Genomic DNA, 143,532 nt, shown 5'->3' with positions numbered 1-143,532 from the left:
CTGTAGTTTTATGCAGTCTTTGAGTTACATTCTGTTTTCCTTGGGCTGCTGGTTACTGATGCTGCTTCCTTGTTGGCCAAAAAGGTAAAAGGAGGGTAGCTCTCGTCTTGAACCTTTCTGGGAGTAGGCTGTTTTTTAAACAACAAAATTTTAAAATATTGGGTTATGCATTTTTCCCAAAGCATTCGTTCTTCTTTTTCCCCACGCAGTCATACCCACAACTACCATTTCACACTTCTGAATCCTGCACAGCCTGAAGAAAGACTCTTTAATGGTACCCATACTATGGGCAGACCTTCAAAGTGCCATACGACCATCCGGTGCCCCAGGAAGCCCTATGTGATGGGCAGCCCAATATGATTGCACAGCATGGGGAGTAACAAACTAGAAAATCACTCCAACATCCCATCTTTAAGAAGCTCTTTTACATTAAAGGTTAAATCTGCTTCTCTACCTACCTGGTAATTATGCCAAGATTACCACCATGGCACTCAGGAAAACAGGCAGCTAGGAAGTCTTTGGTAATTTTTGTTTTTATATATATATATATAAAAATAACACTACCCTTTTATTAAACAAAATATTTACATAGTTGAGGTATTTTTGAGCTTCATGCTTCCATTCTCCATGAAGCCTTTACCTGGATATGCACATTTTCACATAAGATTTAAGGGCATATCTAAGTGTTTAGGCAGTGGAACTGGAAAGCTCTCCATGGACCATGAGTCATTAGCTGCAGCTAACAGCAGCCGAGCACTGAGCTTTTGGAGTACAAAACAGGGGATTGGGTTTATTTGGGGTGGCCTGCAAGCGCTGGAGGGGAGCAGTGCCGTGGGGCACGGGTCTGGCCCTGGTACATCAGTCCCAAGGGGTCTGTGGTCATGTGGTGTCCTGGGCACCTAGAGCTGCTGTATCATCACCGTGCTGGCATGTCACCCCATAACTTTATTTATTAAATAGCATCTTCGCATTTGTGCTTTTGGTACATCCTAACATTCTCAACTGACTTGAGAGGGCTGTTTGGTATTTGTGGCTTGGCAGAAAATAAAAGCTAGAAAAGAAGATAAAATGCTCTCTTTTTCCAAGGCAGCCCTGGGTCAACCTCTGCACTTGTTCATTTGGGGTTTTTTGTATACACCTTCCACTTGCAATCACCAGCCAGCGCTCTGGCACTGTCAGGCTGTTCACCCATGCACTTGGGAGAGCAATTTCAGTGCATAGATTTAAAGGCTGCTTTTGAAAACAGGTCCAGCAAGACTGACGTGTAATCTCCTCAGTAGGGCCAGGCAAACTCTTGAAAGCTACTGACAAGCACAAGCATTAGGCTAAATATCTTACAAACGCAATTTAAATACATCAGGGTTTCTGTGCAAGAAGATGGTGCTGGAGCACAAAGAGCACAAGAGCCGGAGGTGGACGCAGCCTGCAGGCTTTGTACCTACACGATGCCCCGCGCGTTGCCGAGGGGACCGGATTCCTTTCCCCTCTGCGCAGTTCTGAGAAGCCAGCTCTGACAGTATTAATGCCAGCCGCAGACAAGGCTGGGGCCCCTCGCTCCCCAGCGGCACGGGGTGGCAGCCAGCACGTGCCCAGGAAGCGGGAGGGTGTGGGTCCAGCCCCAGCCATGCTCTCGGTTCAACTGCTGGTGTTTCCTTCAGCGGGAGTGAGGTGAGACCTTTGAAAAGGAGCTTGAAGGAGGTGACGGGAGCCCCAGACACAGCCCCCATCCCTGTGGAGCAATGCTAGGGGAGAAGTCGGCAGCAGGGTACGGCCACCAGCAGCAGCAATGCCAGGCACCAGCACAACCGCCCACCCACCGTGAGCTGCAGAAAGTCCAGAAGAGAGCAGCAAAACACATGATCAGCTTAAAAACATAACCTGGGAGGACAGGTTTAATGGCATGACTGTATTGATTCTATTTGGTCTACAGGAGAAGAGGCCTGGGGAGGACACGCTTACAATCTCCCTGAAGGTAAAGGGTTTTGCAAAGAGGAACAAAGCAGGCCTGCTCCAGGCCCAGGACAAGGATGGTGCACCGTAATGGCAGCAGGGGAGAGTTGAGCCTGGCATTGAGGAAGAACTTTTCCATTAACTTCTGCAAAGACAAAAGTTGGTAAATGCCAGTGTCACCTTTTAATAATGAGGCTTAAGTTCCTTAAGCACTTGTGAGAAATTACTGATAATGTGCAAAAATGTTGTCTTTATTTAAAAGCTCTTAGTTTTTGACTGGAGCATCTCTCTTACGAGGAGAGGCTGAGGGAGCTGGGTCTGTTTAGCCTGGAGAAGAGAAGAGAAGACTGAGCGGGGATCTTATCAACACTACAAATACCTTAGGGGCGGGTGTCAACAGGATGGGGCCAGACTCTTCTCAGTGGTGCCCAGTGACAGGACAAGGGGCAGTGGGCACAAACTGAAACATGGGAAGTTCCATCTGAATATGAGGAAAAGCTTCTTTACTTTGAGGGTGACAGAGCACTGGAACAGGCTGCCCAGGGAGGTTGTGGAGTCTCCTTCTCTGGAGGTATTCAAAACGCACCTGGACACAACTCTGTGCAACATACTCTAGGAGAACCTGCTTTGGCAGGGGGTTGGACTAGATGATCTCCAGAGGTCCCTTCCAACCCTAACCATTCTGTGATTCTGTGATCATTAGAAGCACAGGAACAAGCCATCTCCAGAGACCCTCCAGCCCTTTTCCCTGTTTGCTTTTCCCGAGCAGGTGAGGCAAGGATCTAGCAATAGTCTAGATACGCCTCGTCCTGCTTCACAGCGGGGAGACAAACTGAGCTGTTCCTGAGATCCCCTCCAAACCTGTGCTCCTGTGGCTATGTGGTCCTAAAGCTTCCAAATCCTTTCATGTCAAAGTTTCTCAACACAACTGTTAAGAACACTGAGTTTTAAGTGGATAATCCGCTCAGCCCTGCCAAGCCATGTAGCGTATTTCAGAGAGTTACAGGTTCCTCGTTCGGGAGTTTTTAAGACTGGCGGGTTCGTGTGCTTTCTGGATAAGCAAGGTGGCAGAGACAGACAGCCCTGTGATGCGAGGGCATTGCCAGCAGTGAGCTCCAGAGCTCACCTCACACAATTTACATTTCCCTGCAAAATTGGGGTGCAGTCCCAGGTACCCCGAGCACCCCAATGCCACCACCTGCCAGGAGCCAAGGCTTCGTGGAAGGAAGGGATCCCGAGGTGGCTGGGAGGTTGCACATGCCCACAGGTGACAGCCAAATGTGACAAATCTGGAAAAGAGCTGATAAATCCTCCTCTGCATAGACAGCACGGTTTTCCGTTTTGCCTTTGCAAGCTCCACTAGATCGCCTCTCACATACAGTATAAAAGAGCCTGCATTTTGGGGAAGATCAGTGCAAATAAGCTGAGTGTCTGGATCTCTCACGAGAGTCAATGGCAATCGCAGGCACTTGGCTCCTCTGGAAACGGACGGTGTTTTACCTTTCCTCTCGTAAGGGCAATAAGTTAACTGGGAAACCAAGAGGACAGTCCTTACACGCTCCAAAGCGCATGTACAACCTGATGGACAGGGAGTGGACACAGAGGCCTCCCAGCCTCTGGGTGCCTCCAGCCCCCAGATGCCCGCAGAGAAGGAGCCGCAACCATCACCGCCAGCGGTCCTGCTGCAGGAGGGGACAGCACGCCGCCCACCCACCCCAGCATTTCTCATGGCACGTCATGTTGCTGCTGTTAGCGACCCAGCCCCTGGGCCAGCACAGCCATAGACCTATTGGGCACAGCCTGCAGCTTCTTTTTAGCTGTGATAGATCTGTTCTAAAAATACATTTCCTCTTTACAGAACTGTTTAGTGGTTCTGAGTAATTATTCCCTGTGATACTATTTTCCATAGTTTTAAGAGCCAGTGATTTATTTTACTGCTGTCCATCTATTAGATTTTCATCTCCTTAGGAACACAAGTGCCGAGAAAGGAGATGGTGCAGACTCCCTGTGATTGTACATGAAGCATCAGCAATAAAAACTTGCAGCAAGTTTTCATTTTCTGCTTTCTTGAGCTAAGTTTCTGAAGAACTGACATCCATTTGTCAAAAGGCATTATTATGAAGTGATACTTATAAGCACCAATATTGACTTACTGTCTCTGTGATATTTGTTCTCATCTCTTTCCAACAGAGCTGAACACAAAGCTGGCACCGTCTCCAGGGAGCAATTCAAATAAACTTTTAAGCTAGTAGCAATGCCCAACACACCTCCTTCGAGGACTAGCAAGACTTCAAGAAAATCGCTGGGAAAAGCTGTGCAAGTGCCGCTGCTGAGAGCTGTGAGATGTACTCCCCTCCAGTCTGGAGGGGATGCTGCTCCAGGGGCCATCATATGACATCTGGGCAGTGGACATCCAGGGGACGAGCTATCGCACTCACCCACATGCACATCTCCCAGGAAACAGCAAAACACCCTCTGCAGCACAAAAGCACCCTCTAAATTAAGACATTGAACTGAAAAGGGACATAGCATTTCCAGGACCTGCAGCCAAAGGAGGCGACCATGCAGCAGAGGGCAGGGCTGGCTCATGGCACACAAGTGTGTATTTTCCCCCCTTTTTCTATTCAGCAGAGCAACCCAATGCCTCAGCAGAAGACCAGAAAGTCAAGAATGGGGCAAACCTAAGCTTGCCATCTGCTCTGGGCAGGCCGGGCTAATTCAGGTGTGTAATGCTCTGCGCCTTCTGCCACATCCTTTGCATGGGCAGTGCGGGCAGCGGTGAGGAGCCAGCGCACCCGCGCACCGAGAGCTCATATTATGGAAATGGTCGTCTGTGATCATAGGCAGTGTCCTGCCACAGGGGCAGGAAAAGTTCTGGCCCTCTTTTTCCCTTGTCATCTCTGCCTGCCGTTATCCCTCCTTGTGCTAGAATAAGGAGGTCAGCCAGACCCACACAATTAAGAGGAAATTGTATAAGGTTGACCTTGTACCCTGCCAGGTCCTTTCAAGCGTGGACAGTCTTTATCAGTAGCAGCATAGAAAACACAGAAGAGATGTGCTTATAGGTGGAAGAATGAGATTGTTAAGACATTTTTTCCCTTACTCTCCACAAACTAAGATAGTACCTCTGCCACTTGGGTGAACTTAGGTTATTCCCACTCATATCTGGCAGCCTGTGGTTTCCTCCTTCATCTTGACTTCTGCTATTTTCATTCTGTGATGTCTGTACTTTTGCACTATTGGGAGTGGATTGTGTGTGGATCACTAACTTTTGGACAGGTCAGCTATCTCAGCCTGAGCACCACTAGATGGATACTAATAATAGGAAATGAATACATCAAAGAAAATTCTCTCTTTTTCTCCTCATATCCCTCTCCCAGGCACACTGCTTTCTTCTGCTCTTGTTGTTGCTGCCCTTTCTCGCTCTGCGTTTATGCTCCGATTTCTGCAGATGGTGCTGTACCAAGATGAGGTGAAGACTGACTTTTTAGGTCTGCTGGAACTACCTGAATGAGTCCGCATGGAACATCCCCCTCAAAAGGGATGACGTAAGAGAGATAATGTATGCTACAAACAGCGTGCAAAATTTAACAAAACAATTACAGCAGTGTGTGGAAGCGGCTGTTTGAAGGAGATCTAAACCCTGGAGCACACGGGGGCCTGCAGTCCAATTAAGTAATTTGATGGCTGGATGTGGCTGTAGCTAATATTTGGCCCAGATGGATCTAGATAAGCATACCATGTTTGTCACTTCCTTGGCAGAAGGTGAGGTGCAAGAGCCCTGTAAGAGCTGAGCAAACACCCCTTCATTTTGCACAGCTTTAGGAGACCCGAGAGTGGAAACCTGGGGGGCTGCTGTGGTTGCTATAATAGTTTTTCTGAGGACACTGTCCAAATGTAAGATCAATTCCTCTTGATTTGTGATGGAAGCTGGTACAGGACATAGGTGACCGTTTATCCATAAAAACTGTATACTTGCCCTACCTGCCAACAGACCAGATGTAGCTCGACCCAGTGACACTACTGAGTTGGTCATGCGGAAGTGTTGGGGACCAGAGTCTCTCTGGCTGCACTGACTGCAGCTGGAGATGTGCCCGTCTCAACTGCATTGATGTAGCTATCTCTGAGGGCCTAATCCGGCTGGCAAAATCTTTGCTACCAATGGCAATCCCTGAAAAGGAATTGCTCCAGCCTGACTGCCAGGCTGGCTCACAACGGCCACAGTTAGGAAAAAACATCCCTTTACCAGTAAAAGCAGTAAATCGGATTTGGCATCAGCAGGATACAATAAATCTGGATTCCCAGAACACTGTTTCTATAGCACTTTGAGGACTTCCAGGGCAACAAGCAAGTATCTCACGTGGCAGAAGGACTGTGCTGGGCAAAAGCTCCTGTTTCTGCTGCACTGGCAGGTTACAGAAGACCAGGCTCTAAAACTGAGAAATTTGGTGGTTTGGACTCGTGAATTCAAAGTAGTTGGGTCGTGGGAGCTTTGTGGAAGTCTGCCTGCATCGGGACTCAGGACGCTTTCCCAAGGCAGTTTGGGTTACCTTCTTTGGAAATAGATGAAGCCAAAAATCCCTCAGATGGCAAAGGTCTGCTAGGCCACAGAGCATTTGGTATGTCCCAGGGAGCAGGGTGGCAAACCTGCTGATTTCCAGCAGTGGAGTCAGTTTGTGGAGTAGTTAAGGACACAGAGAACATTTTCCTGACCCCTTCCTGATCTCCTGGCTTTCGCTATTTTTTTTTCTTCCCTAATTTAAGCATTAGCCATAGCAGCAGTGGTGTGACACAAGGAATAAGGATACACAAACTCCACCCAGTCCAACCCAAAATGTTCACCCTGCCTTGGCCTGGGCACAGCGAACAGTTGCTGGAGGTGCTGTTATCTGCAAAGGAGCCCTGAGACACGGCCCACACCAGAGAGATGTTCCCAAGCTTGTGATTAGACACAGTGGAGGGAAGGAAACCAGAAGTGCATGACAAATTAATGGCTTTGCAATTTGTCACTACAGCAATGGTGCGAGTTCGGGTATGCAGACCAGCCTGGTACCAGCCTCCAGGCACTTTGGGCAGATAATGTATGCAACACGTGCTTGAAAGATGGACTTTCAGAAATAGCTTTTGAATCTGTTTTCAAAAAGCGTAAGCCCTTATCAAATGAATTCTTTGAATTAGTTAAGCATCATTTGTACTATCTGAACAAACAAGTGAGTGCAGAAACACTGAGGTTTGGTGCCCAGTTGCTTCCTAGACTCCTTTATGCACAGGGTATTTGTTTAAAGCTGTTTTAATGACCATACGTGCCTGCGCTAAGTAAAACAGAATGATCCTTCCATTAGTGCAACTTGGAGATGGTATCTCACTTGTGGTTTCCGTTTTTCAGATGCATTAATAACTACAGCCCATATTAAATCCCAGCATCAAGGACTCACTCCAGGTTTGGTTATTAACAAGCCAGTGGGAAGCTCTGCTGACTCCTGCAAAGACAGCCTGACCCCGTGCGTGGAGGCAGCAGGAGATGCACCCAGGGCTGGTCCATGCAGCCCTGTGCCCCCGGGGCACTGCCGGGGACAGGAGCAGGCTGCTGGGGCAAGCTTGGGCATCTCCTCACGGAGCTGCACGTCACCTTACGGACATACCCTTCAGCAGGCAGTGTGTATATAATTCTATATACATGGTCAAACGCACGCGTGACCTGCGGCAGCACAGGCTGGCAGGGGCACGGCTGCGGGTCAGGGCACCGGCTGCACTCCCAAGGAGGGCATGGCCAGCACGTCCTGTGGCCGTACGCTGGTACATCTCGAAACCTCATGCCCCCGCTGAGGCTGGCCAACAGCGGGTCACCAGCCTGTCCTGCGGCCGCCGGCCATCACCCACTTCAGCATAATGGCCCAGCCTTTGTTCTGCGCTTTCGGCTCATATTTGGGTTTCCAAACATACGCTTCATGCAGTATTTCAAAGACTAAACACCAGTCACCTCTGACATTGCTTGTTTTTAAACCCTCATTTGATATTTGTATATGAGGCTGTATTTTCCCTCGTGGTTGTACCAAGAAATTATGGTAGATTTAAATTTTTCCAACACAATTATTTTCCTGAATGTTTTCTGCTAGCTGAAAAGTAGTGCATGGGGAGAAAAAAAGCAACAACAACAAAAAATCAAAATCCTAAAGACACTGGGTCAGGAAACATCCTCCCACATAGCAGGGTGCTCCCACCCTTGTGTCGGGGAGCTCACAACTGCCCACACGCAGCAGATGTCTCAGCCCAGCCACCTTCGAGTCACGATCTAACACAGCAAGTGTGAAATTAGGATACCACAGTTCTCTAAGAAGGTGATGCCCAACTTTGTCAACAGCACTGGTAGAAATGTTTACACCTCCAAAATTTTTCTGTGCACATCAACCCTTCCTGCCCAAAGCAGGGAGGTCGATGCCATTTTCCAAACATCTCCAGTGAGAGATGAGGCAGGTAGAGATGCGCAACCTGCAATGATTTTGGTGCAGGTGCCAGGGAGACCTTATGAGGACTGGACCTCAGATGAAGAACCACCTCTGATACCTGCAGGAAGCATGGCCAGCTTCGGCTGTCACTGTGCCGCCAGGTCAGGCTGACGGCCATCACAGTCTCTCACTGCCCAGGCAGAGACAAGCCAAAACTGATGAAAACTAACCCAGACCACTTTGCCCCAAAGCAGCATGGGAGCACTCATATGCTCCCATATGCGGTTGAGGCCCCCCCAGAGGGGCAAAGGGACATTAGGGAGCGGGAACATAGTCCCCACTGCAAGGAGGTGTCACCTGGGAATTGCCCCCATCCTACCGAGCCACAGGTCACCATTTCCAGCAGTCATTTTTGGAGGAACTGGCTGTCTTGGGGCTGCCCATAGCAAGCCCCCACATCCTGCCGAGGCCCCACAGCGGCACAGCCCTCCCGCTGGCCCGCGCCTGGCCACCCCCGCGTCTCCGAGCTCGCCCTGTTCGCTAGCATCCCCATTAGCTGGTAATGACTAACATTTAGAAAACATATTTCCTCCCACATGGTTCCAGAGGGGTTTGCAAACTGAACGACAAGAGCTCGGCGCAGGGACCGCTCTGCTCTCTGGGGTGAAGCGCCTCAGCAGCTCCAGGGTGCACCGCAGCCCAGGAGAAGCCCCACGCACCAGCACTGCTGTGGGACAGTGGTGGTGCCAGCAAGGGGCTTGGCACTGGGGATGGATTCCTGCATGCAGAGCCACCCCTGGAGGGGAGGTAGCCCCCAAACCCGGCCAGCATCTCCCAGGCACCAGCGGTTGCTGGTGTCCCCAGGCAGCACTGCATCCTGGCCTGGTCGGTGCCTGGTCGGGGAAGGCTGACAAGTGACCACCAGCACTGTAGGGGGCTTTGCACCACCAGCACCCACTGCCCCACACCTGCCGTGGGGGTCGGGAAAGCTGGCGAGAAAACAACTGTGACAAACTTCTGCTACTTTCCTAATTTTCTAAATGTCCGGCCATTAAGTGTTTATTTCGAATTCCTTGCCACGGAGTCATTACGCATTCAGGTGGAGAGGAAAGTGAGCTCCGCGGGAGGCTGACAGTAATTCTGCATTAGTTAAGCATTAGCTGACAGATGTACAAAGCAAAGCCATTACTCCCGTCAGCCGCTCTGCCCCGACTCCTGTCCCTATTGTGGGGCTCCTCCAACCAACAGCTCCAGAGCATTGCATAAACGTGGGGGACGAAAGCCTGGTAAGAGGGGGGGTCAGTTGTAATTAGAGGTGGATGAAAGAGGGGGGAAGGATTTTGTCTGGAACACAGTTTGGCAAAGTGTTACCATTGCATTTATTTATTTCAGTGCTTTTCTGTTGAAGCACTGTCAGGGATACAAACGTTTCTGAACGCACACAGACATTTAGAGTGAACATGCCAGAAGTAATGCTTGCATAGACTTCAGGTTGCTAAATATTAACCAAATTTGAATTTAATTGAAATTCAGCCCACTAGTAATGATACTGTGAAACCACAAGAACTCCCTAGAAAATTTGGCCTCTAAATAGCTTTTACTAAATCACTTACTACATACTAATCACTAAGTACTATTAATAGGAAAAGAAACACGCGAAGAGATCACTGGGTACCTTGCACGGAAACAGCAAGGATCCAGAATTGTGTAAGACATCAATGCTGCTTTTCTGCAGAGTAAACTTTAAAAAACATTAAATACATAGAAAATCAATGCAAATTAAAATTCCCTACGATTACTGTTGGTGGGTGCAAAATCAAAGACACGTGGAGCAAATAAATTAATTTCTGTACACATCCATCGTCAGCCTGAGCTCCACACAAGCCTGAGTGCTGTCCCGTCACCAGAGAGAGAGACCTCGCGGTTAAGAAACATGCTCAGGGCTATTAGGAAGAAATTTCCAGCGCAGTAGAAAAATCATAGCAGTGTCTCAGACAAGTCCTTCCTATCATGTACTACATCATGCAGATTATGTCCAGGAACCTAAATAGCATCTTATAAAGTGCTTAAAGATATAAGACAAAAAAACCCACAGCCCTCTATTCTTGCTGTTTACCAGGTGACGTCTATGTTAAAGGCTCTTGCACAAGCAAGTGCAAAGACACGGTGAGAACAGGACCTGTGCTCTCTGTAGGTCAGTCTGTGTGTGGTCCCCCGCAAGTACAGCAAATAAGGTTCAGGAAGAATTAAAATTTATCACTTTTTATGATTCTGGTGAGACTCAGTTGAATACTTATTTTCAAACATCTGAACAAGATCTGCTTAAGTTTCAGTGCCATGAATTCCTCCTGGCACCAGGTTCTTGCTATTTTTGCCACCAATACTGTGACTGCTCTGCAGCTTCAGTCCTTTTTCCTCTCTGAGGAAGATGTTTCCCTTTAATGTATCTCAGAACAGCTTGTGTCTGCTTTTAGCTTCTCCACAAACGGGCCATACGACAGGACGGAGGCGAGGATGGCCGGTGCAGCACCGCGATGGCTGCCTGCGCCCGAGCCCCTGACAGCGCCGGGCTGCCTGCAGGGCTGCTTTGGGGATGCTCTGCCCCAAGTCCAGCAGCTCAAGCCAAACCAAACCCTTTCTGTGAACTAAACTAATAGCAGAAGAAAAAAGAATGATGAATTTTGAGAACTAGAAACGTCTTTTTGTACCTCTTCAGTTTTAAGTTTAAATCTAACTTACAGATGAAAGACCCTATAAGCCCATTGTTCCCTTTAGGATCTGCATGGAAAGGCACAGAACAACAAAGCTCACACCACCCATTGGACTCTCTAATGGTCCTGCAGTGCTTCTTGTCCAACACACAAAGCCTGTCTCACCTTCTCTCTCTCCCATCTTTAACTACTCGGACATCACCCACCTTTTAGTCACTGGCTTCAATATTTTATTGCCCTGTACTGCCTTCTGTTAAACAATCCTTTATTATTTCCCTCCCACCTGTTAGACGCTCCCCCTTAATAAATTATTAAAGCATATATTTAGATCACAGAAGCAAAGAAATTAGATTACACTGATCCATGGCAATTTGCTCTTACACTGTTTCTTCATGAAAGAACACCCCTGCCATGCTTCATTCATGTTGGACCTCAACACCGAGCTCTCACCTCCAACATTTTCATCAGCTCAGCGTGTGTCTAACCTGGGAGCTGGGGCAGGCACAGGGCAGGGGACACCCTGCGTGTTAAGGATGCCCGGGGGCCGGCACGGCCACGTCCCTGCTGAGCGGGTGCTTTGCAGGGTGAAAGGAGGCCCCCACAGAGGAGATTATCAAACTTGAGACGGGTTATTTCCTCCTTCTTGCATTCTTTTTCTCTTTGGCAGCATTTTTTCTTAAAGAAGAGACCAGAGGGATTTTTAATTATTTTCAAGTCTTTCCTCAAAGACCAGTGTTCTCTGTACAGCCCTGCGGGCTGGCACGGGCGGCTGCGGTACCCTCCCAGGGGCAGTGCGTTGCCGCAGGCCCGTGACGGTGGCAGCATAACCACATCCCACGGCGCTGCAGTGGGGACATTGCAGCTGTGGAAGGGGCTCCCAAATGCAAATGCATCGGGAAGAGATTGTAAGAGAACTTCTATCCATTTTTATCCATGAACAAAAAATTTTTAAACTCCCCTGCCCCTAAACCTGGTCCTTCTCTAAAACACTCTAGTTATCTCATCCTGCTGTGCCACTTTTTTGACACAACAATTTAATTTCAAATGGAAACCGACAAAATGGCCAGAGACGTGTCACCTGCAGGCTACCACAGATAAACACTGCTGGTACCAAAACTAGCCTGCACCTCCAGAGAGCTCGTAGTTCTGCCATCAGGAGAGGTCAAAGTACCCCATCCCATGGGGACAGGCTGAGACTGGCAGGCAGGTTGGGGTGACTGCCAGGGACCCCCGGGCCTTTCTGCACGGGACAGGGGCCCACACAGGCACCAAGGAGCATGGCTGAGCCCAGCGCCAGCTCCCGAGTGGGGCCTTGCCTTGATGGCTAATTGTAGACGACGTACAACACCGGCAAAAACCACTTAGTTTAACAACTTACCTCTGTGAGGAAATTCATCTGGATCCAGCTTGCTGTATTCAAAGCAGAATAGCTATTTCTGACCAACTGAATCCATTATCATCCTTATTCCAAGCTCTAAATAAGCCCAGGCTGAAACTACAGATGAACACTAACACTAATCAGGAAACTCAGTTTGTGTCTAAGCACAGGAGGTCACTTTGCACACCAGGGGGACGGGGGATTGTTTTCCACAGTGAAAAACTATTCCACTCCTGAGGGGATGCAGTTTACCGGGGCAGACAGACCCAGTATGTTGGCATGAGGTGCCCTGCTCTGCCCAGGTCAGCACACAGTACCCCAGCAGCATAGGAAGGTCCTGCCTTCACAGGACTGGGGTGCCAGGCCTCAGTCCCTTTGCAAGGGGGATGCTGGAAGTGTCAACCTCCTCTGGAGCCCTGTTGCACCCCTTAGCCAGGTGACCTCCCACCCACAGCCATGCTCCACCCTGTGGAGAACAGGGCAGGTATTTTTCTCCTAAGACTTCTCAGTTCCCCAATAAAATACTAAAAGAGATCAGTTTCATTATCAAAATCAGCAAGAATAATTGCACAGCTGTACAAAACAGCAGCAGTCGGGGCACCTCGCTTGCACAGAGCCCAGCACCATGTGGCTGGCTGCCTCGCATGGCGTTCGCACTGCAGAGCCTGCTAACGCTAATTTTGTTAACTTCCCACATCAAAAAATGAAATTAAACTCTTCAGAACCTCACTTGAGGCTTGCGAGCAAAGTTTTCAAGCCTTCTTTGCCACTGAGAACGCAGAAGACAGCCCGATGTGCAAAGCAGGCTTTTCTAACTCAGGAAAATTTGGAAAAAAAACAGCTTTTTAGGGGCTGTTGCATCTATCAAATCTTTCAGTAGCACATTTGGGACATCCTTAATAGGCGAGCCAGCCTGTGTCTGCTGTGTGTTATCATTGCAAATCAAAGTAACGCACAATTTTCTACAGGTTCTGTAATGTCTAGGTGGGTACAGTGCTTTCTGCACAGGAGATGTTGTGCTCTTGGATACTCGCCTGTTGGTCCCACTGCCCCTAAGCACCGGGGTGACCCCTCTGGGGTGGGCTGCGGCAGTGGGCAGAGGCAGGGGTGTTTGTTTCTGATTTTGAAGCTTTTTTGTTTGCTTGTTTTTAAAACTGAGAGGCAGCTGGCAAAGAGCATTTCCCTTTCTGACCCAAATCCATTTCAGTGTTTAAATGGAAATTTCCACCTTTTTAACCAAATTTTCATTTCACTACATGTCCTCTTATAAATGTTCCAGGTAGGAAACAAAGAAATGGCCAGGAAACCCAGAAACAACTTTCTGCCCCTCTCCTCCCCAGCTCAGCTACACAAGCTTTCAGTGGCAGAGCAGAGATGGAGCACAGACACAGAGGTAGAAGACCTTTGATTTTCCCCAGGTAAAACAACTTTAAATCAAAACTCCAGTTTTAATCAACAAAGCAATGACTGGTGATTTTCCTAGCCTCATGCTATTACTGAGCCTTCCTATACCTCTTGCTGCAGAAGCACGGGTGCGGGCTGGCCCGGGGCCGCAGCTCCCCATAAATCTGCTCCTCTGTGCCCTGCCTGAAGGCTGCAGCCCACTGCCCGCCCTGTCCAGCCCTCGCCCCCACCACGCACAGCCCCGCTGTTCAGAGCGCTGCTTTCAAACATTCGGGAAGGGGATTGTGTGAGATACTCCTCAGTCTGCGGAAGAAAGTCCTCTGTCATGCAGCTCTGTTTTTCCTTTCTGTTCTTTCCTTAAGCATCTGCCAGAACAGGCTTCTTAGCGAATGGATAGAAATACTGCAGAATACGGTACTTACACAGATCAGTGTCAGTGAAATGATTAAGAACTTCTAGCGTATTTTTCTGACATAAACACCCAACCTACATGACAACCAGCCCGACTCAGCTGAGCAACACTCAGACGCATTATTTTCATTTCTCCCCTCCCCTCCTTTCTTTTTTTGAAGGCTTCCAGACGCAAGCTCCGACCTACGACGCCGGGCTCCTGGCACCCCGCAGCCCCCGCCCTCCCCTCGGCGCGGCTCTCGCCAAGCCTTCCCTCCCCGCCGGCCCCCGCCCGCCCTTCCCACGGTCCTGACGGCGAGAACAAGGCCTCACACCGCGCCATTAAACCCGTGCCGCCCGCGCCGCCGTGCAACCCCCGGCCGCGACCCGCCGCTGCCGCCCGCGCCCCGGGGCCGCGCAGGGGGAGGCTCCGCCCCCGCCCCGCGCTCCCCGGTGCGCCGCTGCCCCCTGGCGGCCAGAGGCGGCACCGCCGCTTCCCGCGGGGGCCGTGGGGCGGGGGGCCGTGGGGCGGGGGGCCGGCCCGCCCCTGGGAAAGAGCGGGGATTAACCCCGCAAACACCCGCACCGCCCTGCCCGCCCAGGGCCCGGCCCGGGAGAGCCTCCTGGGGCCCGGGAAGGAGGCGCAAGGAGCGGGGTGCTTCTCTTCGTCCGGCTGCGAGGGGGCTTCCCCCTTCCCACGGGTGCACCCTGGGGTGTACGGGCTCTCCCGACCCCACGGGTGCGTCTGGAGAGCCCGAACACCCCTGGGCGCACCCGTGGGCTCTGGAGAGCCCGTACACCCCAGGGCTGCCCCCGTGGGCTCTGGAGAGCCCGAACACCCCAGGGCTGCACCTGTGGGCTCTGGAGAGCCCGAACACCCCTGGGCTGCACCCGTGGGCTCTGGAGAGCCCAGACACACACATGTGGCTCTCTGACGACACAGGTGGTCTCTGGGTTTCATGCAGGTATCTGTCTCCACCAGCAACAGCTGAGGCAACTCAGCATCTCTGGGCTTTCTCAAACCCCTGAAGTAAAGACGAGCCTATGCGGGTGCTGCTCCAGCCTGGGAACTCTGGCAAAAACTTTACAAATAACCCTGAAGCTTCCCAGTTGTCCTAACAAGCCACTGACATCTCCCATTCACTCTAAAGTCACAGCTTTCCCAATTCTCACAGACCCTTCCCACCAAGCTGGAAAACTGGTACAGGGGCCCTGCGAGCAGATCAGCCTGACGGAGCTGAGCGCAGGGACATAGGCTTGTGGGTGAACAAGTGGAAAAGTCACAGAGCAGAGTTTGGTGTAGAAAGGGCTGTTTTCCCCTTCCCCCACCCCTTACGTCACTGCTTTAGGACTCAAGGCATTCGGAATCACTTTGAAGGAAAGGCTCAGCGAGGGTGAAAGCAAAGGCACTGAAGGAACCGTTCAGCAAGCTCAGGAGAGGCACAACCACCCCGACAGGAAAGGCAGGAGCTAGAGGCGAAGGGACTAGCTGTGATTGCTAACCAGCTGCAGGAGTAATTAATACCACCACCTCTGCTATTGCCAGGGATGTAAGCCCAGAACTGTTAGATTATCTACTCTGCCCATTCATCTGGATGACTTCTCTAAAGCAGTTAACCCCTTGGAGCTCTAAACTGTAGAAAAAGCATCAGAGACACCAACGTAGCAACAGAGGTTTTGGCAAGCCCCTACAAGGACAGAAGGAAAAAAAAAAGGTGGGTTGTTGATTCAATGGGTAACCCCCTGGAACCTGGAGCACATTACATTCTTGTCAGCAAGGGTAAAGAGCTTCCCAGTTACTAGATGTCTTTCCTCTGCTGAGGTACCTAGACATTCATATCACATCCAATCATCTTTTTTTTTGTGAGAAAAATCAATCTCTCACAACTTAACAGCATGAGGCTTGTTTTCACAGCCACGGCTCGTTTCTGCGGTCTCTAATAGGCTCCCAATGTATCTCCAAATACTCCCTAAAATATGGACTCAAAACGAGGCAATTCCAGTATTTTTTTCTCTGAAAACAGCACCAGTAAAAGTGTTCTCCCTTCTGCTAATGGAACCAAAAGAAAAATAAGCCATGCAAGGATTGTATTTATTTCTTTCACTGCAGAACAACTCTAAGTCTTCCAGCTGCAGTGCCAAAGCACCACCTCCCATCTGGAACACAACTTGCCTTCTTTGTACCCAGATGTGCAGCAAGAGCCAGCTCTTGCCTTTGGCTGTGTTTGCTGATTGAGTCCACTTAGCCAACCGAGTCAGACAGAAACAAAGTCTTTGTTATTTACTACCTTGCTGCGTCGCTGTTTGACACTTTCACCAGAAAAAGGGTTTCTATCGCTTAGAAGTGCTCAATCTAAGGCACACAGGCTGTGCTTGGCTTGACAAACAAACTTATCCTGCCCACAGCCTATCTCTGCATCTGACCTTTCCACACAGTTGTCAGCAGCAGAAATTTCAGTAAGATTTAACCCAAGAGCCTAAATGCTTACAGGGAAAGATGAAGAGGATTGAAGTCTCACTGCTTCCATGAGAAACAGGTTATCTGCTGTTGTAATTTCAGCATAGCTCACAAGAGGCAGCAGATACATTTCCAAGAAGAGTTTCTACTTCCATTCATCCTATTTGCATTATGTCTTGCTTCAACGCATCTAATTACTTTACACAAATTACACAATCTAGCACTCCTCTCTCCAAAAGTCAGAGAGAAGACACAAGCAGACGTTACTAAACTGTTCCGTAGCTGGTCTCCTCTGAACTGCATAGCAAATTGCTACTAAATAAAGTAAAGCAATACTGCTACTAAATAAAGCAATACAATGATGCTTCAGTTTGCTTCTCATACCCTAGGAAGCCTCACAAAGCTTTACGGATGCAGAACAAAGTGTTCAGGCGTTAGGACACGTTTGAGTTGAAGGTGTATGGTCCACCACAAGGTCTCTCCAACACCCATGTGTAGTACGGCACCCCCTCCAGTTACAAGATTGCATATTTCAACAAAGACACAGCACTTCTCTAAGTGAGTGACTATCTGTTTGATAAGGAGCAACACATCATTTCATTTACCATCAGAGGTTTTTTTGCCAGCATACCAAACTGGGTGTGCAAAATAAATTCTTACACAAACAGGACCCAGTTACAGACCCTTTTTACATGGTTTGCCTAAAGTTACACGCAGAAGCTGTGACAGGCAAGAAACTCCAGGAAAAGCATCCTGATTTTTGTGATCTCTCAACTCTCAGACTTAACACAGCCTTAGAGGATTGGCGTCTGTTGCTGACTTTTATCTATGAGGAGCCTTCCAACTTCTGCAACACCCTCTCCCTCTATCACAGAAGGCAGCTTTGATTTTAAACCACCCCAGATATGTTGAGACAAACATCCTGTGCAAATAAGTGAACAATAATCAAACATGACAGAAGACAACCATAACTAAGGAATACAGCATAATCATCACATACATCAGGGATGGGATTGAACTGGAGCCTCAGTTCAGCGTCTTCTAAATATTTGATATTGCAGCTTTAGCATTGTCAGTGTAGCCCCAATACATAAAACCGGCACTGAACAGAGCTTACATATATTAAATCAATCAGAACTCAACAGTTCTCAGTTACCGACACTTGAGTCTAAAATTTACCCTGGAAACCAGGAATTATAACTACAGAGGATGCCGGAATTTGGCAGTGAGCATTTCTGAACAATTAGTTCTCGCTGAAGGGATATTAAGAAGCTGCTAAGACACCAAAGTAGCTTAAGTACTGTAAAGCCAACACTGTACATAATTTCATTCATAACAGACCTGAGAATGGAAATTTTCTTCCCTCTACATGGTCCACTTAGGTCCTCAGCAGCGTTACACCCCATTAAACACTATAAAAGGATGATGAGGAAGAAGTACCAAATAGAAAATATCCAATAAGATATGTACTTTTATAGACACCACCAGAAAGTTTACAACACACAAATGAGCAGAAAAGAAAGGAAAGGGCTTTAGGCTCACACAATTTGTTCAGCCCACAGACCAAGGAAAACCAAGCACCACATAAATAACTTATTATCACAAGAGGAAATATCTTCTTGCCTGGTACCCATGCAGCACTCTCCTCTTTAGCAAAACTCATTAAAACAAAAAGGGCAAACTAAATGCCCAATCCTAAGTATCACAAGTAACTATGAAAAAACAGTTTGAGAAAGACTACAGAATTAGGAAATGCTTAATAGAACTGTATCTAAAAACATTAAAACAGTTAATCATCAACCTTTCATAATCATGCACTCAGACACTAAAACAACAGCACTCATCACTCAGCAATTAAGAAGCCAACCAATATTTGTATTTTTCAACACATCTGTTGCAGAGACCAAAGTTTACTGCCACCACACCACAGTCAGGTACATAACCCCCAGCCTCCCTACTCACGCTCTGCATTTGGAGAACACTAGAAATCACATTCATAAACCAGTAACTCTTCTTTCTCAATCCCACAGCTCATGTGAGTGCTTGAGGGGGACTGAGCAGGCAGGTTTCCCCACAGCCCACCAAGAAGTCATACCATGCCTGGGCACCCCAAGGCCTGGAAGCAGCTAAGCCCACTGCGCCCAGGTTTTACACACAGCCTTTTAACAATAAGCACAAGCAAAACTACATCAATCGAAGTGCTTTTGCACTTTATAGGTTACTTTAGATAAACATACCATGAAAGAGCTCTTACCTGCACCAGAGCCCTGCTCCCGATGCACTGCGGGCAGCAGGCAGCCCTGCCAGGTGGAGTGGGTGAACTGCCCGCCCCTGGCACGAGGCTCACCTGTCCATCACTAGCTGCCAGCTAGTGAAGCAACAGGATAAAAGAAAACACAGGCAAAGGGAGCAGTGCACTTTCCTCCCCGGTTTACAGTGGGTAGAGGGCATACCACACTCATTTTGCCCATGGAAATAAAAGGCAAAGCGAGGGTACTGTTTCCTCTCTCTTGGTTGGGCTACAGCAGCTACCTGGCTCTTGCTGCTCCTGCAGCACTTTGGTCTGCTCGGGCAGAAGAGCAGCTTCAGGTGCCTCTTTGCCCTCCACGATTTGAGTTTAATTCCCAGGCTCCTAGTGAAGGGCTGCCAGTGAGAGGTGTTTTCCCCCCCCTCCACCTGGGAGGCAGCCTCTCGCTCCCCTTCGCTGAGGCAGGAACCAGCACTCCTCTTCCCACCTCTGTCACCTTAGGTGCACAACACTATGGAAAGTATCAGACTGATACGCAGCAAAAGGTTGTTATACGCCCCAAAATACATGCTTTAAATGAGGAAGTCAATTTCTCTTGCCGTGGTTGCTCAAACTTTGCCAGACCTCTGGAGAAGGACTACAGCTCAACAGCAATGTTTTCATTTACTCCAGATACAACATTTATGTTCAAAAGCAGGACAGAGTAGCACTGGTGTTTGTCTGAAAAATACTTTAAATCCAAGGTTTCTGTCAGGAAAGTAAATCCAGCTAAAGATGTAAGAGTGCAAGATGAGAAATACAGTGCCTTTAAAATGTATCACCACGTGAGCCCTGAGGACATCTAAATCAGCAGCAGTACTGGCAGTATGAAAAGCATTCAATAATTCAAGCACTCTGGGCCATATGTCAGCCTTAACTACAGATTAAAGTTATCTTTCCTTTTTCTACTCGATCACTGGAGCAGGATTCTAGTTAAAATCTCATCTGATACGTTTTCTTCTTTGTAAAACACCACGTAGGCCTCGAGTGACTCCTGCACAACCCAGCAGTTCAGAAAATAAACAGCAGATTGATCAAGAGATGTGTTGAGAGTGATTTGGCATCCACAACATGCCTCCTGCGGGCCTCCGACAGCGGCCACACTTCGTATTTATTCCCATCCTGAGGTGAAATGTGAAGTTTTGAAGACCGGGAGACAGACAGCTGGTAAAGTTTGTCTTCCCCATCGCAGCCCTCAGGGAGCGGGCTGCTTCACACAGCCCCGCACGCCAGCTCTCTCTGAGGAGAGCTGAGAAAACTCTGGACGCTCACAGGTGAGTAGGGTGAGCAGCGAAAGCAGCTAAGTGGGAATTGGGTCTCTCGCCTTCACTTCTCACCACCAGCGGCCTAACCCCGCGCTCCCAGGCCCGGGGAGAAGCCTCCCCTCACGGCGGCGCGGCGGGGTGGGGCGGGCGGCACCGGCCCGCGCAGGGCCCGGCCCCTGGCCTGGGCGCCGGGACAGCGCCTCCGCTCGGGCCGCTTCTCCCACAGGGGAAACAGCATCAGGTGCTTTAAAATGCAGCAGGACTTAAATATTTACCCGGTCAAGGTTCAGTTTGCTGGTTTTATCTTTTCTTTACCCACCTTCAGGGCTTGGCGTGCTGCACACCATCGCTCTGCGCTCACACGCTCCCCCGTGCTGTGAACGTTACGGACCACTGGCCTTTTTAACCAATTTAAAATTGAGCATACCTCAATCAAACGCCTCATTCAAGGAGAAACAAGCATTTTAATTTGTAAAAGCTTAAGAGAGATAAAAGCTGAGAGTCGGCAAAGAGCAGGTCAATGAAAGAAGTATCTACACTACTCTAAGCTGCTCAGAAGTTTCCTCAGGAAAATAAATTAAAAGCTCACACTTCATTTAGTTGACAATGTCCTACAAGGATTGGGTGTGGGATTTTGTGTTTCAGGGGGGTTTTGTTTGTTTGTTGTTGTTTGTTTTGGGTTGATTGGTTTGTTGTTTTGGGGGGATTTTGGTTTTTTTGCTGTATTTAAATGAGTGAATTTTCAAATATGATTTACTTTGTGCACAGGCATGCTGAGTTTAGAACTTTTGGGGTTTATTTTTTCTCTGATTTCACATCAGTAATTATTTAACTTAAACCTTTAAACTTTAACATTATTTAACTTAAACTTAACTCTTTTGAGAAGTAAACATCCACAGAAATGCCCCACTTGTGTCCAAATGCAGGTGTGAACTATTTTTGCTTTGGTTAGCTCCTTTAAATTTCCTTTCCACATGTGAAGCCACAGGCTCAAAACAACTCCTAAAATGGCAACATAACACCCCTTTTCACTTTGTTTTACACACCTAATTTCTATTCTTCAGAGTACAGGTACATACCTCTTTTCACTCTTTATTCCCTCAGGATATTTAGTTTTAGCACCTTCCCCATAAGACAGTGATAAGAGATTAGGGTTTATGTGGACAAGGTGCCAGCTCTCCACCCATGGCTGGAGCTCACTGCGGGGCCACAGGACCTCATCAATCCCTGTGCGTGCCACAGCAGCACCCTGACTTCCCACTCTCTGCCTTTGAAAAGAGATTTTTACACCATGGCAGACAACTCTTTCGCAAAGTTCACCTCAAAACCTCAAGTGTTAAGAAAGAAAAACCCTTAAATGATACAAGTTATTACATTTAATCCCTTTGGGGGAAGTGGGGAATGATTTTGTGATTAAGGACCTACTGTGGGGCTCAAGAGAGTTAGTTCAATTCCAGGCTCTGAAACAAGCCTCCGGGTTCCCCTGGGAAAGCCTCTGCGATCTCCTGCCTCACATGGACACCAGCAGGGTAACTTGTAAGTGCGTGCAGCCCTCAGACAGTGTAGTATCAACAGCCAAATAAATGCATAGGTAGGAGTTAGGTGGGCTACAATAATTTTGAGGACTAGTTAGCTATCCAAAGAGGGCACTACTCTTAGACTAACACCACAGAAGACATACTTACATTTTTAAAAACAGATATTACAGGGAGTCTTGAAAAATAGTAAGTTATATTATTACTTACTCTTGGTCTGACAGATAGTTTCTAATGGTTTTAGCTAATGCAATAAGTGAATGAAAAAAGCTACAAGATAAAAATAAGTTGGCAGGCCTTGCAGAAAGACACCACTTAGTTCTCAAGCGCAGGACTATTTTCCACAGTTTGCACTGCAGGGAAATTTTGCTCACTTAAAATCTATAGTTGGTATTGTTTCCTGGCAAAATTAAATTTATGAATTGATTTAATTAACAGAATGAACAAATTCAACAATAAAAAGTCATCTGACAACATGAGCTATGACAGAGCAAATCAAGCAAGCAATATCAGAAAAACATAATACTGAAGTCGCTGTGTAACCTTCTAGATGGCAAAGTGCTCCGCTACACAATCCATGGCGAAAGCATTAGCCTGTCTTGCAAAAAGTACAGAAAGATTTAATTACTCTGATATACTGATAAACACACATTAGTCAGTTCTTCGCTATTCAGTACCAGCAGAAATTTTCCCCTACATTTATGAAAAGCAGCTGTCATACACCCATACCAGAAATATATAAAATAAAAACCACTTCCAGTTTTTAAAGACATTGCAATCATTTAAAAATTTGACTCCTTTCTGAAAAAGTACTCTGCCTATTATGGTTGTAAGTAATACCTATGATGTATTTAATGCATTACCAAAGTTACTTTCAGTAACTTAATGTGTACCTCATATACATCTGAAGTATTTTCTCTATGAAAGTAATTGACTCTTTCAGAAGGTGGAAAAATCCACATAAAGTTTCAAGATCAGTGTTTCCGGCGTTGTTTCTTTATGTTCAATCTATAAAGAATAATTTAACCCTGATATTAAGTATTTTTGCAGAGTGGCTACCATTTATTTTGCTCGTATTAAATCCAAGTATACTTGATATTCCAGTAGAATGGCTGTTAAAAATATTTTTTAAATCTGGTATTTGTTTGGCTTGTATGTAACTACAGATTAAGGTGGTTCCTCACATTAATTTACCTGACTGCTTTTCTAACTACAATTATTTCAATATTTTCCTTAATTTTTCCACTGTTAGAACTTCAGGTTATAATGGAAATGAAAACAGTTGAAAATACAAAAAACCCAATCCCAAGCAAATTCAATATTCAAGAGATCAATATAAAGCTGTTTCAAAGCTGTCAGTTATTAAGTAAGCAAGTAATACGAAATTCTGGTTGAGGCTAAATTCAGTCCTTTCACCGTCATCTCTCTATAAGGTAAAATGCAAAAACAACTGATGGACTTGCCATGAATTTCTCTAGAAATTCCATCCATCCTATCTAACATGCACTGAAACTCAGGTCTGACCAGACCTGCCCATTCTAACTTGAATAGTCAGATGAAGTTCAACCACAAAGTTAAATTAGTGACAACTGTGTAAAACAGGTAACTTTTATTTTGTGACTATTTAGCAGCTTCTAATTTAAAATTACAGAGGTACAACACTGACATTCATCAACATTTGTTTTAACAGAAAAGCCTTCTTGAATTTTTCATAAGTTCTCCCAGGCTGGAGTACAACAGAAGGTGTGACGCACGTGTGGTTACAGGACTTCCACTATGGCCAATGGTGTCAGCAGTGTCGTCTTAGTTAAGCTCCCCACTGGTGCTGTACTGGTTTAACATGAATGGCTGTGACAAAATAAAACAAATACTGTAAGACAGTTGTAGTTTCTATATCTGCTCACCCTCCTCACATCTACTTATATCTAAAAATCACTTCCCCTCTTCCATCAGTGAAAGGCTAATTGCCATCTCAATTTTTCACTTTACTGTATTATCAAACCTAATGATTTGCTATAAACTTTTGATTGTTTCATGTCCTCAAATAGGTAATCTAACACCTAACTAGCAAAATATAGTCCAATTTCCTATTCCGTTTAAGCATCCTGCATACATGAATCAGGTTTCAGATGAAAGCCGACTGCAAAGCTAACATACTCCCCTCCAGCTGATACTGTGCTGCAGAACATCATTAAAATGAAAAGGTATATCCTGTCTTAATGTCTGATGCAGGATTGTGTACACTCGTTACCACTGATGGGCGTGTACCTCACCAACTCTTGTTCCTGTCTGAGCAACGAGTTTCAATATGAATCGGCCACGCACTTCTCCCTCACATCTAACCTAAATCATCTTTATTACAAATTAAACCAAATACTGATTATTCTATCTACAATGAACACAGAGAAAAATTATCTCCTCTTGATGTATTTCTACTTTGAATAACATTTCGTTTGGCTTGGATGGCAACAACCACACAGGCACCTATGTGGTAAGTACCCTGGTTATTATGAAAAAGCCAAAGAAACCCATTGGACTTGTATGCTTTAGAAACCAGTATCTAATTATTTCAATATAGAAACAGTATCCTTCATGCTGAGACTGGCCTGAAGAAAGATAGCCATTGCTTTCATTATTTAAATGAAATAAAGTTCTCCTGCTACAATAGATGTATGGTTGTCAGTATTGGGAAGGTTTTAACCAGAAGTGATTTACAGTTATTAAATGGAAGAACTACAGAGCTTTGTCACTCTCACCTGGCACTGGCAAAAGCTCAGGTGTTCCTCCAAGCAGTGGCCATTTTGCAGGTTGATATCAAGAATATCCCAGAAGTCCAAATCCTTTAGCAAGTGCTAAAAGTAGTAGTGGAAGATTATCTTTTGCATCTGACAGTCCCGTTTTGAAATGGTTTTTGTTTTTTATTGTCAACTGTTTTAAAACAAACAAAATCTGCTTTTGTTTGCACAGGACACTCTTAACTGTGAGGGTCTAAAAAACACCAGGCTTCAGAAATGCCAGTTACCCATCTGAGAACAAGTATAGAAACATACAGAAACAAGCACTGCAGACCAAGCAGTGACACCACACACCAGCTGCTACAAATGCCTTAAGTCTTTGTCATTCATAGTGCCCTACTTTAGAAAATGTGCAATCACTGAGCTACAAGTGTAACCTTCCTGTACATATTTAACAACAGAGCCCACTGCCCTGCAGTGTTACTCGTCTTAGCATGAGCACGCTACAAAGTAAAACTCTCCCTGATATTAATGTTAACCTGCACATGCAAGTTAAAACACAAACTGACAAATGAAGTACAACTGGTATGGAAAGGTAAAGCCAGGTTTTATTTCTAAGTGATTTTGTCATGACAAACGTATTGAACGTCATTTGAGGCTGGTTCTAAGCAAGGATGTAATCCATGACTAGTTTTGATCCAACCTGTGCCTAGTATTCATTCCAAGGAATCAAACAGCACTAACATTGATAGCTGTCAAGAGCGTACATGTGGTTTCTTTTTTACACTACCATTTAATAAAACAAAATAATCCAATTAAGCAGGTATCACAATATTTTTTGCTGACTTCCTTATTTATTTCAATTATTAAAGCAGTATTTAATTTACAACAAAGCACCATACTCTAATCCTACGCATCCAAGAATATTCACATTTAAAACCTGAACCGCCCTTGCCGTTTCTGCTGCCCTTTTGGTTTTCAATGAGCTTCAGTAACTCAAAAGAATGGCAACCAACTTGGTAACTAAAAAAGAAAGCTTTGTAGAATGGGAAAAGTTCACAACAGAGGCAGAAAAAAAGCCTTTCTAAAATAGCCAGGTGTTCACCTCAACCCATACCAACTTCAAACAGATGCAAGGACAGTAGTTGAATCTGATTTCAGACTAAGGACATGAAAGATGAGCTTTATATTCTTGTGCTTTTACAATGTTAGAATGAATTCATTTTTGGATAAAGAATAGTATACTCCCCTACTCTCCTATTCTTTCACATAAAGTTTGCTCTGAAAATAGCATAGCTGAGTTCCAGTCTTTCAACTATTATTTGATCACCGCCAAATATTTGCAAGTTCAGATTTTTCCACATCCCACCCATCTACTTGATTGTAGTTCACATAGTATCTGGTATGTTTTGTTCTACTTTTATGAGTAAATGTACTGTGCCAAGTGATCAAGTCAGTGATGAAAACAGAATGAATTACTTTGAAATACAAAACTGAAATAGTTTTGGAAGAAGAGCCCCTGACAGTCTGTCATGCAAATGAAGGCTTAACCTGAGGAAGGGATGACTGGCCTAAGAGAGCAATCCTGCTTGGCAGTGGAACAGGGGGAGGGTTACTTAAGGCAGCAATGCTTGTACATGGCCTTGCACCCTCATGGCACATGGTGTCTTCAACTCCAGTTGAAGGATCAGTTCATTCAACAAGGCTTAGTTTAAGTGGACAAAAGCAGTAAGCAATTCTTCAAAATACATTAACAGCACAAGTAGAAGCTTGCAAGAATCTCACTACCCCCTTATCACAAGGGGATCCAAGAATTTTCTGTAGAGTAGCTCCTAGGATCAAAATGGCACAGATATTCCAAGTCTATAATTTACATATGTGGCTGGGTTTATTTTTTTTTTTTTAGAGATGTTGTACTGGATTTTAAACTTTGTAATTAAAGTTTATATGTCATTATATTACTGAATTCTATTAAACCAAGAGTTGCATTCTGCTTAATGGACTGATGGATATCACTAACTTAAATGCACTGATGTATACAGTGTTTTTAAAACTTAAATACACAACAGCATTAGCAGATGATCAAATACTCACTTTGCAATCATAACCTGCAAGAGAGCAATTGCCCATTAAGGGACTTGTGTATACATCCTTATAGCATGTCCAGTTCTGTGAAGAACATACATGCTCTACTTCAGGATACACTTTCCCATTAATACACACACTGGCATTTTATACACCCACTTTTGTTCTCTAGTGCCTATCATTTAACTACGGATTATTTATGTGGAATGTTCCCAAGCTTATTTATATCAGATTTAAGAGATGCTTGAAGTTGTATTTCAGTGGGAAAAAATATTCATACCTTCAATTATATATTTTCTGGTCTTTGCATAGTCACTTACCAAGTTCAACTCTCCCAAGTCAAGTATTTCCTCACATTTATCATAGAATGGTTTCTGTTGGAAGGGACCTTTAAAGATCATCTAGCTCCCACCCCCCTGCCACAGTCAGGGACACCTCCCACTAGACCAGGTTGCTCAAAGCCCCATCCAATCTGGCCTTAAACACTGCCAGGGAGGGGGCAGCCACAGCTTCTCTGGGCAACCTGTGCCAGTGTCTCACTACCCTCACACGAAAGAGTTTCTTCCTAATGTCTAATCTAAATCTATGCTCTTTCAGTTTAAAACCATTACCCCTCATCCTATCACTACACACCCTTTTAAAAAGCTCCTCTTCAGCTTTCCTGTGGGTCCCTTTCAGTTACTGGAAGGCTGCTGTAAGGTCTCTCCTTATTTAACAGAAAAATGTCTAATGCCCAGAGGCACACTGTACACCTCACACAGCTCCCCTGCTAGGCAGTCATCCAGCAGATCAGCTGCCTTCTGTGAAGTCCTGGTACACTCCTGCTGCTCATGCTCAGCAAACATATTCCCAAAAGCTTGAACTATGAAACCCAGTGCATCCTCCACACGCATGTTATGATACACCTCAGAGAAGAGATAGATCTGTCTTTATCAAGCTTGTGTTTTCATCTACTTCACACATTTACAAAAAGATAGAAAAATACAGCTGTTAAGTTCATGCAATATAATGAGTGAGATTTTTAAAGCTTTCAGTTCAGTACTGATATAGCCCTCTTGTAACTGCAGAGGTTAGTTTTGATTTAGCACCAGTATATGAACTTCATTTGAAATATAAATAAAAAGTTGTAATTCTCCACCCTACTGTCAAAACATTATTGGTCATTCATATTCTAAAGTTAAAATTGAGATAAAGATTCCCAATTCCATACAAAGACTTTCAAACACCTATACCTGAAATAATCTGTTTAGTATAGATTTTTCTTTTTTTTTTTTTTTTTCTTAATTTCAGAATACTTTCTAACCTAACTGGAGAACATGACAGTTACTTTCCCTCCAGGATAAAGCACCTTTTAACTATTGTGTTCTTGATACAAGACAAGATGTGAAATTTACAAATTGACAATAAAAAAGTTCTGAAAAATACAGATAACTTTAAAAAGGATTTTATTGGTTCATTTACATAGAATCAATGCAAGAAAGTGAAATTTTAATTAAGCAATTTCTATATAACTTCCTATCATTAATTATTATGTCTAACAGTTTGTTGCATTCATTTTATGCCATTTAAGAAGCACCAATCCAGGACAGATGTTTAATCATTCCATTTATTATGAATTGTTATAAATTCAGTGAACTATTTCAAAGCTGTCTCATTTTAACTAGGTCAAATTTTGTTACCAAGTACAATAAATCAGCATTTAAAATTTTAATGGATTGAAAAATTTAAACTGCATTTCTGAATGGGGACTATTTTAAGCAACATCTCTCAAACAAGCTAAACTTTCTTTTGATAGAATAAAGAAGCATGATTACAGTGCAAGAGGAAAGTGCTACATTGGGCTGTTCAAGAATACAAACCCGTCATTTTTAACTTCTTGGAGTACATATGGGAGACTTATGTAAGGTGTATTATTTCCATTACAGGACCAGGTTCTTGGAACTGATTGCCTATAACTCTAGCATATTCCCCTGAAGAAAAAAATAGAGAAGTTCATTATATACAAAAGTCCCTGTCTTTGTTTCCCATTGCTCTGCTGTTGTCACCATCTTGTATGTGCCAGAAGCCACAAGTATCATGTCCAGTGTTGAGATGTAAAAACCCCACAAGCCAGCATGTTCATTGATCAGATATACTTTTTACAGTATCAGGAAGTAACTGTGCTCTCTATTTTAAGCCACATGGAGAAAAATTTGAAATTATTTGTCAAAGTACAGTAGGAAGCTGTAATATACGTAAATTTTAGTTAGCGATTCCTGCTTGATCATGTTTTAGTGGTAGATTTGAAAGTGAAATACATTATTGAAGTTATTTATATTTAGCATTTGTTTCTATCATGCTACTATACTGGGAAATATTCAACTGAAAAGAATATAGTCTATTATGAACTATTATGCTGGCATTAGTGTAGTTTTGTTAGTAGCTTGTTTTTTTAAAAAAATACTGAAGATAGAGGGCACAAAAATAAAGAGTAGTGATCCATATGTTCCGAGGATAGACGCCAAGCATTATCCTTTAAGATTTTTGCCGATATCTTGATTTTAGTCTTTTAGACTTGTAAGATCATGTTTCTTACTGATAGCAATATGGAGAGACAAAGGTCACTAGCTCCATTTGCTTCACCAACAAAAAACCTTGCTAATACTGATCCTGAAATTACCAACAGGACAGTAGCCAGTCAAGGAAGAACTACGGCTTATTTTTCATACACTGTAGTACACCTACTTTTTTTAAACAGTTCTCAAAGGATTTCATTTACATATTAAAGCAACATATTTGGGCTTAAAACAACTGAAAACAAATTGATTTGTCAGCTTCAATTATTTAATTGTTTCAAAAATTAGAAGTCAATTTGCAACCAGCTCTGATTATTCCAGAAGATCTTTGCATTTCAGGCACATTAACCAACCCAGCTGCAGCAGCTGTAGTTTTTCATATCTGAATTTCAAGTCTCTCTACTACTGACTAAATATTTCAACAGGGCACTAAACCATGATAGTGGCAGAGAATTTGCAACTCACATTTGAAGAGATTATGTACCACTACACTTCTGCAGCACTCCATGAACAGAAACAGAAAAATCTCTGGTGTATTCCTAATCATACTTGAGTATGAGAAGGGAATATGTCAAATATGGAGATCAGTGAGGAGGAAGGGAATTAAATATTGCATTTACAGTACCAGAATTCAATACAAAAAGCAACTGTCTCAGCTTAAACTAATTTTGTTGATTCTGTTATTAGAAGACATGTGAAAGCAGAATATATGGCCTACATTTCCCATAAGTTTCAAATAGATTAAATCAATAGGAAAGTGATACCAATTGGTTATAAAACATTTTTCTGTGGGGAGGAAGAGAGAAATGAAAGTTAGAATATCAAAGCAGCAATAAGGAGCTGCTATCAAGATCTCTCGATAGTCCTGTTACAAAAATAATTAATTCTGTGTATTTGAGTAGTTAAGATATCTGTATTCAAGTTGACCCAGCTCACCTCCAGAAGATGAACAGCAATATAAGGAAACCTAACTCTTTTCCAGGATTAGACACAATTGTGATAGAAGTTTGTCTTCTGTTTAACAGAATGTTACTCTAAGAATTCATTTTTTCCAAAGTGCTCTTCTAGTTTTGCTTCAAGTACTGACTAAGAACTAGAGACTAGACAAAATAAAGTTCTGTGCACTTGAAAGTCCTTTTTATATAGCTAACTTCCATTTTTCCTTCTGTTGGCAACTGTGAAAGGAATCTTTCAAATTATAAAGGTATCTGACATGCATCAAAACCTGCAAAGATTACTCAGGCAAAAATAGCATCTGAAACTACTTTTAGTATGTCTAGATTAAGAGACCCCAAAATCCAACCAAATGCTGCAAGATGGCCTTTAAAACAAAAAAAAAAATTATGATTGGATTAAGGTCAGACTTAATTCTCAAGTCAATTTTTTTTTTTTTTTTTTTTAAGAACCTAGACAGGTCCCTCATGGCTGTCATACTCCAAAGCCAGGGAGATGCATAAGAAGCATCAAGACTAACTAGAAGTATTAAGGTGATCCAGAAACATCAAATAGGCATGATCTTCAAACATTATCTACATATTTGCAGGGTTACATTTCTGAACTGGGTTACACTTACCTATGTAATTACCACCTCTGTAACAGAATTAGCTGAAAAAAATCTTAGTAGAAACCTACTTTTGCTCCTTGCTGATGGCAACAATGACAGTCAGAAGGCATCTCATTCTTTCTGCATCTGTTAGTAAAACTGCAGGTACAGCTTATCTCTCCAGTCATTCCTGGTGCAAACATCTGCAACCAAGTGGAAAAATAAATTAAGCAACAGCACAGACTGAAAAACTATATTAGAACATCACCAAGTTTTCACTACTTTACCATTTAACAATACTGTCAAAAATCGATAAAAATAGTTCTTTGAAGCAAGGGGTTTTTTTTTCCCCTTTTCTTTTTCCCCTGAGGAAATTTGTTACAGACATGCAAGAAGACATAAGAAACACGGTTAAACTTGTCTGCAGACTTCTCACCATTAATCTACTGAGAACATTCATCTATTCCAACCCACAGAGGATTACTTTTGGCCCATTCTCTCCTGAACTTTCTTCTATTTTGATGCTGGGACTCAAATCTCAGTCCAGGGGAAGGCAGTGAAAGACTATGAAAACCCTGACTGCCTTTTTTTTTTTTCCTTTAGCCAGACACAGGGAGCTGAACTGCAACATTTTTCAGCTGTGTTATAAAACACCAACCCTAAATACTTTAAGAGCCATGTTGAAAAAATACCCACACTAGACACACACCAATGTAGGAGTCACCAGAAATGAGCTTGCTTGTTTATCTCCAACATAGCCACCTTCCATTTTTTTTTTTGGATGTGCAAAACAGACACACAGTTCTTCCTCACAGGATGTTTTGCACTCCCTAAGTAACTCAAGAGATTTTTGTGGGTAAGCATTCATTCTCCTCTATTGAGCTGAGTGTAGTATGTTCACACCACTAAGTCTCAAACACAAATAATTTCTAGCTCCTAGTTCCCAGTCACATATCACATCTCACAGCCCCACCCCAAATAAGTGGACACTCATGAGCTGGAGCCCTGAGAAGTAAGCCCTGCTGCCCCAGCCTGCTCTACAGCCTCAGTGCCAGATAAACCCACCAACTGCCAGAAGACATGATACTATAAACAAATTTTTCAGAATTTTTCTTTGGTGCAAGGTGGTAGTAATACAGGCTACCTACTGTAATCCACACCTTCCACTTCTGCACATTTCAATAACTGGCTGAATTTTTCAAATGCTGAACAAGGATATACAGCATTTTATTGGCATGACCTTGTCAAAACAAATGAAGAGGTGAAAACACCAGGAAGAACAAAATGGTCACATTCTGCTAAACATTTCTCTGGAATTATTAGTCTTCACAATCTTCCTAGCAGTCTTAAAGGTAGAATAAAGCAATGAATATAATTCCAGGTCTATTGCTTACTGACTTGCCTGTGCAAAAAAACAGGTAGTTAATCAAGCAATATTCCTCTTGTACCCTCTTGGAAGAGCTCACAGGCTTAGCAGAGGTAAAACCATAAGTGATCCAGCAATTCAATTAGCAATTATTCCTCACACAGATTTTCCTACATGCTACAACATTCACACCTTTCATTAACTTGTCCTAGATATCATGGGGTTAACAACTTCTTTAGATAGAGACAGAAAACTTTCATAAATATTCTTCTCTACCCTAAAGGAAAGTACCTATGTCTTTTTGCCATTGAGTTCTACCAGGGATTAAACTTATTTCTCACATTCCTACACTCAGCTTCTTGCTATTATCACAGTCCCCTTTTATTGGGCAGATCTCCCCATACAGCTCATGCAAATATGGGTCTCACTGTCAACAAAACCTTCTTCCCCTCCACCACAGGAATCTATGGTAAACAACAAGAATTCTTAAAGTATCTGTCTTCCCTGAAGTTCCAGCATAACAGCCTGCGAGAAACATCTACTGGCCTGCTGGGAGCCTAAGAAACCCCTAGCGATACACAACAATGCTGCAGTAGAAAACCAGACCAGAGATCTTTTTCACCTAATCCTAGGGCAGCCTGTAACGCAAGCTCCTCAGTAACAGGCTCCTGCCACACTCCCACATTTTATAAAGTTGCTGGATTGTATCCACATATTCAAGTGCAACTTATGTTCCCAGGTGTGCTGCTATACCTGGATATATCTGCCAGCTTTCCCTGGGCAGATATTTCTCTTTGTCCTACTGGCCATGACAGCCTTTTTGCTGCAGTAAGAATGAATCTATCAGCTTTCAGAGGCCACAAAGCAGAAAGATGCTTATTCAGTAGTCTACACCACAATTTTTGTGAGCATCATTCAGCAATTCAAGCCTCACAAGAGTGGTACCTCCTGAAGATAACCAAAGAGTTATGATTTTTCTATAATGATTTAAGGCTACCACCACAAGGCCTTGAAGGGACACTGAGGGATATTATGAACTTGTCTGTCAACTATAGATGAAGGTGCATGCTCTAAGAAGGAATAGGAGCTAGTTACAATTCTTACCTTTTTAGGAGTACTGGTATCTCATACTAATCTTTGCCTGACAAATGCTCATATTGCTGCCCAAATAGCTCTTCAAAGCTAAGGAAAACACATATTTTGAATGCACTCTTCAAGTTAAAAGGCCAGTTCATGCAAAATATTTTTATTCCATGCTTATAGGGGTATTTAAATAAATCAGACATCTCAATTTTCAAAATACTAAGTGTATTCCCTACCAAGGGAATGCTGCTAATTCAATGTATATGTTTCACCAAGGCTGAACTGATGCAGAAGACTGCTCCCCACAACTCATAAGCTCATTTTGCATTACCAGCTAATTGCTTTTCTTGCTATTCTGCATTTTCTGTTCCTCTCAGCATCTCCAGTTATCTTGCCACATAAGTGCTCCAAGTTTCATGGGTACATAAAGCATCCTTTCACTAAATGTAGACCAGACTAATAAAATGAGTTTTTTGAAATCTATTTTGTGCTTTCCTAGAAGGGTAAAAGGCACATAAGCCTGGCACAATGTTTTAACCCCAGATTTTAAATAATTTAGCCTTCTTTAGAAGACTACCTTCTTCAGCATTGAAACTTTTTCTTTTAGCTTACAAATTCAGAGACTTAATCAAAATGAAAATATTTAAAACTGGCAAAATCACTAGCTGCACTTCAAGAAAATATTTTGGCAAGAGAGATTACTCCAACACACCACCTACAGACATCTGTGGACTAGCCACTTAAATTGCTAAAGAGAGTATATATCTTTGTAAGGCCCTTTTGCTCTTGAAATTAAAGTATCCTATTTTGAAAACCACTCATGCTTTAGATTGTAAACACTTGTATAGCATTGCAAATATTTTTCTGTTAAACACATAGGATGTTCAAATTCCATTCATTTTCATTTATACTACTGAAAGTTTCTTACCTATTCAGATCTTCAAAATCCTTTGAATAATCATCTTGGGAAGAATGATTTCTGACATGATTTGTAAGGATTTATACTGAAAGAGGTAAGAATATGAGGTTAGTATATGTTGCCACAAGTCTTTTAAAAGCTAGAATAATCCAAAGTGTTAAACAAAAACAAAATAAGCACATTTAATAGATTTTCATGCTACATTTGTTTTTTCAAAGAGTGTCATTATATCAAATGAAAGTGATGTACTATTTCTCCTTCACCACTCTTTCATTAACAAACTCTAGGGAGATGTGAAAAGGTCACATTTCCTTGTTTGGGTTTGCCTAAGCTACTGAATGCCTTATGATGCACTACACAGCAGCTCAGTCAGTTTCTCCTGACATTGTTTAAAGAAAGCCTAAAAAAGTACACTGACATCACAGTCATTGTAAAAATCTGCAACCACAGTGGGACATTTTAAGCCAAGATTTTTGCTTATACAAGATCCTTCTGAAGATTCTGCTTCAACCACTTTTCCGTTGAATAAAGAGATACTGAACAGTTTACAGTAGCAAGCGCCTTTGTTAAGTATCAGCAACTTGCAGGTTCTAAAGTGACTTACATTTATATTTCATTTATTTGTTTCCCATAATGAGATGTGACGCTTGTACATCACTTACACATTCTAAATTACACATTTTCAATTACAGTAGCTAAGATAGACCTTACTGAAAAGCTACATCCTGAACTTGCCATATGACAAACTTGAAGACACTTGCTTACTTTGGCCTGTACCAAGAGATGTCTTTCATCAGCTTTGTTAGGAAAGAAGTCACAGTTGTTTTATTATTTTGTTTTCCCCCTCTTTTTATATTTCTGTTGCAGCGGTAATAAGGATTCTTGAAAACAGAGCTAGAATATGCTGTGCTCTGTTTGCACTAATTGCTGGACTTCCCAAAGCTCCTATGTTCTAAGGCAAGAGATATACAGAGGATGGCGCAGAGGAAGATTATCTAATGCATGTACTAACGCAAACAAACATACAATAGCCCTAGGGGTGTGTGTTTGTTTTTTAAAGGTACTGATAACCTAACTGAGCACAAATAATTGAAGACAAAGAATCCATTTATCTTCTATATTTTATCTAGAAACATTGTGTTTTTCCTCAAAACATGATTAACTAAAAGCCTCAATAGAAATTATATCCCACTTCTCTGGTGTAACTGCAATACTATAGAGAAATGAGCAAGGAAAATTCACTGAACAGAGGTAATGTCTGTTATTTCAGAATATGCTCCTGGGATTGAGCAATGCAAAAGCCAAAACCATAACCAGATTTGTGTACTTGTGGTTCTTTTTGTTTTTAATAAGGAACACTTATGCTTGGAAGGAATCCCTGTTTTGCAAAAGTAGTATCACACATTCAGAGTACAGGACAAGCAGACAGCTGAACACAAACAACCCTTCAGAGCAGCTGCTGTGAATAGGATCTCAGGCTAAACAAAAAAAAAATGCCCAAAACCATGGTTGGAAACAACAAGAAATACAGCATATCCTGGCAAGTCAACAGGATATATGGCTCATCATTTCAAAAGCCAACAGACTTCCTACTCCCATGTCTAGCACAAAGCAGACTGAGCAGAAGAGCTCAAGCAACTGATCAGATGCCAACTTTCAGGAAGCTGTCAGCCATATGACCATAGCTGTAACAGCACCACAACCTGTCCTCCTGTGCTCTGCACCCATAGCAGCTGGTATTAACACCTTTGGGCTACACTACTCAGCAGTGGCAGCTGCCAGCCAGGGAGGGAGACAAGGATATATCCATGGGGAATGACCAGCCAGACAGGAACATTGGCCTCACCACCTCTCAAGGTCTTCTCCTTGTCTCTCCTTACTGTCACTCCTCCCACAGTGAGGATATGACACTGCTTATCCAAAAGGAAACAAACAAGTTCAGCTTTCAGGCTTGGATTCTATGCATTAACAAACATTGTTTTTTCCTATGAGGCTTTATTATTATGGTGTAATATCTCTGCCATAAATCAAAGATTTTATAATTAAAATATCCTTGTTCTAAACACAACTTTGAACCTGAAAGTCAAAAAACCCCAATTTTGTCACTTGATATTATCATATGAGGAAAGATATTTGAAGAACTAAGGTACTCCTCAAAACAAGGAAAAAGCAGATGAATACATCTCTTCCCTGTCAGCTTTTTTACAAAACTAAATACAAAGTGTGGGGGAGCATGAGGAATAAGAGAAGAGGCTGAGAAAACACTACTTGGGAATTAAACGGGGAGGACTAGGAACTGGAAAAGCTGAATACACACGATTCAAGACTGAACAAGAATCCGATCACAACACAAAAACATGACAAAAAAGTGAACAAGAAGTTGCTGAGGGAGTTTTGTTTCATTTGGTATTATCCAAATAATAATATCCAAATATTCACTTTTTTCATACACTGTTACACATTATTCACTTCAGAAGACATGGAGTCTATTTGGATCTCTGCCTGGGCTGAAAGTCAAGAAAGTCTGGAGATTAAATAATATTGAAGACAAACAGCAAAGAACAGTCACCACAGATTAATAAAACACTATGCTAATTAGAGAACAGAACTTGCACAACATCCTTTTAGGCTACCTTAAAATGTGTTAAGAGGAATGATAAACTAAAAAAAGGAATTAAGTTATCTTGGATGTAAGCAGCCTGTCTTCTGAAGTGATACAAGGAATAAGAGGGTGAGTTTTACTACTCCTAAGTACCTAAAAGTACATAGAAACCTCACTCACCTCAGCTGCAGAGAAAGAGCAGAGGAAGACAAGTTAGATTTACAGACTACTGAAAATCAAACCATTTTTAGCATCTCAAGCCCTAACTTATCACATTCTATGTGGCAGAACAAGTTTCAAGCTAGAATTCTAAGAAGTGAAAATGAATCTTCTATTACATCAAGACATACACAAATCATGTATTTCTACACTATGCACACATTGTGTAGAGACGATCCTGTGGATTTTTCTCAGATGTCTAACAAAAGGCTTTCTCCTTTCTACTGAAGATGCTGCTGTTTGATAAAGCTCACCTTCTATGATAAAGTTTGAAATATTTTCTATAGGCCTGCTACAAAAACGTAATGGAAAGAAAAAGTTTTCTGATCAGAATTTTTTTGTCGTCTAAAGCAAGAAATCCTGAATATGGACATCCTTACAAAAAATAAAGTAGTTCTGTGAATAAATAACATTTCTCAGGGAAAATTAGACGGAAAGAAGAAAAAAAGGACAGTTTCTTGATAATATTTTAAGCTTCCAAGTTCTACTTAGAAAAGGAATATAAAGCATGTAAACACTATCCTCATGTCACTAAATGGATATTAGGATAATACTCTTCAAACTTGGAAGGTAGTGACTTCATTAAACAGATTTATAAAAATACAGGATTAGTAAAATCAAAAACACTGAATTTTTAACAGCCTTAAACATTAACAGAGTTATCTCAGAAGAAACATGTTGCCTCAAGAGGGAGGGATTGTTTAGAGGCAAAGGAGCAGTAGAAGGGATTATGTAGAGGAAAATGTGCACAAGGCAGCTGGAAATGCAATCAAACTAAGAAACAAGTGACCCATCCTAATTACCTCTGATAGCAGATGCTGCTAACAGATGCTCTCACCTTATGTTCAAACCACAGCTGTGAGAAACAGAAATAGATACCAAAGATGCTAAACTCAAAACAATGCATCCCTTGCACCTCAAAAAGAGCTTCTTCAGATATCATTCTAGGCTGACAGAGCACATTTCTTCCAATCACCTCTGCATTATGAAGCAATCCAAATGTACACTAGGGCCTTTTGCTTAAGCTGTCAATTTTAAGGCTTCACAGGTGTTAGCAGAAAAAGATATCAAGGATTATTAACAGATGCACTAACCTAAGAAACAGTTTATTCAAGTCATTGTTGTAGTAGGATGACAGTTATGTTGTCATCTCATTTATATTAGCTAGTCTCCAGTCAACAGAAAGACAGTAAAAGCTACTTGGAAAAAAAATCAGGGAAATAAAAGCATTTTGCATTGCCCAAGAAGTTTTAAATTACAAACAATAAAAGAATTACAATTTACTTAAATATCTCAAGGGTTATTGCGCTTGGAGTTTTTGTTGGTGTAGGTTCAGCAATTAAGTGTCACAAATCATGAAAGTTTGAATAAAAAACAGCTTTAAGATAGCTGTATCTGTTCAGAAGTAAACCTAACAGGTAGAGCAAGATAAAAGAGATCAGCAGGAGATACACATCAACAAACTCACAGAAGTATAAATAGCCTAGTGCAAATTACAACTTTCTGATACTTTCAGGATGTTAGAAATCTCCAAGGGCTTTGCACATCACTCCATTTTTCAGAGTAGCATCTAACTTCTTGGGGTCTAATTAATTTAAGGTTCTACCAACTGCAAGAGTACAGTTATAGTAAGGAAGAAAAACATCTACTTTCCAGACTCCAGTCTTTTGATTCAGTGAAATATTCTAGTGCTAATACCTGCTGTAGTCTTTATCAACAGCCAGAAAAAACACCACTGAGGTGCTCAGCCTTTCCACATGGCTGACACAATTCCAACCACGACCAGGGGATGTGTTCCTCTTAGTTTTTACACTGATAAAACCTAGTGTAAACTAGCTAGGCAAAACTATAATAAGCTGGACTCATAAACACTCTGAAGAAAATATTATGCTGTCATGTATGTTCAGCAGGCCATCACAAAAACAAGAGTAACTTAAGACTTTCTAGAAGACACAATTTTTTAGGATTACACTTAAAACCAGTGAGAGCAAAACAGCTACAAATCATACTTTCACAGCTTTTCAAGTTCCCTTTAAGAAAGTCTTTGTACACAAGTAATGCTCTGCCCATGCTCCACAAAAGGAAAGAAATGATACCACATCCCACCTCTGAGAGCACTGCAGCTCTCAGTGACTGCTTTTAGAGGACAACACAAAACTCTTACTGCACCACAAAATACCCATACAGCTTCCGACACCGTTTAGCTGAAAACAGATGGCAGTGCAGAGAGTCTTGGTCCCTGGAGAGCTCACTAATCAGGTTACTCTGTAACTCAAAAAGCTTTCACTTAGAAAAAAAACACTTCAGTTACCTCCGTATCCTAGTTGGGAAGGCAGGAGATAGCAGTAAGGGCCATGGGATCATGACGGCTGATCTCTGTACGTCCAAGGGGACACTTAAAACCTATTAAAAAAACCCCAACCTTTAAACACTGCTTTCGGACACTATTTCGGACGTTACCATCCCCTAGACGGCAGTTACCGCCGAAGCACAGCCGGGACGAGCACGACTCGGTCAGGCAGCACAGCAGAGGCCCCACCGTCCCGCCGCCGGGACTCCCTCATCTAAAGACCACCCCGCCGCCCGGCCGCGGGCAGAGGCGCAAGCGCCCGGCCGCGACCCGCCGCCGCTTCAGAAAAACCTGCTCCTAAATAAAACCGGCGGAGATCCGCGACGTGGGGAGTCACCTCACGTCCCTCCTCCTGCCCGAGAGCGGCCCCGCGCCCCGGGGAAGCCACCCCGGGAGTGCCCAGGCGCTGCCGGGCTTGTGAGTCTCGCATCCTGAGGAGACCAAAACCCGGCAAAACCCCCAGAGCTCCCCACCGCCGGGAGCTACCGCACCTGCCCGCCCGCCCGCCCGCCCCCCGCCCCCCCCGGGGCGCTCACGGCCGCCTCACCGACAGCAACAACCCCGCCGCCTCCGAGCGCCTCACGTTGCCGCCGCCGCCCTCAAATGGCTGGAGCCACGCCCGAGCCACGCCCCTTCCCTCTCAGTAACCAATGCGGCCCGCGCTTACTGAGGGGGGTGTGGCGGGTAGGAGGCTGGCCAGTAGGGCGCGGTGTTGCTGCGGGGGTGGGGCCAGCCGGTGTGTGGGGCGGGCTGGGCGGCGGGCGGCACGGCCGGCGATCGCTGCCTGCGCCCGCCCGCCATGAACTCCCTGGACCAGGCTGAGGGTGAGTGCGGTGGCCCGGAGGGAGCCCGGAGCTGCCTCTTCGGCGCGCCGGGAGCTTCCGGCTCCGCGCCTGGGCTGCCTGAGCGCGCTGCCTCGTCCCTCCGGAGCGGGCCCCACCGCGGCACCGCCCTGAGGGGGCGAAGCGGCCCCGGGAGGCCTCGGCTCCCTCTCCGCTGCGCTCCCGGGGCCGGCGCTCCTCCTCGGTCCAGACAGGCGAGCTGGGGCGGGGTCTCTGGGGCCATCTCCGCATCCCGAGGCTCGGGGACGGGCGGCTGCTGCTCTCCGGCCGCCCCGCCGAGGCAGAGAGCGGGGCCCGCAGGGAAGGCCTTTGCTGAGGGGCTCCGTGTGCGGCCCGACAGCCGCTTTCCCCCCCCGGGGAGGAGGGAGCTGCCCAGCGGGCTTTTCCTTTCGGTGCCCCTTCTCGACAAGGCTTCTCGACTTTAGCTTATTAAAATCCGCTTGTGCTGCGGTAACTACTTATCTGCTCATGGGTTTTTACGTGAAATACATTTCTTAGAGCTGTGAGTCCCATCTAGCACACTGGGCATTACAGTAGGCCAGGGCTTCTCTTGCACTTGAAGAACGTGACCTCAAATAGCCCTCTTTTGTCTGGGGACATTGATGGTTTGGGTTACAACTTCTTTGAAGTTACAGTTTACAGGATGTCAAAACCCTGAAATGAGTTTTTAGTGTCTAAAAATAAGACTGGTAGCAAGTTTTAAAATGCATCGGTGCCTCAGACTTAGCAGGTGTTCTGTAGCAGATACTAGAGGTAGACATGTCAACAAAAAATGATAGTCTGGCCTTGTCATGGCTTTGTTGCTATTCTTGTATAAGCTGTAGGGATCTAAGAAGTGTGCCTTGCTAATTACAGCTGCCGGGCAGCAAAGTGATAAACTCAGAGAAGGTTCTTAGAATGTGGGTATCCAAAAATAAGGAAGCTTTCAGTTCTGGTTTTCTGAAAGGTTTTTTTTTTCCCTGTGTTTCTTTGTTTTGTTTTAATGCTGTCTACATTATATGAGTTTTCTTGAGAACTTTGTTATCAGTAGCTTAATTTTATGCCTACAGGGTGCTATTTTTTAAATAGCAGGTTTTCATGTGATGCCTCATATTCCCCCTCTTACTTCAGTGACAAGTTGTAGGGGTTTGTGCTAGCCAGAGAACAGTTAATTAGCTGTAATTGCTGGCAGTGGCTTAGCTTCCCCAGAAGGGAGGTGGAGGACAGGCCATAACTACCCGGCTGTTGGCAGTAATTAAGACTAGTTAGCTATTCTGTGGCTGAAGTTAAGATGCTGTAATCTTCCCCCATGAATTCACATGCAAACCGCTTAGGAGTAGATTTACGTTTTGGAAAACTGCATTAGTAATGATCATAATAGGTATGCTGCTTCTAACCTTATTCTCTAATTGCCTTATGGTAAATAATTTAGCAATAGTTGCAAGTTGAAGGAAAAAAACTCCAGAGTGATGCTAACTGAAACACTTTAGCTGAAAGTTAGGTTTATGCTAATAAAAACTTAACTCCAGGTAGAATTCTAGCTTTGACTGGAATGTTGTCAAATATTGACCTTGTTGAACAGAAGCTTAAATCTAATGTAGACTTCAGCTGAAACAGCTCCTTGTAGACAAATGTGAGGTGAGTGGCTAAGATTTTTTTTTTAAACAAATCAGGAGGATGAGCTTGAAATGCTGCTCCCCATTTAACAGCAATTTCAATGGAAAGACCATGGGAGAATGATGGCAATAAGAAGAAAGATCTATTTAAAGAAAAAATAATTTAAATAAGATCATCGGGCTAGTGTTTGCTGTGCGTTTTAACGTGTATGTATATCTATTATGGCACTAAAAATTTCTACAAAACAAAGTCATCAAAGCCATGCTGCTACAAATAATCCCTTGAACAGCTGGCAAATTACCAACTTTTTTTTAATTACCATTATATAGTTAATAGAACTTAATGGTTTCCTGATGTACTTAATACTCCAAAATGTGAAACTTCTTTTCTGTGTGGAGGGGCTATTTAAGCTATTTGAAATCTGACTCTCAGTATTTTTAAAGATGTCTAAAATACTCTGATTTCTCACCGATATCAACTTTCTTTTCTGTAAGTGGGAGTATTTCTTGCATTCAGTGTAATAACTCCATCATTGTATTTTTTAGCTAAAGTTGTGTGAAGCTGCTTTGACTGTGCTTTTATTACAATCTAAATGATCATTGCATTGGTTTTCTCTGTTTAAGAAATGGGTTTGCACAGAGGAAAAGTGAATTCCTTTTATCTTACATTAAAATTTGACTAAATAGATTAAGATCTAATTATGCTTGATATACATCCTCCCCAGATCTCAAAGCTTTTGAAAGAAGACTTACTGAATATATTGCATGTTTGCAACCAGCTACAGGACGTTGGAGAAGTAAGTTTGATGTTCCAAGGCATAAATAGGATTCTCTCTTTCAAACTTCTTGTATTTACCAGTGTGTATCTTTGCTTTATGTTTGCCCAAACAAAAATCTGTGCTTGAACTCCCTTTAAAATATACATTCAGACACTCTGCAACAAGATAATACAAGATACCAAACTAATACTTTAGCTAGAATTAGAAAAATGAAGTCAAGATTGAATTGGCTCAAGGCTGAATTCTGCTGGAAATAGTTGGGACAGCAAGTTGTTGTATTTGTTTCTGTTTTGTTTTGGGTTTTTGTTGGTGTTTGTTTTTTTTCACAGAATCACAGAACATTAGGGATTGGAAGGGACCTCGAAAGATCATCTAGTCCAATCCCCCTGCTGGAGCAGGATTGCCTAGACCATATCACACAGGAACGCGTCCAGGCGGGTTTTGAATGTCTCCAGAGAAGGAGACTCCACAACCTCTCTGGGCAGCCTGTTCCAGTGTTCGGTCACCCTCACCGTAAAGAAGTTTTTCCTCATATTTATGTGGAACCTCCTGTGTTCCAGCTTGCACCCATTGCCCCTTGTCCTGTCAAGGGATGTCACTGAGAAGAGCCTGGCTCCATCCTCATGACACTTGTCCTTTACATATTTATAAACATTAATGAGGTCACCCCTCAGTCTCCTCTTCTCTAAGCTAAAGAGACCCAGCTCCCTCAGCCTCTCCTCATAAGGGAGATGTTCCACCCCCTTAATCATCTTCGTGGCTCTGCGCTGGACTCTCTCTAGCAGTTCCCTGTCCTTCTTGAACTGAGGGGCCCAGAACTGGACACAATATTCCAGATGCGGCTTCACCAGGGCAGAGTAGAGGGGGCCCTGGTGAAGGCTCAGACTTCCCAGACAGTCACTGTAGTTACTTGAGCTAAATATGATTGGGTTAGATAATCCCTATAAAATTGAAGGTGAAAAAGTTACAGCAGTGTGCCTTAAGGGCAGAATATCCTCATCTATGTTCGAGTGGGAAAGTTTGAAGGAGAGGGGAAGGCAAAAATACCGCAGATATGCTGCCAGCTTTGGGATCACTAGTCCATGGTGGAAATAGACTGCTTTTTTTGTTCTAAGATTCTGCTGAAGTTTACAAACTCAAAGAATACAGACATTTTTTAGAACATATAAAATAGCATCTTTTCTCCTGAGAGGTTAATTTCAAATGAAGAAACTGGAGGAATGATTACTTAAAAATCAAAAACAACAAAAAAAAACCCATCCCACCCCAAAACACAACCAACCAAAACCACCACCCCCCCTCAAACCCCCTTGTTTCAGAGCAATTGGGAGGCAAGCATATATTTGTAAGTAGATCTGCACAACTTGTGCCCGCCTACTGTAGGAATGCATTTGGCTTCCAGAAGTGCTATTTACTGTCAGATATAATTAAAAAAAAAAAAGTACTGGAAACTTATAAGCATATTTAAATGAAGTTTGCCTAAGTTCACTGGCTAACTTTTTTTTCTAACTGCTTGTTTCGCTAGTTTTGTAATTCATGTAAAAGAGGGGCTTTTTACTTTTATTATAATGGAGTAGTTAATAACCCAGTGTTAACTTTTCCTCCTGTTATCCTGGGAAAAAAATATTTATATAGAGACGAAGCTCTATGCTTTTGATAAATCTTTTCCAACTTTATTTTGAAAACATAACTTGTTAGGGTTACTTTTTTTATTTTGTTTTTAATTTTGTAATATCAGTAAGGAATATGCAACTCAATAGTAAATTATAGTAGTCTTACAACCCTGAAAGCAGTATTTCATGAATACTTGGTTTTGTTTTCAGGTCCTTTCCTATGATCCTAAAGGCTGGTAACTCTGGGTCCTCTTTTTTTGTGTTGGTTTTTGTCCCCACCCCCCTGGTAAAAGACTTTATTTGCATCCAGAACTTCAGGCTCCACAGAAAACACTCAGAACTGCTAAATGTCCAATGAAAGCTGCAAGGCTTTATGGGTGTGCAATAGAATATGAGCTTTCTCTGTCTTTATATTTGTTCTGTTTTATTTTTCCATCAACCCTTGTTCCCTGACCTGTTGTAGTCTCTCAAAATCAGTCTAGTATCTTGTGTTACTCTAATTTGTATCTAGCATTACCCATTTACAGTAAACTGGTTATTCTTCCTGAGCCTTTCTGGATGTGTAGAGGTTTTTGTTAATCTTCATGAGCTAATGCTAACATGCTTTCTGATTCCTAAAGATTTTGAGGTTTTTGTCTTTATGTCAGCTTTCCTTGCTTGTAATTGTGTTGATTAGGGTAGGGAGCATAACACAACTTAGATGTGCCATTGAAACTGCTGGTGCTAATGTTTCAGGCTTTTCTTACGTAGAAGAGCTAGTGGGATAGAAGCTTTCATTCTGCTCTGCAATTTAATGGTGCTGCATTTCTGTTGCCCAGACTGCATAAGCTCAAATAGCATACTGAACATTTGGTACAACTCTTACTCCAGTCTTCCAACTTATATTTTTGCTAACGGTGCTATTTTAGAAACTTTCATTTCTTCAAAGCATCAGGACGTTTTTACTGGACAGAATTTAGATTTTGGTACCTACTTGTCCTGTCTAGGAAACTTCTACAGAATCTTTATGGTTTCACATAATAGAACTTTCTTTGCCTATTTTCATTTCTACCTTCCAAGTAGAAGCTTTTCCTCCCTCAGAAGTGGGAGAAGAAATAAATGCTCAAGAGCTGCTGCTGAAAAATAAATGCTTTTTAACAGGAGTGAGGTATACTGTTCATGACTCTTGTTCTTTTCTTTATCAGTGATTCTGATAGTGGTATCAGTCTGCACAGCAACTGGTGCTTGGAACTGGCTAATAGACCCAGAGACACAAAAGGTAAAGATCATGCTAATCCCAAATGTAGTCTGTTTCATAGCCTGGTGTGGCAGTCAAGTGGCATAGTATCTTGAAAACCAAAAGGCTGTAAAGGTGGTTCTCCAGTGAAACTGGGAGATCATTTTTAGTTAAGCTCTCAAGCTGTCTGGAATTGTTGTGGAATATGTCCTGGGACAATGCCTACCAAAACGCTACACTTCGAATGCTTATCTAAAGAATTGTTAGCAAGTACTTAGAAATGGCTAGGAGCAGTATTTTTTTTAAATTAAGTGAACTAGGCAGCAACTTTCTGTATGCTTTAGCAAGTATATAGTGGGATTAATCTGATTTCTTTCCTAGGTATCATTTTTCACATCACTTTGGAATCACCCATTTTTCACAATTAGCTGTATTACCCTAATAGGCTTGTTCTTTGCTGGAATACATAAAAGAGTGGTGGCACCATCAATGTATCCTTTGATCGTGTTTGTCAGGTTAAAAGTGTTGTAGTTACTGCTGTTATTGAAGCCTATGCTAATATTGCTTTTTCAGTTTTTACTTTGTGTACAAGCATTAGCTGCTTTCCTTGACACAATCCACACAGTATAGCAGCCCGATGTCGAACAGTTTTGGCAGAATATAATATGTCCTGTGATGATGTAAGTGGTAGTGGTTCATTGCCTAAACCTTGTTTCTAAAAAAAAATGCAAATAATTCAAAAAGGCACAAGAGTTTTTTTTCTGAACAGCACTTGTATACACCTTAACAAATTCTGTGTGGCTGTAAAACTGAATGTACAGTACTTGGTGTGTGTCATTTTAAACTTAGCCTGTAAAACTGAACTTGAAGTACAATTGTTGAGCTCAACTTTCAGGGTCTAAACTTTATTTTTTTCTCTTTTGCAGACTGGAAAATTAATTTTGAAACCCAGGCCTCATGTTCAATAAGGGCTGTCTTCCTTCAGTTTTTTCCACTGCCATGGAAACCAAAAATGACCTTTTAAGGTAGTATGACAGCAAAAAACCAAACAGGACTGGTTGTCACTGCCTGGGAGTGAAAGTCTTACACAGTTGACAGTGAAAGTGTGCAATATTACTTTCTTGAATATTTATCCAAATTCTTTGTTATCACATTATCAGTGCTTTTGCTACTTTTGATTACCTCTTTTTCAGTATTAGTGTCACTTTTTTACTTCAGCTAGAACAGAACATACAGGTGAAGTATGTCAGTCGGCTATGAAGTTGAACTTGAAAATCAAACCTCATTTGTGTTTATGTGTCTTTGTAAGCTATTGTAAATAGCAGATCGATGCCAATGTTCAGGAAAATAAGTAATATTTGCTGTATGGATTTTTTTGTTGTTGTTATGAACAGTATTGAATGGAACACTTACCATTCCCATGATGTTTCATTAGCACACTTACTTATTACAGCTGTCCTCATCTCCTGGTCGCTCTTTTTGGAACTGGTTAAAAGGCTTGCAGAAAGACTGTCTGTGCTGGAGAAAACTGGTCTTACAGTTTAAGAACTTTGCAAATATATCAAGGATCACATTTGTCAAGTTGTATATATAGTGCACCAGCCACTTCCATTGTGGTCATACGTAGCTCCTTGTTTGATCTCGTTCACAACACTGCTATTTTAAGATTTTAATATTTTAAAAATTGTCTTAAATATGCTTGTATCTTCCCGATTGTAAGGTTGTACTGTATCTTAAGTCCACATTACCATTCTGAGTGGATTTTTATGCTGTGATAGTCTGAATATGAAACTAGTGTTGCAAATATGTAACTTCAGGTTTGGTGAAGAAAATAGAGTGCCACAATAAAATAACAAAATTTGTATTCAGAGTGTTAAAAACAAGGTGTGGATGTTATACGCATAAAGTAACTTTTCCATAGCTAAGACTGTAAAGAGTTTTAAGAGTTTTGATCAAGGTGCCTTTTTAATTGTTTCAAACTCTTTTAATTGACTAAAACTGCAAAGCTGTTGCAACTTCAGCAACTCCTACTACAAGGTAGACTGGCTTTTAGAGGCAGCGTATTGATGTAACTTCGTCAGCTGAGACATTAAGAATTGTCTCCTGTAATTTTTCCAGTAAGTCTTCTGCCCATCCATTATTTTTAACTGCTGTATATTTTGTAGGTAAAAGTGTATAAAATAAATTCTTTGTATAAACAGATGTTATCTTCTTTTGTACTGTGCAAATACAGATCTCAGATTAACACTGAAGAACTTAAGAAGTTCATAGCTGAAGTCTGTAACTTTCATACCAGACCAACATTTCCTATATTTGATGGGGTTCTTGTAACCTAAGATACTGACACCAGTGAGAAAGTCCTTCCAGTTTTCCATCCTACAGGTCAATCCTGCCTCTTAAGTGCTGTTAGAGGGAATTGTTTCATTCACCATTTACCTTGGTTGAGTTTCTGACCTGGGGAACCATCCAGCCTAGACGTGGTCTCCTTGAACACCACGTGTAAGGACAGCGCTGGTGCCTGGGTTGCAGGGTGCTGGGGTACGTGCCGCCCGTTTCGCTGGGCGCAGGCGGCGTTTCGCTGACCTTGCTGACGGTGCTTGCCCTGCGCCTGGGTCAGGGCTGGCGTAGTGCTTCGCCGGAGCTGTAATTAGAAAGCCCGTCCCCTGGCAGCAAGCGGCGCTCCGGCGCGGAGCGCTGCCGGGGCGCGGGGCCGAGAGCCAGGGCACCGCCCGGGCGGGGGCGGGGCCGGGGCTGCGCCTGCGCCGCGGTGCGCACGTGGGTGCGCCGGCGCCGAGGGGCGCGGCGGCCGCGGAGCCATGGGGAAGAGCCGGGCGCGGAGGTTCCGCAGGACCCCCTGCTCCCCCGCCGGCCCCGAGCAGCGCCGGAACCGGGAGGGCGGCCCCGAGGAGGAGCGGGCGGTGGAGCTGCTGGAGAAGGTGCGGGCGGGAGGCGGGGGCGGCCGCCGGCAGGGCCAGAGGGAGGGTGGGCTCGGCGTGACCCCCGCCCGGGGCCGCCTCGGTAGCCGCGGGGCTGCGGGGCCGGCGGGGGCTGTGGGGCCCGCCGCTGCGGGTGGGGCTGGGGCGAGGTCTCGGCCCACCTCGGCGGTGTCAGGCGAGGGACCGGGTGCGGTGCCGCCCGCCCGCCCTCGGGCGCGGGAAGGAGCTGTGGGGCGGAGCGGGGCGTCCCCCGCCGCCCGGCCCTCTCCTGCCGCCCGTTCTTCTGCCGCCGCCGCGTCGCTTCTCCGGCGTCACGGCTGCGCCCGTCGGCAGGGCGGGGCGGTGGCTGCTGCCGCTCGCCCCGGGCACGGCACCCCGTCCGGGCTCTCGTTCTCACCTCCCTGACCGGTTCCGGGGGGCTGGGGCGGGAGGAGGCTGCTCTGCGGCCCTCGTCCCAGGAGGCGCTTTGAAGGAGCTCTCGCGGTGCTCGGGTTCAGTCAGCCCCGCTGGAGAGTTTTCCTGCAGGTAGCCAGAGCCGTGAGTCCAAGATCCACACGTAAGAAATAACTAACAGAAAAATGCGGAAAAAGACTGGTTTTGGCCACTTGTTGGCCACGTTCCTGGTTTTCATTTATTACAGATGAAAACTGTAGTTTAAACCTGCACGTTACTTGAGAATCAGAAGTAAAAACCTGTTTTCCTTCAAGTAAAAAAATCCCCTTTGTTCACCTAAGTGAACTCATTGAACAAATCACTGCTTGATTATTCTCCTGGACTAACCTCTTCAGTCTTTTAAAAAAACGACAAAAAGAGTACAAAAATATACTGCATGGGTGAGGGTGAACTGAGAGGCCTTTAGCAGTTCCAGTGAGGTGGGAGCTAACGTACAACTCTTCCACTCTGCTCTTCAGTAGACGTTTATCTTTTCTGTTAGGTTTTCAATGAACTCCTTGACCTTCCAGGATAGGCACTTCTGCTATTTTATTATTTTTATGGTTTGCAGTTCTTGCATCTCACCTAAACCTCTGTTACAGCGCAAGTCTGTGTGCTCTTGTGGATGTAGAGAACGCCTGCGCCTTGTCTTTAAGCAGATGTTTTTAGTCAAAAAAACTGTCATGTTTTTTCGTATTTTTTGATTCTTCAGTTTTTCTTTATGGTGGCATATGCTATTCTGTTATATTTCCTTGATGGTATTTCCCCCCCCCCACCCTTTTGTCCATTTTTTTTTAAACATGGTAATCAAAAGTAGATATGAGGTCTCACTAGTGCCAGCTAGTGTCAAATCTGTGTCTGAACTGTGGCTCTCTTGTTAAACACCCAGAATAGTATTTATCTAATCTTATGGTTCATACACATAACCCAGGCAAAGATTTATAAACTTCCATGGAAGTTAAAAGCTCTTGATTCCATCCAGGAGCAGTAAAACAGGAGCTACAGTGCTGGGCCTGCAAATTGAAGGGCACATCAGTCTTTTCACTCAATAAAAACTTCCAGCTGCCTTTTCCCTCCCCCCTAATCTGCCCTGTTTGTGTCTCCGCAGCTGCAGCATCCAAGTGCTGAAGTGAGAGAGTATGCCTGTGCCAGCATTTCCAAACTGTTGCAGCAGAAGCATGTAATCCCAGCCTTTCTGCAGAGAGACGTCGTCCGGTGTTTAGGACCGTTGTTGATGGATCACAGTTTAGCTGTTCGTGAGACAGCTGCAGGTGCTCTCCGGTAAGCAACTGTTTATATTCAGTTAGAATGAGGTGCCTGGCATGGTAGAGAAAAGAGTGCGTTTCTGCTGTTAAAAGCCATGAACTTGAATGCAGCCGCTCTTGTTTCGACTCTATTTGGAGTAAGTATGCCTACGTCAGTCGAAGTCCCCGAGAAGGGCTTTTCTCGCTACAGTAGGCTGCCATTAGACTTGAATTCATCAGGAGCAGAGTTTAAGGTTGTTACTACCTTTTTACCATACCAGTGGAATGTGCTGCTTTCCATCCTTACATTAGGAAAAAAAAAAAAAAAGTTGTATGAAGAAATATAGATAATCTGAATGCTGTTGGCATGGTATTTTGTGTCTTGGTAACACCGTAGGAGTGGTGCGTTAGTTAGAACATGCACATAGCTGGCTTTTTGAGAAACATGTAATTATTGGACTGTGTCATTTTGAGTTGGCATTCTGTGGTCAGACCTACAGCTTGCTTTGTACAAAAAGGTGACACTAATACTTAGTAACATTCATGTTATATCTTACGCTGAGTAATACCTGACAGAAGTCATGTTTTAGTACAGATAAGCTATCTAGCTATGCTAGACAAGTAAGTGAAATTATGCTTTTTTTTTTTTCCTATCCTTTTATGTTAGGAAGGTAGAAGACTAAAGTTACTGATTAAGCAGATTGATTTTAAAACAAAATGTACCATAACCTTTAGAGAAGAAACATTGAATACATGTTTTTTGAAACATTCGTGGAAAATATTGTATCTGATCCAAAGCATTTTATTTTTTTTTTCCCAGAAATCTGAGTGCTTGTGGAGGATTTGAAGTCTGTGATGACATGGTGACAAAAGACATCATGACACCCCTTGTTGCACTTCTGAAAGAGGTGTGTTTATTTTTATTCAGATTTTAAAACTGACATAGCTATTGAATTATCCCATTTTCAAAAACAGTTCAATTTTTGTAGCTATTATCAAGATAAGATATTTGAAAGATCTTTTAAAAGAGTGTTTCAGTAGGTTTAATAGTACAAAAATTATTCCAGAGATTTCAAACCACTTGCTTCTGCCTCCTGACCTGCCAGTTTGGGTCAGTGGTGAGATTTGCTGCCTAGGATATTTTTGCATAAAAGGTATGGAGATTTTGGGTCTGGAACGTCAGTCAAGACAAGTCTGTTCTGTCAGTCAAGATCCAGATCCAACATTTGTGTTGCAACATTATTCTAGTGACCTTTTTTTGGTAAACAATTTTGTCTAAATGAAAGCTTGGCTTTACAGTTGGGTAGTTACTGCTATTGTAGAATAATCTGCACTGAACACCTATTCTTTTGGTCCAGGTGTGTTGCAGTGCAGTTTGGAAATGGCATTGAATTCTGTCACCTGCTGTCTTTGTATGAGCAGCCTTGAGCAATACCATCATTTTCTGTATGTTTCTTCCCCATTTTAAAATATGGGTAATAGCATTATTGTAAAGCACAGCAAAATATTAGCTGAATTAATCTTTGTGATTAGTAAGAACTGTTGAAAATTGCATACAACTGTATTAGCAAGAAACAGCATTTCAGGTTCAAAAATTTTTAAGTATTTATTTATTAAAAAAAAAGCTTTTAAAGACTACTGAATGCAAAGCAAGTACTGTTTCTACAAGAGAAAAAATAATCAATGATTCAATTCCATTGTGGCCCAGTTTTCATAGAGAACAGGAAACTAATCAGATTTTCTGGCAATAAACACTTCAGGAGAGGTCCCGCCATTCACTCTACTTCAAATGTTTTAAGTTTTTGCTTTTCTCTTGGCTTGTTTGTTTCCCAACCCTGGTTCTCTTGTTTGCTTGTAGTGTAGCACTGGACTGGAAGCTAACCCGCTCTCTCCAAAGAAACGTAGAGAGATGGACAAAAATTATATGGAAGACATAGCCAACGAGGCTATTAATTTGCTGTGGAATGTATGGTAAGTGCTGTGGTAACACTGGCCTCTTAGAAGAGATAATTAAATTGTTCCTGAAAAAGAGCATGGTAATTGAGGCAGAAAAGAAATTACTATCTTTGAAAGGGAAGGTGTATTCAGTTGCTGATACTTTTCCAAGTGAAGGATTCTAAAAGTGCACAAAGTTGGTCATTAGTTTTAGGAAGTGACAAAATATTCTTTCTGTTGGTTGTTCATCCTAAGTTCTGATACTGTTTTCTGAACGTGTTCTATTATAGTCTCCTGTACAATCTGAGTTGTGTGGTCTTGCATGCAGTGCCTGTAGATCCTTATGGTGATACAGAAGATAGAGAAAATTAAATTCTGATCAGTGGACTTCAGTGCTCTGGGAATAGGATGGGTTTTTTTAGTACTTCCTTCCTCTGCAGGTCATCCCAAAAGTTAATATTAAATGTTTGGACAAACTACCTCATAGTGGCTGAGGCACTGATACAAATCTACCTAATTATGTGAGAAAGAATGTGAATAGTTCAATTAGTAGTTTACATTGGAAACACCAGGTGAAGGAAGAGAAATGGCAACACTATTAATACAGAAATGGCTATAAACATTGAAGCGATACAAACCTATTCTGAAAGTTCTCCTTGAATTTCCTGTTGTTTCTGTTCATTTTGTAACAGCTCCACATCATTATACACTTTGGTCCATACAGAATTTTGTTTTGTACTGTACAGTATTTCAGTGGAGCTGCCTCTATGTCTGTCTGTATGGTATGGCTGCTGGCTTGAGTTCTTACTTGTAAATTGTTTTTTTAGGATTGGAATCTAGAACAGTACAGAAACTGCTTGCTCAGCACCTTACGCAGAATACGTGACTCCTTGTTGTAACTCTGACTCAACAATGTTTTGTCTTCATTTTTTTTTGTTGCTTTTGTAGACGTAAGTGCTTTGGAACAGGAACTATAATCATTAAGTGTGCTATAAATCAAATCTATATTTTGAATTTTGTGGCAATGACCGTGACCTTCTGGCTTCATTGCTGAGTTTGGTGCTGATGAAATTGGGGCTGGCATTGATGCTGAGACATAGTATTTTCAAAAGTAAATTTTTGAAGACCCTTGCAGCCAGTTAGGTCCTATGCTTTTTTAGTTTGAATTTGTCTCGTATTAATATATTAGTTTAAAAATGGGAGTAGCTGTGAAAACTTGAAGAAACACATATCTCACTGTTAGATAACTAAAGTAAACGTCACATTTAGCACTGATTTAGTAGGCATTTCTGAGTGTTAAGAGCGGTCATTTTCCGGAGTAAGCGACTATTTTGATGTGAGAGGCAACAGCCCGCTCTGCTGTCAGTGGGTTTGTGGATGAAGTCTTCCGTGGCTGCAGAAAGCCCTGGCCTGGTTTGTAGCCCACAGCTACAAGCTGCCTTTCACGCTCTGGCTGACTCTGTCCGCATGAGACTGTACTTAGGCTTCCAAATAAACTCCTGAATACTGTGTGTGAGGAAGCAGCTGGCAGAAACAAGCTTTCCTCAAATGTCCAGGGTATCGCAGCCTCTATTTCTCCATTTTATGTAGAGTAGATCATGACCTCGATAACGAAGGATAGCTCTTTAACTAATGTGTAATTCTTAGGTAGGTTTCTAAAATGTGAGTAACAGTGAGTACCTGTTACTTAAAATGTTGTTACAGTAATTTTTTCCAGGAAAAGTGTTTTATTGATCTTTTTTATGCGTTAGTGAGTGCAACAATACTGCAGTATCCATATTCAATAAAGAGGGATGTCTGGAGGCTGTGTTACATTACATGAAGAAATTTTCCACGAACGTGGATCTGGCTATTTCAGTAGGTAGGTGGTAAAAAGAGAAGATAAGTGTTTAAAGATTTTCTTTTTTTCTTTACTATATGAATGTAACGCTGATGTCACATCCATTGCGTAATGCACCTGCCTTAGAGTTACTTAAACTTTATACTGAATATAAGACACTGAATTCCTTTCTGAACAGCACATCGTTCAGAAATTGACATCTGTTGTGCTTGGTTTCAGTCCAAAGGAGAATGGCTTATTGGTGGTTACATGGGAGAAAAAATCTTCTGTAAAGAAAGCTCTAGACAGAGGCTGTGTTTTCAATTTTGTTTTCTGGTTTTGGTAATGAAGGGTTTAATTTGTAGAGCAAAGGATATTGTCCATCTGAAAAAACCTCAACTCTTATCACTTTCAACATGTTTTTGTTAGTAGTATTGTTGTTATAGTCTTATAATGGTCTTACAGGTGTGTGTGCAGCCATTCAGAGAGACCTAGACAGGCTGGAGAGTTGGGCGGGGAGAAATTTAATGAAATATAACAAGGGCAAGTGTAGAGTCCTGCATCTGGGCAAGAACAACCCCATGTACCAGTACAAGTTGGGGGCAGAGCTGTTGGAGAGCAGCGTGGGGGAAAGGGACCTGGGGGTCCTAGTGGACAGCAGGATGACCATGAGCCAGCAGTGTGCCCTTGTGGCCAAGAAGGCCAATGGCATCCTGGGCTGTATTAGAAGGGGTGTGGTCAGCAGGTCAAGAGAGGTTCTCCTCCCCCTCTACTCTGCCCTGGTGAGGCCGCATCTGGAGTATTGTGTCCAGTTCTGGGCCCCTCAGTTCAAGAAGGACAGGGAACTGCTAGAGAGAGTCCAGCGCAGAGCCACGAAGATGATTAAGGGAGTGGAACATCTCCCTTATGAGGAGAGGCTGAGGGAGCTGGGTCTCTTTAGCTTAGAGAAGAGGAGACTGAGGGGTGACCTCATTAATGTTTATAAATATGTAAAGGGCAAGTGTCATGAGGATGGAGCCAGGCTCTTCTCAGTGACATCCCTGGACAGGACAAGGGGCAATGGGTGCAAGCTGGAACACAGGAGGTTCCACGTAAATATGAGGAAAAACTTCTTTACGGTGAGGGTGACCGAACACTGGAACAGGCTGCCCAGAGAGGTTGTGGAGTCTCCTTCTCTGGAGACATTCAAAACCCGCCTGGACGCGTTCCTGTGTGATATGGTCTAGGTAATCCTGCTCCGGCAGGGGGATTGGACTAGATGATCTTTCGAGGTCCCTTCTAATCCCTAACATTCTGTGATTCTGTGATTCTGTGGTGTTTTCCCTAGTCAGTATACAATGGAGAAATTGAATTTTGAGTAGCTGAAATCAATATGGCTAGTCCTATGTCTGATGTGGTACTGTCCTTGCCTGTTTTATATATGGGTTTGTCAGAGAATTTCTTTTAATCTAAAAGACAGTTTGTGAAGGACAGTGTCATACCATTACAATATGATGCTGCATGAGGTGTTTTTTCCTGTGTCTGTTTTTCATTATTCCAGCTCTCAGGAAGATAATGCTTTCTCATTAGGAGACTGGAGGCTACTATTGGGTTTATTAATTATCTTTGTTGTTGTTTGCTGCAGCAAACTGCTTGCAGGCAGTGACGGAAGATAATCCAGATCTTCTTTCTTCATTCAATGCTTCTGCACAACAAGTATTGGAAACAGTGATGATGTGTCCAGAGAGCACAATGAAGCATATCCTTCTGAGAACACTGATAGCAGGTACGATGCTCGAGGGCATTCGTTGCTTTGTGATGCACGGCAGGTAAAGGAGGGTGGGGAGAACAGAAGGCTTAATTGTCTTTGCTATAGTCTGGACATCCGATCATCGAAGCCTGTATAGATGGTTCATGAGGTTATTTGTGCCTCTTGGGATCGTGTTTTGGAGTAATCAAATATTTGCAACTAGTTTTAAAACTGTCTTAAACGCTTGATTCTGAATTCAGTACCTGCTCAGTGTGATAACCCATTTTAACTGTTCATTTGGTTTTCAACAGTGAAACGAGTCAATAATAAGTAGTTACAGGAACTGTTTTAATCTTAATAGGCATAGGTTTTTACTTCAGATTCTCTACCTCACATTCTTCTTTCCACCTCAAATGTTCAACCATGGTGATTTTTGATACTGGAGTGTGATAAATTAGTTTACTTTTGATAATCCTTAGAAAATGGTTATCTCACGTGGATTTGTTATCACAGGTAAAAAGCGTCACCAAGATTGCTTCGCATAAATATTCTGCGTATCCTTACGTGCTGAAATTTACTAAAGCTTAAGACGTGGGCATAACATAGCTATTACAGATCTGAAATATTACATCTGAAATGTTGAACAGAAAAAATACAAGTCTGTAGAGAAAAGACTTGAAGATTCATACTGAAATACAAACACTCAGTATTTTTAACTGTTGGAGTCTGTGTCCTTACAAAATATATGGCTATTACAGAGCTGGGAATTGAGTATTCTAACAGATTTTTATATTTCAACTATCTCATGTTTAGGCACTATCTGGAATATCAAGGATACCATTCCACCAGGCAGCCTGGGAAGCATGGTTAATGCAATCCTGAAGATTTTTTCAGAATCATTAGCAATAGATGCTGGTGAAACAATTATTCATATGAATGAAGCTGAAAAAAACAGGTTAAAACTTGCTGCGGAGGCAGAAACTGAGGAAAACATGAGTGATGTTATAGAGAACTGTGTTTTGAGTGAAGATGATGACATGGAAGAAATACCAAAAGGAAAAGTCAGAAGAGAAAATGACATTTCAGACCTACTTCCAGTAAGTGTGGCTGGCTGGCTCTCGGACGGCTTAGTGCATTTGACTGAGGATCTGACTGGTCTTGGCTGAGTGTTAGCCAGAGTAGCTACCTACTAGTGTTACTAATCCTAACTCCCAAATGCCTTGACTGTTATTCAAAACTGAGTATGGAGAATTTCAGCCCATCTAGTTCAAATGTGGGCAAGTTGCATGGCACACCAGGAAGGCGTGTTTCCATTGTTTTCCTCTAGTGGAAGGTATAGGCTTATCTGACACTTCTCCATGTAGCTAGTGCAGGGAGTTCTGATCTCTGCATAAGGTGAGCGAGACTTTTAATGGTTGTAACCATTCAGTCATGAGTGGAGATGGCTCAGAAGTTAACGAATGCATTCACTATTGCATACATGAAATGAATAACAAATATTTCTGGTAGGGCTTTAGCTAACATTAGGTAATCTTGTCTGTTACACCTTTAGTGCAGGTGGCATTTCTTAAAGGTAAAATCTGTTTTGAAGCATCCAGCAGAAAGATGATGGGTTTTGTTTGCCTCTTAGTTTTATTTGCCCTTTTTTTTTCCAATGGGGACGGATAAGAAGAGGAACTGGCTGGATTGTGTTTTTAACTGAGAGCCTGGGTACTTAAAATTGCGCTGAAATGCTGTTTTACAAAATTAAATTTGGTTCATATTTTTCTTTTTTAGGCTGATAAGTGGGAACTGAAAGAAGTGACAGCTTTACTGATGGCTCAGCAGACTGCTCTGGAAATCATTGTTAATATGTGCTGCAGTGAAGGTTTGTAGGAATCTCTTTCATTGCAAGTGGTGTGATGCATTTTGTTTCTGGAATAGGTCATGTTTAATTTGCTGTTTGGTGATCTTAGCTTTTAAGAGTGAATGCACATAGACTTGTCCCTGATACCCTCATCTGAGGGGCAGATCAGATTGTAATTTCTATTACTAATTTAAGGATTTTTTTCTCATATAAAGAATTCTATCACTTACATATTTTTTTTGCATGATACTACATGTGTCAACATTTAAGAACAAACAAAAAAAGCACTTGTGCCAAAGAGACATTTCCTAAAAAGTATTACAGCAAATTCTGTTTTTCAGTTAAGAGTGTGGTCTGAGTGTTCATCTAATACAGTACGGGTGTGAATCCTGTTGCAGGACTGGGGCATCAATTTTTTAAAAGCACATAAATCTTCTCGTTTCAATTTAGCTTTGATGCTACAAGTGTTGCAAAAGAAGGGGGAGAGACAGCTTTTGCATGTGAATCTGGCAGCAATGCAGATTTAGGCTGTTCAGAGTTCTACCTTTATGAGATTATTTTTGGAGAAGAAAAGCTGTTACTCTAGGGGGAGTGGGAAATAGATATTCTGCATCTTCTGTGAACTCTGATATTCAGTTTTGATAGCTTTTCTCCAAGTCTTCAGGAAAACAAATAAATGATTCTCAAACTCTGTTTAAAACTAACCAATCAACCCGCCAAAACCCAAAAAACTCCTCCAAGACCTGAAAATTATAATTACTAGTACAGTCTGTGAGCTTGATGCAAAAGTAATTGTGTAAGAGATAACTTTCTAAGTAAATCTTTCAGGTTCTAATAAAATCTGCAGTAATACCCAGATATTCCCAATGGTGATTTCTTTTCTCTTACAGCACAAGGAAATTCTGCACCTAGTATATGAAGCTCCTTTCATAACTGTGTTTCTCATCTAATGAGCTGTAATTCATAAGCTCTCCCCTTTAATTGGAAAATCTCTTGTGGATAAGCTGCATATTCTGCCATTTAGTCAGTGTAATGTAAGGTTGATTGTGTTGTATTTCACTACAGTACTCTACCCATTCATGGGCAGACAGAAACATAGTCTGTAGAAATTAAGAGGAATCCAGAGGCAGCTGTTCATTTAATTTTCAAGTTATTTGAGGACTAAAATAGCTTCAGCCATTATGCTGAGTTCATAGAAACACTCAGCTTGTCACAGAACTGAGGGAAATAACCAGGCTGGCAAGAGAAGGGTTTTACTGTACGCCGGCCAGCGTTTGGAAGAAGCAGAGTGCTCTCGCCTTAACGGAGACACAGGAAGGAAGCCAGGAGACTCCAGCATTGCTGTCCAGTCTGTAGTTTGTAGGTTACCAGCACTAGTTAAGATGGGGTTGCCTTTGGAAATAGGTATCTATTTCCAAGAATGTTACAAGAAATCTGATCTTAATTATGGACTAATGTTCCAGAGTCCAGTTCCTGCTCTGCCGTGGTCACACACTGTGAACATATGACAACTGTTGTCTTATGATCAGCTCATGTATTTCTCATTTAATTTTCAAAGGAGATTTTTGTTTGCTTTGCTTTGTAAAGATGCAGATGAAATTTTTTTAGAAGAGGCAAGAGACTGACTGAAAGGGGGATGTCTGCTTTGTTTTTGTGCTTGTTGCTGCTGTGGGTTGGTAAAGCATAAAAGCCATTTTCTCATGCAAAGTCTGTTAATGCTGGCGTATTATGGCTGTAGAATTAATTGGATATTACCATAAGCAAAAGAAGATGCCTGTGTGATCAAGTTGCCGCAGCCTGATGAGTTGCTTTGCGTCAGATAACAGTAGTCATCACCTTCAAATAAATTCTTAAGCTGCTGCACAGTGCAGGTGAAACGCATTCATTTAGACCTTTCTTGCTGTATTTTAAGTGAATGAATTTACGTTTTGCCACAGAAAAAGTGCATGGCTGTTACCATAGTTACTAGATTACCTGGCGCTCATGTGAATTTCTGTTGTCAGACAAAATTACTTGGGGGTGAATACGATACTTTTTCGTCATAGTAGTTAAATATCCTGACCTATGTACACAGGCAGAGCTTTCACCTCAGCAAGGAGGATCAGTCCAACCTGTAGGCTTAGGGCTTGCGTAAACACTAGTGATGCACCAGTTAAAATGTAACCAGGTTTAAAACAACTTCAGATAAATCACTGTAAACCCTGTGGATGTAGATGTATCAGTTTAAATATAAACCACGGACTTGGCTTGTGCTTGTCAGGCCAAGTCTGCCTGAAGGCATGGACAGATGATTCACTTTGCAGTAGCTGTGCCTGTTGGTAACGCTACCTCAACCCCTCTCGCCATGTTTGCCCTTAAACATCTGCTAGTAGAGTAAATCATGGAAGTATAAACCTAGTTCAGGTTTATAGCTATAAACCTGGTTTAATTTACTTAAAATATGTTGCCTGAAATGGCTAACAGAGATGATCTGGCTTGCTTTGGCTTGTTTTGCTGTTGTCATTTCCTTTCAGCTGGCCTTGCTGTGGAGACAGTAATGTCTTCGTCCAGCCCAGTTAGTGCCCAGAGGACATCTGTCTGTGGCTTCAGTATTGCCAGAGAAAACAGTTGCCTTAAACTGATTGCAGTTAGTAAACAAGTTAGGTTGAACTGATGTATTTGCATGCTTGAATCTACCTCAAAAAGTAAAATGTTACAATCCAAGTTAAAATCTTAGTAAATGCTTTATGAAATGTTTTTTCTATACCTTTTTTGATATCTGTAAGTGAAGCATAGTTAATATCAGAGAATGGAGCACCCGTGTATGAAGAACCTCTCTCATAAGAATACTTATTGCCTGAGCGAACATAAAATAATTTTTTAATATAAAACAATTTAAATAAAAGTAGTACAAAACTTAGAACTGTGGCTTCATGGCACTTTCTTTGTGTGGACTTCATTAGAGCCCAAGAGCTTGAAGACTCCTAAACCAAGACCTGGAGCCAAGTATAACTGAGAAGTAGGGTACCTGTTGCATAAGTGATGTTACGTTTACAAGTCTGTCTTCTGTTCTCAGATCCCTCTGATGACGAATGGGAAGAACTCTCCAGCAGTGATGAAAGTGACTTTTTTATGGAAAACTCATACAATGAGGGGAGTGGGCTGCTAATGTCACCCCTGTGCCTCTCTGATGAGGTTAACTCAGCGTTTCTGAACAACCTCATTCCAAAGAAGGTACTGTCTTTTTATTTTATTTCCAACACATGGTACAGTCTTTCCCTTGTGCCTGATTTGTATCCCAGATTAGGCAAACAAATTGTTCCAGTCCATCTGGAGAAAAGGAGTATTTTTAAAATCAGTTTAGCTTCACTTTTTTTGGCCTAGAGATGGAGCATCATCACATGAGCTGTCTTGACCAAAATAATTTCTTCATGTAAGTGGGAATAGAAGGTTCATGTGTTTCAGAAATCTCATGCCTTTTTTTTCTTTTTTATTTTGGCTTTTCCAAAATACAAAGGTTATTATTCCTTGATTTGGATGTGAAAAAGATTACCTGCAAAAAGAAAAGAAACTTTGAGTAGAGGCTTGATTGCGAGATTTCCATATTCGCTACATGAGGTGGAAGTAACGTATGTGAATGTCAACAGTCAGCACTGAAAAAGTGCAAGTTCCTCTTTCCCCTGTTTTATACATAGTGTCTGAAGTACAGTATTTGACACTGACAGGAATTCAGATGTTCTTGTTTCAGAGTTGTTTTGCTTATTCTTATTTGAGGTTGTAAAGATGAAGTTTGTAATTTGAATCAGTTATTATGCTAGTTCAGCAGCGTGGTAGAATTCTGACCCAAGACATCAAGGTGCAAGATGAAAACATTCAAGGCTTTTTGTACTTAATAGCAAGCAGTCTAAGTTTCATGGCAAGGTCTTTTAGACTTGCAGCTGTCTGAAAATTCTGTAGTGGGACCTGTAAGAAGAAAAATCTAAATAAAAAAGAATAATAGAGACCTAGAAAATCACCTTTTGTTCAGTACAGTTGGATACTTAAAATAAGCTATGCTAAACCCAGTGTATAATTGCACCATTTGAGTGATTGAGGAGATTCTGGCCTTTTTATCAGGTGAGACACTTGCTACCTGGAAAGCTTTGTAATATGTAGTTTGCAGTATCTGTTTGACATTAAGCTACAATTCCAGTCTTCGCCCCAAACACACCAAAAAAAAAAAAAAAGCTTTATTGCTAAACCTTTCTTTTTCCCCTCCCCAGATTCTTGAAAAAACTGCTTTTCCGAACAGTGTTGCTCTAGACATCTGTATGCACAATCCGTCTTGGAAACCATTAATTAAAAAGTAGGAATTTCATTGTCTCTCTTACTATTTTTCATGTATATTGAGTTATTTCAGAACTCTTAGAAGGATTGTCCATCTTTGGGTTACTTTTAAGATCTGGACAATGGCAGATCTGATACGTGATTTTGAATCACCAGATCACAGCCTTATTTAATTCAAGATTCTTCTATGTATTTTGACATCTGTTTTCAAAGAGATCTGCTAGGTGCATTTTTTGTTTGTTTGTTTCAGACTGAATGCAGTGCAGTGTAGAGCTTTAACTTGTCTTCATAGCATTTTGTTAGTGTCGGATGTGGATTGTCTTGGAGGAGCTTCAGCACTTCAGTCCCTTGCGCAGCATCTCTCGCAGCTAGTCTTTTCTACAACAGGTAAGATGTTTAGTAAAGGGGGCTTGCTGGCCTATTTCATAGAGATATAACGTAGCCATGTACATTGTTAAGTTTTAATGCCTTTTTATTACTAATTTTATCCCTTTGGCCTTTCAAAATAAGGATCCTGAATGTTGGTAATGTACTGACAAAACAGTGTATCCTGATAAGATGTGTTTATCCGAATTGCATCTTGAGCAAGTATGCTCCTAATGCAATAATATGCTTTACATCTGTGTGTGCATGCAGAAGGTCACTGAGTTAGTGGATGAATCCTGCCTTGCCATGAGACCTGAACTGTTTGCTTGATCATATTTGTGATAAGAGCAGTTTTTCATCAATCAGACAAGCCATGAAGAAGATAGGACATTTTCTTTTTAAATGTGCAAACGTGCCTAAATAAACATGTGAAAAAAAGGGTATCTAGCACAGTCTTTCACAGCCTTTCTTCTAGGAATCTTATGAAATTATGGCAAAGGGGGTTGTTGCAAAAATTTCCAGAATGTACACGCTTACTACAGTAGGAAAGATAGCAGCTGCCTTGTCTCCAGGACATGCTTTATGCATATGATTGCATAGCTTTATTGAAAATATACTTGTAATAAGAAAATGTGCAAAGTTTTTATGACTAAGCATTAAAGCTGCTTAACTTCCTGTTATGGTGGTGATTCGATTTCAATGAAGAAAGCAATAAATTTCATTTTTCTAAAAATACTGTTTTGGAGTATCAGATATATCCTGGTAAACACGAGAATGTATCCACCGTAGTTCCTCCAAGGCACGTTATTTCATAGAGATGCTGTGATGGTTTCCCCATAGATCTGCTAGTATCAGTATTATTGGATGGGCTAGTGTAGATATGCAGCAGTTACCATTTCCAGCTACCTCTTGTAATCTTATTCATCAGATCAGCTTCATTCCAATGATACTGTTGGACCATTTACGCTATAATCTATTACTGACACTAGAGAAGCTGAACTGAGATTAAAAAAAAAGGGAGGTGGGTGGAAATACGGTTCCAAGCTGATGGTTTGCTTCCCTGATGGGCTGCTTCATTCAGACTATTCTGATAATCTGTTTTTGTTTTAAGGTTAGTGATTTTTCCAAAAAATAAGAGAGATTCTTAGAGGCTGGAAAAGCCTGCCAATTCTCAAAATTGTCAGAAAACACTTTTCCTAAGACAGATCTGTTGGGAGTCTAGCATATGCATGGCTTTGTCATTTCTTGTCTCTTAGAAGCTTGAGAAGCTCCGTTTTCTTCGCTTCCTTCAAGCATCTTCATTTGTAGCCACAGATACAGTGTATGTAGTTCTTACTTGCTGTAGTGTGTACTATGACACTTCATTAATGACTGAAAATGCATCTGCCTGCAAAAACACACTTTTTTTTCTCAGTGTCATTAAAAGCATGTGATCAGTCTATGGGAACATTATTACTGAGTGTGTAGTGCTTGAAAACCTAAAACACAGGAAATGAAAATAAATATGAAGACATATGCAAGGAAGTTCACATAAAAAAAAAATTCTCATGCTTGAAGAGCAGGACTTGCAAGATTTCAGGGTCTACGTGTTACGTTTCGCAATAGTCAGAAAGTTCTTAGATGAAACTGGAGAAGTGGCTAGCTGGAGACAGAGGCTGCTAATAAATTAGTTTGATGGTCTACATCCATTTTTGTTAACATGCTATTTTTTTTGTTAAATGCTGTGTAATGGAAACTGCCAGATAGAGCTGATAACATACAAGCATGTGGTTAGAAGGAATTCTGTGGTTTACGGGGTGAAAAAGAGGCATAAAGATCTAGTTGCTTACATGGAAAAGGAGGAGATATGCATGAAATAATGAAGATTTTCTGCATCTGGAGTAGTCCAGAAAACAAGAACACATTAGAGGAAAATAAAAAGCCTCAAGAAATGCAGAACATGTATTGAAGATGATGGCTGGTATTGATAAATTTGTAATTCAACAAGAATAATGCAGTGTTTGAAACGTACATTTCTGAAAGGTTATTAAACCACCGGAAAACATGCTCTTTATATGGATTGGAAAGAGTCCAATATTCTGGGTGTCTAAAAAGCCTGCTTAGAAGAAAGGAGTTAAAGTACACAGTCAGCTTCTGTAGTTTTCTCATTTCCTGTATTATGGCCTCCATGTGATAGCAGTTTTCAAGCTTCTGTTCTGACTGCAGTGGTTTGTACCATACATTAGGTCACACAAGTGTCTTAACCAGGGATGTGCCTGAAAATGAGGACCAACTGTGGTCGAACCTCCAGATGCAATTAATACTGAATTCAAACAGATCACTATGGTTACAACCAATGAAGACCAGTCTCTGAAAATCTGCCTCTTCCTGTTTGTGGTAGTTCCTGGAGGAACGATTAAGGAATTTATATTTCTTTGCTTCTCGTATCCTTCATCTTCCTGTTTAACTTTTGGCTCTGGGTTCAATTCTTTGACAGAACTCCCTACAGACACAGAATTCCTGGAAGCCATAACCAGCGCTTTGAGGGCTCTCCTACAAACAATGGCATCAAAGAACATCTCCCAGGTATAAACATTCAAACTCAAATGCTCTGGTATGTTCAAATTCATGTGAGATTGTGCTGGAAAGTTTTTGAAACAAAACCATTTAAATGAAGTGCTAAATTTCAGCAACTGTGAACACTGAAAGAACAGATTTAATAGCATTCACTCTTTGTATTTTTCATGGACTTTACAGGGATACTTTTAAAAATATCTTAATAGATCCTTAATAGATCCTTAATAGATCCTTAATAGATCCTTAATAGATCCTTAATAGATCCTTAATAGATCCTTAATAGATCCTTAATAGATCCTTAATAGATCCTTAACATGTAAACAGATGAAAGGTATTTCAAAACCAAAATAGCAATAAGCCACAGGTGGTATCTTTAGGAGATGGATATAATGACAAGCATTTAGTAAATTAGCACCTAGAAGTGTGGATTTTTTATTTCCTGATGTCATCTAGTTGAAGCTGTTTGTCCTTCTAGAATCCTGGTTGGACATGAATTAGTGAGCTAAATATAGGAATGAAGTACAATAGTTTGTATTACAAGATGTAATACTAGATGGTCTGCTGGTCGTTTCTGGCTTTAAACTGAAAAACGAGCTTCTATACTATAAGTTGTAATGAGTTGGAAATAGCTGTTGAGCTAGGTAAATGTGTGAAAATCTCTTTGGACTCAAAACTTTTTCCTTCAGTTTCATGACAGCTTTGGTTATGTTCTCGAAGAAACACCTTAAGAATTTGAAAGGGAGAGTTTAACTGTTTTCTTGCTGATTACATTTTTCAGAATTCATGTAGTTTTCATCATACAGGAGGCTCTGTTATAAATTTGCCTGTGTTCTGTAAAAGCAAATGATCTAAATGTCATATTTGCGAATTTGCATTAAAATGTAAATATGTCTATCTTCCTTCTTTTTTTTTTCTTTGCTAAACAGTGTATGACTCCTGAGCAGCTACTGGCTTTATGTGAAGCTGGTATTCACAGCAGCAATGCCAGTGTTAGAGTGAACGTTGTGAGCATCCTTGGAATTTCTGGCAGCGTCCTTGCAAAAGGACAAGATACAGCTGAAACACTAAAGGTGAAAAAGCAAACTTTGCATTGCAAGCCTGAAACAGTGTTGATATTTCTTTCAATTTCCTTAGGCATTGCTGGAAAAATAAATTTTTCTCTCTTATTTCAGATGATTGGAAAATTTCTTCTTGAGGTTGCTATGAAGGAATCGTCTCTTGTGGTAGCAGGGGAAGCCTTGGATGCACTTTTTGATGTATTTGCAGATGGTAAAGAAGCAGAAAAGGCAGCGGTACAGATCAAGTTGCTTCCAGCACTGAAAGAATTTCAGCCAGTGTTCAAGATAAGGGTAGGCATCAAATGCAGCCAGCTCAGGGTCTCAACACACAATGTGGGTTAAAGCTTTGAGATTTGAGCTTCTAGAAGAGATAATTAAGCAGGAATGCATGGCTTTATAAGATGACTAAAAAAAAAAAAGAAAACCAATAATTGAATTCCTGATATTCTGCTTTAGAGGAAAGCAAATACACTTACCTTGCAGTTCATGGAACTGTCAAGGTAACAGTACAGCATCTGCATTGCAACATCTGCATTACACCATCAGCATTAGTGATGTCTGAATCACTATATTGTTCTGAAACCCTTGTGGAAAAAAAAAATCCTTCAGATGTCTCTGGAGGAGAACAGCTAAACTGGTGGGAGAGAAGTCCCTTCTGAAGTTACATTGACATCTTTTGTTTTTAACTTGCTGTAGTTGCAGGTGGACATTTTTGTTCTGTTGTTGGTTAATTAAAATAGATCATATATTCTGTATTTTCAAGAACTACAAGGCCAAAAATCTGAACTGTAATTTTAAGTACATCCTTGTCTTAACTAGAGAATGACCTTCAATATGTTGTTTCTTTAGTCAGATGAAGCCTGAGGAGTGACTTCCATAGTCATAAAGCTAAGCACTGAACACATAAAATACATACCTGACAGTGCTACGGTTGTTCGGTTAGTTAGATGTGCAAGGTCTTTCATATAAAAGGCTACAGAAAATAAGTGTATGTTTCAGATTTATGAGTGAAATAGCATGCCAATAGTAGCCTAGTTTTAGGCAGAGATGTATTATAGTAAATTGACTTGCAGAAATAATTGCTAGCTATGCATGTGCACATGTTGGAGTTCTCAAAAGGCATGGGAAGCATGACTTGATAGAAGACATATATACAATTACTATAAACTTTAGGTGATCTAATAGGAGAGACTTCTCCATTAGTAAAATATGTATTTTTTGGTTTTACAGATGCGAAAAGAAGGCAAAGGACAATATAGTACAGATCAACTGTGTGTTCTTGACAATGTGAAGATGAATTTGAGAAGATTCATTGCATATCAAGAGACACTAGGGAAAACCCCAACTTGAAACATCCAGGAACTTTAAACTAAGGTTTCCCTTACTGAATAATGTTTTCCAAAAATATAACCATTTTGAACTTCTGAAGTTTATTGAGCAGAGCAGTTTTGCTTTCATGTTATTACTGCACATTTTTTGATGTTCAGTATTTTTGTACTTCTGGGTTGATGCAATATGAAAGTCACATCAGTGTAAAACAACATAGCATACTTGGAGATTAAGTGTTAGCAGTGATAAGAATGTGCTCTTGCAGTCCTGAGGCCTGTACATAGCACCATTGTCATCATCTAGAAATCCTCATGTTTCCTGGCGGAAAACTATAATTGCATGAAAAAGTAATTTAGAGAATATTCTCAGTTATGTGTCAGATCAAGAAAAAAAATCTAAAAACTCAAGATATTTTTCAGGGAATCAAGCAGTGGCAGAATGTTCATATTTGCTATTTGCTCTTACCTGTTTCTAGAATTGCACAGGCACTTATGGTGAGCTTCCCAAGAGAAGCGTGTGACAAGTGTGTGGATTACTGTCAGCACTTGGATCTGTTACTTCATGAGGTTTATCAAAGAGAAAACTGTTTCAGATTCACTTACGATATATTCAGTATGATACCTTTTTGCTGTGGAAATCAGCCTAAGAGCATCCTATGCTTATATGCAGCTACCTGTTTTTACTTTATTTTGATTGGTATTTCTGAAAATCATCTCCTGATTTACTTCCTTGTAATTCTACATCAGGATGAATTTGAATTCAGGGCAATAGTAAACCTAGTATTTTTTTATACTGAGGTATTATCTAAAGTAAGTTTATAATTGCTTAAGATACCTTTTTTCAAATATTTGTGATTAGAGATTTTAAAGCTGTAAAATACAGAAACTATTTTCAAAAAATGTCACTGATTCATGAAGATTGTATGTGAACTTCCATATATCAAAAGCTTTGGGTTTGTTTCTGTGAATGAGATCCTCTCATACACATTTTTTTAAGGGAAAAAAACCCCAAAACCAAGCATTTTGTTACGCTAATTTTTGAAATGGGACTTTTCCCCTCCCGCCTCTTCTCTTAACCTGCTGCCTTAGCACAGGCATCTAGTTTTTGGCAAAATTTTGCCCATGGTGTTAGGCATGGAACTACAGAGACCAAATTTGCTTGGTTTGTTAGATTGGAAAGCAGGCTCAGGAACTGACTGGCTAACTTGCAAATGACTGACTTTATGAAATCCTGACACATGGTATTTTGTCAAATGCAAGAGAAAGTGAAAAATGAGTTTAAACAGCTATACTGCCTGGAAGTCCTGTTATTGCTATTACTTTACAGGAGCTGGATGAAATGTGTGATATGATGCAATGCCTACTAATCAAATGAGTGAGTGAGAGTGTGGGATCGGGAAGACTCAAGGGCTATTGAGCCTGGCCTGGAGAAGTCCTGAGGAGCACGGAGCGGTTGAAAGGTTATCCTGGGATTTGGCAGGGGCAGGCAGCAAAGTCAGCTGGAATGTAACGGCTGAGGAAAGAGTAGCTAGGTGGATTATGCCATAAGATTGCACAGTGTGTGGATTTTAATCCCAATTTTAGTGTACACTGAGGATAGTACAATATTAGCCCGATAAAAGGCATTGAGATTTGTTTGGAGCACTTAAAAGGACTTTCACGCAGAAAGTTCTGCTCTGATTTTCTGGGTGCTGCACTGGATTGCAGGATGATCTAGGTTGGAAAGGATCTCTGAAGTTCTCCTAGTCCAGTCTCCTGCTTAAAGCAGGACTGACTTTGGAGTCAGATAGGTTGTGCTAGGCCTCGAGCATCTCCAAGTATGAAAATCCCACAACTCTGGACAGCCTTTTCCCATGCTTGACTGCCCTTGCTGGGAACACTTTTTTTCTTTTTCCCCTTGTAACTAGTAGGACTTCCCCCTGCTGCAAAATGTGCCCTGTGTCCTTTGCACACCACCAAGAAGAGTCTGCCTCCATCTCCTCTTATAACCCCCATTTGGTAGTTGAAAACAACAATTACATTCCCCTCCAGGCTGAATAAACCCAGCTCCCTCAGCCCGTCCTTGTGCATCATGTGCTCTAGCCCTCTAACCATCTTGGTGGCCTTCTGCTTGACTGCCCTACTGTGCCTTATACTGGGGGGCTCAAAACTGGACACAGTATTCCAGATGTGATCTCATGAGTACTGAATAGAGGAAAGTAATTGGTTTTCTTGACCTGCTGGCCATGCTCCTCCTAATGCAGCCCGTTATTTGTTAGCCTTCATCACTGCAAGGGTGCACTGCTGACTTCTCTCAACTTACTGTCCACCAGGACTCTTAGGTCCTTCTCTATAAAGCTGCTCTTCAGTCATTCAGTCTAGAGCCTGCTCTGTTTTATGGGATTGCTCTGTGCCAAGTGTAGGATTTTGCACTTTACATCAAGTGTAGTGGTCAGAATCTTGGTTCCTGGGGACTGTTAGAACAATTAAGTATGTTATTTTTTGTTTAGGTTTTTTTTTTTTTAGGTTACTCATGAGAAGGAACATTTCATCTTCAAATATGAATCAGAAAGTTGCAGATAAATACATAGAAGATAGGGCATCCACTAGAAAAACTGGTTTTCTTAATATAATCTATCAGACCCTGTTTTTTTCCTTCAAGTGAAAAGACAGACTGTCATTAATTTAGATCTTAAACTATTCCAGCAGTAGGAATGCATGGATGATTTTTTTTTTTTGCTGTACACTAATCAGTTGAATGTTGAAATCATTTGTGTCTTAATAAGATAGGTGCATAGTATGAACCATATCACTTGCAGAAGTATATGACTTTTAGTGCTTAAAATATTTGCTTCTATCTTCTGGTACACATGCCATTTCTAGCTAATAGCTGATAGAGAAATAAGGACATGCAAAGGCATTTTGGTTTCTTGTGAGTTTGTACTAAAACTCTTAACATATAAAAACTAAAACAATCCCTTCAGCTTTGTTTCCTCCAAGGAGACTGGAGCACTTCAGTGGGCCTGTTAGGCTGAGGGCATGAAACACTGACAAGCTGGCAGCTCTGTCTCCATCTCACCAGATGTGTTTGGGTTGATAGAGGGGTAAGCTGTAGCTCTTGGGAGGTGTTTTTTGTTAACCTCATCGCTAATATTAATGAAGCTTTTATATGTGATTTCCTAACATCCCATGTTGTAAGATCTCTGCCAAAGTCTATTGCCCTTATCAGTGGCCCATAGCAAAATGGAGCCCTCATCTTCTTTTCGGGTTTCTATGGTATTATAGTTAGCAGATAATAATTAGCCAACTGCATATTTTGATGTCCATACTTTTATTTCTCTGAATGAGAAAATCTCATTCTGTCACCTGCCTAGCTACCAGTTTAGTGTAACTTGCTCTTGGTGTCTAATGGAGGGCTTGTGACTGAATGAAAAGTAATAATTTTGTATGTTAAGAGAGCACGTTCTGCTTGTAAGGGACAAGATAGAAGTTAATAGGAAAAGCAGGGAGACTTTTGAAGACTTTTGTCTATGGAAGACAAGGTGAGTTATGAGTGATTTGAAGAAGTGTCAGATTGAGGCCTAAAACCGGAAAAGATTACAAGTACAGAAGAGCTAAACTGTAAGATTGGGACTATAAAAGTTGTTCTGACAAAGTTAAGGAAAATCAAGGCAGCAGCAGAAGTGATGATGTGGTGCATATTAAATGTTTTGAGGGCTCTTCTGGCACGAGGTTATTTAAATAGGTTTAGGGAAAGCTTGAGACAAAGACAAGATCCTTGACGGCCTACAAAGGCAAAGCCAGATCTTGAAGATGCTTTGAGAGTGGCAGAAATTGGACTGATCTAGACAGCATGCAGCATAAGTAAGTAGATGCTAAATAGATATAAGTGATCTTCATCAGTTCATGTAATCACAGAGATAAGACTGGTATCAAAACAGGTGTCTGAAACTGAATTTCTTTGCTTATTCTGGTCCCTAAGGCATCATCTCTGTCCTTCAATTAAAAAACTGCAATCCTTTGAAAGTCTGGATTGCTTCTTTATATGCCTCTCTGTCTGACACCTAGCACAACAGAATCTGGCTCTGTCTTGAGATTTTATACCAAAATAGGTGCTGAATTTAAGTCTGTCTATGGTAATGAGTAAAGAGGGCTGTGTGCTCCCTGCCCTGTTCAGACACAGTAGGACTGGTGGCATTTGCTGCTGCTTTGGCCTCTGCAGGGTGAAAAATGTTGAATCCCCAACTGTGCAGATAAGGAGTTATCATTGCTATCATTGTGGCTTTATTTTTGCTCTTGATGAAAAGAAACAAGTGGCAAGATTTAAATAAGCATTTGTTGTGAATTACTTTTTATATGTCATGCCTTGACATTCAGAAGACGGCTGTATACCACATTGTAGTCAATAGATTAACTATTTGGGGTTCGTGGTGTGTGTTGAAGGTATTTTTTTGTACAGTATTTTTTTTAAAGATTGTCATCTTAGAGGAACAAGACTGACTTTAACCAGTACTACTTGGCTTGGTTTTACATTTGTATTTTGAGAGAAAATATAAAAAAAACCAGCACAGTAAAATTACAAAATGAGAACTGTGTCAGAGAACAAACTAATTTAAAATCCGTTTGTAGTTTAAGTATTATAAATGAAATACATATCTTGTGGAATATTAACATAAAACAACCAACCAAAAATGCACATAAACTCAAGTTCTGTTTCCTTACTAATTTTCAGTGAAAGCATTCCCAGAGGATTGGATAGAAATGTTTAGCCTTTCATTTACTGTTGCAAATTCAGGCAATGGTAGCGGTAATTGAAAATAATGTAATTGTTCCTTTCTGGCACAGGTGAATTGAGTAAACAATCTAAATATAGTTTGTGCTGGACAGACTGTTAAGATATATAGCATTAAGATAATTGTCAAAACCTGAAAATTCTGACAGTCACAGCAAATTAAGGAACTTGAAGTTTTTCCACAAGGGCTGAAACATGGTGAGCCTTTCTGTTTGAAGAAGCTTTTACTTGAGTGGTGGCATTTTTTGTCTAATTTCCAAATAAATTCAAACTGTTAATTTTGTACCTTCTGGGAAAAATAGCATGCATTTAAATCAATTCACTCTAATTTAATTTGTTTCTGTATTATTTTCATAAGTTCCTTGTTTCTGTGAGAGGCATCTTATCAGATGTAATTCAGTGACCGCATAAAAACATAGGTTGAGACTTGGACACAAAGGAAATGGTAAGATGCTTTTTTTCTTTCAAATCTGGGTGTCAGGAACTCTTTACATTACGGTTATACTAAGGGCTTAAATCAAACTGCCTGTGAACTGAAATAAGATGCCATTGTAATAATCTGTATACTGTTAGAACGATTGTGGCTGCTACGTGCTCTGAACACGACGGAGGGTCCCGATGCAGCCCTGGGGTTGTGAGGCATCACATAAATACCTATACTACTTTTAAAGTTGTATTGGGATTTCAGTATACCTTCTCCTGGTTTTGTGTTCCTTTTTTGACAGAAATCCCAGTGAGGATTCTTTGTTTTCTTTCTCCTCTGACGTGTGAAATTTTTTTTGAACTTTTAAGGAAAATTGCATTGGCCTCTTCCCTCCTCCCCTCCCCTTGCTGGAGAGTGAAAGGCACTTCCAGAATTCAACTGAAGAATGGCTGATTCAGCTAAAAAGTCCACGATGTTTCTAAATAACCTTTTCTGAGAAGTTTTCTTTTTAGTAAAGTAAAAGAGTTAAAGTTCAAAGTCATGATTAAAAAAATCACTTTAACCCATATTCAAGTGGGGGGTTTTTTGTTTGGTTGGGTGGGGGTGTTGCCCTGTAGGTATATACTCCCTAATCTAAAGCCTTTGTGGTATCATACCACCCGTGCTGTGTTTTGGCTTTATTTGCTTGGGACTAGGGTTGCTACTGAGGAATCATGTAAATTAATAAACCTTAGTCCTACAACAAAACTTGTTTACATTTATGTGCTATGAGTGTAGAACAAATCATTGTTTTTGCAGAATTAGCTTTTTTAAAAAAAGGTATTTTTTCTGTTACCTCCTTACGAATAACATGAAATCCTTTATTAGAATTATGCTCACTTTTCTGTGTTATGTTTAAAAACATTTATGAATTGAAACCTTTTTCTTTGCATCTTTGACATAACAGGAATGTCAGGCTAGTCATTTTCTAGTTACCTTTTTCTGGTATGTTTATAATTATCCAAATAACTGAAGAATGTGGGTTTTGGAAAACAGGGTTATTCTGGACGGTTTTTCCTCCAGTTCCAAGCTGGGCTTAAGTCTCAACAGTTTTTCTGCTTGGCTTTTGATGGTGGGTTTAGGTACAAATCCTAATTCTCAAAGGAATTAAGTCTGCCAACTCAAACCCCAAATTTCACCCTGCAGCTTCTTGCTGTAGTTGGGTTTCCCTTGGACAGTGCATGTCAGACACCCTGTGACAGAACAGGGGAGGGCTGAGGACAGAATGTCCTGCTCTGGGATGGTGGGGAGAAGCCAGAACTTTAGTCTTTGGTTGTCATCAGGAAGTGGTGCTTAGACGACTTCTTTGCAAACTGTGCACCTCATGGAATACTTAGCGTTGAAGTGCAGCTTTTTAATTCCAGAACCTCCACCTCTGTCTTCCTAAACAGAAATACCCTCCCATGCAACTCAGAAACTAGGGGAAGCACCAGGCCCTCAATGCAGTATGCTGGAAACTTTCTAGCTGACATTATATTAAAGATGTTTTGAGGATGTAGTATGAAAATACTAAAAATAAAACTGAATCTGACTAGAAGTTGTACATCTAAATGTTGCTGTTTGCTGTGTTGTGTATGTAATGTGTTTTTCCAGCTGCAGAAGCGTTGGCTGTATGAGTATGGCACCTAGGCTATCGTTTCCTCTCCTTTGGAGCTGAATGAAAGGCAGGAAGACAGAGAAGTATCCATAACCATCCCAAAAACAGTTTTAAGGGAGCGTAGTGGCAGCTGATGGTGTAGGAGAAGGGTAACGCGACCGCGGCAGCCGCCGTGTACCGCAGAGCGCTGGTACGGGTACGCCCGCCGCCCTTATCTAATGTACACAGGCACGAGCCTCGCGGCTTCGCAGAAGCACCCCCAGCACCCCTAGAGCGCGGCCGGGCCCGGCGGCGGCTCGGGCGCCCTCCCCGCCCCAGCGCGGGTTTCTCCCGCCGGCGGTGCTGCCCCTGCCGCCCGCCCGGCCCGCGGCCCTGGCTGCACCTGCCGCCCGCGGGGCTGGGGGAGCCGGGGCGAGGGCTCGTCCCCCGATCAGCGCGGGGCCGGCGGGCGGCCCGGCAGTGTGCGCCCCGCTGAGGGCCGGCCGCCAGAGGAGCCGCCGCTCTCGCCCGACAGCCGCCCGTCCCCGGGGCTCCGCTCCCCAGCCCCCCAGTCCCTGTCCTGGAGCCGGCAGAGAGGCGAGGGCCGGCCGAGACCGAGTGACAGGCCGGGGCCCGCCAGGGGCACCGCCCGCCCGTCCCGTCCGCCGCCGCCCCCCCCTGTATTGCCGGCGGCCCAGCCGGGCCCCGCCTCGCCGCGCTCGCCAGGAGGGGCGGGGGCTGTGGAGCGACGGCAGCGAGCAGGCAGGCGCGGAGCTGCCCTTCCACAGGAGCCGCCATTAGCGCTGGGACCCGGTGACAGGGTCTCGGCGTCGGCGGCCGGCGCGGCGCGGGGAGCGGAGGCAGCCGGGGTGGGTCCCCGTTTGATGGATCCCCGGATCGCCTGGTTCCAGCCAGAGCAGCTCGGCCCCTCGAACCGCCTGTGGATGCAGATCTGGGAGACCACGCAGGGGGTCCGCAACCTCTACTTCCAGCAGCAGCAGCAGGAGCAGCAGCAGCAGAGCGCCCCCGCCGGGGCCGGCCCGGCCTCCCCGCCCGGCATGTACCGCGCCCCCCGCACCGACCCCCTGCCCGACTTCCTGCCGCTCGAGAGCGCCAACAACCAGCACAACCGCAGCCACCACCAGGCCTCGCCGCCCCCGGGGGCCGCCGCCTGGGCCCGGCCGGCACGGGGGGGGCCGCCCGCCGCCGCCGCCGCGGCCGCCAGCAACAAGAGGAAGCGCGACAACAAGGCCAGCACCTTCGGGCTCAACTACAGCCTCCTGCTGGGGCCCCCCGGGCAGGGCCGGGCCCCCGCCCTGGGGGACGAGCCGGCCGCCCGGGCCCAGGCCGGCCTGGCCGAGCCGCCCTACACCGGCACCCCCTGGAAGAAGAGGAACTACAGCGAGGGAGTCGTGGGGTGAGCAGCCGCGGCGTCGGGCCGGAGGGCGGGCGAGGGGGCGCCGGGCAGCGGCCAGCGCCGGGCCTGGCCCCGGCCCGGCCTCCGAAGGAGGTGGCGGCGGAGCTGGGGCCCTCCCCGCCCCGGGACCAGCGCGGGGAGCGCGGCCGCACGCCGGGGCCGGGCAGCAGCAGCGGGGCGGCGCGGTGCCGCGCACGGGGCGGCGGCGGCGGGGCGCGGCCCAGGCTCCGGCCCCGGGGGGTGGCGCAGGGCGGCCGGGCCGGGGCAGCGGGCGCCGGGCCGCTGCACGGGCTGTCAGTACCCGGCGCGCCGCGGGCCGCCGGGGAGTGGCCTGCGGGCACCCGCCACCCGCCCCCGCTGGTGCCCGCCGGCCGAGCAGCCCCCCGTGCTCCCGGCGCTGAGCGCCCCGCGCTCTGGGGCGGCGACTCCTCGGGGAATAAACACAGGCGGCGGCGGCGGCTGGGGGCAGCGCCTGCCGCGGGTGCCCGTGTGCATGCTAATGGTGCGGGTACGCCTCTCCGCAGGGACGGGAGCTCCTCGCAGGCTCCTGTGCTGTCACCGCCGGTGCACGTGGGGCGTGTTACGGGCTCCTCGCCCGGTAACGCGCCTGGCGCCTCAAATGCAGGTGCTCCGCTGTCACCCTGCTGCTCGCTTTGCGGTTATTCCGGGTGTTGTTGGTGAGGTGTCTGCTGCTCCCGCACCTGCTGCGGGGCTGGGTGAGGCGCTTGGCTTGGCTGTCGCTCCGGGTGGCTGAGCTGGGGCAGTGAGGAGGCCAGCGGGCAGCACGCCGTCAGCTGTGCAGGTCCTGCACGCCTGCCCTCCGCAGCCACTGCCAAGCACGCTTTTAAAGCGCTGTGCTACATGTGGAGCAAATGCGTCGTAGGAGCTGTAACTTAAAAAAAATAACAATCTGCTGCTGTTAAAAGAAAGTACATAGACTAGGTGATTACACAGGGAGCGTGTTTTCTAAGACCTGACAGAGAAGGTATGCGCACATGCTGGCACCCGCTCTCAGAAATAAACTTGCGTGCATGTTTAGAGCGTTATGGATTTCAGTATGGGGCTATTAATGGTTTTCGTGAATCTCTGACTGTGGAATGCGTGTGCTGATCAGAGTATTTTGTCTGTAGTGTTTTTGCGTTAGCTTAGGTCTCATCGGTTGGCATTGCATGAGCCCACAGAGATTGAGGGCAGGTGAACTTCTCTCTTCTGTTTACCTGAAAACTGTTTTAAGCTCTCCCTCCCCTCTTTTTTTTTTAAACATGAGGGTGGTTTTTGATATGGGTGATGCCCTGGGTAAAAGCCACTTGGTAACTTCTGTGGCTTTTTTTTTTTTTAAAGTTCATGCTTTTCAAAATATAACCTTTGCCTTGACCCATAGCATACCCCTCCTTCTCGCAGCAAGAGCACGTTGACATGTATTTGACTTGTTAAGTACAGATTTCTGGTGTGGTGTATGCACGTGGAATACCCTTTCCAATCCTGCTCCTTTACAAACAAGTCTGGCTTGGTTCCAGGGTTCGGATGGCAGAGGTGTATGCTGACAGTCGAAGGCCTGGAAGAGCTCATTGTAGAAATTGGTAATGATTTGGGTTTTTGTGTGCCCAACTTGTACCTAAGGGTCCTTCAGCCTCCTCCCACTGGAAAGCTTTGACCTCTTTGCCTTCCAAAATCACTGTTCTGTAAGGTTTGTCAAAACGACTATTCAAATTTGGTGGTTTCTTTGGAAGACAAACTCTTACAACCTTTGGCTCCCTATTTGCTTGCCAGCTCCTATGTTACCTTTACTGCCAGGGTTATAATAATTCATAAAATGTCACTGTAGAAGTGTGCTATTTTAAGTTCTGTAGTCACTATACATTGGAACCTTCTGTAACGTTCTTCACACAACTTAAAAGTAATGTGTGCAAAACATACCAAGTAGTGGATTTTTGTAAGTTAGTTTTTGGACTGTCTTTATCTTCTAGCTTGTCACTTATTTACTTGAAGGTTGAGGAACGTTTTTAGAAGTACACCCCCCTGTCTCTCTCTGTCTTGTAAATCCATAAACCTTTTCCCTGCATTGAAGATATAGGGGGGAAAACAAGGGCGAGCTTCAGCAAGAGAATAATAATAGTAGTAATAATAATAATGGGAAAAAAGGGTGAGCTTCAGCAAGAGATTATTAATAATAATAATAACTGTACCAAAGTATTCAGGGTGATGTCTGTTGCTAGAGTAGAATTTCGGTAGAATCAGTTTCAAACTCCAAGTGGAAGCACATTGTGGACTTTCTTTTTTTTTGTAGTATCAGAAAGTACTCAAATATGTTGGTCTACATTTGTCTTGACTGTCTCGTTTATGGCATATATTTATGTGATGCCGAGGTTCTGTTTTAGGTATTTCTGTGTTCAAAGCAGAGTGGAGTGTCTCTAAGATACACCCCTACGTTGCTTTTCCTAAATTATGGAAGTGAGTAGTTTTGCTTTTAAAAAGCTATTTATTCTGAAGGTATTTAGAGGCAGTTGGTTAACAAATCTTGAATGAAAAATTGTGAAAACAATTTCTAAAAGGAGCTTAAGCTTTTTAGGAAAGCTTAGAAAATGCTTCAGTCTTGTGAAGGTTGCAGTATGACCGACGGGCTGCTGGCAAGGCCGCGTGAAGCCTCTCTGTGAGTGCCTGTGGTGCGCACTGAGGTGCTGCCATCGCTTCCGCATACAAGTATCTTTTTAGTGACTGTCTGTTGTAAGGCACCAGTCTTGACACACCAGACAGTGGTGATGGATAGAGAGGTTCGTAACATAGCAAATGAGGTTGTTGCTAAAGTAAATATTTTATATTAATTATTTCCAACATGAATTCCCAAATTTGTGTAGATGAGTTCTAACAGGGGAAAAAAGATACCTGTAGTTCTATTACAGCATTACTTGTCTGTTGACAGGTACCTTTTTCTTCCCTAATTGTTTCGATGCAAATTGTGAAAAAATCGTGAATGCTCTCAACGCTTTTTCCTATATACCATCCTGTAATTTTGTTCAGTTAATCTCTTTAAATTTTGGCTCTTTTGAATACGACAGCGTTGTGGAACAGTCCCATTTTCAGAAAGATTAAGCTGAACTTCCTGGCAAACACAGTTGAAAGCTGACATGTGGCATGCATATTTCCAGTGCAAAGATGTCACCTTTGTGTACAGCTGTGCAAAACCAGCTCTGAATATGCAATTATATTGATCAGCTGTCTGAAAAAACAGTCCAATAATTTTTAGCTAGTTGGATGGTTTATGTAAACACAGAACAGCGTGTAACTAGCTGTCTAAAGATTTAGGTAAGGTAAACACGTTGAGATTTTGGTTAAAAGCTAAGTATCTGTTCAGTCAAATCTTTGAGGTTTTTCTTTTCGTTTTTTTTATTATTGAAAAACATATTTTCTTAGTTAATGCAATTTATATATACAAAGAGATAACCAAATAATTTAAAAATAACCCACAGCAGTATTGTTTTTGATTTCAAGATAGGTTTACAAAGTATACACAATATTTGCTAACATTCACCAATGCTGAAATACTGACATTCAACACATGGCCAGTTTTTACTCCCACAGAGTTAATGGTGCTATTGTATACATCGTATTCTGGCCTATTCTTTGATATTTTCCCTTATTCTAAGTTTTCAGACTTGCAGTTCTGTTAATAATGTAGATGTTTGCGTTACAGGTACTCTGCTTTGTTCTGGCACTCTTGACTTTGTGACTTCTGAAATATTGCTGTAAATCAATTGTCAAGTGCTGCCTGCAAGTTGCTTTCCACCAGTCGGATTCAGCTTGCATCTCTTACATCCTCTGGGGACTTTGTCAACAGACAGTAGTGCTACAAAGAACAGATAACGCAGAAAATGCATGAAAAGTTTTACAGCATGTGTATGATGTTACTGTTGACTTGACACACAACATGCCTTTAAAGTGTTTAATTGGATTTGCCTTGACAGGGTGCTTAGTAGCAAAACTCAAGGATGTAGAAGGATGTGTGGGTTGGGCTTTGGAGGGGATTCTGTGTGTGTCTGTGTCCCAAGGACAACAGTAAATAATATTAGTAGTGTCACAATTAAAAAGGAAAAAAAGTATTTGGGATACTGAAAAGGCTATTTTACAGCTTTCACTGAGTTTAGATTGAGCCTAGCTAAAAGGTGACGCAAGACGAACTGCTTAAGCCAGAAGCCTGAAGTGTAACAAAACCCAAAAATAAAGACTTGCATGTAAGTTTGTCCTGTCTTCTCATAGGTTTCGGTGATTCTTCTACCAAGGTCCAGTTCGTATGCAGTTCTCAGGTAGGAGATGTGGATTTTGGGACTCTGTAGGGAGCTGGTTAGTTTTCACAGGAATCTGCAGCCAAAGGCAAGAACCCAATTAACTTGTGAGTTTAAGGAGGAAAATCTGCCATGTATACTCCTGAGGAAGAACCTGGTTTTAATAGAAAACAGTGGATTTTGAAATCCTGAATGCACCCTCTTTTGAAGTACTGACGGAAACTTTACCATGAAAGGGGGAGAATCCCACGGCCCCCAGAGGTGGGTGTGCGCACGGATGTGCGCACGCTCGCAGGCTGCTGAATTGGTTGGCCCAGAATTGAGCAGGCTTCAGCTTATTTGATGATATAAGGGTTCCCAGCACGTTGCTCAGGATTAGAGGATACCATGAAATAAAATTATAACTACTTAAGGAAGAAAATAGCTTAAAACCATACGTGTTTGCTACAGAAATTCTATTATGATTTTTTTCACATGAAGATTGTCGGCTTTTCACGTCTTTTAATCTCTTTTTTTGAAAGAAGCTAAGTGCATTAAGGCAAGCACAAGCTCGTTCTCCACAGACTTTGAGCTGACCAGAGGACATGTAGCTAGAGTAACGCAGCTGTCTGCCCGAGACAGACGTAGCCTGTGTCTCTTTAACTCTTATTTCCTCAGGCCCTGCGTGGTATCAGCCACAGTAGCATGATTTCTACGTGGGTTGGAGCATGAACAGAAAGACCTGAGTGTAGTGTGAGCAGAACAAGTACGTGTACCTGCAGCGAAACGTCTAGCCAGACTGAATGCCTGACTTAGGGAAATCTGATAAAATCCTCATCAATTGTGTTGTTTTTCGTCGTGTACTCTTAAGTGCTTAAATCGAATGCATGGGTGGTGCTTGATTTGCTGTTACTTGGTACATAAAAATGCTTCGCATAAGTGAAACAAGCACTTTTGTGCACAGACTTCTGATTTCTAGTGAAACAACAAAGTGTGTGCATGACTTCCTACAATATCTTCTGTTAGAGTAGTTGCGTGCATTTTGGATTTAGTGAAGGCATGTACGTTAAAACATAGGTTGCAGTTGAATTCGCTGTGTACATCGTGTGTAAAAATGAATTATTCAGGAAAAATTCATAGACACAAATCCGCTTGCTTCCCAAAAAAGCCTCTGAGGACAGTACTCTCTCCTCACTCTGCAGCTGGGTGTGTAAGCTGTAAGGTAGACGTGCAAGGATGTGACTCGAGTGCAAATCCCTTTCTTGTATCCATCTGATGAGATCCACTGTCGTTCTCCGTCTCGTCCTGAGTCATGCCACAGCACAGTTCTGGCAGTACCCTTGTGACAGCCTGTGCAGCTCTCGAAGGTGGTTAGCTAGGTTTTATGGAAGTGAAATCGGGTATTTCCCCACGGCCTCCTGTAGTAAGACATTACTTCTTTTGGAGGGGATGGGGGAAAGACACAAGTTTACTAGGGAATGAAGATGTTGGGCTAAAGGCAGTTTGAGGCAACCTTTAGGAAATACACTGTAAATATTATATAACTATTGTTTGAGCTTGCAGGATTTTGGAATGGTGCCAGCATTTTGGCATGTTTTGTTTAAACAATTTCAGGCCTTCAGAGGCCTGTTGACTTCAACACGTGCGAGGAAACAGCATGGGAATGTATTCTTGTGAACTGCTTTGTTTTCTCCACTTCTTATCTTCTGTTTGGGACTTGGACACCTATTTACCTTGGAGTGGCTATATAAGGAACAGACATTTAGCAGACTTTTTTTGGTAGATAGAGATGTCTATATTAAGTAATAGGAAGAGTATGTCAGTCCCTCTTGTGTGCTTGCTGATTCCCAAGAGCCAATACGTGCTTTCTGTAGCAGTATGCATTTGAAAAAAGAGGATCTGTTCACCCTGTTCACACCTAATATAATTACTAGTATTATATTAAACCATCTTGGGCTTGTAGTTTTTGTTTTTTAATTGGCAGACTGTTAGTATAAGGTCAATTTTAGGAAGCCTGAGATCATATTGTTGGTCCTAGGGAACACAAACAGATGGAGACCTGTATCGTGAAAGCATATGGTTGCTTCTTTCTCTCCTTCAATTTTTTTTTTAACCGTCTTGCTGTTATGCTTTATTCCTGGGCAGTTTCTGTTCACTTGATTAAAATTGGAGTATGAGGTCTGTTTTTTACTTTGGGAATTTGCAAAACTTTGAAATGGGGTTTTGAGAAGTTGTGTACATAAGCTTACTATCAAAATAGGCAGTAATATAAATACTTCATATTTCTTTTCATTGACCTCATAATATGGGGGTTCGGAATACATCTCTGAATATGGGGTATGTGCTCCCAGAATAATGCATATGCCAAAATTTCAGAGGTGATTGTTGTTCTGAAGCTTTCCGTTTATGTTGCATGTGGTATAAAACAGTGGTTCCTGTGCTCTCTTTGCTGGGTGTCGGAACTGGCGACAGTGGCAGAATGGGGCCTAGAGCCAGCTTAGGTGTTGTGTTGGGAGGTGTGTGTGCTGGGAGTGATACAGAGGCATAACCAGTGAAAATCTTGCATAATACATATTATAAGCAAAGAAATACTATTGCTGTTCTTAGTGAGCAGTTGGCATGCTAGTTCGTTATTGGAACATGCTGGGATTTCTTAAATTATGAGTGTTAGTCTTTTTGAATTACCTTTCTGGATGAACTGCCGAAGAGCGCTCAAGATGTCGGTCATATTTGAATATTGCTTTCTGTCCCTTTGCCTAGATATTGAGGCTAAGGCAAATACTCCTGTAAGCAAGAAAAAAAAAGGAAAACTAGTGAACTGTATGCAGGCTTCAGATATTTTTCCTAGGCTGCAAATAGCTTTACAGAAGGAGCAATTTGAACTTTAATCATTTTGTAACTTCAACCTACAATAGATAACATAGCAGGAATTTTTTCCAGGAATACTATGAACTTATGTCAAAGCAAGAGATAGATGTGGATTGAGGTAGCAGAACTCTTTGTTTGTAAGTTTGTACAAAAACCTCTCCTACAGATCTCTAGAGCCTGTTTAAATCTCTTCAGTAAGTTTGTATTGGTAGTACTCATGTGTTGTATCATAATCATGCAATTAATGTGTTAGGATTGCTGCATTCTGTGTAGCTCTTTTGATACTGGCTGTCCCTGATGGTTAACTTTCTGACCCTTAAAGCTGTGTCACAAAATCTGTGTGAGTGTGAGCAGCACAGCCCCTGAGCTGATTGAGTACCAGGGCCAGGAAGCTCTGAGAGAAGGGCGCAGGTAGGAGGCAGCTGCTCCAGGGCAGTTACAGCACATCAGCTCAGTGTAAGGATGAACTGGCTGCATGACTGGGTCTGAGGATGTCTTATGCTGGTACATCAGCAACATCTGTTAATTTTCTTCCTCCTGCGGTGACAAGATTATTTGGGAGCCCTCATTCCAGATCAGCCTCTCTGACAGTCTTGTAATGTCCTTCATGGCATGAGAACTACAGCTGAATTACTCAAAAGCGATGTGCAGCTAAGGAGGCACAGTCTTGCTGCAATTGCTTGAGAAGGCTTTACAGTGTGGAATTCTCCATCACCATACTGTATCGCATACATCTTGCAGGGTTTTTTTGCATTGCATTTTACAGGATTTTTACTGGAAAACGATGGTAGCAGAGGCTCAGATAAGCAAAGGCTTAGGATCAAAGTAAGTGTCTGTGCATCTCCACTCTTCCATCCTGTGAGCGTGATTTATTAGAGGGGAAATAGCCAACACTATATTGAAAATGTTGTTAGACGGCATGGAGGAAATAGTGTTGTGATTTTGCAAGTAACGGGATATAACAGTGGGCAAATACAAGCATTAGAGTCCTCTAGAAACTTCCAAATTAGGGAAGTGAGGTGTGTAGGTGAGTAGGAACATTGGCACATCATCTTCACTCAGTGTAGATTTACTTCCAGGTAGATTTAAGTACACACATTTAAAGTGTCACATGCTTTCTTACAATTACTTTGTTTATGGACCCAGTAAAATCTGAAAGAACTTGCATTAACCTGTCACAAATACCAAGTACAGGTAAGCCCTTCATATAATGTCATACCCTAATTAGAGTAAGAATACCGCTAAAATACAGCACGCAGGAATATCTTTCTGTAGTCTGATGACTAAGGTGTTGATCTTACTGTTATGTGTCAATGTATAGTCTGAAGATAGCAAGTCCTTAATCAAAGCTTGTTGACCTTGCCTGACCTCTTGATGTTGTGATTGATCTAGACTGAGGAACTGTGATAACTTTCTTCTTAAGTTTTTGTCTCTCTGTGTTAATTTTAAAGCTGTTCACTTCTTCTGTTACTTTAGGAACAGCTGATATTTTCTTGTGTATTACAAAAAGCAAAAGGTTTTTTTGTTCTGGTTTTGGGGTTTTTGCTTGTTTCGTTTCAAGGAGATTGTTACAAAAAGCATACTTCTTTACATGCATTTACCTTCCTCCCCCTTTTCCCTCAGTGAGCTTTTGACTTTAATCTAAAATAAGTATGCATATCGTTTTTGAAAATTGTGTGACGTTTTACTCTGGACTTAGCCTTGCAGAATGGCTTTCTCTCTTACGTATTCAGAGGTACTCGTGGCCAGCAAGCTTTCCACAACTGTCAGTTGAAGTATTGAGTTAAACATAGTGCAGTGAAGGAGCTATCTTGATCTGAGTAATGATCATGATTGCAAATCACCCAGTCTTGGGTCAATATTGAGCCAGGCTGAAAAAATGAGGTCCTGATAGTTTATTTTATTTAATTTTTGCTTTGTTATGTCATGCTCTTCTTCAGTAGGGTGATTCAACTCATGTGCTTGAAGATCTTCTATTTACTTAGCCTTCTGGTTGTGTTTTGGACTCACTGTCTTACTCTCATTCATCCATGGGGATTTTTCCTTGTAGTAGTCATACTTGATAGGTACTCACAGGAGAACATTTTCATGTTGATTTTTGTCTTGAAGAGCTAGTTCATTATCTGAGGTAAGCAGCTTCTTTATATGTACCTCTGCTTCCAGCATCAGGTGAAAGAGAAGTTTGCCTCATCGAGCTGTTGGATTTCCTCCTATGGGATAGTTTTTGAGATTAGGCAGAAAGGACAGTACTGTCTTGCTTTTGTTGCTGTCTTGTAATTACATTATACATCAGCTGCAACCATTTTTTTAGCCAAAATCTATCTAATTTTGAATTAACTAGTGATCTTCTCATGCTGTTCTTGTTACAACTTGGCCAGATGTGACAGGGCATGTACAGGTGGTAAAAGATAATGTTTCAGTGGCAGTAAGTAGCAGTGTTGGCTCCCAGCATCACAGCACCTTGGAGCAAACAAAGAGAATAACTGTGTAATAGCAAACTGCCTCTCTTGTTTCTTGTATAATGTGATATTTGCCTGTAGGCATTAAGTCACTGAACATTATATGCTGGAATAGTTCACTTCAGCCTTTGCTCCTCTGCAGCGTACTTGCTTCAGGCGTGCCGAAACGTGCTTGTTCTAGTTGCTCTTGGTTCAGCAGTTTGTAGAGCTCGCAGCGACCCTCTCACGCTTCTCTGATAGCTGGTCTCCACTGCTGCATCTTCTGCTCTCTTTCTTCTCCACTGCTGCATCTTCTGCCCACTTTCTTGGTACACCAACAGACACGTTTGCTTAATCTTCAAATTATTACTGAAATTATTTTGAGAGAGTGGTTTGAGTGAGTGAGTTGGATGAATCTTGAGCGGGTTTCTGAGAGCTCTGCACAGCCCCTCGCTCTCCATTTGCTACTTTTGCCGGAAGACTGTGCACAAATATGTTCATGCACAACGTGTGGACAGCATGAGGAGGAGGTGTGCCATGCCAGGGATGTCCCATCCTAGAGTGGGTTCCAGCATTCAGCTACATGATGTTAGGCCTGGATCAGTTGTGAGGATTCAACTCTCAAACCATTAGAAGCCCCTTTTTTCACCATGTGCTGATTCTTTTGTCCTTACATCCAAGCAGAACCCATAAATTGAGGTAGTTGCCTGAAATCTTTTTTTAAGTCATCTTGGAGCATATATTGGTGTCTCTAAATTTTAAGATTGTGGACTCATGGGAAGTATTTCAGTAAAGTATTTTCTGGGCTTATATTGGTAGTTTTCTGACAGATGTGCTAGCTGAAGCTTCAGGGGAAAGAAGAAGATAAAAACCATTATTTGATCCACTGGGTTAGTGAGAGACCATCTTCCCCAGGTACTTTGAAGGATGAGACTGGTCACCTACATTGGAGGAGGAAGCATTTCTTCCAGTTCCTGACATCGAAGCTCTTGAGCATGGATCTGTATCACTGGCCTAACAGAGGTGACCTCAGGAAACGTTTTTCTGTGATCTGCTTAGGCATTGTCCTTTTTTGATGGTTATTGTTTGCAGCTTTCTAGCCCAGAGTGATAAGCAAAGCAAAAGGAGGCTGGCGACTCTCCAAAATATTTTGCAGGTTGAGAGCTGCTACTCCTAGCCCATGTGTTTTCTGGTACCCCTGCATGCTGCCTTGCAAGTGGGAGTATCTGAGCACAAGAGAACAAACTACAATATAAACAAATAGTTTCTAATATATATACCTTTAAGGGAGCATATTACTGCATCGTGAGTCCCAAATGAATACTATGTGTTTAATCTGAACATAATTCACTGTGTACATGCTTACTGTAAAGATAACACATCATCAAAGTAAAAAGTTGCCTGAAATGTTCCTTGTACCTTGCTATAGTATGTGCGATTGTTCCTCCTCCTCCTCCCTCAAAGTGCACCTGCCCCAGTGACTTCTGAGCATTTGGAATTGAGAGGGAGAACTACTTCTGGGATTTGAATTTTGCCAGGATATGACAGCAGCACATCTAAACTTGTATTAATATTGTAGCAGAGTGTCACCAAAGTGCAGTAACAAGTAATAAATGGGTGATAAGCTGGTTCTGAATATATGCTAAACAGGTAAGTTGGGATCTTTGCCCATTTTGCTTGAAGAATATAAATCTAACATAGAAACTTAAAACCTTGTGGTTTTAATAGTAAGTGCTAACTTCAGATCTTTTCATAAGAAGTTTTGAATATTACTAATGTAGGAGATGCAACCAAAGAGACTTGTGGCTCACTTTTATATTCCTCAAATGTTCCAAAACGCTGTGGAAAATTCCCTCCTGTCAAAAAAAAAAAAGCCACCCAAAAGTATGAATGATAGAAAAAGTTGGAAAGCTTTGGTAATCTGCACTGACTTTCCAGGTGGCATACCAGTACTTCAGATTTAATTTGAAAATGTTCTTATGCTGGAGCTGAAAAGGTGTTAACAAACTGCAACTTTAGCTTGTTATTGGACTTAATATTTTTATGTTAAATTATTTTAAGTTTGATCTAATGTGTTACTGAAGCAGAGGTGTTAAGAGTTTTATTCTGTTCTTGGTTCTTCTGCCTACTTAGGAGCTAAAAGGCAGGCTTGCTGCTCAGATGGACATGAGGTGGCTTTCTGGAGTTAGCACAGTGCTCTCTCAGGTGTGTGTTACTAATTTGCAGGGATAAATGTGTAAGCAGTACCCGCTGCAAGTGGGAGCTCAGACTTTAAACAGCTTTTTGACTTGGCTTTGTGGTGAACAGCATAAGCCTGGGAGTGTGGTAGTGTCTGTCTCTCTTCCATCTTAGAGACTGGTGTGGGCTTATTTGGGGCGGATGTTTGAAAGTTTAAATCAGCCCTGATGGAAGGAGGCGGAAGTTAATAATTACATTGCTCTCCTTCCTTTAACTAATCTTTCAAGTCAAATAATTTATTGAGTCATAAACAAGAAGAGTATTTGCCAGGCAGAACCCGCTGTGTGTGTGACAGTAGAGGGCTTTTCTCCCCTCTCTTCTGTGCCAGAAGACCCTGGTTTGATCCCCACGTGAGGCTTGCCTGGCTTTGTCTTGGGTGACCTGCCACACACGCGGCCGTTTACATGGTAACGAAGGTCTGTGGTGTGAGATTTTAACTGCAATCAGGCTTCAGATGGGGATTTTTTCCCGAGCACACGTTATCCATCGGACACGCCTGTCAGCCTGCAGGGAATGCGTTCGTGTCGCCTCTGCCCGATAGCACGCGGTGTCATTTATGGGCAGGTCACAGATTGTTTGTTTGTGTGATAATATTTACTACACTAGCACAATAGTAGCAATATACTAGTGATGTGTAAAGAACCGTCCTGCTAGCCTAGCTTAATGAACGCAAACAGAAATGTGTATTAGCTGACCTGCTGTGTCCCTCTGTCCGCTTTAATAGTAACACCACTGGTGATATTTGCAAAACTGATCTGATACACTTTTTTTTTCCCCTAACTCTCTTCTCCTACCTGCTGTGCGGGTACAGAAGGGGTCAGACCTGCTCGCAAGCCTTGCAGGGATTTGCTGGCTGTAACTTTTGTTAACAATCCTGACAGAAACCCAAACATCACTGTGTTACTGGAAAAGTTCAGCTAATGTGCATTGAGCTACTACTGATACTGATAGTTGCTTTTACTTCTTATTAAGCTCTTGTTTAAAAACAAACTTATAAACTGTTGTTTGGTCTTTTTGAGTGAGAGCTTTTTAAGCAAGGGGAATTGGCAGGCTGAGGAATTACTAATTCCCCGCTATAGGAAATAGATACCTTTAACTTCTCTGTGGTTTTAGCTGTTTGGAAATTTACCCCAAGTTGTAATTACAGAATGTATGAAGTGCGTGCTAACAGTTGCACTTTAAGCTTAAAAGCTTTCAAAAATATATGTCTGTATTTTAAATTATGTGGTTGCAAACTGCATAGCTGGTCTGTATATGTAACTGTTCCAACTGACTAATACTTTTGTACAAGTGAGCTAAAGAAAAACCTTGTGGTAGTATTTTATAGGAGATGTTGGATTTACTGGTGTGTTTCAAGATAATTAGATATTACTAGAGTTGAAGCCCTTTTGTCATTATGAAATAAAACAGCTGTTTCCCATCTCTGCTCTTCCCACTTTTTTTTCTTGAACAAAACCTTTCTCTCCTGCTTAATCTTGTTCTTTTTTTCAGTACTTTTTTTTTTTCAGCTAAGCTGAGGTAGCAGTTTCTCTTAATATTTTTTTTTTACTCTCTGTTAGCAAAACGCATGCCTGCCTTTGGCAACCCATTGCCTGGGAGAAGAGAAGCAGCAGACTCTCATAGCACTTGCTTACAGAGATGGGAAGGAGGGACGATATGTAGATACTTCCCAGGGAAGAAATAGAAGGCTATTCCCACGCATGTAGTGATTCAGCTAGATTGTTTTTATGTACAGTATGATTAAAAAAAAAAAAACAACAATGGGAAATAAGGGTACTTCTCAAAATGCTCGTTCGAGTTGGCATTTGATGTTTTTGCTGGAAATGCTGTAAAAATAGAGAGCAAGACTGAGTATGCATATGGCATGGGTTTAAAAGCCAGTAGATCGGTTGCAGAGTTATATACTTCAGATCGCTTTTTGATAGGACTAATTCAAGCATCTGATTTATAATTAAAGTTCAGTAGGACTTTTTTCCTTTTAAAAGGCAAATTTCTGTAGGAAAAATTCTAGTACGTCTGAATGTATTTTAGAAGACAGAGCACACATTGCAATTTATAAACAGACAAAAAAATGCTAAATTCTACATTGTCAGAGAAAGAGAGTCTCTTACATTACTGCTTGACTAAAGAATATGCTTGGGAGTTTTAATAAGAAATAACCTGAATCAGTTTAAAGAAGATAGCGTTCATCCTGATTGAAGCAAAGGATCTACAAAATAAAAAACAAAACCAAAACCAAAACAAACAAACAAACAAAAAACCAAAAAAAAAAACCTGAAAAGGTGGAGTTAACAATTTAAAAAATTGAAAAGGACTGCCCGCATTGCTGCTTTCTCCTGTATTTTGACATGTCTCTACTACCCTTTGGCTGTTTCCCTAAGACAGTGCTATTTTAGTGCTTTTTATGATGCATTTAAACCAATAAGTTAATGTTAAATCCAGAACATAAATAAAAAGCTATGTTAATTTGAGGGGTTTGGGGGAATGGGTGTTGATTGGGAGGAACAAGGAGGCTTAGGTTTTCAAATATTTGCACAGGATAGAAGTTTTAGGTCTTTGTAATGCACATTTTTGTGGCATCTTTTTTTGCTCCTCAGCATTTGAAGAAATGTGTGTGGTCAATCCACCATAAATTGTTGAAGTGAACAAATTAACTCCATTCAGAAAAATGTTTTCAAACTCAATGTCAGAGGGATTAGATTAATCCTGAAAGACATTAGTCTTGAAAATAGGATCTGGATTCCTGAATCATTTACATATTTGTGAAAATTTTGCCCTCCTTCGGTCCTAAAAGGCAATTCTGTGAATTACTCAGCAGATGGCAAATGCTAGTCAGAAGGGTCAAGCTGTTCTTGGGTAAATACGGAAAGCTACTCAAATACTGCTTGGTTGCCGGAGCCAGTCTTCGGGATGTCGATGTGCTGCTTGAAGGGGTTTCTTCCACCGGCTTCTTTTCGTCCCTTGCTGTCTGGGTGGAAGTGACTGCTGCCGCCGTCCTTGAGGGCTTCTCTTCGGGCTCCCCACCATGCTTTGGAGAAGTTGGCCGCTTTAGCTGAGCTGATGAAGGCAGTGGGATTTAACTTGGCTAACTTTGCCTTAGATGGATTAGGGAGGCCTGTGTAATCATGTTATAACAGACCTTGTCGCCAGGAAGCTGGGGAGTGGTAACAAACACCTGGGGTATAATGGAAGGGGGCAGAAATAAATCTCTTTCGCCTAGCACTTTGCAAAGTGAAGTTCTCCATTTGCATCTTAGGAAACTGCTTTACACATTAGATATCCTGATTTTTAGTGATGTTTAGTAATTGTATGGCAGTGGAATACCTGTTTTTTCTGCATGTCTTTTTCTAGGTAAACTCTGAAAAGATACTTTGTGAAGCTGCATTTCAAATGGGTGAACAGAACTGAAGAAAAATGTGTGTGATCAAAAACCCAGCTCCTTGAGCTTTCCTGGTTTTGTCAGGTTACTAATATGGACACCTTTTGGGATGTTTCATTTGAAAGCTCCCATAGGCCATATGTGGCTCAAAATATGGTTACTACGTGACCTATAATATATTGATATGGTTCAGTAACTAAGGATATTAAAAGTGACGGTCAGAGTCCTTGAGGCTTTTGAAAATGGTTTGCTTTATTATGCACAACTTTAGTTTCTTACAAGGACTGATGTTTCAGTCACTGCAAGACTTAACTGCCTATTAAATCACCTGCAGTTAGGTGTTCTTTCAGTAGCTTAAAACCTAGCAAATATTAAAAGAATTTGTCTGCTACAGAGGCCCAGGTGGTAGGGAGAGGACCTCAGCAGATGCTTCATATTTACTGTTCCCTTCACTACTCTAATGTTTGTTTTTCTTTGAGTTTGTAGGTGGGAAAAATAACTTGTCATCTTTACAGTGTCTGCTGTTGTTCCTGCTTCATTATTCAACACATGTAGATGCTAATAGTAATCTAGAAATTATTTTATTAAGGTTGTGGGAGATTAATGTTAAAACTGAAAGTTAATTTGGGAAGCTGTTGGATTCCTCATCTTGTAGAGTGTCAGTGTTCCTTCTAAAATAAATATTTTTAAAAAATAAATACAGTTGTGAGGGGGAGAGGGAGGATGGGGCTCTCCGTGTCTTTCCTTTACCTTAGTTACAATTTTGTTCAAAACCACTTCAGGAGCAAGCAAGTCACAGGTGGGAGAGGGAAAAGCTTTGTTTAGTTCGTGAAACTTCTGAAGGATCAGAATTGCCTGCGAAAATTATTTTTTTTTTTTACAGTTGCAAAACCGGTACCATGTTTTTCTTAGTAAAACACCTTGCGAAGCTTTAAATTGAAGTTATTCTCTCTTCTCCTGTGCAATGCTAGCTTTCCTGTTGGGAGTGAAGGGATGGATGCAGTTAGGACTCTTAAGTATTGATGCTTTCAAGAAGCTAAAATAGCTCAAGTTCCTCCTTCACATTCTTCCCCAAAAACAATCATAAACCTGAAATTCTACAATATTTCTCTTTGTTGCCTTTGATTTTTTTCTTTTTTTTTTTTGTTTTTTTTGTTCCAGAGGAGAGTTAAAATGGTAGGGGCAACTAAACACTGTCCTAGAGGAATTATTAATCCAAAGAAAATTCAGATACGAGAGGTGTATTTGGTGCTATAGGGGTACATTGCAAATATTGTGTCGATCCAAGTGTCAATGTAAAATCACTAAACTCTTAAATCAGAAGTGATTCATCTTAAAGTATAGAGTTGAGGAAGGCAAAAGCAATCTGTGTGTTTATTGCTTACTTCTGCCCACTGGCCACAGAGTTTCTAAATAATGTAGATTTTCATCATTCTGAAAAAGAAGCTTCCTTCAGAAAATGCTGCCAAAGAATAAACTGTAGTGCTCGAGTACTATATAATTTTTTTTGCATGTGGTTAATATCCATTGTTTTAAATTATCTTCAGTGATGTTGCAAATAGCATTGCCTGTGCAAGGAATATACATGCCCAAGGCAGAGGAAACTCTTTGGGTGGATGAGCAGGATTTTTAACCCAGTCGTTTTTAGGAGTTGGAGCAGAAGCTATGGGTAACACCCTGGTGAGAGAAATTAGAACATGCATGCCTGCATAATTTCTCCTGTGAAATGAAGAGTGAAGAAGAGCCAGAGGAGAGTAGAAGTATAACACAATTCCAGAATGACAAAAGCAGGAAACTTTTCAGTTAAAACTTATTACTCTGGTTAGTATAATACTGCACGTTGGCACACAAAGGCAATACTTAACTGCTACCCTGTGATTAAGGAAAACCAGTCAGAATTGTCTTTATCTCGCTGGCTGCTCTGCTCAGCAATACTGTGTGCTGCTCCTCAGCTGCTCGGGGCAGGCAGGGAAGGGCCAGGGTATGGTCCCGCTTGGGGCAGCCGCTGGTGTGGCTGGCGAGCGCTGGGCTTTGGTCGTGTCAGGCTGCTTCCTCCAGGCTGCCGAAACCTGCGAGTGCAGTGGGCTGGTCATTTCATCTGCATCAGGATGCTGGTGCACAGAAGTGAAACTTGCAGTATCTCCAGTCACTTCATAAAGTGACATGCCTCCCAGAGCCACCCCTGGTTCCAGTTCTGCACTTACAGCAATAGCGAGTTGTGCCGCTTTTTGTGTCAGGTGGCCAAAGTGTATGGTCAAGTGTATGTGCTTGGCCATGTATCTGTCTGTGTGCTGTGCGTATAAAATAGAAATAACATTTTGTTTGTACGTGATTATTTTTTAATTGATTGCCAGAGGTGCAGTAAGATTCATCCTCCAGAATAACAACATCTTGGATATACGCAAACTAGTTTGAGAATCCTGAGTTGCACATTTAGAGCCCACAAGTTGTGCTACAAAATACAGTAAGGTGTGATCAAAATAAGAAAGAAACATAATGCCCTGTGTGCCGTAGTGCTTGCATCTGCACAAAAGCTGCGGCTTTTCACCTAAACGGCTTGAGTCTGGCAGAGTTGCGTTCCTGGTGGTGCTGTTCAGTGATGTTACGGTGGGAAGTCCTCCTTGTGATTACAACTTTTGCAGCCGTAGTTTATTTTCTAATGACGCATCACTAGCTCTGTCAGGTAAACATAACAGATGCTATAATCCACTAAATTTAGTGGCTTCTCTTCCCTATAATTCTGTTCTGTCTGTGAAATTCTGATGAAATCAGCTTACCAAGCTTGAAAACAGGGTGTGATACAGCTAGTACTTTGTTTTAAAACATACTCCGAGGAAGTGTAAGAGACTATTTTATTTTCTTTCCCCAGTGTGTTGAGATTTCCTGAAGTACAGGACGAAGACCCACTCATTTACTGTTATTTACTGTAATAAATACAGTAAATTAATGCTCTTATGCATTGCAGAGAACTCTGTGCGTCCAGAGTAGGTCTTGGGTGTTGGTATGCATCAATATGACTATAAAGCCAAATGAAATATCTCTCCATAGTGAAATCAGGTTTATTACAGTGTAATTTCCTTCTAAAACCGAGACTCCTTTTAAGGACTTTTATATAAAATAACTAATGAATGTAATGGCATTAAATAATAAAATACTGTTATGAAGCCAAAAATAACTTCTCAGTCTCTTTGATCTTTGTTTTGACTAAAGATACAAGATTCCACTAGAGACTCTTGTAAACAGAGTCCATTAATCCAAACAAATTGTTTTGAGAAACAGTGACTATAATAGACGTTGATTAAGACAGTGAATAACCTTGAGTTTTAATTTTCAATACAGCTTGCCTTAACTCCGCATTAATTGGAGTCACGCCTCTAAGTCATGTTGTACTGCTCTGAAATCCGCATGTGGCTACTTCTGTTTGTCTTGGCTTTAATTAATCATTCTCTTATTTCTTGGCAGCCACCATCATTGGGCAGGGAAATACAGTTCCAGGTGTAGTCTTGAGCCTTTACAGCTTCTGCCTGCCTTCTGCGTGCTGTGGCTCTGTGCAGCACAGGCGGTCCTAGCAGCATGGAGTGTGGGAGCAGACGAGATGCAGATACGGCTGTAGTATTTCCAACTGGCATGCTGATGGGGACTTTCTCTAGTAGTCTTTAAGCCTTTCTTCTGTAACTGAAAGAGTTCAGATTTCATTTTTTCTACGTCTGCATTGTTCAGTAACACTCAGTGCATGCGTAATGTAAGTTTCTTTGTGTTTGCATGCTGCTTAATTTTTTGTTTTGCCATAAAGCTTTACGTGACTACCTAAGAACGAGAAGGATCCCGTTTAAAGAGATGCAGACATATGTTATTTATGTTTAGAAAAAGAAATACATCTGGTTCTGACAACACATCATTATTTTATGTGCTTCTAAAGAATGCACCAGTTGATATAATTATCTCAATTAAGAGTGTCAGTGGAATTACTAAAGAGAAGTGCCCTGAGAACTGCACTGTCTATATGGCTTGGTCCTTTGTGCACTTTGGGGACCTCATTTCTGATTGCCTTGTTCTTTCAAAGTTCCCTTATGGGGCAGGGGAACAATTAACTCCCGTAAAGTGGAAGCCCAGGAGCAGCTGAGTCCACTAGTGATGGGCAGTATGGATTTGTGCTGTGCCATACATGAATTTCTCCCCAGGGATAGTCCCTCGGTATTACCCCAGCATGTCTTGTGCCATTAAGTGCCCTCAGACAATGTGGTGCCTCTCCTCATGGCACGCAGTGCATGCGTGCGCTCAGTTTTATGTTGCTAAAAACATTGCTCTGGGGCAAATCTTGCGCCTTGTGGCTGTAACCAGTCTCTTTCAGCTAGTCCGGAGGAGCACAGGCAGAAATGGGGCTGTGTTGCTTGATCAGTTCCCCACAATGTAGCCTGCAAAGAGTGCAGTTTGCCAGACATGATAGGAAGCTTTGGGCTGACTCCCAGGTCTTTCTGTAAGCTGGTTCACCAAATTAGTTGAAAAATAATTGATGTTTTCTCGAGTTTGATTATCCTTTTTTTGCCTATTTTCCTTGTTGCTCCTGTTTTTGAATGTTACCTTAGTGATCAAGCACGTGGAGACTAAATTAGCAATTCAGTATGTGTGATTGGCGGTGGGGTTGGAGAGTGAACTTGGTTGTTAGAGTGCTCAACTCGTCCTTCATTGCATACTTCTCATCTGAATTCAATTTCTGCAATGAGAGGGTAGCTGTAAGAAGATTTACGTGCCAACATGTTGAATAGCAGTGAAGAATAGAAGAACAGGAGATGGTTGAAAAGCTAAAGGCGGAGAAGTCAGTGCCCGTGTAAGGGATGGCAGTGGTGGTTTGGAATGTGCACGTTAACCCCAGGTTGTAAGCTTCCAAGGAAAGGCAAGAAAGCAGCCATAGGAGGAGGTCAGAAGTTTCCTATCAACGTCAAAATAAATGCCGAAAACAGCATTTGTCAGGATGAATATTGCAGCTGCGTTGTTTAGAACGTCCTTGTGGTGGTACCTGAGATGTTGTGCGTGAACAGGGCTTGGTGCCAGTGTGGCAATAATGGGGGCAGAGGAGGGAGATGGCGCCTTGCATTTTTGCAGGAGATCATTTTGGGGGGTTGTTTTGTTTTAGTTTTTAGTTTACGTGTTTGTAAGGCTTCCTCTGTAGCTGGCAAAGAGGAGAAGCTTCTCCAGAGGTTGATTGAGAACAGCTAAGTCAGGGATCTGTCTGGATCTCCCTTTGGAGGAACTCATCAGAGGAGTTTTTTCCTTTGCGTTAGGCTATAGAAAGCCTGTGGTGATGGCCACCTCAAGTTGCTAGGCTTTTATGACTATTCCCCTAACCACGTGTGTGGGAAATTTCAATAAATGCTCAGTGAAAAGTAATGTAAATATTTTATTCTTCAGTCTCTGGGAGAAAGAAGCTTGTGTTGTTCGTAACACTGCAGTATTGAAGAACATAATGCAGATGGTTTGGGTTCTATCCCTGCCCTGACTCTGTTAAGTACAACTTTCAGATATTTTAATCTGTTTTTTTGACACCTGTGTACAACTTCCAGTTATTAACATTTGATTTATTTGTGTGTGCAGTGGGGAATTACTAGATTCCACATCTCATCTAAGGGCTTGCTCTTAATAAATTGCTCTCTTCTGATGGGCCCTCAGAGCTTTAAGGAGAGATGCAGTAGTGCTTGGTAACTAGAAACAATACGTTTTTAAAAAATAACTAGCTATTACTGTAATGGTCCTTGCAGGAAACAAATGAAATTAATTTAGCTATTCTGTGCCAGAGTTTTTCTGAATTTTGCTGGAATTAAAGGATTGCGTCTGTTTTTTTTAAATATGTTGTTAGTCAAGATAATGATGTGTTTATGATATTACAGCAGCATAGAAATTTGTGGCACTGTATGAAGACATTTTTATTTCAGCTCTAATTGTAGGCAATCTAAACATAACTTACTGACTGTGAGAAGCACATGTAATATGGTAAAATATATGTCAAATATATGGGTTAACTGTCTGTCAGTCACTTACTCTTCTGAGCCACCACTGCGGTGTGTGTACTACTTACTTTCTTGCTGTGGGGAGAGAGCATGTATTTAGTTTATGCGTCTTCTCTAAGCAGTAGAAGAAGCAGTTCTTCTAGCTCTAGCACTGGCACAATTACTGTCAGCTTTCTAAAAGCTTGATACTGAATCCAGACTGCTGCCCGAAGCTGCCTGGCTGGTGCCAAGGGGCTGGCTAGGGTGGGCTGAAAACCTCCTGTTTGAGTTCTTGCGAAGTGTGTACTCGGAGCATACAGCTGCGGTCGGAGTTGAACACTGAACCATTTCTGTGTTACACTGGCATTAAAATACAGAGTGTGACTGTCAGTGTGAGTTGAAGATGCTTGGATTTAGATTTGCTTTCACGCTTTTAGCAAATGCCGTGCAATATTGACCTATGACATAAAAAACTAACGTGAAACTCGATGTTACTAAGCGCTGTGAATCTGGATTTTTTTTTTCAATTGCATACTACTCTTAAACTGCCCCTTAGCTAAATAGGTAACCAGGACCTTAAAAAGCATGTTTGATTAGAGTAGTTGGTATTTCATTCTCCTGTGGGTTTTTCCTGACCTTCTGTTCTTTTTTTTTTTTTTTCTTTCTTAGTCTTCATGAAGAAATCATTGACTTTTATACATATATGTCTCCCAGACCTGAAGAAGAGAGAATGCGAATGGAAGTGGTGAACAGGATAGAAAACGTTATAAAAGAGCTCTGGCCTAAGGCAGATGTGAGTAGGACACTGTTCTATTTGTTAATATATAAAAGCAACATTTTGTGTCTTTTTACTTTGTGAAGTATTGAATAATGAAAATATTGTTTATTTTTCCATATTTAAAAAAAAAAAGGATTTCTGGTCAAATGAGAGAGGTGATTTCTAGAATAATACAGATCAATGTTTTCTATCACACATAGAAAAACAAGCTAGACCTACTGTAGTCAAAGAAAAGGCATGAGGAGTGGCAACATTTAGTTTCATTAATATTTATTTACTAAGATTAATGGGAACATATCAGGCATGCATACATGCTTGTAAAAGATTATGTTAAAACCAAAATCTTCTGAAACTCATTGCTTGACTGAAAAAGTCTGTAGCAGGGCTTCTAGTCCAAAGACCTGTGGTCCTGAATAAGTCTATTAAGGTGGAATGCAATGCCACATTACATAGACCGTGCTATTTTTAATGGGCAGTTAAACTAAATTGAAGTATCTTACAAATATAAAGAATCCAGGTTTTTGTACAGGAAGAAACAAGTCTATAGATTTCCTCTCTCTCTTTGTTAGATATATAATGCCTCTAATGCCTCTTTCCACCAAAGACAGGTTTTTGCTAGTACTTTATTCAACCGAAACAAGAGTTTCTCCTGTGCAGAGCTGTGCTTTTTTTAATAAAGGTTGAATTAAAGAGAAGCTAGAGAAGTTGCTTTTACAACTCAAGGTGGTTTTATGTGGACATAGTTGGATTTTTAGCATAATTGAATCTAGTTGAATTGTATCCTTCTACTAACATGGTGTTCATTTCCCGAGTGCAGATTTGTAGCCATAGTCATCTATCTGTGGATAACAGTAGCTGAAAATAAGGGCTTGTTAGCCGGAATAGCAAACCAAATTCAGACAGCAGAATCCTAAGTATAAGGAATGCGCTTTGATCCTGCCACGGTAAAAGATAAGTGTTTGACATGAGTGTCTTAAAACCACTGTTCATTTCAGATCTTCTTAAGTTCTTTTTCAGAATGTGTTTTTAGAAACTGGCAGAATATGACAGAATATGAATTCTGTATAAGCTATGTGTATGTGGTGTGTGGTTTTGTGGGTAAAACATACTCACATTTTCCAAGGTGGTTCATGTTGTTATGGACAACGTATTAGTGACATATAATATGGAAGGAGCACACTCCAGTCAGCGACAGCCGCCTTCACACAGTTATAGGGAGTTGATAGAGTCAGTACTACACGGGGCTGGTAATTTTCTCTTTGAGTAAAACCAAGAACCTTTCCAAGGGAACTGTGTAAGAGACTTTAGCATATCTCACAGGTCTTGTATTGCTCTCCTCTAACCCAGTGAAACAGTGTTGTAGACCCTAATTAAGAGCAGTAGTGGGCTGCCAGTCTTGACAGGCAGTAGTACAGGAAACAGTGCAGGTATGAAACAGCTCTTACTATGGTACACCCTGCCAGTGTCTTGTAGTAGGGGATTTCACCAGAATAACCGATTACTTCAGCCTAGAGAAGATGCCACTATTTCCTGGACAAGTATGCTGCTAACTTAACTGGTGTAATGGGGTGAGAGGGTTTATTACCAGGGGAGCTTTCTTTGTTACCACTAACACTTCGAATGGGCCACAGGAACTTAATGCTTCCAGAGGTACTCTGTTTGTAGGACAGACTTGATCTGTAAAAGCTAGGTCTTTTATATTAAAAATAATTTATGTATATATGTAAGACTTTGGGGCCTTGAGAAAATAGTCTTTCTTTAAGCTACTGAAACTGGTTTTTGTAGCCATAATCTTTTAAAGAAGGGGAAGCAAATTACAAGCCCTACCACACAGTGACAGCTGACCGCTGGGCTTAGCTGTAATGTGACTGAGAAGCACACACCGTGCAGCTGAAAACTGGAGTTCATTTTTCAATTAGTGCTGGTTAAAACTGCCATGACCATCTTTCTTCGCTGTTCTTGAAAATGTTAGAGAGCAAGAGCATGCCAGTTCATTCTTCTCAAGTCAATAACTGCTCTTTAAAGCCTAACTCTGCATTTTGTCCGCTGTTGTTAACATCGAGGAAGAGATCTCCTCTTGTATGCCCTTCCATTTTCTGGAGGCTAGAAGGGAACTGAACGGTGACAACAGCATGCCAGGTTATAACCTGGAAATTACTGTAATGTTATTTTTCTAATACTCACTTTGCGGATCTGCTTGGGAACTGAACTGCTGAACTCAACCGTGTTCAACTTTGACAGTGTTTTGTTGTAATTTTTCAGTTGTTTGAGTTAATCACTAACCTTTTGGAAATCTGTGTTGGTTTAGCTACTTGTAAGATTTAAGTTTTGAGTACATGCTCTGAGAAGGTGGAGTGTTATCTGGTCCAATGTCCTCAGCTTTAGCTGTAGTGTAAAGTGATAAGTTAATGTTTAAGCTGTTCATTTTGAGTCATAGATGTAGTGACTTCAGCTGAAATAAACTTGTAAGTTAAACACACACACTTATTTTGTAGTTTCTCACTAAACACGTAGGTAAGACATACTCTATAAAAAGTCAGATACCAAGAAAAGGAAAATCAGGCTTCATGAATCTAAATGCATAGAGAGCGTGAGGAATGTGTCTGTGCACATACTTTTTTTTTTTCCTGTTCCACTTAGGAAAAGGCTGAAAAAGCAGATGGAGGGGGGGTAAAACTAGGTATCCTAAACTGTTACTTTATTTATAGAAGTTAGCAATTGTGTCATTTGCTCTCTTACTCAAGGGAATGTGCTTAGAAGGAAACATTCCTAGTAAGTGAGAACTGTTCTTGGCATCAGCAAGGCTCTGACCGTAAGAAAGGCTTTAATTACACTGAAACTGAACAACCCAAAATACTAAATGGAAGCATTTTAAGACAAAGTATTTTGACCAGTTGAATATGAAAGTTTGACTATTGAACAAATAAGTACTTAAACAGTGGGATTTAGGATACGTTTGTCATAATGTCCTCAGCTTCATGTCTGAGTATTATGTGGCCTTGTAGGTGTGAGAAGAGGCGATGCTGCATACTTTACGTGCTTCAGTTATGAAAATATTACGATTGGGAATGGAAATAGAAAGATGAACTCTATTTAGTCTGACGAACTTCAGAAAATTCTACTTGATGTAGAAGAAAGAGAAATTTAAATTGGCTACAGGTAGTTTTTTTTTTTCTTGTTGTTTTGATGGAGGGATTTTGGTAGCAAGGACTTTCCAAGCTTTTGTGGGTTTCCAAGTTCTGTTGTGCATAGCAAGGACGTATTTGGACACATACTGTAATTAAAGCTCCTTCAGGAACTTTGGAATTTAATATGAACAAGTTTACAGAAACGTAGGATAAATAGTAACAACATCATACAGGAGTAGGAGAGTCGATTACAGTACTGTGAAGCCTTAGGTTATCTTATGAATGCAAATACATATCTCTGTCCACACAGAATAAAAACATAATTGGCAGCGTTGGCACGCCACAAAAAATTAATGCTCAGATCTCTCAAGTCATAATAGCGTCCTGTATTTGGGATGCTTTAAATATATGTGCATGGCTGCAGAGCTTCAACAGTTTAAATTCTGATTTGATAATAAATCAAAATCCTTTAAAATTTCTGTTCCAATTTCCCCACTCTTCCATCTCTCCAGATTTGCTGAGAGGGACTGAAGTGTGGGTGTGGGTTTCTTTTATAATAATTCAGTGTTTCTCATACTCCAAAATATTGTACAACAGCAGATGTTGTCTCATTCCTTTCAGTAAAGGTCATATATGTTGTATCAGTAAGTTTATGAATACTTTCAGGGTTGTTTATTCAATAAAGGCTCTCTTTGCTGTTCAGCTGAACACACTATTTTGTTTGGTAATGTGAAAGCACGTTTAGTTTTTTCCAAACCCATCAGTGGTTGTTTTGTTGTGCAAAAGCACTTTTCAGACATTTTTGGTGGCCAAATAAATCCTGGTTTGACTGAGCTCAAACAGTTTCACAGAGGATGCTTTTATTATTATCCTGGATTAAAAATAGTAATAATAATTATTTCTACATTCTTAGCTTAGTGATGCCTTTATGCTTTTGTCAAGATCTAGTACAATATTGATGCTAGTTCTGTGGCATCTCTTGCAGTCTTTTTTAGCTTGAGAAGCTATGAGCTTTCAACATTAAATTTACTGCCAGCATGTGCTTTTTGTTGAGGATGGGGGTGAGGGGGTAAAAAGAGTGAAGTGATATAAAATAATCAAGAGGAAGCACTCATACTGCTTCTTAGACTACTAAAAAGACGCTTAGTTGCAAAACATCATATTTTCCCATCTCCCCCTTTTTCTTATCCCGAAGGAGAAAAACATAAGAAGTGGGTCACTTGACATACAAATAGGTGGCAATCAAGCTAGTGTACGAGACTCATTAAAGCAGAATATGCAAGTCTGTAAGGTGGCTCCAGGAAACACATCAGAAGACCGACTGGTTGAAAATTAGTCCAAATGTGTAGATATTTTTACTTTGAAGTCTCACCACTTCCCCTTTGAGACTTAGCGCATGAGTCTGACCTCCCTGCGAGGCTTGGCTAAGTTAATGAGATCGTGGTTTCGGACAGCTTACAATGGAAACCTGATCATTTAAACCTCCAGTGCTAGTAAAAATCCAGCACAATAAACTAAATCTGTGGGATGTGAAATGTTTCTGAAACTTTTTTGTTTGTTGTTTAAGCAGAAGTAAACAAGGTTGTGCTACTTGCTCTGTAATTCAGAAAAAAAAAAAGGATCATGATTGATTTTTTTTTTTTAAGTAGGCAAAGCAATGGAAATATATTAAACTTAAACTTAGAAAATGTCTTTGAAAACTGAAGGGTATACTTTGAGATATGAAAGCAAAAATAAATTGAACTGATCCTGGGATTTTTTTATATTCTGTCATTCTTAAGTGTTTCAAAATCTTTTGGTTTATTGGTTTTGCCAAATTTGGTCATGGTGAAAATTTTTACATTACAAAGAAGATTTTGTAGTAGGAAAAGAAAAGGTATTCATGTTTCGTGGATAATAACAATGAAGATGAGCCATTTATACTACACTGAAGCTGTAAACGCTTTAACAGAAAAGAGTACTCCTGTTCAGGATGTGCCTGTTAGCAGTACCAACATCTGCCAATGGAGGGTAGCAATAACCAGCCTTTACAAGCAACTTAATAGAACTTGTCTTCTGAAGCCTGACAATTTGTTTTCATATATCTTGTTCTTGTGTTTCAGGTGCAGATATTTGGAAGTTTTAAAACTGGTTTATATTTACCTACAAGGTTAGTAATTTTTCAGTGTAAATTCTGTACAAGAGAAAAGATAACCTTGTGGAACCTGTACCCCTGCAGTGATTTATCTGATCTCCCGATATCTGTGTTACTTGTGTGTATACTTGTTGTATTAAGAAAGTGTTAAGCTATTAGTACTCTGCAAAGTGTACAGAAATACAGTAATTAAGACTATTAACTATAATACTTCTGTCTATATAGATTTTGCATGTATTGGTAAAAGATCTGAATTACCAAGTTGTCAAAAAAAGTTTATTTTGTGATTTGGTTTCATTAAACGACTGAACCGAAATAAGAGGTTGGCCTTAAAAGAGAAGCTAAATTTTATCTCCACAGTTGATTAAGTTGAAACATTTAACATTACCTTGTTAACGCTAATGTTGGCACTGAAGAGAAAAGGATACATACAGAGCTGGCTTTTTCTTTCAGTCTTCTTCTGTGAAATCTGTACAGTAGTCAACCTCTACCTTTTCCAAATTTATTACTCGTTTTCAAAAGTGAAGTCATTACTCAGTGACACTGGTATCTTCTGTGTAGAGATTGTAAGTATTTTTGACAAATAGAAATTAAATGAAAGGCTTAAATGGCTGCAGCGGATAAACACATTGAAATAGCCTAAGTCTGAGGTTAACACTTGAATTGGGACACTTTGGGAACATGAGGAATTAATACCTAGTACTGACTGCAAGCGATGGATACCCGAGTCATCGTTTCATCTCTTTTTGAAAAAAGAAAGTATCTGTCAGATACTTCAGTATCTGCTTTAGTCTAAGGAGTTGCAGGAGAGCCGAATTGCTCTGTTTCTGTTGGAAAGGCAGAAGTAAGGTGTACAAATACACATTGTTTTCACATTCGGTCTCGTTCTTTGGCCAAACTTTCAAAGTAACCAGCATTTGCGTGTTGTTAATTAATTTCCTGTTGCCTTCTAGCAAAGCTTCCCTTTGCCCTAGGTTTTCCCCACCCGTCAGTAACTGTATAGTTAATTTAGATTTCAGGTTCTGGGATTTAGAAAAACCTACAGTGTGTTTTTAATTCTGTTACTCTGTTAGAATTTGCCCAATATCCTTTTACTTAAACTGATATTGAAGATTGGGGCACACGGTTGTTTAGCTGGTGGATCTCTGTGTTATTTTCCAGGCAATATCTATCCTCAAGGTGACAGCAGAGCTGCTTTTTCTCTGGGTGTGCATCAGAAAAATGTCTCTGGTTGTTAACTGTCAGCACCAGTAGTGGGTTTAACACTAATTTAGTTTAGAAGAGAAGTGTCCAGCAGCATTTCCTGCTCTCCAAGCAGGGACTGGACATAGTTTTCTGAAACTGGCTGCGTGCTGCCTATCCTTGTCAGCTGAATGGTATGCAGCTGAACTGCTGCTGAACTTGCCTGCTGCCGGCACTGCTTGTCGGCAGGAGGTATTTCGTCTAATGCAGATGTAGTTTCTTTGAGATGGTTAAAGCAGTGTTGTTTGTGAATCGGCAGACCTGTAGAATCTAGAGGAGGGAAAAGGTATTCCTAAATTTTTCGGTGTTTTCTGTTATGCAGTTTTCCATATTACTGCAGAGGCCTGCTATTATAACTATAGGGTTATGTGCTTGCCTCCTTTGGGCTCCCAACAAAGCAGGGGAAGTCAAAAGAAGTAGGGGAGTAAAGAGGACAAAGCTTGGGATCTCACACTATCCTACCCTGTCCTCAGCTTGGACACCAGTCACCTTTTGAATTCGAGTTCAGGCGTTGAATTAGGGTGTCAGCTCCTTGTATATTCAAATGAATGGGCATGTGTGTAGGGGGTAAGTGTAGCAGGAGATGGAGACACCTCTTCAAGAAGCTGAGTTAATGAGCAAAGTTAATTAGATGGTTTGATCTCATTTAACAGCTTTTTGTGTCCTGAAGACAAAGTTGCCACATTTTCCTCTCTCCTTCCCTGCTCCCTGTTCTTGGCATTACAGGCCAACTGCTTACCGTGCACTCACCCGTGCTCTGATCACCCAGAAGACCAACCTCGAGTTGCAAAGAAGCAGGAAATTACCTGAGAATGTTTGGGTTTTTTTTAAAAAGAGTGGGTTGGGGGGTTGGTTTCTTCCAGGCCCATTAATAATGCTGTGGATTAGACAAACACCAGACCTAGAGCAAAGAAGGAGACGGGACCATGCATCTGGGAGCAGAGGATGTGGAACAGGACTTTCTCTTTCAGTGACAAGCTGTTAAATCGGCTTTACTGATTAATACAGCCCAAAGGTGGTGATTCACAAGAAGTTAATTTCTTGCTCTGAATCACTCTGGAGAAGCTGAACCCTCTCTGCTGCCAGTGTGGCCTGAGGAGGCTAATCTCTGGCTTTGCAACCCAACTGATTAGTATGTGTATCTGTCCCCTGCCCTTGGTAACCTGAAGTGTTCTGTGTTTCCCCAAGTGTAAGAGTTCATCCCCACCCCTTTCCTCAGAAAACTGAGAATAAATTATTTGGTTAAGCTACATTCTGCCAGCTTTATTCTAGTTATGTGTGGATGTCAGTTGTTTATCTTTTAAGTGTATTGATTTGAATACACTTAAATTTGAAATGAATAAATCTGTATTTTCTTTCCATTTCAGTGATATTGATTTAGTCGTGTTTGGAAAATGGAAGGCATTACCTCTTTGGACCCTGGAAGAAGCTCTTAGAAAGCACAATGTAGCAGATGAAAACTCAGTAAAGGTTTTAGATAAAGCAACTGTAAGTTTGGGGCAAGAGGGTATTTCCGTGTTCTAAGCTAAATTCCTAATCAAAAACAGATGTTGGTTAAAAGGATGAATTTTCGTAAGCAGAAACTATTTTCTATATAAAATTGAAATAGAACCAATAGAACCTTTTTATTTGGTATGGTTTTATGATAGTGCTTCAACAGAAGCATTTCTTCTGTTGGGGAAAATCATTGGATTTTCTGTAGTGCACAACATACACTTGCTTTTCAGTGAGGTTATACTAGTCATTGTTGTGAATTAACGGGATTAGAGTTGTGAATTTCTGGACTGAGTTTGTACATAAGTAAATTATTTATTTTTTCTTATTCCAAGTAAGCAGACATAATACATTTTCACATAGAAGTAGTAAGTACAGCCTTGTATAAATACGTAATTGTATGTCTTGCGCAGGGTGGGATTAATTCCATTATAACTTCCTACCTTTTGCTAATTGTAAGAGTATGTAAGAGTGTTGGGGTTTAAAAAGGTATCTAATTGACGGCTGTTATCAGCAGAGAGGGCTAATTTGGAAACCACTCAGGTGGAGATCTGTCAGAGTGCTCTCAATATCTTGTGCTTCTTCTTTGAAAGTAATTTTGACGAGGAATCAACGACCCACAATGACATGAGTGTGTCTTAAGAATCTGTCTATGACTATTTATCTTTATTTCTTAAGCGTTTGTCTCCCTCTGGTGTTTGTTTTTCCCACTAGAACTAGGCTTCTGCACCAGGAACTGGCTAAAAACAATTTAAAATGAATCACTTTGAAGATGAAGCATTAAATTCTGTTAAACGGAATAGTAAATTGAAAATAGCATTTAAGAGTTAAAAAAGCAAAGTTTCTGTAAACAGATTGTCAAGGAGCGTGAGTTCGTAAATAGACAGGAGTCCTCTTTTCTCTGTCTACTTCTTCTCTACAAATTGATAAAACGTTTCAGTTTTACTGGTGCATATAAGTATGAATGAAACCAAATGCATCTTGGAAATCTTGTAGTGACTTAATCTGTCTTTCTTTTGCAGGTACCTATTATTAAACTGACAGATTCCTTCACTGAAGTAAAAGTTGATATAAGCTTTAATGTACAGAACGGGGTTAAAGCAGCCCAGCTCATCAAAGATTTTATCAAGGTTAGGCAACACTATAATAGAACTACAGAGCTGAATATTTGATGACTTAATTTGATTTTCTGTTTTACTTTGACTTACTAGAGATACGCTTTCACTCTCTGTTATTTTTTGCTATGTGATACTATTTTGTGATGTTTTTAGGTTTTAGATATATTGCCCTAAAAGGCATAAAGATAGTAAAATGTACAAAGAAACTATGGAGAAGTTACAATGATACGATTACTAAGGAAAATGCATCAATACCTGTCTTAAATGTTCTGCTCTTCTAACTGTGGTTCCTTGAACTTAAAATTAGTAATAACCTAAAATTAGTAATAATTCCTGCAGAAAGTAGGAATAATCTTGTTCTAGATTGAATATTGTTTCAGCATACAAATGCTAATTAAGTAGACTAAGTTAAATTTAGTAAGTTACTGTTCAGGGATTCACTAATACCTGTATCATAGATACACTACAGTTATTTTCATTTAATACATAGGATAATTTTGTTAGGATTAATGAGCTGTTGTATTTAAAGTTTTGAAGTATCATTACACTCCTTTTCTTCCCTTCCCCTATTCCGAGCATTGGACACTCATAGTAAATGTCTCATAAAAGCAGTAGGAAATTTTTTCTTGGATTTTTGTGTTCTGTCTAGGGAGATGAAGTGCAGTTCAGTCTCACTTAAGTGCTTCAGTATTACTGTTCTACTGCTAACTGCTTTGGTTTTTTAACCAAACTAATGGGCAGCAGGAAAATCAAAGTATTTCAATAGCCAGATAAGTAAAACTCCTTCAGAAAACTCTGTAAATCTGAATAAAGCAAGCACTTTACTTTCAGTCATGAGGGTTAGAAATCATGTATACCTGCTTTAATAATGTCATTGAGTTGCAAGAAGTCTTCTAAATTTTGGGGGATTTTCAATTGCTGATGAGTTGAATGTATGGCCTTCAACTTGTTAATCTTCAGTTCCTTTATGTGTGTTTAGTAGCAAGTATGAAAGTAGCTCAGTTTGCTTCTACAGTGTCTAGTTCTTTAATCTGTAGAAGGGTGTAGGAGAAAAATCTCCATACTTAGTTGAGTTTCAGTAGATAATGTATTTGTCTGCATAGTCTCAACTGCATGGTGTGAAATAAACCTTCTGCTTAAACCTTGCGCTGGTGAGGTCTCTTGCATCCATGTTCAGAGTAAGAGGATGGGGTGGCTCCAGAGACCGACCTTCTCTCAGCCTCTGTCTGATGAACAGAACTCAGTTGTGTTGACTGTTTGCTACTAGACCAAGACCGATAGTTTTGTGCTGTGTAGCTCCTTGTTGGAGAAAGAAGATGCCCAGATTCTCTGTCGTAAGATACCTGCCTGGAATTTGGTGGCTACTTTCAGTTTTTACATCCCGGGCATTGTCACATTGCCTTGTGGTGGACAGACAGTCTGTATTTTGTTTTCCCCCACGACACGGGGGCTATATTTCTGTTACACTCTGCATATACATTTATTTTTAGGTAAGTCCATAAAGCCCTGTGTGCTTGCCCAAAATTGCCTGTGTACTTCTTAATTTCAAGGTAGGAGGTAGTCTCCTCTTGAGCACCTGAAGGCATTTTTTTGTGTGCTTAAACAAAAAGTGTTAGCGTGTTCTTGTTGCCCAGGTTGTTTGTAACCCTTTGGAGAGACTGCTTTCGCCTTGGGTCAGGGCACGGCGAGAGCGGGCTGTGCCCCCGGGGAGAGAGCGTGAGCTGCATGTGGCAGCTGGGCAGGCACAGGGCAGGGGCCTTGCCCGCCGGGGTGCAGCCCTGTGGTACCCCAACCCGAAGAGCAGAGCAGGTCTGGTGACAGCAGTCGGGGTCAGCTCACAGTCTGGCCAGTGGCTGACAGACAGTGAGGAGGTCGAGGCTGAGGATGCCAAGTCAGCGGTTAGGGTCAGGGTCAGGATCAGTGCGCAGCAGCATGGCTCAGGCAGACGCCAGGGGGAACAGCTGAGATGAAAGGCAGCTCTCGAGTGAAGCGGGAGGACTCCCAACAAGGCTTCCCACATGGCACTTTCCCACACGGCTGTTTTCCCAGCAGCCCAAGCCAAGGCCATGCAGCTGTGCTGCACCAGAGCTGGCGGTGGGCATGGGTGGCTGAGCCTGGTGTGACGGGGGAGAGGTGGCACTCGGCCCTGACACACGGCAGGTGATGGCTGCGCTACCGTGGAGGGTCATTTGTTTAACTTGGAGAAAACTTGATGTGTACTTGCCAAGTGACTTCACTGGTGTTCTGGAGGATCTCTCTGTAAAACACTTGCAGGGCATTCTCTTGGGTCTTATTTTGTCCCACATAACTTTGAATACCTAACTGAGGTGTCGTGTTCGGTATTACCCTTGGAAATGCCTGTTTCTCCTCATCCAGTTTATTTAGAAAGTCTGAGGCAGCTGAAGCCTTAATTAAAGGTATACAGTTTCCTGAGAAAAATCATGTCTTTGAATTTTGATACATACTGACACTCAACACTTCAGCTTGTGACTGTAAGTTCTTAATAGTTCAAAAAGGTGATCTTGGGATCTTCGGTTAAATAGGGCTCCCGATACTCACCATAAGACTAGTGCAAAGAAGTTCTTGGAGAAATTCTTCTTTCCCTTTAGTCTTTTGCAATCAAAGACACCATGAACCACATCTCTTCTCTGACACTAAGGAACTTTTTAGCTCTGTGTAGATAAAAGGAGTGATCCTGTGGAGCCTCTCTTGCCCCCTCCCCTGTGAGGGGCATACAGAGTGCAGGCATAGCCCCAGCCTCCACTGCTGTCCAAAAGGTCCATGTTCTCCGCATGTGCAGCGTATGCACACGTCTAAGGGAATCCATGCGGACAAACCTATTGAAGGACCAGTTACCCAACAGTGAGTATTTGTCTCCTTTGGAAATGTTGTCTGGATGTAGTCATTTTGAAGAACTGTTTTGACCTCTGGGCATCTGAAGTACTTGCAGGACAGCAGTCTCAGTCTGCTTTGGGATATCCCTTTGGTTGTAGCAGGAAGGTTTTGTTAGAAACATGGATATCTCCATAGTTCTTCCTTTGCTTTCCTTTTCACTTGTATGAGAAAAGCAAGTGTATTTACATATTCAAACAAAATCATTCTGATTTTATGAGGTAATGATTTTTTTCTTTTGTTAATATCTGCCGCTGGAGTTGAAGAGGTAAAATAACTCTCTTGGTCACAGGCAGAGCACTTGGCTTCTCCCCTGTTACTAAAAATAAAAAGTTAGAATTATACTTAGCTTTGAAACTTAATATAACAGATAGCTTCAGTGTGCTTTCTTACCATCAGTTGTATATATGCATCACAGTATCCTAATACCTTTGTTTTTCTCTTTCAGAAATATCCTGTTTTGCCGTATCTAGTTTTAGTATTGAAACAGTTCCTGTTGCAGAGGGACCTTAATGAAGTATTTACAGGTGGAATCGGTTCTTATAGTCTTTTTTTAATGGCTGTCAGTTTCCTTCAGGTAAACTTCATGAAATCTGTTGATGCCATTGGTGCAAAAGGACATTACATTAAGAAGGAATTTAATCAGTCCTTAAATTGAATCATTTAAGCTATCATGTACTTCTCCAGATTGTAGTTACTTTTAAACCTGAGCCTTGAACTGGAGCGTGGTGTTTGCTGAGTGCTCCTGCAGTTGCCTGCTGAGCACAAAAGAAATGAAGGCAACAGGCATATTGTTTTGAAAGAAGCCAAAATCTCTTCCAACTCCAATTTTTTCTTATATTGACTAATAGCATTTCCATTTGCTCCTGCAAAAAAAAGAAGTCAAGTTTTGTGTCCGTCACAATTATGAACTGGTTTTGTTCATAATCTCTCAAGCTGCGTACTTAACAGTAGAGGGGATCACTTAGATAGCTGTGTGCATTAAAACCCAGGTTGGTGAAGCGCAAATGTCTTTGCTTTTTCACAAGAACCCTGCCATTAGTGCTGGAAGTTCATTTATTGAACTAAAAGTTCAAATACAAAAATATTGATACTTGCCAGCCTTATTTTTAAGAGGTAATTAGTTTATGAAGGTTTTGTTAACATCTTATTTTAAAGATGCAAAACTGCTTTATCAAGGAAAAATACCATATTTAGATGTGCTTGCTCTATATATTATGTTTTATTATTGTTTGTTATTGTATTTATACATGTTTGCTGTGAAAAAGAAAAGGTGCTTAAAGGGGCTTGAAACTTGAAGTCTTAAGAAAATTATTTTTTTTCTCTCTTCTTAATAGCTGCATCCGAGGGAAGATGCCTGTATGCCCAATGCCAACTATGGTGTTCTTTTAATAGAGTTTTTTGAATTATATGGACGTCACTTCAATTATCTGAAGACTGGAATCCGAATAAAGGATGGTGGCTCTTACGTTGCCAAGGATGAAGTGCAAAAAAGCATGCTGGATGGCTACAGACCATCAATGCTGTATATCGAAGATCCTTTACAGCCAGGTATCCTCCTAAACCAAGATTTAGTGTATTGACTAAGAAAAAAAGTTAGGGGAATGCTTAATCCGGAGGAGTTAAATTAAAGAATAGCACAGAATGACCACCAAAACCCGAACAGAAACACCTCATTCATGTCTATGAACATAAGATGCACTCGGAACACAATGATTTTCTTTAAGACATGTTCCTAGCAAAAGTTACCATGTCACCCAAAAGCACGCCTGTTCTGCAGTCAGGAGGTACGAGAGAGCACGCCGAACAACTTCCACATGCTCTGTGGTAACAGCAATAAACCTACAGCAGCATGGGCGCAGGCTAGATATACCTGTGTGGACGTGTGGTCCCTTTCAAGCTTGTGTTTGCCTGTATCACAGTTGCACTTTCTAATGTACGTATATTCTTGGGCACACTCTCATGTTTGATTCCGTAAAGTCACATAAATATGTGGTGGTTTCATTCTGTACTGTCACCTTGACATTAAGGTTGATTGTTGACTTGAATGGGTAGCTTCTGAAATGGTCAGTCAAGTGCTGTTCATAGGAAAGAGTTAACGTATTTCTGATCTAGAAAAATGTCACCCAGGGTAGTACTGTTACAGGTGTAATATATGCAGTACAGGATTTTATGGTTTTTTTTTCTTTATGTGTTGCACTCTTACACAGAGAATTGCCATTTTTGACTTCTGTGCATGTAAATATCTATAGATCTTTTAAGCTCTTTCAAATATTTATGCTTCACTAATCCTGTTCTATAAGAGGTAACTTCAATGAGTTGGGACTTAAGGGCAATTTTTAAAAGACATTACTGTCTCCTGTCTGAAAGGAGATAATCACAGTTTCAATCTTATTTATTTAATTATATTCTTATTTTAAGGTAATGATGTTGGGAGGAGTTCATATGGTGCCATGCAAGTGAAACAGGCTTTTGATTATGCCTATGTTGTTTTGAGCCATGCAGTTTCCCCAATAGCTAAATATTATCCTAACAACGAAACGGAAAGGTAAATTTTATGAGTCTAAATCTCAGACATTAATTGCTTATATTTTGGTGTGTCTGAAAATTAACTGTGGTGACCGTTTTGTTTTTTTCCTGGTTTACAGTATATTAGGTAGAATAATTAGAGTAACGCAAGAAGTGGCCACATACAGAGACTGGATATCGAAGCAGTGGGGAATGCAAAGTAGGACAGAGTCTTCGTGTAACAGTAAGTCTTGACTAAGCGTGGCTGATTGATAGCGGGGAAACTTCCTGCGTATTTTGAGCATGTAAATTTTGTTGTTGCTGCCTCACATAAGGCAATGTATGCATCTTAATATGAATTTACTTTTTTGCTCAGTGGTGATGGGCTGCTTCTTGTGTTCTCATCCAGAAAATTTAGATTTGTACCGCATCTTTATTTTACAGTGATAGATTTGGTAGCAGAGAGGTCTGTAAAGAGTGCTGCTGCCTTGCAAAAGGATGCTTTTGAAAAACTTCCAATTTAAATTACACGTGTTGTTACTGTCATGCTTCCTTTGTCCTTTAAATGTGGACAAGGTTTTAAAAAGAATTACTGGGAATGCTAGTGTAAATCTAAATCCTTACCCTCTGTTGTTCTTTTATTTTAAAGTTTAACATACTGTACATGTATGGAAGAAATATTTAAACCAGGATTGATCATGTAAATGGAATAAGTCTTTTAAACAGAAAAATCCTGAAATATCAATCATAATTCTTGTTACTAACAAATGGAAACACACACAATCTAGCCAGAGAACTTGCTGAAAATGTCCTTTAAAATCACCTTATTTTCATTGCCCATCTTCTGACTTCACCAATCAGTTGCCACCCTCTTTTGGTGTAGGTGCATCTGTTGGCTGGAAGTTTTCAAATTAAAATTAATTTTAATACTCTACAATTAATTTTAGAATGTTAGCTACTAGAAGCCTTCTCCTATTAGGGAGTAATCAGAGAAGATGACACAACTACCCAGTCCTTAGGCTAGGTTGGGGTTTTGTTTATTTGTTTTTAAAGCTTTTGTTTGTTTCTAAAGCTTTTGTCAGTGGTTTGCCTCACTGTCCGTGTAAATTGAATGTGCTGCTTGGCCGTTTGTGTTTTATCAGTCTGTAGAGCCTTGCGGCACTGCCGTGCCGCCTGCTAATGGCAGCCAACCCCCATTCAGTCCTGCGAGCTCCAGGGTAATACTTAGCTACCTGTTGGGATGTGTGATTTCAACTCTATAAAAATACAGCTAGTGGGGCAACAGATGTATGTTGTATAAATCAGAGGTAACTCCTGGGTGTCTTACGTGAGATAACACAGTATTTAAAAAAATAAAAATAACCCTGTATCAGGGAGATAACTGTTACAGTGGCAGTCTCGCAGACTTAGTTTAGATTTAAGTCCCAATTCTTTTTTTTTATTAAGATGGAAGTTAGTGAGATATGAATGTTCTGTATCTCATATTTTCAATGTAGGGTATCATACAAAGCAACCAGGTTTCCTTGGAGTTCTTACGACCATAGCAGCTCCAGCAGAACAAAAATGGGAGTTGCTGAGTATTGGGCATATAGGAACAGAATTTAAACCTATGTATTTGAGTGCTGTTGAAGTGTGTCATGAAACAATCTTATGAAACAGCACATCTGAGCTCTGTTGCTACCTTCTTCCATGCCTTACTCCTCTAATTTCCATCTTGAACTGTGGGTAATGCTTGGTGTTTTCCATAGTGTACATTAATGGATCTTGTAGGAAACCACCACGCCCTCTGCAGAGTGTTGGCTTGCTGCGTTCAGTTCATACACACAAACACATGCATACGTGTGTCTGCATGTATTAAAAGTATGTACATGTGCAGACATCTGTACATGTCCTGGTGGATATAACAGATATAGAATACCTGAGTGGGTGTATTTAAAAAAAAAAAGCGCAACATATTTTAGCAGTTAACATGTGGTGATGCTTCTGTTTTGTTCTTAATAGGGAATGGAGTAACCTTGATAGTAGATACTCAGCAGCTGGACAAATGCAACAATAACCTTGCTGAAGAGAATGAAGCACTGGGAAAACCTAGAAATAAAACTTCAGAAACACTTAGTAAACATTCTTCAAATTCTTCATCAGGTCCTTTATCATCGTCATCATCTACACTGTCCAGCTCTAGTGATGTAGTGAGTACTGGAGGTTTTCTGATTTTGTTTTTTTTTTTTTTCAGTTTCTTTGGGTTTTTATCCTGATTTGTATTGCCACAGAACACGTTTTGAAAGCTCAGAATCCTAGTTCATTATTTCATCCAGAATCCTAACTTGCATAAGATGTTACCTCTTACGCAATTTCTACACGTCAGTTGCAGTGTGTTTTTGACACAATGCATGTAGAAAGTGAACACAGTAGATAGGAAGTTACGTAGCCCTCTTTTCTCTGGGAAAACTGTTTCAAAAAAAAAAGACTGGCAGTCCTAAGCCATATGCTTTTTAAAAAAAAAAAATCTGTTTGTGAATTTTATTTAAAAAACAAAAGCAAATCCCTAAATCAGAATCATGCATCAATACATTTTTAAATCTGTCCATTTTAGTCAGTAAGAATTCTGGATTGAAAGAATTTTAATATCTAATAAACAACGTTCTGTTTTGTCCACTGCAAGCTTTATTTTTAAGGGAAAACTCACTTGTAGAAAAACTCACTCACTCTGAAGAAAAGCTTACTAATACTTTACATTTTCCTGAAGGATTCTGATGGAACACCTTGCAAAACCTCTAAACAATTGAGCTGTCGTCAGCCTACCACAAACAGAGTGGGGTCACAAGAAGTGTCACTGGAATCCTCCCAATCAAGTGGGAAAACACAAAATAGCCAAACAGCCAATACATCCAGCAACACGAACAAATCTCAGGTTTGTGCAATGTTTGGAAACAACAAGTGTATACATTACTTGAATATTACACGTCCTCCATGGAGAGTAGCTTGTTCTGGAAAGGAAACACTGTGTTTTTCACCTCCTCTTTACCCCACTAAAAAAATTTGAGCACTAATGGTATCTCAAGTCACCTGGTTCTCTGTTTAGCTTACACAGAGGAATTTGCAACAGTGGCTTTCCCAGCCTTAAAACAGATGAAATTGGATTGACTTTATTTTTGGAAAATCTAGATTTGCCAGATGTATACAGTTGTGCTGCACCCATTTCCTTTTTGCAAAAAGCATCTTATTCCAGTCTTTATTGTGGAATTTGAGAACTAGTGAGACTTGCCTGCGCCTAGTGAAAAACAGTTAGCAAAAGTGTATGTTTAAAACACTGACTGGCTGCTCCGCTAGCTGTTGATACTTGTTGAACTGTCTTTCATTAAGTGTGATGAAGATTCCTTGCTGATTGATACATGAAATTATCTCTGATTTCCACCTAAAGACAAATATCTTTATGATGATTTAGGGGATTCTTCTGTTGAGGAGTGCTTCTCTGGCAACTCAGTAATCTGGAAATATTATATGTCTCTATATAAAATGTACTTTGGATCGATGCAGTTTAAGTGTACACTTTTTCAGAATTTAGGACTTCTTTAATGTATGAAAAATAGTCTGTAATCTTCTGGAATATTATTCCTGAAAAGTAATTGTGAAGACTTGCTGATGATCTATCCTAGCTAGTAACGAGGCGACAGCGACTGAGGTGAGTGGGGGCGAGATTGGGCTGTAGTGGCGGTTTCCGTGCTCTGCCCCCCGCCCCCGAGCAGCAGCCCCGAGACCTGGAAGTTCCCGGCAACGAATCAGGAGAGGAGGGGGCGTAGCACCACCCCCCCCGTGATCGGGTGATAAAGAGCCTCTGGGAGGTCAGGGACTACCTGCCCAGAGGGGAGAGGGGGAGTCAGCAGTGACTGGGTGTGTCCCAGGGCGGGGGAGGCCACAGCCATTTGCAGCTCGTTGGGGAGAGCATCAACTCCCTCTCAGTGCACAAGGCGAGGAAGGCGCCAAGGAGCTGTGAATCTTCTGCTGTCAGTCGGCAGCAGCGGTGGCAGCGATAGCGACTGAGGTGAGTGTGGGCGAGGGTGAGATCGGGCTGTACCGGGCGGGTTCCGTGCTCAGGGCCACCCGATCAGCAGCCCCCGAGTCCCGTCCCAGGAGAGGAGGGGGCGTAGCCGGAGGCACCGTGGGAGATTTGAAGAGCCCCTGGGGAGCGCGCAAACAGGGGCCTGGCAGTTTGCGCAGCAGTTTGCACAGGCAGGGCGGGCGAGCAGGGTAGGCGGGCAGGCAGGTATGGTTTCCACTCGGTGGGGCCCTAAGTCCCTTGCGGGTGCCAGAAAAGACATGGCAACCCAAACGGACCTGCCGCGGAAGCATGCGGAGGTGCAGGTGGCAGGCTGCAGGGAGTGCCAGAGCCTGGCCCTGGCACTCGAGGGTAACGGAGACCTCACCTGTGTGAGGTACGAACAGGTCGACGACCTGATCTCCTTGGTGGCCCAGCTCAAGGAGGAGGTGGAAAGGTTAAGGAGTACAAGAGCATCCCAGGAAGAGGATGGCGGGCAGTGCTGTTCCCTGCCTGTCCTGGGGAAAACGGACGGGCCTAATGCTCCCCGGGTAGTGGAGGATCCTCTTCCTTCTCCACAAGGAGCAGGAGGAGACCTAGGGGATGGGGGGAAATGGGGGCAGGTCCCTGCTCAGGGTGGCAGGCAAATCCCATCCCGACCTTCCTCCCCTCCCCACGTCCCTCTGCAGAATAGGTATGAGGTGCTGGAGCCTGAGCATCTTCCTGAGCGTCAGGAACACACGAATCTAGGTGAAAGACCCTCTACGGGGCTACGTAAACAGAAGCAACCGAGTAAGAGGGTTGCAACCAGCTCCAAAAAGGAGAAAAGAAAAGTAATTGTTATAGGCGACTCCCTGCTAAGGGGAACGGAGGGCCCCATATGCAGGCCAGACCCGACTCACAGGGAAGTCTGCTGCCTTCCTGGGGCACGGGTAAGGGATGTTGCCAGGAGGATTCCTCAACTGGTGAGGCCCTCTGACTACTACCCACTATTAGTATTCCAGGTGGGTAGGGATGAGATTGAAGAGAGAAGTCCCAGGGCAATCAAAAGGGACTTCAGGGCCCTGGGGCATTTGGTAAAGGGGGTAGGTGCACAGGTGATTGATATTCTCTTCAATTCCTTCGGTGTTTGGTGAAAATAGGGAAAAGACTATGAAAGTACAACAGATTAATACGTGGCTAAGAGACTGGTGCTGTAGGTGGGATTTTGGGTTTGTTGACCACGGGGCGGCTTTCATGGCACCGGGCCTGCTTATGCCGGATGGGGAACAGCTGAATCAGAAGGGGAAAAGGGTTATGGCCCAGAAGCTGGCAGGGCTGATCAAGAGGTCTTTAAACTAGGTTCAGTGGGGGAGGGGGATAAGACCAGGGCAGCCACAAATGAACCTAGGGGTGACAGGCCTGCGTCGGGGGCAAGGCCGCTAGCCCAGCTGAAGTGTGTTTACACCAATGCACGCAGTATGGGCAACAAAACAGGAAGAGCTAGAAGCCACTGTACAGCAGGAAGGTTATGATGTGGTTGCCATCACAGAAACGTGGTGGGATGACTCTCATGACTGGAGTGCTGCTATGGATGGCTATAGGCTCTTTAAGAGGGACAGGCGAAGCAGAAGAGGCGGTGGGGTAGCGCTGTACGTTAGGGAGTGCTTGGACTGTGTTGAAATTGAGGAAGATGGTGAGGATGACAAGGTTGAATGTTTATGGGTGAAGATCAGGGGGAAGGTCGGCAGGGTGGACATTACGGTGGGAGTCTGTTATAGACCACCCAACCAGGATGAGCAGGCGGACGAGGCGTTTTACAAGCGGCTGTCAGAAGCCGCCCGGTCGCCGGCCCTTGTACTCGTGGGTGACTTCAACTTGCCGGATGTCTGCTGGAAATACAGCATGGCAGAGAGGAAGCAATCTAGGAGATTCCTCGAATGTGTGGAGGACAACTTCCTCATGCAAGTGGTAAATGAGCCCACTAGAGGAGGGGCCCTGCTTGACCTGTTGTTTGTGAACAGAGAAGGACTAGTGGGAGATGTGAGGGTCGGTGGCTGTCTTGGGAGTAGCGACCACGAAATGTTAGAGTTTTCGATAGTGGGGGAAGTAAGGAGGGGCAAGAGTAGAACTTCTGCCTTAGATTTCTGGCGGGCTGACTTTAGCCTGTTTAAGAGGCTGGTGGACCGAGTCCCTTGGCAATTGGTCCTGAAGAGCAAAGGAGTCCAGGAAGGCTGGACATGCTTCAAAAGGGAATTGCTAAATATTCAGGAGCAGGCTGTCCCAGTCTGTAAGAAGACAAGCCATCGGGGAAAAAGACCAGCCTGGTTAAACAGAGAATTTAGGCTAGAACTTAAGGAAAAAAAGAGAACCTACTTGCTCTGGAAGAAGGGTCGGGTAACTTGGGAGGTCTATAGGGACGTGGCCAGGTCGTGTAGGGAGAAGATTAGAAGGGCCAGAGCTCAATTAGAGCTTGATTTGGCTGCTAGAGTCAAAGATAACAAAAAAAGCTTTTACAAATACGTCAACAGCAAAAGGAGGGTCAAGGAGAGCCTCCACCACTTGCTGAATGAGGAGGGTAGTGTAGTGTGAGGGGATGAGGAAAAGGCAGAGGTGCTCAATGCCTTCTTTGCCTCGGTCTTTAATGTCAAGACCGGTTGTCCTCAGGAGACTCGGCCCCCAGAGCCAGAAGTTAGGGACGGGGGGCTGTGTGAACCTCCCGTAATCCAGGAGGAGATGGTTAGTGACCTGCTGTGCCAGTTGGACACCCACAAGGCTATGGGCCCGGATGGGATTCACCCCAGAGTAATGAAGGAACTGGCAAATGAACTTGCCAAACCACTCTCTATTATCTACCGGCAGTCCTGGTTAACTGGAGAAGTTCCAGCTGGCTGGAAATTAGCAAATGTAACGCCCATGTACAAGAAGGGTCGGAAGGACGATCCAGGGAACTATAGGCCTGTCAGACTGACCTCGGTGCCAGGCAAGGTGATGGAACAGATCATCCTGAGTGCCATTACACGGCACATGCAGGACAATCGGGGCATCGGGGCCAGCCAACATGGATTCATGAAAGGCAGGTCCTGCTCGACCAACCTGGTCTCCTTCTATGACAAAGTGACCCGCTTAGTAGATGAGGGCAGGGCTGTGGATGTAGTCTATCTAGACTTCAGTAAGGCATTCGACACTGTCTCCCACAGCATCATCCTAGACAAACTGGCTGCCCGGGGCTTGGATGTGTGGACTCTTAAATGGGTTAAAAACTGGCTGGATGGCTGAGCCCAGAGAGTGGTGGTGAATGGGGCAAAGTCCAACTGGTTGCCGGTCACTAGCGGTGTTCCCCAGGGCTGAGTTCTGGGGCTGGTGCTGTTCAATATCTTTATAGATGATCTAGACATAGGGATTGAGTGCACCCTCAGCAAATTTGCAGATGACACCAAGCTGGGTGGGAGTGTCAATCTGCTGGAGGGTAGGAAGGCCCTACAGAGGGATCTGGACAGGTTAGATAGATGGGCCGAGACCAACGGCATGAGGTTCAACAAGAACAAGTGCCGGGTCTTACACTTCAGCCACAACAACCCCATGCAGCGCTACAGGCTGGGGGAAGAGTGGTTAGAAAGCGGCCCGGCGGAAAGAGACCTGGGGGTGCTGATCGACAGCCGGCTAAACATGAGCCAGCAGTGTGCCCAGGTGGGCAAGAAGGCCAATGGCATCCTGGCCTCTATTAGGAATAGTGTAGCCAGCTGGTCTAGGGAATGATCGTCCCTCTGTACTCGGCACTGGTGAGGCCGCACCTTGAGTACTGTGTTCAGTTCTGGGCCCCGCACTTCAAGAAAGATGTTGAGGTGTTGGAGCGAGTCCAGAGGAGGGCGACCAAGCTGGTGAAGGGTCTGGAGGGTCTGACCTACGAGGAACGGCTGCGGGAGCTGGGGTTGTTTAGCCTGGAGAAGAGGAGGCTCCGAGGTGACCTTATTGCCGTCTACAACTACCTGAAGGGAGGTTGTAGTGAAGTGGGAGTTGGCCTCTTCTCCCGGGCAACTAGCGATAGGACAAGAGGACACAGCCTCAAGCTTCGCCAGGGGAGGTTCAGGTTGGACATGAGGAAGAATTTCTTTACAGAAAGGGTTATTAGACATTGGAGTGGGCTGTCCAGGGAGGTGGTGGAGTCACCATCTTCTGGATGTGTTTAAGAAAAGACTGGACATGGCACTTAGTGCCATGGTAGAGTTGACATGGTGGTGTCAGGGCAACGGTTGGACTCGATGATCCCTGAGGTCTCTTCCAACCTTGGCTGATTCTGTGATTCTGTGTGATTCTGAGGCAGTTTACAAACTAGGCCTCGGATAGACCATGAATGTGTGTTTGTGTTATTACGCAGAGCTAATTCTGGTGCTGGAATGTGAATGTGCACAGTCTGAGATACTCTACATCTGTAAAAAGATGTGGTATAAAATTTCTTCTGGCCTTATAAGAATGTTGTCTTAATTTTGCACAGAAGTTGAGTTTTGAGCAATCTTCATCTGTCATCTTGGTTTGTGGACTTCTGTTTCTGTAAAACACGTTTTTGATGGTCGTGAAATGGGAGCGATAGAACAGTTCCATCCTTTGCAAAATTCAAAGCGCTCTGCTCTTTTTTCTTGACCTGTGTGGTTTTGGGTCTAGAGAGGAATATTTGGTTGCAACCACCGAAGTGGAAGATTCATGCTGCCCTGCTGCTGTCTAAGCAATGGCCTGGCTTCTTTTGCCGTGTCCATTTTTTAAAGCGTAACACTTTGAGTTGATGTCCTCGTTATCCAGAAATAGGGTTGTGTAATTGCCACACTTTTTTCTTTTTAGCACTGATTTACCATGTTTCTCTTTCTTTTACAGCATGGATCTGCACGGTTATTTCGCTCTTCTAACAAAGGCTTCCAAGGGCCAACAAACTCAAGCCACGGTACCTCAGTCACAAACAAACAACATCAAGGCAGCAAATCACACCATCAGTTTTTCCACGGCAAAAAGAGGAAACACAAGAGGGATGCGGCCCTTTCAGACCTTTGTAGATAGTTGCCTATTTTATGACTGTTCTTCTGTGTGCAATGATCTCATGCTACAGGATAGTTTGGTAGTGACTCCTTGGATCTCTTCCGGAGCTTCAGACTGTTCAGACATTGATTAGCAACTGCATTTTTTTTTCCCAGCTCGCCACGGAACGGGTCATGAAGATTGATCACTGCAAAAAAAAAAAAAAAGAAAAAAAAAGAAAAAAAAAAAAAGAAAAAATCTTTAAAAAGAAAAAATTATTAAAAAAAAAAAGAGGAAAAAGGCTGCTCATTTGATAAGTCATATGCTACAACAGGGTCATTTAGGATATAAAAGCTTGAATGTAAAATAAATGTATTTCCCATCAGCTCACGCTGACCTGTAGAGGTAGTACTCAGTGTGTCTAGGGGGTGGTAACAAACAAATAAAATGCAAAAAATAGGAAAAAAAGCAAAAAATTGTATTTTGAGGGAAACCCAGCCTTTAAAGGTGAAAGTAATTTGTGCATGATTTTTTTATTATTTTTGCATATACTTACCATTTTATTGTGTATATATAGATGACCATATAGGAAAACTGACATTTGTAATAGTGGATTTGTTAATACTTTTTACATAACATTACTGTTTAAATTGTAAACATAAATTCTTCTCAGGATTAGTTTGGAAAATAATCTGAATTGTCATCTTAACATCCACATAAAGAGACATTACTAGTTATATTGTTCAGAATTTCTTTTTCTTGGCATTTCAAAGATTTAATAGAACATTTGATCTGCAAAAGCTGTTCCTCTGAAAGAAAGGTTTATGGTGGCAAATGAAGTTTTTCATTTGTGTAAAGTGTACATGTACTTTGTGTAGACACTGAGCTTGTCATCTCAGAGAAGTAACCTTCACCTTGTTCTCTAGAGTGCCATCATTTCAGGCAATGGGGTTTTACAGTTGCATCCTTCGCTCCCTCCCCTGAGTGGTCTCTCCCCAACCCTTTCTTTTTTTTAAAGAAATATAAAGCCACTTGGGGGGGGGGGTGTTGTTTGGTTGGTAGTGATGATTGTTTTCTTCTTTTCTTTTTTTGGTTTTAAAAAAAAAACAAACAAGAAAACTCAGTTTGTTACAGATGTTTGCATTCCTGGGCTGCTTTAATCCCGTGCCTCTTTGTTTGTGCCTTCCCTCCCCCTTCCAGGTCTGGGTTTTTTTGTCTTTTATATTTTTGCTAACTCCTGTAGGAGATGATAACTGTTGAAGTTTTAAGTAAATTTTACAATTAAAGTATTATTTTCTCACTCCCCTCTTAGGCATTTTTATATTTACACTTAATTATTAAAAAAAACCAAAACAACTTCAAATAATGAAATATATTTTGTATTGCCTTAAAGACCCAAACCTTTCATGGTATTTCTTCACTGACCTAGTTATCATTTAATTTAAACTCTGCATTTGTCTGGTTCAGTCGCATTACAAGTCTAGGTTGCAGTAACTTTGATGCAATGAATGCGAATTAAATGTGTAATTACATTCACAGGCATAGCTTGGAACAGGAGGTGGGACACTTCAGTGGTAGAAAGTTAAGTGGCATTTACTTTCACATACTTCTTTAAAGAGGAGAGTCTGTACTGGACATACGTGGCTGTATTTAATGCAGCTGTTCTGGAGGTGATGCTTTTATAAAAAGTACTATTAGCTTTTAGAAACTTTTTTTCATATACATTTACAGAATACTACAGACCAACCTGACCTTCAATGGGCACTAATGAGTGCAATGATTTTTAAAGTAAAATAATGCTAAAATAACACCAGAACTGATGTCATCACTTAAATTAATAAACATTTTCAATGTGTTAAAGTGTTTTACTTCAAAAAGGAAAATATATATATTCCAAAAGTATGGAAAGTCATAACATTTACTCAAACACTAAGCTTAAGTGATGTTAATTTGACAATGTTTTTTTTTTTAATTTTTAGATTCATGTTTTAATTTGATCAGATAATTTTATCAACAAGATGTTGAGCTTTTGTTTATAGAAACTAGTAGAAGTTTTACCACGTTATGCATAATCACAATATTTATTTTGTTTTAGATTATTGTTAATGTGTAGACTTACGTTCACTGCTTAGGGAACAATTATTTATAAATTATATTAATCCAGTATTGTTAGCTGCTATTAGCAAAACTGTTCCAAAACTTAATACTTGCAAAGATCTGTATCGCATTTACCACACTGAAGTGTTTTTAAAAGAATCAACCTCATCGTTGAAAGCAAATGTACTCTTAAGATGCAGATACTAGTGTTCCAATAAGCATGTGATAATTTTAAGGTGGTGGTAGCGGGAAGATAATCTTGATTCCATTGGGAATCTTAGGTTTGCCTCAATTTATGGTTTTCATAAATTTAATGGAAAATAGCTTTTCCTGGACTGCTCAAGTTTCTTTTTGGTAAACAGTATCTTTCTAAAAGAAAAAAAAAAAAAGAAAAAAAAAAGAAAAAAAAAAGAAAAAAAAAAGCATGAAGGAAAAATTGAGGTATTTTACATTGCCTCAAATGACCAGCATTGTATTCATAAAATACTGTATATCTTGCAAATCTTTATTTAAACAGAACAGTTGAACTGTTCATTTTTCAATCTGAAGTAAAATACTTTCAAGACCTTTTAGTTTGCCTGCTCATTTGTCTTGTACATTTCATCTCTGTATTTGACTCAAGTCTAATTCCTTTTTGAGTTTCAATACTTTTGTGAAGGTTTTGTGAATATATGAAAAATAAATGTTTAATCTAACTACTGCAGTTTATCACCATTCTTGACATTTACCCTGTTTTGTCCTTCACAGTACTGTGGAAAGAGCAGACTACTCAAGGCGCTTTGTAACGTGTTTGTAGGATCTGGGTGCTTCCTCAGCTGAGTGCCGGGCCCCTCTGCCTGGAATTTGGAAGCTGGTTTTGTTCCAGTGGGCTTGGTCTGCCATGTTTCCTTCCAGGAGAGCTGGAGCAGAGTCTGTATGCCTGAGAATAAGTGGAAGAATATACGCATATAAAAGGTTCTTAATGTATTATTTTTGTCTAACTTTCCTCTGCAGTATATATAGGAAAACTTGTGCAAGGATCCGTTTCCTTTGCCTTCTGAACTTGGGTTAGGGGTAGTGCTCCAGCTGCAGAGCAGCAGCTGTTCAAAGCTGCTGCGCTGAGGGTGGTGGTGCAGAAATACACAAAAGTTAGAAACCGTGTTCAGCGTAGTTCCTGAAGCACGGCTGATAGTACTGAAGTGTGCTCTTAACTTTGGTTATCTCCCTTCCTTGCATAAATCAGCAGGGAGGCGTATGCATACTGAAAGTTCTTGTAGTTTTGCCGCTGGTAGTTTACCAAAGATCATCTGAAATACATAAATAAGCCGGAATGTTTCTATATCTTCCTGTTTGACATCAGATTGATTTGTTAAAGGGTTTTTTACTTTTTTTTTAAAGAATAGTTCAAATGGTGTTTATAGTTAAAATCTGTGTATTTATTATTTTTTTTTTAATTGTACATCTTCTACCTGTGGCAGAAAAGAAGCTGAAATGTAAGTACATCTTCCTCTTTGTGAGACATGACGTGACTGTTTACTGACTTCCATGTTCTGTGCAGCTTCCTCAGAATTTACAGCTCAGGTTTTTAAAGGTTTATTATAAACTTGTTTTCCTAGAACTTAATCTTTAGAAAATAATTAGTAGTCCAATGGCTGGTGGCAACTTTGTTAATGTACTTTCAAAATGGACCTTTTCCATTTTAGATCTGGAGTCATCATGATTGCATCCTAAATATAACATGGGAGCAACTGATGAGAAAATAGTCTCATCTTGGAAACATATTGTAAGTAAAAGCAGCCAGCCATTTGACATCTTGATGGATGTTAAAACTCATGATAGATGTTAAAACTGAATGTGTGACTCCAACTTTATTCCCTGAAGAGTAAAAGCTGTAGGAGATTACAAAGTACGTAATTACTCAAGAAGGAAGTAATATTTACCTATTGAGGGGCTGTAACAAAAAATACATTTAATTATTCCAGCTACTGTTAAAGTGAAAAAAAAGTAGTGATTACTCAGCCGACTCCTAGAACTTGATTCTTTTGCTTAACAATGCAAAATAATTTTCTAAGACTCAATTTACCATGTCTTGAAAATTTGTCTTGAAAGTGCAGAATTTGAGCGCTTTATTTTCTAGCTAATTTGTAGTGTTTCCACAAGTTTTCCTCAAAAATGTTTTCCAGGCGCAGTGACCTAAATGTAAATGTGTTTTGACTGTATTTCCATGAGTGATTTACCAGCAGTTTTGACAGATATGTATTCATACGTATTATTTGGTGGTGAATATGGCATTTACCAAATCCTGTCCAACAGGCTATGGTGAAGCAGGAAGGGGATGGAGGTTGGTAGTGCTTTAAAAAGAGTATTTCCTGCTGCTACAGCTGCTTTTTAAAGAAAAATAAATTAATTTTATTTATTGAGCAGACTGAAGTAGGAATATGTCCACCTAGCCCTCATACATCCGGATTTGAAGCTAATTTCTGGGCAAATCATTCAACAATCTAGTGTTTGGATGCTAGGTTGATTTTTTTTTTTTTTTTTTTTTTTTTTTAAAATCCTTCTGTATAATGAAGTCCTACAGCTGAGGAAGAAACCACTTGGCTGTATGCAAGAGTTGGCTCGTAAGGAATGCATTTGTGTGGTGGTGGAGGAGGTCTGAGGAACCACAGGTGCAGATTTGGTGAGTGCTTTGCTTGTTTAAAAAAAATGTTCTTGTACAGGTATATAAAACTGCTTATGTATGAAGCAATGTTTGACTCTTGAACTGAAAGATTATTAAGCAATCGAATGCTTCTGAATAGCATTAGAGAAAGTATTCTGTGCTCTCAGCTGCATTTTCCCAGGTCTGAAGTTCATTTACTGTACCAGATTTGGTGACAGTGAAATCTGAAAATAAACCTGGTTCAAATGGCTTGTTTGTGCTGCCTGGCAATGTAACATCACAATATCTTTCCTGAGCTTAAAGCTCCCATCTTAAATAAAAACAAAACAAAAAAAAACAAAACAAATCCACCTTGCTGGTCTGAATGCAACAGATTATTGCACTGGGAGTGTAAAGAAATATTTTTCTTACAACAATAACATTATGTGGTTTAGGTGAAATACGCATTAATGGTTGCTGTTTGCATTTCCCTCCTTCTGTGGCCTATTTCCAAACAAGACTTTTGTTCATTCTTACAACAAGTAGGGGTCTGATTAAGGCTGGGTTGGGTTTTTTTCCTCTCCACTATAGTGGATCTTGAATCAAACTCATTTGTGGTTGCCTGGTAATCAGTGACTGTGAAAAGACTATTCTCAGTCAGAAAAATCAATGGCTAACCCAACAGCCGGTAGAAATCTTTCATATTGTCTTCCTTCAATGCTAGCTTGTTTGCTTTTTTTCAAAATTTTTGACAGTGCAAAGGAGAAAGAACTTGTAAAATAATGTATTCTTTTCTCTAAGATTTTAATTCATCCCAAAGCATGTCTTACTAAATCTCTGTTATGATATCAACTTATCCGTCAAGATACCATAATAAAGCAAACTAATTGCTGAAAACTTCAAGTATCTCTGAGCTGGAGTGTGTGCCATCTAGTGAGTCACTTCTGTGCAGTGTCTAAGCAACATACTCCAACTACAGAAGGTAGTTTGAAGGCCTCTGTTTTATGATGTTTGTATGCAGACACTAGCACCTTCAGGTAGTAGTAACTTATCTGGTATTGCTGAGCTACTGCCTGCACTTACGCATCCTAAATCCCACAGAATCCCACTACTCTAAGGGTATAGATGAGAAAACTGAATGTTGTTGCCTAAAAAAGAAAGTTTAAACAGTATTAGTAGGGTCAAAAGCCAAGGGGCTAAGAGCAGTACCTGCTACTAGAAAGAGGAGCTGCTGCAGCAGGTTGACCTGGCACCTCTGGCTGTGCAGACAGGCAGCCGTCGCCTGCTCCAGCCAGAGACCACCATGGCCAGCTCTCGCTGCCTCGGACCTGCTTTCCTACACAAAGTGCTTTATATAAACTACATTTAACAACTAAGTACTTATAAATTCTTCAGAATGAAGTCATGTGATGGTCTATCAAAAGCAGAACAAATTTCTCAGAGAGTATAGGCAAATAGGAAGTTGAAAATCTGGAAGCTGAAGCATTAACATAAAAGGGAAGGAATACAGCTTTTGCAGTTACAGAGGGTGCTGGTCTGGTAGTCTGATTTAAAAAAAACAAACAAAACAAAACAACCCCATAATCTTCAAATGGCATTACTGCACTTCATTTCTATTGAATAAAGTAAGATTTTAGATTACAGTGGTGATCTTAGAGGAGTATTTTTGAAGTAAAAGCAATAGAAAACAACAAACACATCATGAAATAATGCTAGTTCTATAGTTTCTGTATTATGTACTTTTTTCTAGTTACCAACACTTAGGCATAAAAATCTGTCCATGAAAAACAATAGCTGTGAACTGTAATTACTGTATTTGTACATTTGGGAGAGACTGAATGTTCTGGTGCTGCTTAGTAAGGGAAAACTACAATTAATAATTGTGATGAGCTGGTGCAATACTAAAAGGACATAAATTAGAACTGATGTTTGCTTTTCTGATGTCATTATTAGAAAGTTATTTATTTTCATTTCTTGTTTTGTGTCCTCATCAATGTGTCCATTTTTAGACGCTTTTTCTACCTTTATGCCTCATGTGGCCTGTGTAGGAAATCAGGCCTGTCCTATATTCTGCCTGACTGCTGGCATCAGTTAAGACAATTTTAAGAGCTGGATGGATCACTGTTAAACAACAGCAAGTATCCATTTTTTAATACAATTGTGTTAGAAGCTAGCTAAGTTTCTCCCCTGTTTGGTAGTCTGTCCACAAGGAAAAAATTTATCATAACAATACCAGTACAACCCACCTTGTTTTCCTTCTCAGGCTAGATTAACCAGTTACCCACTGTTTGATCTACTGAAGTGAGACAGATTCTTAAAACCTCCTTGCCCCATATTTAATAGCATCATGGTGTGTGGTGGTACCAGGATGTTTTTTGATACTGGTCTTTTGAGCAATTAAATGACACCATCTGTCACTGCTGCAGCAAAACTCTGTGATTTGAGGATAGTAAGAAACTAAAGCATTTCCCAACTTAGTCCCTCTCAGCTTTGGGATAGTCGGTTTGTTTGAAAATACCAACTGCTTGGAGGAAAACACAGTCCATTTCTCAGCATAAAGGAAAATAAAGGGAGGGCTATGTTCTTGCTCTGTATTGTCTCTTTTAAAATCACCATTGCAATCTAAATAAACCAATCTTCAAGAAGTCAGCTACTTCCTTAAGCTCAGTAAGTTAATATAAAAGGCTAGATCCTCAGGTAATATAAATAACTTTTATTCCATTGGCTTCAATGTAATAGGGCTATGTTAATTTAACCAGATGAAGTTTGTCCACACACTTTTACAGTTGCTTTGTAGCACACTTCAAAGTAAAATCCACATTTCCTAGGGGATTCTCTAGGAGCTTTCTCTTCTAAAATTGTATTCCGATTTACATAAAAGCGTTTTTCCCCAGTAATATACATGGTCTGTTTGCTCCTTACTGATTTTTCCAAAGTAGTATTCTTTTCTTCCAATATGCCCTCCTGGCTACTAACACAAAGATACTGGAAGTGCAAATTGAAAACAGTTAGCTAAATAGTTTCATCATTCACTGTGAAAATAAAACGATCTGTTCTTTTCTGTGTTCTTTAAATCAATAACATCTTCCATTTTGTTATAAACTCCACCTGCAGTGCTATGGTATCTAACAGAGAAATGGCCCTCCTTTAATTTATTTTCTTCCCTTGTGTAACTTACCAATTAACAAAAGGAAAGAGTGACCCCTCAATAAGACCATCATAACAGTTTTCTAGGAAGTCACAGACAAGATCTGTCACTCAGCATTGTTGAGAGTAATTCAATTTCTAGAAGAAAATGTTCCATTTTAACACAGGTCAACTTGAGGATACAGAAAGATTTTAAAACAAGTCTGATCTATAGCCCTTAGTGCAGTCCAAACCACTCCTGCAAGTACAGGTAAAAGGCTTAAGCCATTAGCCAGGCACTGATTTTTCAATGCATGTTCTTGTTCTGGAGAAAGAATTTTGAGCATGAGCAGGAGAGGAGGTGGAGATATTTTTCTGAGTCTTAATCCAAGAAATCAAACAAAACCTCCTAGCCCAGGCTCTGGAGCTGCAGGCAGTGGGACTTGAATTCCTAAGTCCTTCAGTTACTCTAGAAAACAGAGTGTTAGCTCCTCAGTCATGTACTTTTTCGGACTGTTGGTACTTCTACTAATTTCTTCTATCATTTCACAGTGCTGTGAGTTTGCATTGGGCTTGAAGTTTCCTTTGGAGAAATCACGGTTGTAGAATTAAGTCCCACCGACTTTCACAAAATCTGGAATGCTAGAAAATATGATCATGCTTCCAAGTCAGTTAGACTTTTGGACAACTTTAAAATAAATAACAATTAGGACAAGAGATCTGAATAGCTTTTCATTTCCCTAAAGAAACATGTATGGCATTTATTGCATTATTTACAGAAAAGTTGCTTTATTCCTGTTTGGACAACGTCATTTCAGACAGACCTTTGATTAAGGGCTAAATTTTCACAATACCAAACATTTGCAGTTATCACAGACACATAGGAAATTTATTTTAGATCAATCTGTAGGTGCAAAAAGATAAACCATTAAAATGACAGGTTAGGTGCTATCGCTTTTTCTCACTGAGGACAGAACCTTGCTAGTTACATTGAGCAGGAGTCCCAGCAATGTCAGGTGCTCTCCAGTAAGGGGTGGTAGCATCTGTGTTGTGAAAGTCAGCCCTGACTGTACTTCAGCTGCACAGCACTCGAGAGAGAGAAATTAGCAGCAGAAAAAGAAACGGGGACATCTATATGTAGCATGTACAGGAGCTAATTAACTGGATATTAATTTCCATATGTTACTTTTTTCCTTTTACATCCATTTTGCTAGAAACATGTTATAGTAATTACCAATATCTTAGGGATAATCTGCACAACAGTGCACATGCAACACTTACTTAGAGTGTTTTAGAACTGCTGCCATTTAAAAAAAATTACAATGTCAGTCGCATTGAATCATGCAGGAATTTTAGATCTTACTCTGGAATACCAAATATTTGTGGGTATACAGAAATGGTGTTAAGCAATCTGTGTACTCAGAAGGTCCACAAAATTTTGATGAAGTGGTAAATGGAGTCCATCTGCTCTGAAACAGCTCCATTTATGATCTCAGCAAAACAATGTATTTTCCATTTCCTGCAGTTTTAAAATCTTGTTATCTAATCCAACTCTCAGTGAAGACAAGGTATTTTTTTTAACAATTGTTTTACTGGAAGATCCTTTTTCTCCTTTCCCCTAAGAAATGATCTGAATATCATATGCACTGCTTCCATCTGAATGCTCCAGTAATTTCCTAGTGCTTTTCAGATACACAATGTCCAAAACAGGAGCGGGAAGACCTAGGTAAGATTAAGTAACATGTGCAAGACTGCGCATAAAAGTGTGGCAGGGCAGGGAACAGAGGGGCAGAGTCCAGCTCACTTGCTGCCCAGTCCTGTGCCTCAGGTACGTAACCACTTCAGCTCCAGCTGTATTCCTCATATACTTGTCCCAAATTGCTGAAACTGGATTTAAATTCCTTTCCAAGATTCCCAGTCCTAACAGCCCAAAAGCATCCTAACAGCTGGGCAGTCTCAGGGAATACAACATTTCCTGTTTGCCCACTGATATTCAAACAGGAGCTTAGAGAGTCAAATGAAGCCGTAGTGCTTGTGGTGTGTGCGCTGAACTGCTGTTCCCTCTGAGAGGGTCAATTCAAGCACGTAACTTGTGCCTACAGAGTATAGAACATACCAGCTGGCTAGCAGTACACAAATAAAAATTGCTGTACTTAGTTACTCATGTATTATCGCAGTAATGGTATGGCCATGGATGACGAACACGTGGTTGTAGCTGCAGGTAGCCGGGCACACGCCTGCCTGGCATGGGCTGCGTGCGGTCACCTGTGACTAACACCTCCCAGATAAACTTAATCCAAAAATCTATGGAAATCTGCATTTCTTTATTACATGCAGTGAGATTTGGATTGGATTTATGTGTGATAGAGCCAGGCTTGGTCTGAATTAGTGGCCAGATGTTTGAGGCTTTTGATACACTGAGGAATCATTGCCAGCCTGGTGAAACTCCCCCAAATCACACCAAGGACTAAAGCAGTAAGTAGAAGGAGGCATTGGAAACTGGTGCCGCCAGTCATGTCCTGTGAGGTCCCTCGTCCCCGGGTGCAGCATGGCCGCAGGGAAGTTCAGACTCTTGCCAAAACACCTGAACGGTAGCCGGATTTTTAAAAAACTGGCTGTAAATCTTTGCGTGTTTTAGGGTCCTGGGCAGAAGTTTGTTTCCACACGTCTACAGCTTGTGGATGCCGATGGCCATTCACTCCCCCTGCGTGAACTGGGTGGGGGGGACACGGACACCTCCCCCCCCCCCCCCCGCCCCAAGCCCTCGCAAGCTGTGAGAGACTGCTGCAGGCTCTGCCCGGAGCCCCTCCGGCCTGAGGGGGACCACAGCTGAGGGGCTCCCCTTCATGCAGGGCGGGTGTTAAAGCCCAGTGACCGCGGCGAGGCTGAGGCGATCCCGCCTGACGAGCTGTGCCCGGCGGGTCTCCACCTTCCCGCCGCTGAGGGGCCGGCGGCGGTCCCGCCACCCGCCAGGGGGCAGGAGGGGCGCGGCCGCCGCGCGTGTCCCGCCCTCACCGGGGAGGCTGCCCGGGCCCCGGAGATACCTCAGGAGGCGGCGGCGGCGGAGGAGGCGGAGCGCCCGGTCCCAGCCCTCAGCCGCTGCCCCGCCGCTCTCTGCTCCTCTTCCGCCGGCCGCAGGTGAGAGAGACCGCGACGGGACGGGAGGTGCCCCGGGAGGGTGAGGGCCGGGGGGTCGCAGCCCGCTCTCGCGGAGTGGGGCCGCTGGCCACCCGCGGGCTCCCGCGGCCCCACTCCGCGAAGCACGAAATGAAAAGCCTCGAAGAACTTCGTAAGTTTCTTAGATAATGGTTATTTACTCCCCCTTATCGCACCACTTGATACACTCGGGAACAGCGGACAAATTTTCAGGCCCATAAACCTTTCTCCCGAGTTAATTTGGGTTAGAAAAGGCAGAGTTGGTGAGCTGCGAGGCCTGATCACTCACGGGTGTTTCTGCCCACCGGATGAATGGAGAAGTTATTCGCTGGGTTCGGCTTTTGCGTAGTAACACGTTCGAAAGCCAAAAGGTGACTCTTCTGTTAGGGAGTGTATCTTTTTTTTTGCTTGTACTTTTTTTGCATAATAGGGCTTTAAATTGCTGAAAGAGGTACGTAATTATCCAGGGAAAACTTGAAATCTCTGCAGAAGCTTGTTTCGTGTCTTTCTTACTGCTGAATAGGGAAGTCACTTCTAATCTTGGTAGGACGTGTTACAGCATTTCTATAACTAGTGAGCGCTCTGTGTTAATGAAGAGATTAAAACTTTTTAATGCATATAGTACAGCGTTTGATCATTGTTGCTGGGCCCTGTTGTTTGCCAGAGGCAGGTAAGTATTTAATTTAGCAGGGCCATATTGTCACTGATGCCCCAGGACCATACTAACATCTGTTCAACCAGAGACTTCCCTTACAACCAGTAAGGCTGTGATCAACAGAAGTGCTGAAGACTGACAAAGACACTATGAAGGCATTTTTGGACGCTAGAAGTAAATATGCAGTGTAATGTTTGAATTTGGTTAAGCATAGAAGTCTGCTTTTCTCCTGTCAGATGTGTTACATTTTATTTGTATTGCTGTGTGCCTGACACGCTTGGTCATAGACCACAACCACGCTGTGGTAGGTGCTGTGCAGATATAAGGTGGGGAAAAGCCATGCAAATGCATCTGAAAACTGTGGGTTTGATTCTGAGGTGGTTGTGATTTATTATAGGAAATAAAGTGTCCTGTGCTGGACACTGCAATATGAAAATGTCTTCATAGTGGGAATAGAGTATAACTGTACCTGCTTTAGTAACCTTATTGCTTTGTGCTAAGATTCGTGAGCTAGGAACTTTGAAAGGAACTCTCCTTTAAAAAAAAATATATGAACTTGTTTATGTCTAAAAAGGAAAAGTACCACAAAGAAATTCTATAGCTATTATACCTTTTGAGGATAAATAAGAATAATGTGGTGGTGGTGTTTTTTTTAATATTATTTTTAAACAAGCAGGATTCCAGCAGAGAAAGTTTCTAGGAGGGTTTAATGATTATGTCTAGGTCAGAAATAAATAAACAAACAGTGGGGTTGTGTGTGTGTGTTGAGGGGGTTTGTTTGTTTGTTTAGGTATCCTGACCTTTCAAATGTTGAAGTCCTAATCTGGAAGTTTTTATATGATCCCCTGTAGGTGGGAAAATGGATGTGTTGCAGGTCTCTGTTAAAGACCCATGATACAGTGAACTCATGGTATGTGTGTGTGTATAGTGAACTAAGTACTTTTGAAAAAAAATCTTAATTGCAGTAGTTGACCTTAAAACCAGTATTTGCCAAAGTCACTGACACATTGACAGTTTCCCCCTATCCAGAAATGTAGAATGGAAAATGAGGAGTATGTGGAATACCACTCTAAAAACAAGGCTAATACTGATTTCTAATGGCCATTATAGCATGTTATTTATGCTTCCAGAAGCAATTACTAACAGCAGTTAGGGTCATTGGAGGTTCTTGCAAAGCAGCCATTAAACTTCTTAATTTTTTTCTTAATGAAGCTAATGTCAACACCATTAAGAGTAAAAAAGGAAGATACTTCATTCCCTAATGTATGTGGATATTTATGTTCTCCTGGTTTGTGCTAAGTGAAAGAGCAGGTGCTGGTTGAGAGCTAATTAGTTTAGGTGTTAGTGTAGAGACAGATGATCACTGTCTTCTGTTAATGTGGGTATTCCTGTAATTGCTAGTTGCTCTTACACTTAAAAAAAGAAAAAGACCCACTATCCCCCATGGAATTACAAAAAAAAAATCTCTAAATTGAACTCTTAGATTTATTCTTGGGTTACATCTTTGACTTGGATTGAACATAACAGAATTTATCAAAATGACTTGTTCTGATTTTTATTTATTATGAAGACTGTAAAACATAGGCTGAAATACTTCACCCAGTGGTTTCCCCCTCAGTCTTGTGGTTTCTGTTGAAGTTACATGTTATCTTTCTGGAAAAGGATCCAGTCTACCTGGATTTGTTTGGTGTTTCAGATTAATCTAATAGTCAAACTGTGCTAAGTGACTGCAGGGCTTTTGTATTGAAAGGGTCATTTGGGACTTCTTCTACATAGAAATATTTTTTTGTGTGTAAATTAAAGTTTGTTTTATTATCATAAGAAATCAGCCTGAGAATTGAGGTGTGTAAGAGCAGATAGCCAATGCAATTGGTGTTGTCCTCTAGGTTACAGAGAGCTGTCTGCTTCAGCGCTGTTTGCCTTTCCCAGGTGTGAGGATCTGTTCACTAGCAGCGGGCCTGCGGTGGCTGCTCTCCGCGCTACTCGCTTGTTTCTGCTGTTCCTTTGGGCTGGATTTGGTGCTCTGTGTGAGAAGCATCTGGGCTCAAAAGCAGTTCCAAAGATTTAGGCGTGCTGTTAAAGTAGAGATACAGACCTTCCTTAAACAAAAAAGATGAAAAACTGGGACCTGGCTGAGCTGAAGATCGCTCTTTTCTACTCTAATTAGAACCCAGTCAGCATTCAAATTCCTAAATGCCGTCTCTGTAAAGCACCATTTGAGGAGCTAACCAATTCTTTCAAAAACCAAAGACTGCATAAATAGGGAGATAATCTTTTAAACTAGCATCTGCAAAGTTTCAAGATGATTATTTGCTAAGCTGACAGGATGTTACAGTGTGAAATAGTTTGCAACCACTGTGCAGTTAGATCATCTTGTATTAAAATAAGGAAGTGCAACTTCTTCCCCAGATCGTTATGGTGTACTTCATGAATAGTCAATGTCTTGTGTTTGCTGAAAAACATATTTTGTGTTTTACATTTTGAAAACAGTAAAGACATCGATCTGGGATTTCCTTATGCTCTTATTTAAAAACCCACAACATTTTCACCTGGAAAAAATGCTGTCTTTAAAAAAATAGGAGTTTTATAACACTTTTATCTCATAATACAAATCATTATCATTGCTATCTCCAGAGTCTTGCAAATCACTTTCAGTAACTATTGCCGTTGCTTGCCTTTTGCCTCTTATACCATCCTATCTTCCTGAGTCACCTGGAGTAGGATCCAGGCTGTGGCTTGCAGCGCCAAGAAGCAGGGTGATCCATATACGCAGGCAGAGGAGCAAGCAATACGTTTGAGCTTTCCTTTGGAAGTATATTTCTTTGCTTAATAAGCATAACATACAACAGTGTAAATTTTTCTGTAATAATATTTCCTGCACATCATGTGTAGGTTGCTACTGCTGAGTGTTATCTCTTCAGAGTTAGTAAAATTAAGGTGTAAAAGGTGGAATCATTTTGCCCAGATTACTCCAAGATAAATGGCAAAATTTTTCTAATCAAGGCATTGCTTTACCTCAGTGGCTTGGAGTTATGACATGTGTAGCCTGTTTTCAGTAGCATTTTTATAAAAATCAAGTAAACCTTCTCTTCTGTGGCAACCAGGCTGCTGTTTTGATTTTTACAGCACAGGCCCTGCAGTTCAGAGGTTTCAGGTCTGTTGGTCCTTTAAAGATGAAACAAAGTCAAAGGTGGCTCTCATGTGACAGGGGCCGCACATACCACTTTTCCTAAGAGCTTCCTCGGAGCTAATGGCCAAAATGTTCCTCTCCTTAACAGCTGTTCTGCAATCCTCATTTCAGCATTAAAAGTAGCTTCTGGTCTGTAATTAGAGAGAAGGAACAAACAGGGTATGTTTAACTTCTGTTTCTGGGCACAAAAATAAGTGAATAAGTAATGCATTCTAGTTAAAAACAGAAATAACAAAGATTCCCAAGGCTGTAACTAATGACCTAAGTCAGAGAAAGGTGACAAGTTTTTTTGAATATGGCTGGCTGTTTGTGGCAACTTCTCCCTGAAGTGCCCCAGTGCCATGCCTGTGTCTGTGTTCGCTGCAGTGTATGTACGTTTGCTCGGCTCAGGTAGCTTGCAGGGCCTTCTGGTGAAGACAATTGACCGAGATAATTTTCAGACTCATTCTCCTATGTCCTGCATCTCAGTTTGCTTAAGAGTAGTGTTAGGGCTTTGTATCATCTTCTGTTCCGATGCAGAAACAAGTACTGTTTGACATGCGAGTTGTCATTCAGCCCACATCAAAAGGAATGCGTCTTTTTGAGATGCTCAGCAAGTATAGCAATAAATTCATTTTTAATAATGCTGCCTTGTAAATGGCTGGTTATAAAGCCGCAAGCATACTCTTGCAATATAATCAATATGAGAATGTTTTAAAAGGACTTTGATTAAGTTGTAAGGTCTTAATAGTGCGTGCTTTATTTCAAGGAAGGAGACTATCATAAGTGTTTTATAGGTAAATAAATGCAGAAATAGTTTACATGTGACTGTAACTTTGTTTTTAATTTGTTACTTTTCACTCTATGAAGTTATGACTAATAATGGTGAGCTAGCATTTCATTGAGTTGATTAAAATATTTCAGGAAGATGCTCTTAATTTGTAATATAGCCTGGGTTTTAGTCATTATTAGTGTCCAGTCTGCAACGTTAAGTTTTCTGCTTTATTTATTTATTTTAAAATATAATACATTCATACTAGGGGGTTCTTTTAAAGAACTAGTTGATGATCAAACCACCTAGCAGTGACTAATTCTTACTCAGATACTGTTTTCCATCCAAGTAACTAAAATGGTGAGGAAACAAGGGTGCCAATAGACTGACAAAGCAGGTGGAAAGGCTGGGTATTGAGTGCAGCTGGGAAGGAGCCGTCAAAGGTAGATTGAAGCAGGCTGAGCTCACTGAGGTTTATTCAAAGTCAGCTGAAATTAATGGAAATAGGCAATAAAACTCTGATCATTTAAATACCAGATATTCTTAGCACCTGGCTGATGTCAACCTGAGTCCATCTGTTAGGGTATTTCAGGCAGGGCCTGCTCGATGAAACAAGCTCAAACTTAGGCTGTGGGGAAAAAACTAGACTGGGTCAAGTTGAGAGAGGATGAACTTTGTACCAAGGCTTGTCTGTGCGTCTGCATCTTTTTCTCTGTTATTGCTACTGAGTTTATGTGGGACTAAATCAAAAAAATAAATTCCAGCAGCAGAAGAGAATTTTGGTTTCAATTTCCTCATTTGAAAGGAAGCTGGGGTATGGCTATCAAAAGTTTCTTACTTCCTGACACCTTCTGCCTCATCTTTTGCCCCTCCTTTGCTAGCAGTTTCAGCCTGCTGCTGTGAAGGCAGCTCTTGTTTCAATGCCAAGGAATATATTTCTGAGATACACATTTATTGGAATAAACAAAAATAAATGACAGAAGATGTGAGAAATGTATGTAGTCATTACTAGTACATTTTAATCAGAAACTGGGTTTTGAGGTGAAAATGCTTTAAAAATTCTTGTCAAAGATAAAGCCAATGAATCAATTCTGATACTGTAATTGTGCAAGTTCTTACTGTCCTGCTTATTCTATGTGTAGTACATACACTAGGGTACGTAGGCCCTGTGCAGTTTATTAGAAGACAGGAGAAAAACAGAGGCAAATAATACTTCTGCGGATTTATAACTTGTAGGATACCGGCCTGATTTATTTCAGTCCGCCATCAGGAGGGAGGGCAGGCGTTGCGGCGTGTGTGAGCCTTTTCCTTTGTGTTGGGCCAGAGGAGCATCTGCAATTCTGCTCGTCAGGGGGAAAACAAGCAGGCACATCTCGTAGGCTAAAGCTGCGATCCTGAGGCGCACCCTGTCTCTGCACTTGGCAGTGATGAGCAGCAAGCAGGCGGGGAGGAGTGTGTCCCTGTGGTTTGACTGTCCAGACATCTGTACAGCTGGAGCTCTGATGGAGCGTAGCTGGGCATCAGAAGAGCTTGGAAGGTCTCTCTGCCCGCATCAGCCCTCTGACGGTGGACTTTTAACCCAAAAAAATCTTTTTTCCTCCTCTAGAGTTGACGTAATCTGTCAGTCACTTTGCTATCCTGTGAGCTGGTTGAGGTTTGGGTTTCTTTGGGCCTGATTTCGCTCTGTTGCAAAGTATCCATGTAGTTCATGAATTTAACAATTTTTTTTCAGCAGGGGCTTGTGTATGTACAAGAGGGCACAGCTGCTTTTGGGAATGTCCTGGGAACTTTAAATTCCTTTCTGCTCACTGATTATGTAAAAATGACTAATGATGGCTGTGCAAAATACTATTTTTTTCTAGAAATATTTTTATATGACTTTGAATATAAACACAGGAGTAAATGCAATGAAGGGTGTGATTTTTATGGTGTAGATAAGCTGGCTCAGCGAGCAGCTGTCACTAAAAGCGGGCAGAGCTGCTCGCTTCCTGCCACTGTGCTCTCACCCCTCCCTGAAGTCTGCACTGGTGCTCATCTGACCTGCTGGTGAGCTGATCCATGGAACTAAATGGGCAAAAAGCTGTTTTTTTAATAGGATAAGCATTTTTCTAAATCTGACTTCCCCCCCCAACCCCCCCTCTGTAGGAACAGAACAGGGAGGCTAGAGGAAGTGGCAAGAATGTACTGTTGAACTTCTGGAGAGGCAGGCGGGGACTGTTCCCTCCTCTTCGGCAGTGGCTGTACTGTAAAACTGTGCTCCTGGTTATCCAAGTTGTAAGTTATACTTCTGCAGACATGCTGGAAAAGTGACCTGGACTGTGTTTTGATTTGAGGTATTGCCAACTGAATTGTTAGTGCAATTTCAGTACTTCTTCATAAAGAGCTCTGTTCCTCTGCTTTACTTGTACAGCAGGAAATGAATGTGAAAATATTTCACTGTAGTACTTATTTTTAAGAATCACTTATAGTTTTTTGCAAGTTCCTGAGGAGTACCCTGTTTTGGATTTAGTAGTTTTTACTTTTATTCTGCTAATTGTAATACAATAACAGTTACAAGTCCCCCACTCCCTTTTTCCTCAGGATGCTGCACTTTTAAAATAAGGCAGAAGATGCATTGCAGCGCTGTAGCGACATTTGTGTTGGCATATATTGTGATTTGGATAAGGAAGTGCAGTGTTTATTGCACGTAACATGATAATACAAAATTCATAGCTGTTAGAAGGTAGTCAAAGCTAGGAGTTGCTCTGAGAAAGTGAGAATTTAATCTGATAACGGTGTAAACACCATGTTGAGCTTTCAAAGAAAAACCTCAATATAGTTACTTTGTAAAAACGATTTGATACAGTTCTTACAGTGCCACAACAGGCAAAATTCCCCACAGGCAGTTTTCTTTTCCCCAGTGAGCTGACGTGTTGATTACTTGCATGTTCAGAGCTTGCTTGCAGAGTTGTAGAACATGATTTAGTGACACAGGTTTGTCAGTGTGAGCAGAACTGCACGTGGGTGTTAATTGCTTCTGGTCAGGTGCAGACCAATAAATTAACAATGCTACTAGATAAATGAGATTAAATTGCAATTCATGAATAATATATTGGAAGAATAAAGGGGGAAATTTTGTTTTTCAAGATTCTGGGCAGATTTAGGCAAGAACTAAGAGTTGTTATTTTCTTATATTGGCTGTGTGTTCCATAACTGTTTATCAAGCATGTTTACACAGGGAATTTGGATGTAGTTGTAGCTAAACTGGTTTACCAGAGCAGCATTAAACACTTGTTTTACGTGTTGAATTAATTTTTGTCCTACATTTATGCAGGCTGTTGTATTTAGAAATGCATTCTGCTGTACTTATTTTGAACTGCGTTGAAATACGGATCCTTAATTAGTGATGGTTAGGCTTTTCTTGGAGTTGTCTCTGCTGCCAATAAAAATATGTTTATATAAAGATACATAGACGTGTATATGTATAAATAAAGAAAACTAACTAAAGTGTCATTTCTGGAGGCTACAGAATCTAAAAGATACTGTGCTTGTTTATTTTTATCTTTCTGGATGGCTTCTCATCACATTCTGTGTATCAGTACCCCAGGCGTCATTCTTTGGGCTTGTGCATTTACAAATGGATAACCATTGTTTTAAGAAGCACTTGCCAATAAAAAAAAAACCAACCAACCAACTGAACTTATTACTTGCTGGTAAATCTGAGCATTGTTGGCTGTAGAAAGTACAGGAAATCTGGGAATTGGAAAGCTGGATATCAATTAATTTGCTTTCTCATTTAAACCAAGGCAAGGTGTGAGGCAGCACTTCTCTAGTGCTGTATTCAGCATAGCTTTCAGCACACTAACATAGTATATAGTTGGAGTAGTTAGAAAGAGGGTGAGGTGTTGCAGTTCTTGCATGCTATAAAACATTCTCACTAGAAATAGAGGGGCTTTCAAGAGGGGGGAAAAGGTGAGGGGCAGGGGGAGGAGGAAAGATTTCTGTAACTGTGACACTGCCTTCACAGAAATGGGATAACTGTAGGTTGCAGGCAGAGGACACCTAATTATATTGTATTATAATACTATAGTGGACCTGGGAAAAACTTGCCCTGATCCAGAGTCAGGCTAGGTTAGTGATAACGTTTTGATGGGGACTCTGGAGATACCAAGAGCCTACTCTGGAGAAGGCAGCATATGTCTTCTGGAAACGTGGTGTGTTTTAAAAGCACTTTTACATGCAGCTACCTAACACATTGGAGATCAAATTGTCCAGAAATATTGTTTAGCTGCCATGACCTGAACGCCACTCTCAGACCAGTGGCCTAGCAGTGGGTAGGGGAAGTGTGCAGGCTCTGAGTGGGGAACAACTCCATCCCTCTTTTCAGTGTCATCGTTGAATTTTAGTAAGTTCTCTTCTTGTATGCTAGTTAGTGGCGTTATCACCCTGATTTGTGCCTTCTCTGCAAGACACCAGCTAGCTGTATTTGTGTCCACCCCATATGTGAGTGCTTCAAGCACCTTGGGGTTCTGGGTGCTGCCTCTCTGGGCTCGCTCACTGAACCTGGACCTTGGGAACAGCTGCCCTAGACCTTAAAACCACCGCTGACTCTCTGCATCTGTTTGAAGTAAACTTCTCCGGAGTCTCATCTGCTAGGAACACTTAACTCTTGGAGGCACGAGATAGCTGACAGCCACAAAGATGCATAGCTAGTTGTGGGAGGAATTTTTAAAGCAGTTTTCCAGGTGATGCTGGAGATTGCTGGTCAGCGCAAGACAAACTATACTGCATGCTGTTCCCTGAATCTCCCTTCTTTGGAGTGTTCTTGGAGATTTGGTCGATGCTCTACAGGGTTCCCGTGTCCTCGTTCCTGTACTTGATGCCCCCAGCGCAGGTTTTTCTTTGCTCCTTGAGGAAGATCCAAGCAGACTTCGATTTTCTTGCCGTTCCCTCTGCTGCTATGTTACCCTCTGGCCAGTTGCAAACCCTTGGGTGGTCTGTTGCGTGGTTACCACACAATGTGAGTTCAGACCTGAAAAACTGGTTTTTATAGGCACTACCCACCTGTTCTGCTAGGGAATGGCCCAGGTCATTGGGGATGGTCTTTAATGATGTCTTGTTCAGCAGCGGAGGCTGAGTGCTGCTCCTCCCTCTATGCAATGCCATACAACCAGCCCTTCCTAACTGTGTTCCCCTTCTTGAAGCAAAAAAAAGTTATGTTTAGAGAGCATTAGTAATGTCCAGCTGAACTTCAGAATATGTATGTAGGTTTCTGTGGTAGCCATAAGGAATTTGTGATTACAGAGCAGAGCTGCTTACGATAGCGTTGTTTCCTCACCCACTCCAGAAGTGTATGCAGTCAGGCTGCATGTATGTATTCTAACATAAACATATATTCTTACATCAGGGGAGCAACATGGTAATTACGGCCGTGCTAGTTTTTAGAAAATAATTGGGCAGGTAACAGGTCTGCATTCTAACCTAAGAGGACGACTGCACAAAATGTTGCCAGGGAACAAGCTAAAAAACCTTACTTATTACCTGTGTATAATGTTACCCTGCATAAGGTAAATGTGAGACAGGTTATTCTACTTTCCTTTACAGGAGGCTATGAGTTTGTACATTGACAGTCACTATGGGAGATTTTACATGCTATTAGTCCTCATGTTTTAATCAATCTACTAATAATTTATTTGTGTAACTAGGTAGTTAGTTTTCATTACCATGGTAGCCTTTAAAAAAAAAATCTTTAAAATCTGAATAATTTGATAATTTGGACAGACTGTTTGTAGAACACAGTCTGCATTGTATCCCTTTTGATTGAAAATAATACCTGTGTCAGAATGATCCCAAGATGTAGTTTTACGTTGTTCTAAGCTGCTTGGGATGTTTGCATGTATTCCCATAAACTATTCACTATTGTTAATTCTTTTCTGTGTTGATATATAGCTAACAGGATGGAAAGGCAGGTGACAGTGATCTTTGCCTACCTACCCTTTCTCTGTTTAAAAAAATACCCAAGCATTTTTTTACAAAGTAGCAACCTGGAGGGGAGCACCCTCTTTGCAATATTGTCAAACAGAGCTTTTGGTTATGAGTCGTTCAAAAAAAAAAAGACATTTCAAAACTGTAAGGCTCATCTTTCACTTGCCCTATGAATTTTGATCTATTTTTGGCCTGAGTTTTTCCTCTGCGTTCAAGTGCTAAAAGCTCTGTTTAAAACACAATTTTGTGATTTAGTGTCCGCTAAAAATGTTTGCTATCATTAATATTATGATAAAGCACTAACCTCGTGAGCCAGTGAGCTAAATCATTCTTATAACTTCCTTTCTGTCTTAATGGAGAACTCAGCAGCCTTTTAAGGACTTTCCTTGGGCCTATGACTTATATTTTTACATATATTTCCCTATAATGAAATACTAATTTTAGATTTCAAGCACACTAAATGAAGGAATATATGGCTAAGATTATATGCTATGCTTCTGGAATATGCCATATCGTTTTGTATTGATTCAGTTACCTTGCTTTTGTACTTTACTGTAGCTTGTTTGTGCAAGAGACTAATTTCTGAACAAGAACTAGAGGTACAGCCTTCTTAAAGTAGGAGTACTGACATAAATGTCTACTTTTATTGACGAGCTTCCTAGCTTTTTTTGTTTGACTTCTGCCAGAATAAGAATATACCTTTTCTTATTTGGGATTTCTTGACCTGGATTTACCATGCAGTCAGAGTTCCTTGATGTGTCATTCACTGAATTGTCCCTATCGCTTAGACTGACCTCCTTGATCGTTTCTGTAGGGTCATAAAAGAAGGGCAAACTGGGAGAGTCACTCAGGTGCTTGGAGGAGGAGCAGTCATCAGGCCAAGTGCTGCTCCCTGTCTGTGAGGAGGAAGGATCAGACCTCTGGTCTGGTCTGTATTGGCTCTGGGGAGGTCACGCACAGCCTGATCAGTTCCTTGGGAGTGGAGAGGGCTCCACCCCAGTGCCGCAATCTGCCTTCACAGTATAAACTGCAGGAAGAAACACTGGAATTACATGCATCTGTAGCAGTACTTAATTCCGCATTTTTTTTTCACAGTTATGACTTTTATGTATTGCTTTTTGTTTAAATGATACGTTTCTAAGCACATTTTTGTGCTAGCTTCCAGGCTTCTTCTCAGCCAAGGGAGGAAACTTTAGGGAAAATTTATAATCAGACAACACTTAAAAGAATTGATGTATTAATTATTATGTTTGCTGTCATGAATATAACTTTCTGTAAATCTTAATATTTGTTTATTTTGGATGACTTGAATCCTTGCTTTTTGTTCACAGTATACATTTATTGCCACCATGATGTTGATAAAGCTGACATCTAGTATTCATAG

At 41.8% G+C, this 143,532-nt stretch overlaps 3 protein-coding genes and 1 pseudogene across 7 annotated transcripts; 3 read left to right on the top strand and 1 right to left on the bottom strand.

Moving 5' to 3' along the window:
- Positions 1–24,557: 24,557 nt before the first annotated feature.
- On the bottom strand, positions 24,558–40,082 carry LOC137669489 (uncharacterized; annotated as a pseudogene).
- CNEP1R1 (CTD nuclear envelope phosphatase 1 regulatory subunit 1) lies at positions 40,013–46,865 on the top strand. Of its 3 annotated transcripts, XR_011049099.1 has the most exons (7): positions 40,013–40,105; positions 42,444–42,515; positions 45,295–45,368; positions 45,708–45,817; positions 45,952–46,006; positions 46,253–46,351; positions 46,780–46,865. XR_011049099.1 is itself a non-coding variant. In XM_068411568.1 (6 exons), the coding sequence occupies exons 1-6, from the start codon at positions 40,081–40,083 to the stop codon at positions 46,292–46,294; spliced, it is 378 nt and encodes a 125-aa protein (XP_068267669.1). In that variant the 5' UTR covers positions 40,013–40,080; the 3' UTR covers positions 46,295–46,850. The 3 variants fall into 3 exon arrangements, 2 of the variants coding, with proteins under 2 accessions (XP_068267669.1, XP_068267670.1); XM_068411568.1 differs by having other exon boundaries at positions 46,253–46,850; XM_068411569.1 differs by lacking the exon at positions 42,444–42,515 and having other exon boundaries at positions 46,253–46,850.
- A 1,241-nt stretch (positions 46,866–48,106) lies between these two features.
- Positions 48,107–73,665, top strand: HEATR3 (HEAT repeat containing 3). Of its 3 annotated transcripts, none has more exons than XM_068411294.1 (15): positions 48,107–48,262; positions 49,803–49,975; positions 50,759–50,846; positions 51,797–51,909; positions 53,625–53,734; positions 55,317–55,457; positions 56,235–56,518; positions 57,198–57,288; positions 60,323–60,480; positions 61,509–61,591; positions 61,865–61,959; positions 64,415–64,503; positions 65,421–65,564; positions 65,667–65,843; positions 66,783–73,665. In XM_068411294.1, the coding sequence occupies exons 1-15, from the start codon at positions 48,143–48,145 to the stop codon at positions 66,900–66,902; spliced, it is 1,986 nt and encodes a 661-aa protein (XP_068267395.1). In that variant the 5' UTR covers positions 48,107–48,142; the 3' UTR covers positions 66,903–73,665. The 3 variants fall into 3 exon arrangements, with proteins under 3 accessions (XP_068267395.1, XP_068267394.1, XP_068267396.1); XM_068411293.1 differs by having other exon boundaries at positions 61,823–61,959; XM_068411295.1 differs by lacking the exons at positions 48,107–48,262; positions 49,803–49,975; positions 50,759–50,846; positions 53,625–53,734 and having other exon boundaries at positions 51,848–51,909; positions 61,823–61,959.
- Positions 73,666–74,440: 775 nt separating this feature from the next.
- TENT4B (terminal nucleotidyltransferase 4B) lies at positions 74,441–123,384 on the top strand. The gene is made up of 12 exons (XM_068411280.1): positions 74,441–75,107; positions 96,943–97,066; positions 102,282–102,328; positions 104,923–105,043; positions 106,072–106,179; positions 109,508–109,636; positions 110,397–110,610; positions 111,481–111,607; positions 111,708–111,811; positions 113,569–113,756; positions 114,314–114,478; positions 120,452–123,384. Exons 1-12 carry the CDS (start codon positions 74,575–74,577, stop codon positions 120,629–120,631), a joined length of 2,040 nt encoding a protein of 679 aa, XP_068267381.1. The 5' UTR covers positions 74,441–74,574; the 3' UTR covers positions 120,632–123,384.
- Positions 123,385–143,532: the final 20,148 nt, after the last annotated feature.

The sequence above is a fragment of the Nyctibius grandis genome, chromosome 12 (assembly GCF_013368605.1).
Source record: "Nyctibius grandis isolate bNycGra1 chromosome 12, bNycGra1.pri, whole genome shotgun sequence".
NCBI classification, from domain to species: domain Eukaryota; kingdom Metazoa; phylum Chordata; class Aves; order Nyctibiiformes; family Nyctibiidae; genus Nyctibius; species Nyctibius grandis.
Note: the sequence above shows the minus strand (reverse complement) of the source record. Positions and strands in the feature narration are given on the sequence as shown.

Excerpts from the sequence above, each read along its gene's own strand:
- CNEP1R1 (XM_068411568.1), top strand. The coding sequence starts at position 40,081 with ATGAACTCCCTGGACCAGGCTGAGG. Across the intron at positions 40,106-42,443 it reads CTCCCTGGACCAGGCTGAGG|ATCTCAAAGCTTTTGAAAGA; the intron begins GTGAGTGCGGTG and ends CATCCTCCCCAG. Across the intron at positions 42,516-45,294 it reads AGCTACAGGACGTTGGAGAA|TGATTCTGATAGTGGTATCA; the intron begins GTAAGTTTGATG and ends TTTCTTTATCAG.
- HEATR3 (XM_068411293.1), top strand. The coding sequence starts at position 48,143 with ATGGGGAAGAGCCGGGCGCGGAGGTTCCGCAGGACCCCCTGCTCCCCC. Across the intron at positions 57,289-60,322 it reads TAATATGTGCTGCAGTGAAG|ATCCCTCTGATGACGAATGG; the intron begins GTTTGTAGGAAT and ends TTCTGTTCTCAG. Across the intron at positions 61,592-61,822 it reads TGGAAACCATTAATTAAAAA|ACTGAATGCAGTGCAGTGTA; the intron begins GTAGGAATTTCA and ends TGTTTGTTTCAG.
- TENT4B (XM_068411280.1), top strand. The coding sequence starts at position 74,575 with ATGGATCCCCGGATCGCCTGGTTCCAGCCAGAGCAGCTCGGCCCCTCG. Across the intron at positions 109,637-110,396 it reads TGGCTGTCAGTTTCCTTCAG|CTGCATCCGAGGGAAGATGC; the intron begins GTAAACTTCATG and ends TCTTCTTAATAG. Across the intron at positions 113,757-114,313 it reads TGTCCAGCTCTAGTGATGTA|GATTCTGATGGAACACCTTG; the intron begins GTGAGTACTGGA and ends ATTTTCCTGAAG.